Below are 144,179 nucleotides of genomic sequence, written 5' to 3'. Positions count from 1 at the left end.
GTGCGGCCAGTGCTATATGTTTGATATGACTTGAAGTTCTTCCAGTTTGGCCGGATAATGTCTGATGCCAGTGCTTTTCCAGGTAATTTTGAGGCACGTGGATTGGGTAAGCAGTAACAAATATAACAAAAGGTCTCAGATTCCTGCTACTCAGTGCAGAATGAAACTTTCATTCTGCAGTCTTTTTAAATTAGAACATTTTAGGCCTATTAATGTTATTTAAAGGAGAAAGGCAGATCTGAATTGTACCCAAACCTGTTCTAGCTACTGAGTTTCCTGGAACTGGAAAAATACTTTTCTGTATTTGCTGGATTCTGAGTCACGACACCTCCTCACTCACCCAAGGAAAGTATCTCAGGAGGAGGGATTTTTTGAGTATGAGGCACATAAATAACCATTAATCCAGAAAAATTCTCCTGCCAATCCCACAGTTTTGCTTTGGGATTAGGTGTTCTGCTTGAGATTTCCCCCTCATTTTCTGTCTCCCTGATTTCTGAAGTCCTTTTCCTTTTGCCTGCCTCTAACCTCTCAATCTTTCTCCTGGAAGAAAAAAGAACAACCTTTTTGTATCTCTTTTATGTCTCTACTTCACAGGAAGAGAAAGTGTAAAACAAGAGAAGCGTTGGTGCCCTTCACTGCAGTTCCTTGAGGAAAGAAATATTGTCAATTGTCATGGAGTCTTTACCATTGCTAACCCTGGGACAGAGATCTCAGTTGCCATATATGAGGCTCATGTTCAGTACCTGATCAATAAAAGGATTTGATCACTCAAAGAACTCGATTAAATCACGAGCATACTCATGCTTTAGAGGTCCAAAATATGAATAAAAATATAAACAAATCTTTGCTGACAGGACAGGTTGTAGTCATAAACTTGTTTTCTGGCCATGTTCAATTTTAGGCCAATAGACTTTTTGATCTGTGGAGCAAAACACATAAGCATTATCCTTAACGAAACCTCCTTTCTCTTCTGCTGGCTTTATACAATCAAGTTTTATATTTCTCACCTGACTGAGTTCTGCTGAACAATTAGTACTGGTGGAGTGTTTTGCTTTATGCAAGTCCAAGAGTGAAATCGGTCACTTGGGGGCCTTTTGGTTCTCTCTTCTTTTTCTTGTCCATAAAGTGAGAGAAGAGATCCTAACCACTGTGTGTTCCTATGCGGCACTGGAGATAAAATTAGCATAGTTTTAAAAATACACATTTTACCTGAAAATAACATTGAAACTGAAGGTGCTTTAAGGACTTGCTCTCTTGCTCTTCACTTCTTTATTTTCAGAATTAGTGGAAAATACCAAACCATGTCATTTAGGCTGACAGTTGTTCTGTTTCCTGAACTGGAGATAGTGAAACAGTGGCAGGTGTTTATAAAACCTTTTCTGCAAGCTCATTATGATATATGCAATAATTAGCTCTCCTGGGGATGTACTTCCCAGCAGACTGCATAAGTGACTCACACTGACTTCAGTGGGAGCTCCATAGCTCCATGCAGGGAGCTAGGTCCCTTTATATAATCATGGGAAAGAAAAGCTCTGTCATCTTTACTTAAGGAAGGCAACTTGAATCTGTAGAAAGGGTATTTTTATGTCATCCTCCTATTTTACTCACTGCCATTGAATTCTGCCTACTCTTAATATTCTATCAGAGATTCTTTTTTCCCACCTTTCCCATGGTGTTTGATTTCCTCAGGCATCATGGCCCATGTTTTTCCTTTTAGGTGCATCATCCCTGTTGATGGTAGTATCACCCCAGAGATACGAAAACAAAACTGGTTCCTCTGGCTCTGAGAGAGTCCTCGTTTTCTAAAGTCACCGCAGTAAAAGACATCAGTTCAGAGTTTTCTTCCCCTCTTGCCAACTCCTGCTACACATTACTGCAGCTGCAATAGTTTCAGATCAAATCCTGGCATATGTTGGTGCGAGAGAGCTGACTGCTGCTTTGTGTTTTGTTTAAGCCTTAGCTGTCATGCCTGCACAGCGCAGCTTGTGAGCCTGACATTTTGTGCATTGAATTAGCTACAGATGAGTCACAGAGTCAAAGTTTCATGGGAATCTTTCCAGTAACTTCAAGCCTCCAGCACCCTTGACTGAAACAGATGGCATATCTGCAGGAAAGCAGGCAGCCTGATGGACATCATTTATGGCTGTATGATGTCATCAACATCGATTTATACCAGTTGTTGCTGAAACAATACTTCACATGTGTGCAAAACCTTTCCTGAGAGTTGCCATACCAAGTCCAGTCCTGTCGCCCGCTTCTTCTATTGTTCCACCCCTGACAGTGGGGGCTGTAGGTCACGAAGCAGCAGTAGATAGTTGTGGCATAACCCATTTCTATTACAATCTTCTCTCTTAAGCATTGGGAACTGGGATTGGTATGGTCCCTAATGCATGGGGGGCTTTTTGACCTTTTCACATTTTAGCATTTATTTTTAAAAGATTCAGCTTAGAGGAGGTGAAGTGCTTTGCTAGAAATTGTCTATCTGTCCTTTGTACAGAGACAAATGGAAATGCTAACATTGACTTCAAAGGTAGTACAGTAAAAGTCTGTTCACCCGCAATACAACCACTCAAAAGTCACCCTGTGGTAGAGGGCAGCAGCCTAAAATGTATACTTTGGGCTACTGGAAAACCTTGAACAGTTGTGGAAGTATTCACCAGATATTTCCTGCCTGTGTAGAAGTAAAAAGGCTCCTGTTATTAAAGTCTCATCCTAAGAGCTGATGGAAGGTAAATCACACAGCAATCTCTTTTGTACCTCTGAAGCATGAAGGAAGGGTACGTCCTGTAAAGACCTCTATCTCTAGGTGGTCTACAAGATTCGGTTGCTGATTGTCTTCAGAAAGACTTGCCATGATCACTTCCTTTTTGCTGTCTTATTCTAATTCCTTCTTTCCAGTAAAATTCTGGAAAGGGCAATAAATTTCAGCACTTCTTAGTCTGGATGATTGAGGATTGCCCTTATTCTGGCTTTGTTGGCTTTGTCTGCTGGAGCTACTGACCCCTAGGCCAACATGACAGCAAATTCTAGGAAGAAAAGCCCAGAACATTTTTATTCCCACCACCTGGCAAGGATCAGAGAGCTCTTCTACTCTGCCTTCTAAACTCTGGTGCTGTAGATACTTTATTGGGCATGTAATTTTCAGTGAGAATGAAACTGGTGAACTTTCAGTCCAAAAAATACAAGGAGTTGTTGGTCAAGATGTGGAATGCAAGAGTGAAAATGTAAATCTCTATATTAAGTTTCTAAAAGTGAATGAAGGCATCAAGCTAAAACTAGCTATGGTACTAAGCACCAAAAAGTAAGGTCTAGTTTAATGAAATGCTCATTGTGATCAACCACTTTCATATGGTTTCTTTTCTTCTTAGAACCACCACTTGCACGAGGAACTCCATCAGGCTCATGTTTTAGTTTTCTTCCTGGGGCAAAGAATGGTGGAGAATCCTTCTTGTCAAGAGTACAAACTTAATCCTCAAATCAACAGAGATTCCATGACTCATCAGCTTTCTCCTCTGGTCAGGTCGGCTGCTGCCAACAGTTTCCTCTCCTTTGTTTACATCCTGCTCCACTGCAGCTAGGAGCGTGGGCTGTTCATGTTGCAGCCCACGCTCATGCTGATGACATGCTTCATGCTGATGATGAAAGAAGAGGCAAAACTATTTATGTGTCTCTAATAAACTGTGAGAGATGATGAAAAAATTCAGGATTTAAGTCACCACCAGATTTAGAAAGAGAAGTCTCCAGAGTTTCTGATGTACTTCTAATATTTAAAAGAAATCAGGTAACTTTTACCCTGTAGTTCCCCAAATATTAATAGATTGCTTATTATTTTTAGGAAGGAAAACAGTAAATGGTTTTTATTGGCTTTGGGTGATTTTAATTAACTAGAACTATTTAGAATTGGAGTTTGCAACAAGTATCACATTTTTTTAAATTTATTTTTCTTAGGGAAAGCAAGGAAATTAAACAGAAAACATTGATTTTGAACAATACATATACACAGACATACATGTTATGTGCTGTCAGATAAATTATATATGTGATAATGATGTACTGAATTGCACCAGGTTCTTCCCTTTGTCTGTGTATGTCATTACAAATTTGGCTTGGTACCTTATGGGAAAACTTCCTTCTTGAAAAGTATTGTGTTTTGCCAATTACTGAAGTTTTAGGATTTCTTATGTATTGCTTCAAATCTGGTTTGTTGCCAAATCTGTTTGTTCTAATCTAAAAAATTACATTTCCTATGATATTAATCTGAAACCTCAATTTAGAAAGCGCTCCACATGCAAATCTACTTGCAGATAGTCAGGAAATGTCAGCGGTGGTATAAACAGTTATGGGTCAAACAGAGAGCGGAAGAAAAGAGTTACACTTTGTGAGCTCACACCTCTTCATTTCAAGAATGGGCTTGGGGGATTTCTTCAGAAACTGACTCTTATCTCAAGGCACAGTTGACTTACAGCGAGTGGTAGAGGTTGGCTATATATATGTTCCCTGTTCCTGCTTTAGAGTCTAAGATCGTTTCTTCTGCTTCCTCTTGCAGCTGAAAACAAGCTGGCTCACGGATAGTCCAACTCCATATTCCCATTAGTAGAGATAAAGAGTGAAAAAGAGAATTGTTATCCACTTCTTGCTGTTCAATGACACAGAACGAGTTAGTAGTTAATGTGCAGATGTGCATATCACAGGAACATTATGGCCAGAAGAAAACTACAGAATAAACTCCACTGAGCTGTTGGAGGCTTGTTGCTTACCAGCAGAGGAGACCCTTGGCAGCCCTTGAGGGGAGCTCTGCTGCAGCGTTCCTCTCTGCAGGAGACGCTGCCCATCCTTTCTCTTGCTGTCTTTTGACTCTGCATTTATAGAAGAAGGACTTCAGAGTCCAACTTCAGCAAGGATAGTTGGGCCAAGCTCTGTATGAACAAACACAAAAGTGGCATTTTTCTCCTTGCTGAAAAGTATTTATTTCAGTCAACATCTGAGCAGTAATTAAGGCATGTGAAGCTCCATCTGCTGAATTGTTACATCCCATGGCTCTTGCAGGGGACTCACAAGTGCAGCTGAGACCTTTGCAACCCACCTGTTTCTGCACACACGTCTGTCTCACAGGTAACTGGAAGGGGTCTGACTCAGCTGGCAGAACTGCTGAGCAGCACAGCGAGACTTTTGGCATGCAGAAACCTGAAGTGCCCTGGAAGGTGCCCTTGCATGCCATGCTCACAGATTCACTGTCTCTGTTGTATGAGTTAAAAGGCCTACCGAGTCCAGGCAGGGATAGAGCACTGGCGTTTGGCTGTAATTCTCAACTTGGGTGCCCCTAACTAAGACCAAACAGATAATGGCCTCTTTAGCCCTTGAGAGCTGTTCAGACCCTTCAGACTTCCTCTCCAGCTTCACTACGTCCTCTCGCGCAAGACCAACTAAGTAGTACTCTGGGGTTACGTTTACAGGTGTAACACATCACACATACAGAAACAGTGCCTTTTGCGCATTTCAAGGCTTCATTCAAATTTTTTCAGCATTTTTGATTTTTTTTCTGTCTACATTGTACTGTATGGTAGAGAAGCTTGAAGAAGCTTTCTCTTGTTCTTCACTTGAGCCATGGCCCATGTGTGCTTTCACCAGAATAGAGAAACTTTGATTCAAATACCAGTGGCCTGGTACTTCTCTGATTGAAAAGAGACAGAAGGCAACTCAGGAGTACAAAACTGCAGCCACCTCATACATAAAGGAAATGGAGTGATTAGCAGAATTGGGTTGTTATTGTACTTCCTTAAATGTTGCAGTTATGTAACTCCATTTGCAGTGATCACTCTTGTCCAATAGTTTAATAGCGTCAGCTACCATGAGTATTTAACCAGTTGTTTTATTCTGAAATCTTTATGATTTGATTTAACAGTGGTCAGACTGTTAGGCACAACACATTTAGTAGCACATCTGTTGCGCAATGAGTAAAACCTGAAGAGTTAGTAGCCCACAATAAATAAAAATAGAGTCCAAAGCCTGCAGATAAAGCAAATACTTTCCATGGAATATAGGAAGGAGTCTTAAAATTTAATAAAATATGTGTACTCCTCAGTGCGTACTCTATGCTCAAGAATGAAAGCCTACTGATAGCACTGGAGTGCCTGCTTTCATTGCAGCACTAGTCCAAATAAACTGCTATATAAGCGAACTCATCTTGAGTTAGCTTGTCAAATGTGAGTGTCAACACAATAGGATTCTAGAGCTGCACAGAGTTACACTGCAGAGTAGCTAAGATTGTACCCTTATGTCACAAGCATGTGATGACAAATCTGCCTTAAAATATTCTTCTCTTTCTCCCTGCTGCAGCTGATGTTTGTGTGATTGGACTCTGGACTGTTTCTGAGAGAATCTGTACTGGTGTCACAGCTTCACCTTCTAGAGGAGAGGAAGGGGTGACGGTGTGGGTGTAGGAACCTCTTCAGCTGGATCTTCTGGTGATGGAGTAGTACCATGGCACCACTGCCTGATGGGTCAGTGAGGACAAAAATTTCGCACCAGTTAATGCATACTGGGTTTTTTTTTTTGTTTGACTGCAATTTGCTATCTTTCCTTGCTTCCTTTTTTCTTTTTTTTTCTTTTTTTTTCTTTTTTTTTCTTTTTTTTTTCTTTTTTTTTTCTTTTTTTTTTCTTTTTTTTTTCTTTTTTTTTTTTTCTTTTTTGAAGTTGCACTTGCAGAATATCCTATTTCACGGACCAGGCTAGCAATTGAAAGCAAATGTGTTTGTAAAACAAACCCTAAAATCTGCTGAGTTTGTAACAGAATCATAGTACCAACATAAGCAGTTCTATCAGAGTACGTGAAACAACTGTAATAACCTTGAGTTCTTCACAACAGAAAGTAGCAGCAGTTTATGAAGCATTTTAGATTAGTTTATTTCTCTTTTGAATAAAATGTAGGTCTCCTTCCTCTGTATTATTAACAAAAAATAATGGGACTGGAGATGAGGCAGTTGTTCTAGACAGCCTCAGGATCAGGACAGTCATCTACAGGGAGCTGGTCTGTGGCTTTTCCCCGTACAGAATAGGCGTATCACAGGGTGTTTAGTTTCAAGTAAACTGAAAATTCAGAATTGAAAACTCCAAACAAATATGAAAGGCAGCAAAATTCCAATTAGCTGCTTTCTGTTTTGCAAAAACAAACTTGCAGATTTCATACAGTATCAGTGAAGACACTCGACATTGTTACCTATAGAGCAACAGAAGGTAAAAGAGGTCAAAGCCAAATAATTATTTGCATTATTAGACAGGGATGCTAAATCTGTCAGGAACAGAATGTATAATAGTGCTCACAGGTATTTCTGTTCTCCGTTTGAAAAGAAACCAAATGGCATACTCAGGTCTTATAGTTTCGTTCCAAAAATAATTAGGAAAAATTTTATATTGTAAAACTTACTGCCATAGGAAGTAATTGGAACCTAGCAGGGTTCAAAGAAAGACTGGGCATCTTTGTGAACCATAAAACTCTGTACAGTTAATGTAAACAAAATGTCCAGAAGGAAGAGACTTCCTGCATTGGACTTTAAGCTGAGCTCTGACTTTTAGACACCGAGATGAATAATTCATGGGGACCGTCAGCTCTACAACGGGTCTGTTAGGGATTTTATATCTTCATAGGGGAGAACTTTGTAGAGTAGGGTGGATGGTTGGACTCGATGATCCCAAGGGTCTCTTCCAACCTAGACAATTCTATGATTCTATGATTCTATGAAATACTTTTCAGCCTGTAGAATGAGTAATTTACAACCAAGAGTTTAAAAAAAACGCATAGATTGACAAGCTCTCTGAGCCTCTAATGTTAATATATAACAAATTAGATAATATCAGTAAACGTCAAACTCTTTCACAAGCTTGCTTTTAAAAGCTGGAGTTCCTAACTTTGGGGACAAAACATCGCTCTTTTGAACACCAAAACACAGTTCTTTCTACCTTCTCTGTGATGAATGAGCAATGACTGGACACGTCTTCCTGGAGGAAGTTGTCACAGAAGTCAGGTCAGTGGTTAGGGTTGTGATTTTGTAACTTATTTTACTTTCTATTATGTTTACGGTATCCCAGCTCTGTTTGTTAATTGGAGATGCTGGGAGTGAATGTGACTCACCAGCTGTATGGTCTTGCCTGAAGAGAAGGGATTTCAGGATTTTTCAGTGGTTGATCTCTAGTTACAACTAAAGGATGACATGAAAAAGATTTCCTGGAAACTGTGATCATGTGAAGGGAGGGAAGGTAGACTTGGATCTTATTATAGTGACTCACGTTCCCTCTGGAACAGATATAAAGACAATCTATGAGGAACTGTCTCCTGCACCAGCTAAGACATGAACACTAGTATAGCATACTACTTTTAAAGCAGACCACTTTTAAAATGACATTAAAGGCAGCATATGATATCGGCATTGTGTGATTTCCACTAGCTGGCTGTTGTTTTTTGGCTGACGTTACCACTTTTCCTCAACCATGGTATATGAAGCAATCGAATCAGTCACCCTCTATTCAAGGGAAAATGAAGTTCATTGTCCTTCAGAGGACCTCAGGTTTGAAACCTTTTTGGTTAAAAAGTCCTCCCAATCTAGGCAGTAGCATGGGACCTATAACAGTGCCTCGTTCTCTGTAGGGGTAGTAGCGGCATGAGAGCTGATGTCTTAAGACAAAAAGGGAAACTGCAGTCACTGTTATTAGGGACTGTCTTCACTGGGAACAGGAAGAAAGGAGTAGTTAAAGATGTACTATTTTCCTGTACACTTAACTTTTAACTGAGTAATTAGAGCCCAAGGTGGCATGTTCTTGCATGTATGTATTTGCTATGGATGGAAAAGCTGCTGACACTTGCGTCTCCTTGAAATCAATAACATGGCTCCTGTTGTCTTCAGGGGGAGCAGGGGCCAAAGCTGCAAATCCTGTCGGATAATTATAAATGAAACAAAGAGTTGCAGTATGCAGTAAAACCCTGCATGGCTGTGATTCAGGAAAGCACTCAGTGTTCTTTGTCAGGGAAGTAAATCATGTAGCAGCAGGAGACATTTTCAATGTTTTATATGTTCCTCAGGAAAACTAAATGCAATTTTTTCTGTAGGTTTATGTACTCCATACCTTCATGAAATTTTTCCACCTTTGAGGTTTTTTGTTTCATTGGTTTTGGTTTGGGATTTTTTTGTTGTTTGCTTTTTTTTTTGTCACAGAAAAGCTTGTTCCTTCTTTTAATATATTCCACTGTGCATTTGTTTATGCAGCTGATCACTGAAACCCCAAGAAGGCAACAGCTGTTGTGAATGTATAATCAGACTGCCCAGTTAATTAGTGGTTTTAAATGGACTTCGGTTTTTTTTTCCCCCTCTCCTTCTTGTGATTTCAGTGTCGATGACACTGTTAATAAATTCTTAATGAGGAAAAATGTTATATAAATGTTGAGCAAACTAGGTCTTCTTTTATATTCAAAGCATAGCACATAATTAAAATATACCATGGTTAGAATCATAGCTTCATTTAACACATCTCAACCTACCCACTCTGCACTGAAATGAATATATCCTGCTTTTCATTTGATGTGTCCTGTTGTGCTAAATGTACCATGCTGATCTAAAAGTGGCAAATCCTGTGGGTGCCCAGAGTTGTTATCAGAGCCAGACGCTGCACGCTTGCAAGACATCCCTCCACACAGTTCCTCTAGTTAGAAGAAAAGGAAATGTGTAAAATGATCTCACTTGTCCTTTCAAAACAGATTTCTAATCCATTTTCTTGCAAAGAAACCGTTGAAAATGCCATTTTCCCATTAAAGGTGACAATCTATTACTCACCTTTTCTGTAACATTTCCTGGTTTATTCATGGTGTGATCATAGTTAATCAGGGAATAATGGTGCAATCTGTAAGGAATTTTTAAAATTAGTTGGAAATCATTAGTTTTAAAAAATTTTATTCAGGATCACTTATCAACATTAATTTTCAAAGCATACCGATTTTTTCAAAGGTTTGCCCCCCAAATTGTGCCATTTTAAAGAGGGAGTTATTTAAGAATCACTAACCAGTGGTTGAAATCTTTTGAAAGTATTTCTCTGATAACCTCTGCCAAGCAATGCTGGCATGTAGGGGAAAAAAAGTCAAAACAAAAAATGGAAACCCTCCAAATTTTTAAAGCACAACTAAATGTTTAACAGTTTGAAGTGTAAATGAACCTAATTTCTTCAGTAATGCGGAATTTTTAAGGAAATATATATTTACGGTAAATTCTCATTTTTTAGAAAATGGACATGTGTCATCAGCTACCTTTCTGGTGAAATGTCCTGCTGTATTATGTGTGATGTTAACCAGCCTCAGAATACAGAGAACTATTTAGAATATTATAAATATTAATTTATTTTTTAGCCTTCTGTTTTCTGAGACTTTAGCACTTTCATTTTCTGTGCTTTGATCTGCAACTCTGAGGATATGAGTAAATTTTAAAGGGGAAGTGGAATTTCTTCATTGACCACATAAATGTAAGAGCTGGGCTTTTAGGAAAGATAATCCGATATTATGAAACTAATGATGAACTCATCAAACTTGGCGGGGCTGAGAGGACAGCCTTAAAGCATGAGAAGTACCAGGTACTAATGAACTGAGTGAAGGGAAGATAAATAATTCTGAGCTCTGACATTGCATCCTGACAGTCAAGTACTTGAATCCAGAGCTTAATTGTTCCTTTTCCTTGCAGGCACTGAATAAGTGTTTTCCTACATGCACCCTTTTAAACATGATCAGCTTGTCTATATTGCTGGGCAGAGATTTAACTTATTTACCTAAGATGAGTCTATCTGATTATTTCTATCCACTTACCACCTGTATCCTGCTCAAAACTTTTCTTTTTATGGTCTTTTAGATAAATATTTGGTACTTATGTGTCTCTAAGGTTATATTTTCTTTACATATGCTGTTGGTGTGACAATGTGCTGAGTATGTGAGATAACAAAGGTATACACGCTTCTGACCTATATGTAGGGGCCAGAGTCATGGACCAGAAAGGGAAAAAACTTTTCCTTTCTTTTGGAAGTGATATCCCAGCTGTTGCCCTTGCAAGTGTTGGAGTGGTGCCTCTGTGACTCAGTAGGTAAGTCCTGTCAATCTATTAGCCAAGTTGTTTAGCATGGACTTCGATTAGCTTTTGCTCAAATTTAACTTTCTCTTGGAAAAGCTAGCCGTTTGTTTTCTGTTGTGGCTAGTATCTTGAGACCTACGTTATAAAAAGGAATAAATAAATGATTGTATTGATATGGATTTTTGTTTGGCATCCGCAAGCTATATTCATGACTACCAACAGCTGAAGTCGCCAGATGTGTGTGTACGTGCGTGGTTTTTCAACCACATAGGCTTTCGCACAATAAATCCATTAGTGCTGATTGCTTCCCTTTCTCTAAAAGGCCCTGCTTTTTCACTTCATTTTGCTATCTCTAGCTCTAATTCAGCAAATAGCTTTTAGTAAAATCCTAAAGAGTAGGACATTTGTGAATTATATAATTTAAGGCATTAGTCACAAAATAGCAGATGAACTTGTTAAGGGTGAGTCATGACTTTATTGCCTGCATCTTCTGGATGTAAAATGGATCTTTGTGCTTTTGTTTTTTGCATCCAGTCTTCTTTCTTCTGTTCTGAATGACAGGTGCCTTGTCTGTTTTATGGCTAGGAAGATACACTGTATGAAAAAGGCACCTGCTTTCTCTCTGGGTTTAGTCTGCATTTATAGTCATACTTTCTCATTACTACCTGTGAAACCTCCCTCCCTCCCCCCCCGCCCTTTTTTTTTTTTTTCTGAGCAAGTTGTAAATATGGTTTCAGTATACATTATGTTTAATGCAAGGGGAGTCTTTATTGGCATTTTTCACCAGATCTCAGAGTGGCTCATGCACACCTTGCAAAGTAGGGAGAGCAGCCCTGGAGTTGGTGGTGTCCAGCTGCCACAGGCTGTGTGCCAGAGCAGAGCCGGGGCTGGGAAGCATGTGTGGTACTGTCTCTTGGTGGCAGAACGTCTTCCTCTCTGGAAGGCATAATTTCAGTTTCTAAATTATAAGTCATTTCATGGAAGTTTATCACCTTGGGCTTGAAACAGAGCCCACAGCTTGAAAGTCAACCTTTTCTCACAACAATTCATATGCTACTTTGGAGTGTGGGAACTGAAGGCAGCTAGAGGGAGAAGTGATTTCCACGTGACCCCAACTTTTATTTCATACATTTACCAATGTGTTTGTACATTTCTCAGCACCAAAAGCTGCAAGTTGTGACTAAGCTGTTACAAAATCTCCCTGCCAGCAGAAAGAGAGGTCTTCCTTCCTCTCCACGTCCTTCTCACTGCCCAATACCCAGCTCTCCCTTCCACCCGTTGCTACTTATGGGACCGGTCAGGGAGTTGGAGCAGCCTGGTGGCTTGGCAGCACAAGGCCAGAAGAGGACGAATGGAGGGAAAGCTAGGGCAGGGGAGAAGATGCCATCCCCTCTTGATGGTCCTGAGATCACCTTGTGCCAAAGCCATAAGCTTTGGTAGCTTCCCCCAAAGTTTCACTTTTCCCATCCCATTGGTGGGTAATCGATGAGCCTTTCACATGGCCGCACAATACGGAAAAACATTTTTCGAAGACTTGGGAAATGCAACTGGATGATAATGAGATTTGAAGGCATGTGATAGGTTCCTCCTCAGGGAAGAAGTTGTCACAGTTTCCTCTCAAGATCTCAGCCTTTTTTACAGTCTCCCCAAATGTACCCTAAAGCAAGAGACAATGTAGTTTCTTCATGAGGTGGGTCCAACAGATCCCTCAAGACAAGGTCCGTGACTCAAGCTCTTACTCATTTCCACAGACATGGCAAGGAGTCTGTTTTTTAAGGCATATACCTTCCAGGCAAGTAGTGCTATCAGAAAAAACTGTAGTTGATGCAGCTCCCTCTCCAAAACAAGCCAGTATTTGTTAATTCACTGGACATAATTGGCAGTGTCCTTTGATTAGAGGGCTGAGTCAAAATTCAGATTATGCCTACAGATGCAGAAGGAGTCACGCAACAGACTTTGCTTTTCCCAGGAAACATCTCGCTGCTTTCTCTTCCTCTGTGTGCCTCTTCTTATGCAGCTTTGCCTACAATGCTACGTCCTTTCAAAATTTTAATTACTGAAATTACTCCTTAGTAATTGAACCTTCTGCTATCTCCACCACGGTGCTTTTCCTTCAGGAAAACAGCTCATTCAGCTCTTGACAGATCATTTCATACCAGCCTGCCCTGCGTACTGTTTGCCCACATTTCACTTTCAGCAGTCATGGCTAGTGATTAACTATTTTCCCACCCCTCCCCTGTCCAGCAGCACACAGGAAGCTGGAGAAGCACAAACATAGTTCACGACAGTAATACTTAAGCCCCTCGTTCCTCACTGGGAGTTTATGTAGCGGTACAAAAGAGTTGTTCCAGGGCTCTTGAAATTTTCCATAAAGCAATGAGTTAAATATTTCTAGTTCACATGTGCAAATGGAACAACATTTCAGGAGTCTGCAGCTGATCACCTGCATCCTTGAAGACCAGAGCCTGGTGTGCTGAGGGGAAGAAAGCTGCCCCTTGTGCTTACATACGCTTTATGGACTTTGTGAGGACTTTGTAAGAAGGCTGATTCTGTAAATGGTTAACCAAGTCAATAACAAGACTGTGAAAACTGTTAATGATATATTTCCCTGAGAGTGCAGCTAGAGCAATTTGTAAAATGATGCCTGATATCCACATCCATACACAGACATATCCCAAGAAGAAGTGGGCAGAGTATCACAAGCAGTGTGCAAGGCTTCCTGACTCACTGCACAAATAATACAGTCAGGGGAGGATTGCTTGGAATGATTCCTTCCCAAAAACAGTGTTATATAAAGATAAAATTCACTCCAGTTGTGGTAGGTGTGATTTCATCCTTGTCTGCCCACACTTGGGCTGAGAGCAATATCTTGTGCCAGAGAGTCCTTGGCTTGGGAACATCCAAGTCCCTGCATGTTGTTGTATTGACTGGACACTTTTGTTATGCAAACACTAAATGATGTGGAGTACAGGCAAAGAAAAGAACTGGTTTGCAGTGGGATGTGGCCCTATGGTGTTCAGTCATTACCTCCATTTCAGCCCCACCTCTGAAGAAGATGGCTGCTTTGCTTATGGCCACTGCCTAAGTGCTGTTGGCTGCATATTAATGCCCAGTTTGTTCCCTGCCTTTGCATCAGAGAGGCAGACCAGCTTCCTGGAGACAATCTCACCATCTGTGCCACTTTTGTGCTAGCCCTGCCACAGTCTGTACATTACAGCATTATCGCTGCTAATTAGCAGGGCAGGGTTTTGAGAAACCTCTGAACCACCATGGGCATCCTCTTCTGTAGGCTGGGGAAGGGCTGCCGCTCTCTCCCATCTTTCACTGCCTGTCTGTGGGCCTTGTTCAGCAACAGCAGCTGATGGTCTGTTCAAAGGGAGCTTTCACATCTGTCTGTAACCATAGTGACCAGCTTGGTCCCAGTGTTTCGCGTTTCCGGGAGCTAGAAACGCAAGTGCATGTGTAATGTTTCTTTCTGTGGCATCTTCTCCCTGTCCTGAGAATACCTGCACATTCTCCTCGTACTATAGCAATGGAGTACTTACGGAAAGAAGTTCCCCTTGTAATTTTTTAAATACTCTTAGAGCCTCTTTTTATTTACAAATAAGAATCACTTGGCTTATATTTTTAAAACAACATGACTTCTGTGACCATCTTTCATCCACTGGATTTATACAAATAGCTTCAGTAAAAAAATTACATGAAGGATTAGTAATACAATGCAAATCATCATCTTAAAAGATATCTGTCTCTTCCTCCCTCTTGTATGACAAACAGCAGATTTGCTGGGTAGTTTCCCTTTGCATTAAGAAGGCTCAATATTGCTACTTGGCTTTCTGCCACTTTTTATTGTTTAACTCCTTTTGATAATTAGCAGCTCTTCTGTTCATTAGGTTTGTATCAGTTTAATGAGACATCTCCATTGGGCACTGTTAAATCTGTCTCTCTTGAGCAGCACTCCTCACGCTTAGTGACTAGTTTCTCCTCTCTCTGCAATTCCGTTTAGTGAAATCCCAAGCATCTCAGCCTGAAGCATAGCACACAGTCAGTGTTACAACCCACTTAGACGATTCTATGAATCTGTGCAATAATGCAGGGAAGAGGAATGTCCAAGTCAGAGGCTGACCCCACAGCCCACTACTTCTACACGAGTCCAGATCCCCCAGTCTCCTATGCAGGTAAATGCCTGTCCCGGCCACTGGGGGCTTTACGCACCCCTGGGGATCTGCAGGCACGGCAGAACATGGGTGAGCCACAACCTGAGAGACACACTGACGTGAACCTTTTGAAGAGAAGCAACATAAAAGCTCTAAATTCTTTGTAAATTATTTACATAACAAAGTTAGAAAGTTACTGAGTATCAGAGTGACTAAAGGAGGTGATGTAGGTTCTGCCAGAGCCTGGAGAATTATTTTTGCTGCCTTTCATGCTCTGTTTCGACTGTTAGGCTGATTATATTTAGACTGTCATGTACACAGCTGCTGTGGGAGTACATATGTAAATATTCACTAAAATAAATACACCAGCTTTGATAAATGCACCTTTTCTTAATGAACCTGACCTGTTAGCATAAATCGGTATAGATATTAAAAGCAGAGATAATAAGTAGAAATTTCTCCTTTTGTGTGTGTGGTAGATGCCAGTAAACTTGTCACCTTTCCCACGATAGTGATGTCTATACCATAAGTGGTCTATAGGCAAACACACTGCGTGCACTGTGGAAATGGAGGCAATGAAGGTTTTCCTCAGGACAGTTAGACTTAAAAATGAGAATTTAATCCTTAAGAAGACAGACATGGCCTCGGATCTATTCAGTAATACTTCAGAGGGTAGAGTGCCTGGGATCTCCATTTATCTACCATAGAAAAACAACAGGCTGTGGGAGTCATGGCCAGAGCTGTGTGTACTAAGTGTGTCACACAGGCAAAGCTCCTGCAGCCCCAGGACTCTGCAGCTCCCCGCTCCTCTTGCTCTCTAAGGCTCAGTATTACAAAACGACAGAGCAACTCTGGCCATGCTGAAATCTCTCAGCTTCCATGGAAATTAACTGAAGTGGAAAGTGCTAAACACTTTCCAAGCGTTACCTGATACTCTGCAAGCTGAAGCTGTAGCAGTTTGTCATTTATTTATCTTTCATTTGCATGTTGGCCATCTTGTTGAATGGACCCTGGTGCGAACTTACATTAAGGCCTCTCTGAGTCACTCCAGCATTCAGATGTGGTGATGACAGCTTGGTGGTGCCCAAATGAAGGTGCACCTGAGTAATGCGCATAAATTTGCAAAGCCCAAACTATTCTTTATTGTTCTGAGAGGCTGGGGTCAAACCATCACATGCTGCTTCTTTGCAGGAAGCTGTTGAATAAAGGTGCGCATGAAGTGACAAGCTAGAATTTACAATAAAATCTGATAAGTAGAGGAAGGAGGCAAAAAAAGAGGAAGCAAACCTAATTACCTGCATACCTTAATTGGTCACTGGCATTCTTATGTTCCCTTCAGACAACTGAATCCTTTTAAAACAATAGACGTAAGGCTTATGATATCTGATGCTTGCCACAAACTGGAAAGTTTGGAAACTGAATCTCAGGACCTGTGCCTACTGAAGTCTGACTAATGCTTTGTGTCTTTGTTACATTTACTTGATCCATGGTTCAAATTACAGCTCAGAAACTGACCACATTATGCGATAAAAGAAAAGTTTATCTGTACCAGACAAAACCGTCGCATCTCTTGTGCCTAGTCTCTCTAGGTGAATTGGCACGGCTTGACAGGACATGAATGAAAAAGGGAAGAAACAATTTCCAAATCTTTTACCCATTCAAGAGACATCTTTGCTCAAATTTACCCTACCTCTGTTATTTTCTACCAACATTTTCAAAAGATGTTTCCTTTTACCCAGATTTCAGGGAGCTTTTTTTCATAGTCCAGTTTTAGATAAACTCACTAGCACGCAAGTGTGTAGCAGAAATAATGCATATGATCTAAACAACAAGTCACATGCAACGAATAATGAATTATGGATAGTAGAAGTCCAAAGAGAAATCACAAGGCCAATGCAGCATTTAAATCCTGTTTACAACTTCAAATGAGGGTGCCTAGATTCAGTTCTTTGCATATTTGCCTACAAATTGGCAACCTTTTGTGTTTCCATGAGCCAGAAAGGAATGACACTGATTCTTGCTCTCCGTACCTTGCTCTCCAGCTTATGTAAAAATAGAAAAATAGGAAAGCATAAGAGACAAAGAATTAATAAACGTCCTTCAGACAAAACTTTAAAAAGAGAATCCATTGGCCAATGCCCGCTGCAGAGGCGCCACCAGAGCTGCCAGCAACTGCCACATTCGCTGAAAGACTGGGTGCAGAGAAGGAGCAGCACATGCCTGTGAGAGGCAAACGGCTGCAACACCTCCGCCCTGGTGCTCCATGGCCCCCGTAGCTGCGTGAGGCACACTAAAGGCCCTGCTTACACTGCATGTGTTTTGTGGTTAAACGCCCGGCTTTACTTTCCAAAAGCCTCGGTTTGGTATTTCTCACAAGTCATCACACATATTAAATTCATATGTGGGCAAAAGTAGAAGCAGCACGTAGCACATTTTGATTAGTTGCAGAAGAGTCTGAGGCTTGAAACAAAGGTATCACCGCAGAATGAGTTATACCACCGCTTTGGGACCAAGGTTGTGTCTTTTATATATAGCAATCAGCCAAAATACATAGTTGTTTGCTTTGCACCTTCTGGCACAGAAATTGGTGTGATATTGATCTAACACAATCTTTCTTTTCAGGGTCATGCTGCTCAACATGTGCTCTGCACATACCAGCCTCTGTCTCTCTGGCACCAGAGGCAGAGCTGGCTGATGCGGGGAGTTCATTTAAGCAAAAGCAGAGAGGCAAAACAGACGGGCATTGTGCTTGGACTGTGCTCTGTCCCTGGTTACCTCCTCTGCAGATAGGCTATCAAGCCAAACTCTTTGCCATCCCTTCCTCCCAATCCCTTCTCTTCCAGCCAGCTTCACTGCCTGCTCTTCCACTTGTCCTTCGTCTGTGCTTTACCACCTTCAGCCTTTGTTTCCCGCTGTACTTCCTTTCCTCTCCCAGACAAAATTGTGATGATCTGTTGTCTCCCCTCTCCTTCTTCTTTTTACCAGCAGGCTTATCTGCAGCTCCAAGACTGCCTCACTGTGAGTTTGTGCAGTGCCCACCAGACGAAGGTCCCAATGCAATCTGAGACCTCTTGGTGCTGCTTAACCAGCCCAGCCCCTGTATAGGGCCAGCACTGCCCTCCCTCCCGCATGGATGGAACAAGGAAATTTTGGTCCCTGCTGCAGATGCTGACTCTGAAGGCCCAGCTGAAATCACAGCTCATACAAGAGCTGCCTGATGATGGGCATCCTCTTCAAGGAGCAATTAATTCTGTGACGACTCCCTTAAGTCTTTGCCTCTCTCTTTTACCCCACCTCTGCTCTCCTGCAGCTCCATGGCTTTTCCATACCATACCTCCAACAGCCAGTGGAGCAAGGCATTCTGTTTTCTTGCCCAAGCCTTTACAGGCTCAGTGGCAGCCCCAGGCATAACTTCCTCACGCTCCTAGGACTGGTGATGCAGAAGTGGCACAGAATGAAAAGAGAAGAGCCACCGCGTTTCTCACAAGTGAGCAGAGCTGTCCCAGGCTGGTGGCTTCTTTCTGCTCTAGTTTGTGAGGCTGTTGCCTGCTGCCTCCTCCCCTGCCTGGAGCAAGGGAGCTGTCTGCCTCCTTCAACAGCCCCGGCTGGCCCAGCCTGCCAGAGCAGGCTGCTGCTCATTGCCTGTCTGCAGGCTTCTGGGGCAAGACACGGGCTCAAGTGAGACTTCCCAGGTTTGCCTCTGGAGCCCAATGTCAGCTGGTGCCAAGGGGATTTGGAGGTGGCCCCAGGGCTGAAGAGACACTGAGACACACTGCAGGGAGAAGAGCAAGGTCTCATTCACCCAGGCTCAGGAAGACAAAGCCGAGCACTTGAAATTCCCAGGTGTTTGGTGTCCATTAAAATCAACCAAGATTCTGGTTTCCTGCTAATACTCTACTAATGCGCTGGGGCCTGGGGGGGTGGTACGGGGTGGTGTTGTCTTACAGACTGATGCTCACCTAGAAAAGGCAGAAGGATGCCTCCTTCCTTTAGGCCCTTTCCAAAGCACCTTCCAGTCCTTTGCAGGGACTTTGCATCTGCTGGTCATCCTGCCCCTGTAAGCAGGTGCCTGCTCTTGCTGTTGCCCTGTCACTTCCCCTCCCTCAGTGCGGGGAGATCACAGGTTTCTGAGGGGCTGCTGGAACCTGTGTTTGCAAAAGTGGCTCCTGCTGCCCTCTGCTCCAGACTAGCCAACAACCAGAGACAGCAAGGCTGTCCCCTTGTTGCCGTAGGAAGTAATGTGAGCCCTCTGCCTGTCTTGCACCTCTGCCACATGGTTGATTTTAGTGATTCCATACTTCCGTGAGGCAGAGAGTCTTGTCCTGCCATTGCAACCTACTTGAACCTCCCAGAGCAGCCAGCCACGCATCAAGGAGCCTGCTTGCAGAAACGCCATAAGAAAGAGAGGCTGGGAGCCACTCAGAAAGGCAGGTATTGCTGTAAGCAAACCACGCTTTATTTGCAGTGTTTGCTTTTACTCATGACATAATGTCACTCAGTCTGTGGCCTTATTGGGTAGTTTAGGAAAATGAATACTTTTAGTCAGTACCAGCCAGCTGATCCATTCCTATTTGGAGGCAGATTTCATGCTGGAGAATGCGTGTATAGTTACCTGACAGAAAGGGAACAAAGGCAAAGCTTTTCTCTATTACACAGAATGATTTTGTTGTTTAAAATTATGCAATTATAATAAGCCCGATTCATTAGGTCTCTCTAAAAAGTCATACACCTTCAGAGATAACCATTTTTAAATTTTAATTCCATTTCTAAGTGACTTGGTTTGACCTGTTTTGCTAGAAATAGTAATCCTGCTCATGAATACCATCTGCCCATTCAGACTGCTCGTGTACCAAATAAGGTACTCTTCAAGGCTGGAGCTTACGGCTTTAACTATCACATGATACACAGTCCCATGCCTCTTAATCAGAGCATCAAGTGATTTATTCAATGTGCTTTTTTATTTCCTGCCACAGCCTGCCCTCTCAGAAGTTTCCAACATCTCAAGGCAGTCAGAATTCACTCTCGGGGCTGTCTCCTTTCTGCTTTTATAGGCAGCAGCCCTTTCTGCTTTAGCTTTCTGTGTTTGTTTCTCTCCTTGCGAACTTCCCACAGTGATGGACGTTGTCAGATGGAGCATGTAATTCCGCAATGAATCCAGCAAGATCTCCCCTGCCTCCAAACATTGCAACCTGCTCCCAGGAAGGAGGTCGTTTATTTGTACCACACCAGGCACAACGGGACCCAGAATGGGCTAGCCTTTAGGCAGTGCCGCGGTGGAAGTGTTAATAGATTGACAAGATTGCATGAGCAAAACTACTTGGTGTTTCCTTGTCACGTTGCTACGGAAAAGCTCAGCCTGTAATGTATTTGGGAACTGGCACTTCTGTATTTACATGGCCATGACCTGAAAATGGCACCTCATAGGTGAGCGCTGTGTCAATTGGTATGCCACTGAATGCTTACCCAAAGCTCACTTGCAAGATGAGCAGCCGCAGTGATTTAGAAGCATGCAGAGCATTCATTTAGTCAAATTTTCTGCTGGAAATGTAACTAGACCTAGTTACCCCAAATTTAATCCAATCACCAGACTTTAAATCCAGCATTTTTTATATCAAAATTGCTCCTGACCTTTTACAGCTCTGTTCAAAGAATGATTCGAAGATCTATTCAAAGAACATTTTTGCCAGCAATGGAGGAGTAGTACAGAAAGCAGGAAAAAACCAGAATGTTGGGTCCCTAATTTTAAATGTTTGTTTTGTGTAGGACAGTGTGCAGTGACTTCTTACTTTGCATCAGCTGTAGTTAAGGTTGATGCACCAGACTTTTAAGTGAAGGTGCTGTTTGATGACAGTGCAGAGTCACCGTGCACACAGCAAGGGACCAGGCAGGGATGGACAAGAGAGGATCCTACATGATGGTGTATACATTTCTTTGTAAATTTGTGAGCCAAACCTTGGAGGGCAAGGGCATGTAGTGAAGGTAGAGCACTAATCCCAATTCAACCTTCTTCTAGGCATGAAAGACAGATAATGTCCAGGGAAGAAGACACTGTGCTGTGTTCCCAAGGGAAACGTGTGTCTCCAAACACACGGCAGGTCTTAGTTTAAATGATCAGATTGGTAACAGGCAATGACACTACACTATGCTGACTTCATAGGTCTTCTGGATAGGTCCTGTATACAAACTGCATTTCCCTTGCGCTGATCACAACGTGGTCTGTCTTCATCATCTCTGACACCAGTTCTGGTGGTAGAATTCACTGATGACATTTGCACCAACTAACTCTCCTGGAACATCTGTGCCACAGTCAAAGGAAGACAGGCTTTCTCTTTCCCTTGAATAACTAACGCACACATTTCTGCCCTTCATTTCTATGTTATAGTCCTGCCTTTTTAGACCAAGGTGGTTTGTGAAAACTTTACTTGTGAAATCAAGGGCTTTGCCGCATTAAAGGCTTGACATTGTGGACAGAGACCTTGAAAGCATTTTTTCACATCTGAAAAGTTCTTACAATCCTGTAAGCTAAGGAAGCAAGTCACCCACTCTTTCCTAGGGCAAACAGAGACCAAAGCTATGAGGAACACAGTTTGAAAAACTGAACGCTGATCTCCTGACTTGTAGCCTGCGACTATAATCACAAGACCATCTTTCCTCCCATTTTAGTCATAAAATGCAGCAACCAAAACCAGAATGAAATGAGACAAAAATGTCTCTCTTTCATTGGAAAGTGCAAGGATGTGGGTTGCTGATTGTTTTTAATTGAGGTCAGGGTGAAGTTAAGGAAGAGAACATTCTTAACATCTCCTTTAAAAATGGATATCTCTCTGAATGTGCACGCTTTGATTCTGGCCATTTTATTGAAATGACAGCCTCCACCTGTGACTGAGTTGCATTGTGTTTCTCTTACAGTCCTAGGAGCAGAATATAGGAGCTGTTACACTGTACACTGGGTCGGGAGGGAGGCTGTTGCGAGAGCAGTGGAGCATACAGCCGAGGATACCACCCCCAGCCTTAAATGTTGTTCTGCATTTATGTGTTTTAGGTGGAACATCACGTTGGTGCTGAAGAAGCAGAGCCCTCCGGGATGAGTCATTTGTGTATCCTGTGATTGTGGTTTTGTTTATCAGCCTGCCAAGATAAAGATTAGCATCCTTTGAAGGATGACTAAAAATGCTCGTATGTTGCAGCTAAATCAGCATCAGCTGTCTATGTTAGCAGTGTCTTATAATTTTTGTAGTCTTCCTCATCCATCTCTTAGAGATTTTGTGTTAACAGAAACAAACATCTAGCTTTCTTGAAGGGCCTATCATTGCTATCACTGGCCAGGACAGCATTTTTGATACTGACGTGACACTTCTTGTAACATACAAAATGATAGAGCATGTTTTCCTGAGTGTGTTCAGTACAAGTAGGATGTGTTAAAGCAGCTGGTATGCAGAGTGCGTGCCACAGTGGAGAGCCTCTGGTCTCCAGTGTTGCCTTGTGAAAATACATATTCAAGAACCAACCTGGCAAGTCAGCACCAGCGTAAGCAAAGCTGACCTCACTTATGCACTGCAAGCACATTTTTCTAGAGGCAAGGGTCTTCCTTCTGTCTCCACGGTGTTCATTTCAATTCTGTCTATAGTCACGGTGACTTGGACACTAGTCCCAGCTACTTGAAGCAGTAACTTCTTTTAAGTTTTCAAACAGGAACAGGAGCCCTGCTGTAGAGCCAGGGAGCACGGAGTTCTATTATAATCTGCTGGGCTACTCCACTCAGTCCCCCAGTGCCAGCATCAGTTTAAAGTCCTTTCCTCAGAAGACAGATGAAGGTGAATGATCAGCTTTTATTTCCTGCTGGTCATGAATAGTTGAGAGATAACTGAGTTGATTTCAGGACATGCCAGAACTGTCTAGGGAGAGCCAGAGGCTCAAAGATGGTTCCTGAAATTCATGATGTTGCCGTCAGAAACATTTGAGTGGCAGCCTGAGGGGATGGCTCCATGCTGCAGCTCTTGCAACCTCTTTTAGATTCAGACTGACCATAAACTCATGTTTCTGAGTCCCAAAATGAAGAACAGCAACTGCAGAACTACTGAATGGGGAAATGAGTGCATCTGTGTCTCCATCAGGAGCTACTGCACCACAGCATTGACGGTTTGAAAAGGAGCACAGTGGTGGCCACCTGGAAACTTCTATTTTCCCCTTGGCAGTATTGCTCAGACTGTGTCTTGTGGCCAGGAGACCTGCAGCGGGCACTGCTGCAGCATTTGGAGGTAAAGGCAAGTGGAACAGCAGCGCTCCTGGAGAATGCAGGTAGAGGAGCTCCCCAAGAAACCTCAACAGGAACTTAAACTGTCTGTTTGATCCTTTTCCCCTAGAAACTCTGGAGAACCATAACTTATACCAATCTGTGGTGATGCAGACATTAGAGGGCTATTGTGGAAAGGGCTAAGACATGAATATCACATGACTGGACACACTGCATACAATAATAGTCCATATACTCTCTTTCCACTGAACTACACTAGAGTTATTGTTACTGTCTTGCTGAGCATCTGACTGAATATATACCACAAACATTGGTGACAACTACTTTTGACCGCTTGTGTAACCATGTATAATTTTACTTGTGTTTTCAGCTAACTCTCTTACCAAGATGAAAATTAGTAGAAAGCGCTGAAGAAAATGGCTGAATAATTTTTTGTAACCAATTATTGACATCTGATACCAAGTTTTCCTGAGGAAAGGAGCTGGAATGCATGAGCTGAATAAAAATTATTTAGAGATATAATGACAAAAAGGGTAATGCCACAGTCAGAAAATCACTACAGAGAGCATCCAGCAGCTTGTCAGGTAATGCTAATTGTATAATGTGATATTTACAATGAATGCATTTAAAGGCAAATATTAATGGACTCCTCTGATAAAAGATCAACTTTATTTTTCATTCAAAGCACAGACTTAGAAGCAGTGTAAAGCAAAACTATTTGTAAATGTAATTAATACACTTGTGGGAAAACCAAGCATTTTCTGTTATAAAGATAGGCAACAAAATACCTAGTGGAATAAAAAGTGATGAGCTATGTGATATTTTATACCTCATTAATTTTTTGGTAGATAGTCATAGCTTCATTCAAAAATGAGTAATATGCACTTTGTTTTCGATTTGTTGCCAGTTTAAAATACTTCAAAGAAAATCCGGAATACCCTGAGCTGTGAAGAATGCACAGTGCTAAACTGAGCTAATGAGAACATCCTGCAACTAAAAAAAGAAAGAAAAGCCTTCTGCACATCAGGAATAACAAAAGGAGTGAGAGCTATGATATTAAGCCATGCAGCCACTTACTAAGTGCTAATCAATAGAGACAGATTTAGAAACAAATGTAAATCATTTCCAGTAACAGGAGTAAGCAGAGGGCTCGGAAATAGCTTAGCAACAAACCTGCTCTGCCTGGAGGAAGCCATTTCCATCACTCAGGCTCCATTGCCGTCAGCTGTGACACACACAGTCCGTGGGGATGGTACTGTTCCAGTGCTGAGTGCGTGCAGCATTTAGGCTTTTCTGTTCCCAAATTACACTTACTTGCAATCTGGTCTGAGCAGAAGTGTCTGTTTAAAATTGTACTCATGGTAAGATTTATGTTCTACCTGGACTGGAGCCAGTAAGGAACAAACTGAATTTGTACACCGTGCATACAGACTTGAAAGATTGATGCTCTCACTGTCTGCCGGAAAAGCATCTCCAGACTTTAAGGTGCTGCGGGCTCCTGGACCTTCATCAGGCGGTTGTGCTCATCTCCCAGTATGTTGGGCACACCCTCAGGGTGAGCAAGATCTTAACTGCTCTGGCTTGGGACCTCTGCCTTCCTGCTCAGCGTGTGGTTCCTGTGCCCGCAATAGTCACCTACCCGAGAGAGGACCCCCCCGCCTCCTTCCCACCCCAGTACAACTGCATGGACCCTGGAACTTCCCGGTGGCCTAAGAATACCCTATCCCAGATGTCCAACCCTATGGACACTCTGGTTTCCCATTCCATAGCCAAACAGTAGATCAAGGAGTTAGAGGAAAATAGGCTTGCACAAATTTCTGACAGGCCTGCACGTAGCTTAGACTGTGCACCTGACACGCACAGCTCTAGATTACCCTCACAGCCCACTTCATCCTCGTCCGTCCTTTAGTGAGCCCAGGGGAGTTCCTTTCTTTCTTCAGTTTAAGGCAGTTGCTTTGGCTTCTTCTATTGTCAGTGGACAGAGAGGGAGAGGGGCATTTTCAGGGGTGAGTTGACCCCAGTTATGCAGCACACCTGTATTAAGATGGACTGATTTGTCTTCTGGAGGTTCCTATCTCTCCCCAGTGACCATATAAGAATTTTGTTTTAGATGGCATGTCTAGTTCATTAGGAGCAGAAGTTAGATGAGACAAGACTCATGCCTCATCTGCTTATTTCAGATGTCCAACTTCCAAGCAAAACTCTAAAGAGTCATCACAATTTTTATAAACGCCCAGGCAGATGTACAAACAGATTTCCCGGTCATTTTATAACATGGAGATGCTACAGCTCTAATGCAGGGATGGCTTTAAGGTTTCTGTGTCAGACAGAAAATTCCGCTATAGTATTTCATAGTTTCCTGTGCCAGGTTTTGTCTGCTTGAAACTGAGAAGCAGCTTACTCTTGGTATAATGATAGGAAGGCCTTTTACGTCTGGAGAATTTCCAAGAGCTTGCCAAAATTGAGAAGTCAAATTAAATAGTGATTACATGTTTTCAGCAACATTGCAGTGGAGGTGGTCTGTCTGTATCTTCTTCCTTCACACAAGCTGCTCCTTGCACAGAGATTGCCTGAGTTACCCCTCAGACAACTACCAATTTGGAGCAAATCCTCTGAAGTTAAGGTGGTGTAGGTCTGGTGACCATAAATGCAGACTCAAGCACAATACAACTGTGCTTAACCAGCACCTGTGTTGTTCAGCAAGTGTATGGTAAACTTTACCTTAACAGAGAGGCTTAAGAGACTGATGTGCAGACTGAAATAAAAGTGGATGGTGCTGCCCTTCATCTTGCAGGTGCAAGTCCCCCTCCTCCCTTGTGTTGGCACAGTGCTCGTGACTATGCCATCAAACAGGTCAGCAAGCTGATCTGGTTGAAAACTTGCCCTAGAAAAATAGCAGATTGTTTTTCAGCTTGGTCAGTGGGCTGATCCAGCTGACTGCAGGATCAGACAAGCACGAGCACTCCCTTTCCAGCACCTGGGCTTAGTGAAACTGTGCCCTGGGATGTAGCTGTGGCTATACAGAAAGTAAAAAATTAACTTAACCAGCAAATATTTGAGGTAAATCCCAAGACCATATTGTACTGACAGGAGAGGCCATAAAGGTAATTCAGTATATTAAGACTAATGGGTAAATTGGCATAGCAATATGCGGCAGGGAAGCTCGAAGAAGCAGTCTAAAACTGCAATTCTTCATGAGAAACACAAATATTACATCAACAGCTCAGCTCGGTGCTCAGGATGTGCATTGAGAGTTAGTGACTTCTCAGTTCTAGCTGTGCTTTTGGCACCTGGCTGCTGCCAGTATGCTCACAGTGCAAAGGCGGTTCACTCTCTTAAAGAGTTTGTGGCTCTGGATCTCTTCCCATTTACCTGAAACCAGCACAGCAGTGTTAGCCATGAGAGAGGTGGTGCCTATGCAGTTGGGACCACTCACATTTAGATCAAGTAACTTGGTATTTCAGAACAAATATAATTTCTTTATTGTGACTAGAATAAGGAGATCCTGGCCTTGCTGTCCTTGCAGATGGAAATTCAAAAGGAGGCATCTAAAATTGCAGGCTCAGAGATGTATGTGCATATTTTAAATTGCATGGTTGGACCACCCTTTTCTTTTTTTTTATTGTGCTTAGAGAAATAACATCAATTGGAGACCAGAAACATTGTTTTGAAAATCAGCTCAGATTTGCTGATTGAAATCTTTTTTGTTTGGTTGGTTTTTTGTTTGGTTTTTTTTTTTTTTCAGAGCAGGACAGAGTTTTGAGTTCTTCACGCAGTATTCTCAGTTCATGAATGTGCCCCTAAGGCTGAACAGTTCCCTTTTTATATGCCTATATACACTACTCAAGCAAACACAATGGAATGGCATATTGGAAAGCTTTTAGCCTCTTGTACCACTTAACACAATCTTTTTAGCTGTCTGCATTGTTTACTCATCCTCCTTCACCACTGACAGTAAAAGCCTGCATTAGTTTCTTTTTGTCTTTCTTTCTTTTCTTTCTTTCCCTCCTTTTTTTTTTTTTTTTTCCCTCCAGCAGCACTGCAGACACAGTAGCACAACCGACTCACAGAAAAACAAACCAAAGCAACCTCCAAATTCCAAACCTCTGCAGGACAAGCTGCTGGTGTGAAGCTGAAAAGCAGCCAGAGCGTACCAGCAAGGAAGCTGTGATTTCATCCAGCAGCCTGACAGAAACTCCCAGGCTTTACTGCAGCAGTTTGTGCAGATGAAGCAGCAACCCTCTGACCGGGTCCATGTCAAGTGCTAGCAGAGGAGTCCCCAGAAGGAGATTCCCATGTAATTCTGTGTCACTGCCCCCTTGCTTTTTAGTTGCAACTCTCTGAGGAAACCAGGTATGCTCTGCAGGTTTTTAAACATTTTTTATTCCTTAGAATGATGCCTAATTTCCAAGGGAAGCATAAGCTGCATGGAAATGGGGAAGACTGATGAGAGAAAGAAGGTCCCCAAGGAGGGTCATTCCCCTCGCCATGGAGTGGTGGTAGTCAGGTTTCTCATGGGAGGAGATGCAGGAAGACTAGCCTGAGTGGAGGCATTTTCCTGGGGTGCATGTTGGCAAGGAGGTTTCTGGTGAGATCTGCAGCCCAGTGGTGGGGATCCTGAGAGGCTCCACATCTGGCATAAGGGCATGAGGGCTCAGGGGTGAGTAGCAGCTGTCACACATGTTTTGGTGCTTGTCTGGGGACTGATCGGAACTGGGGACTGATATTTGTGGTTTGGTATATGTGCATTAGACTTGTGTGCCAGGTCAGCATGCAGGAGAGCACTGCTGGCCAGATGGAGGAGGAAGTTTAGGACAGTGTCTGCTGGGTTGGGGAAACACTGACAATTATAGCAAACCCATTTGCACCAGTGTGACTCCGGGGTGGCTCTGCTGAAAGCGGTGGAGTAATGCTGACAAAACTGTGAACGGGATTTGGCCTTATAATGTGAAAATGAGATTTGGCAGAGGGCCCGGAGGGGTGCTGGGAGCTGGTCTCTGAATGTATAAATGCATGTGTTTCTAAAAAACTCTGTGCTGGTTGCTGGATAGATGTCTGAAGCCCTCCGAGCATGCATCACCTTTCATAGGAAACAAAGCGTCTGTTGCGTTTCAGCCAGCCTCCCCACTGAATTATTCAGGGCAACTAAATAACTACAGAGCTCCACTGAGTTATATAAAACTGCAAAACTGGCTCCCTCCTTTGCCTTGAATCAATGCTATTTTCTCTTTCCTAACGCTACATTATAGCATCAGATGATCCTGGAGGGGAGCTGACATAACACTGTCAGAAAGGTTCAGACCAAAGCAGAGACTGCTGCTGGTCGTGGGGAAATGATGGCATCTGAAATAGAGCGTACTTTGTGCCCCGTTGTGTCTTCAGAGCCAGTGCCTGTCCAAAAATGCTAATCTGGAGACTGCACCACCTAAAGAAAAGCAGAAAAGCACAAAGGCTGAGTGTTGTTACAGTGACTACTTCATGTGCTGGGTTTATTCCAAAGCAGACGATGCAAACCCTGCATACCATCCACGGTGGCTCTCTTGCACCCTTTTGCTTGCTCAGCCTCATCATTCTTCTTGTCAGATCCCCCCCATAGTGCCAGAGCTGAAGCTGGTAAACATACCAACAGGGAAGCAAATGCTTCTAAATATCCAGTCTCTGGAGCTGTGGGGCTGCAGGGAACAGTTTGTCCCCATTAGAGCAGCCCTAAGGAAACATCCCATTTGCAACACTGACATGAGCTCCTGTGAACACCATGAGAGGTGGGGAACAGGCACTGAACCAGCCCCTCACCTTGCCCTGACACCACACCAGTAACCTCCTGCATGGGGACACAGGCAGCCAGGAGTCCCCCAGCACTGGAGGATTGTTTGAGAGCAGCCCTGTGATTGTTCTGTGTCTGCTTTACCAGCAGCTATGGAGCACCCCGAATGCCCCTTAGCATTCCATACATGGAGGTGGGCTACTGCTTCTGAAGATGGAGACATCCAGTGCTCTAATCAGATACGAAGTGTTTGCAAACATTGAACATGTACCTTTGCTGAATTATCTTTCCTTTGCCAGAAAAGATAATTCACTAAGAAATCCATGGCTGGACTGGAAACAAAGCTATTAGATTGCTAATCAGAAATCACAGGGAGAAATGCAATGAGTGTCCCATGCAGCAGCAGAAATGTTTTAAACAGGTTGGTTTTTTGTTTTGAGGTGGAGTTAATATATTTGTAAAAATCATGGTCAGTTTGCCAGAAAATAATTATGCTTATCTCATAATTTATTCATAGTGTTGTGATTAATAACTTCGCATTGTTGGTCTGTCTTATCTATTTTACTTTTTTTTAAAAAAAACACAGCAAAACCTAATCTGTATAGAGTCTAATTTATTATTTGTTTTTGTTAAAGGCAACGTTTTTCTGCTGAATCTTTCTAATGCTACGTTGACTATAATGAAACTCATGAAATTCAAAAAAGGCAGGCTTTTAAAAAAAAAGAAATACAGATTATCTCAACAAATGCTTTATGTTTATATTTTGATATCTCACCCGGAGTGATCGTAAAGAATTGTAGAAATATTGAACAAATTGCTAGAAACTATAGTATGTAATGTAATTAACATGAACAAACGTGATATAATGTAGAAAAATCAGTATAGCTTTTGTAGAAAAAAATATCTGACAGCTCTGCTGAAGTTTCTTAGGAGAAGGGAGCAGAAGGGAGTCACCAGTGAAGTCTCAGAAATCTGCCCCTGAGCTTGTCTTGTTTGACATAGAAGTTATCTAGAAAAAGAAGTGTAGTATGAGGTGAGAGAGTTTCCTGATGGTAAGTTGCTGTAGGTAGCAAAAATGAAAGTCATCTGGGAAAAGAATTTCAAGCTACGAGTTATTGGGTTAAAATGGCAGAAAAGAATCACTGTTGACAACAGCAGAAGAATGCACCCCAGTCAAACAATCCTAACTTTGCATGCAGAGAGAGCAGTGCTGAATTTTCTCCTTGTGCTTCGGCAGAAGAGATCCCTGAGTTACAACACAGTTTTATGAAGTTGTCAGCCCAGTGGTCAGTGGTGGAGGAGGAAAGTGAGTGTAACACTAGGAATTACTAAGGAAAGAACAGAGAGGAAAACATAAGTATAGTAGCAGGAAATTTATGGAACTCGCATCTTGAATATTGTCTGCAGCTCTATTTCTCTCATGCTAAAAAGAATAAGAAAAGGATCAAAGAAGGGTAAGAAAGCTGAAGCAAATAGTACACAGTGAATGATTAAATAGTCTGTGACTCTTCAGAGTGGAACAAAAGGAGCAGAGGGGAGATTTGACAATGAATCTTGAAATGAACAGCACAGAGAGAGGAACTAGAGAGTAATTATTCCCTATTTCACAAAGCAGAAGAACTAGAGGAAACCAAGGGAAATGGGCAGGTAAAAGGTCCAAAACAAACAAAAAGAGGTACTTTTTAGCTAGTTGTGTAACTGAACTTTGGAACTTTGTGGATGCCAAAGGCTTATGTGGAGTCACACAGTTATTGGCCAAATCAATGGAAGAAAAATTAAGCAAAGTCCATAAACCAGGAGGATAGCACATCTGTCCCAGGAGGTTACTGAGCTGCAGGCCGCTGTGAGTCGGAACAGGTACTAAATGTCACTGTACACTTGTCCTGTTCACGTATCTTTCTGCCAACAACTGCAACTGATGCTGGGCTGAATGGCTCTTTGGTCTGACCCAGTCTGGCCATTTTTAAGACATGACTGGAATCGAGCAGGAAACTGAAATGGAGAAAAAGCCGTGGAGGTATACGCACTGAAACAAAACCAAAAGTGTCCCCCTGTCAAACTAAACAGCAATGAAGAAAGGTTAGCTGTTGTAAGAACAATGAGCAGCATCAGGCTGTTTCAACTGTGTCCAGGCAAAACGAGTGAAATGAGTCTGTTTTCTTGGAAAAGGTAAAAGGAGAGGTATGCCAGGAGTGGGAGGAACAGGGTGAAAGACTTCAACATGAAAGCTTGCCTAAGCTTTGTCCACACAAATACAAATTACTATCCACCTACCATGCAGTGGACACTGTTTGGACCTGCGGCTCCCAGACCTACCACGCTGATAATATGCTACTTTAAAAGATAGATTGTTATCCTGACAAATTCTTGGGGATAACCTTTATTATTATATGAATGGATCAGTAATTTATGACACAAATGTGCATATGGCAACAAGGTCATTTTCAGGGGCCTCCTCGTGCTTTTGTGAATTACCAGATTTTGGGTTTGCTTTCTCTTTATAAAATATCCACCTAAACTTTTCAGTCCAATCTTACTTTAATATTTTAAGAAGAGCAGGGCAAAAATTCAGAAATGGTGTATATGTGGTGAAAATGAAAGTCTACTAGGACTTTTCCTATGAAACAGTACTAATTCAAAATTAAAAAAATAAAAATACTTCTTTCTACGAGTTAGCTAACTTCATAGTGTTCATCAGAAAAATATAAAGTATTTATTATTGTGAACTGTAGATCTGCTTTTTGCGGTGGATTAGGAAGATAAGGAGGTCTAGTATTTTCACATGGGTAGTAGATTTAGCTAAAGAAAATGATAGACCTAATAAGGAGACATGAAAACTGCAGCCTGACATGACTTTACTGAGATTTCACCTCAATTTCACCTCTTGAACTGCCTCAGTTCAAGAACACATTCTTTGCCTGATTATTTACTGTAGAACAGGGAAGAGTTTTTAGACATTGTTACAGACACATGACAATGCGTAGGTGTGAGAGACTATGATCTGGTATAATTCCTACATTTGAAAGCCATAAGAAGGTGCAAATTAGAGCTCAAAGTCCTGCATATAGGTTTTTATGCCATTTGCATTTCTCATTAGGCTTTTCTCATTCTTTGTAGTGGGAATTATTCTAGCTTCAATCATTTCTATAGAAATGGATTTCAATCAAGTTTTGTTACATCATCCAAACTCACTGCATTAAACGTGATTTAATTCTAGGTCGGCGTACATTTCAACTAGCGATTTACCTCAACTGTTTTTGAGTAAACTTTAAACTGGATTAATTTCTTCAAAATGGGAAAGCCAAGACTGGTCAAAGTAGACTCACTGATTCAAAACTAGCAATGCAAGCCCTTTTGAATTCTTTCATCTAGATTAGACATTGGACAAATTTAAGGGCCACACAATGTGTGCCAGCCAGGCTATCTGGGTACCTGCTCTTCTATTCTGGAAACAGGAACTAGAACCATCTCTAAATACATCCTTATGTCAGTGTGTGCTGACCAGGAGTTACTGCAATGAAAAATCAAGTGTCAGTGGGAATTAAGCCTTGCTTGCAGTCGGTGAGCCTAAACAAGGATTACAAACAACTAGGGAAGGCTTCCCACAACTCTTGTGCTTTAAGCTTCTTTTGGAAGCATTTAACCTCATTTAATTCCCTTTGCTTTCTACCCACTGAATGATGTTTTCCTTTTCTCTCTGGTCTTTCTATACCACTGTAGTCAACTACTCAAACATGAGGAACTCGGACATGACATGTGACCAGCCTGGATTTATTTGTCCTTGAATTTTTTCAACAGTTGTCTCTTCCGACATCGATCTGGAAGTGCAGCTACTCACAGACTGCTCATGATATAGACAGAACCGCATCTAAACTAGCATATTATTTTAACAAATCCCTCAGACCATTCATTGATTCCCTAAGCACAAAACTATTTTGCTATTTTATTCAGTCTTTCAGATATTTTACAGTAGCATAGGGAAAAAACGGAGTAATGTGCTTCCCTGAGAATACAGACTGCTATTCATTCCCTGCTGAAAGACTGCTCATCTCAGCTGACAAAAGATGTCCTTTCCACAAATCTCTCTGGTTTTAGGTCGTGGATTCAAGACAGCTCACATACTATACTTATTACTCCACAGTTTTTATTATTGACTTTATTATACCCTTAGAACATAGGTAAATTTTCCTAGACAGGTAAATACTCATTTGAAAGGAGAGAGAATGAGACTGTAGAAGTGGCCCACAAAATCTGAGCCTTACGTTATCTTTGTAATGCTTTCATCTGAAACTTTGATATTGAGAGTAAGATGACGCCTTATGAAAAATGTGTAGTGGATACTTAAGAAGTTCTGGGAACGGACAGTGGCCCATTGGCCCCTAACACTTTGGAACCGCTGATCTAAATCTACTGTCTGTGAGCGTTAACACCATGTACTCAAGAATTTGAGTATTGATGTGACCTGTGCAGGTCTCAGTGCTTGTTCTATTGGCCTAGAGAACAGTAGGGAAATGCCACTCATATTCTTGTTTCTTGCTTGTTTTCCATCTTATTACCTTCTGCATGTATGCAGAAGAGAGTTATAGTAGAAATCCAGGAAGACTTCTGCTGAAAAACTTTATAGATTTTAAGTGAGATCCAGATAGTGTTTGTAGAATTAGAGGGAGTTACCAATGAAAAGAACCAGACTTGATTTAAAGTTATTCTGGCATGAACTGGTGTCATTCTGCTCACTTTAGCGGAGCTGCTGCAAATTTATATTGACATACATGAATTCAGAAAGCATAGTACTTTACTGAAAAACTCAGATTTAAAACTGAACAGGCATGCTGTCATATCTGTAGCAGGAGCTTTAATTACTATAATTAAAGAAAATCTGCATGAGCGGAAAGATAGGTTGCACTTTGAAGCATTCGAGGCAGAAGAACGTTACCATTCTGATAAAATCTTTAATTGCCCCTACTTAACTCTCTCAACCATTTTTTCAGTTCAAACAGTTTATAATCTTTTTTTAGCACACACATGACAACTGCTTCTGTGCATTTCCATTTAGGCCATGGCTAACTTCCCTTCCAAAGATTTTAATAGATGCCTTGCAAAAATTCACCCAGATGTTTGTATGGGGTAGCCAGTTCTCATCTGAAAACTCTAAGTTTCAGTCAAATTTATCTTCTCAATCTGAAATGCATCTATTCTTTGCACTTTAAAGTGAATATTCCAAGGGTGACTTGATGTACTATTGGCCACTGACTTCATTTTCATTGCTGCCGTTTCAGTTCTGCCATACAACCACACAAGGAAATGTACAGGGTGCTTAGTTTCACAGGTCTCCTTGAGAAAAACATAGACAACCTGTAAACATCAAGCACCGTGTTGGCTCTGACCTACATCTGCAGAAGACTGGGCAGCAGCAGAGGTAACAGCAAAGAGCCTTGGAGTCATTGGCAGGCAGGAGTTTCGTGTCCCATGAGGCCAGTAGAAACCTTTGTCTTCCTGCCGCTGCCAGCACCAAGGAGGGACACATACATGTAGTCTTCCTTTGGCAGCTGGAAGATCTGAAAGAAAGATAAAATAGCCCCATCTCTTACTTTTGGTAAACAGGAAGCCCTAGTTCAGAGGTAAAAGAGACTTCTCTTTCTTCTCAGCTGCAGGAAGTGGAGCGGCTTCACGCAAGCATCAGGGAGTTTGCTTCAGAGCAAGAACTCCCTGAGCCCAGGGGTGGGGTGGGAATCTTGGCTCACTTTCCTCTCCAGTAGCTGAAGTGCCAGTGACAGACCAAATCCTACCACATTCTCCACCAGTTTAAAATAAACTGGCTTAAAAGTAGGATTTAGTCTGCCTGAATTAGCAACTAACTGGCATCTAAACTCCAGGGTGTTGAGTCTTCCCAAAGTCCCTAAGTTCTCTCTGTGGTCACTGAAGAGATCTGGGTGCCCTTGAAGGCCACTTGTCTCTCTGAGCTGAGATCCGGCCTTCCCAAGGGTGGGCACCTAATCAGGGGCATGGGGTGCTGCCAGGGGTCCCATGCCTGCAGCTCCATGGCTGTGCTGCATAACCTTGCTCGGCAGCAGAGTGGCGTGTTGGGCTCCTTGCTCTTTCTGGTTTTAATGAAATATCAGTGTCAGTTCTCTAGGACTTTTTTTTCAGGGATTCAAGACATTTCCAAGTGCAGAAGTGTTATCTAGGTGCCTAACTTCCAGAGAAAGGCTCTTTCTTGGGGTTTGCGCAGCTGGCCCTTACAGGGAAGTTGGTCTCTTGGCTTGGACCAAAGGTCCGTTTAGCCCAGTACCCATCTGACAGGGACAGGTTACATGAGGACCAGCAAGAACAGCAGCCACAAGTGCATGCCGAGGGAAAAAAGAAGAAACATGGCCATAAACAGACTCCATGGGAAAGAGTACGAGAAACAGGGTGTGCACAGGGAATACGCAGGCAGATCGAAGCTTGTATTTGCAGATGAATTCACCGCTGTTGCCTCATGTGTATCCAAACTCACTTTGTCAGGTGTCTCCTGGGATCCTGCTGTCTGAAGCATTCCCAAGATCTGGCTCCGCCCAGCCGTGTAATCCTTGCAGGCAGCCTGGCTGAAGTTTTACAAAGCCAATATGCCACTGAGGTAGCCAGTGGGCCCTGGGATGGTAACTGAAAGGCAGTCACAGGGCTGAAGCAAGTCCTCACCAAGGAAGGCAGCGGACGTCAGGGAGAAGGAGGCCAACGTGCCAGGACGTGAGAAGGATGCACTAAGATAAGGACACTTGTGCACCCTGTGGGCCTTTTTCTGATTTCAAGGATCAGGAAGGTTATGGCAAACTGAAGCATGTACGACTATATGAAGAGTGTGCTTGTTGTTAACACGGCCTGTGATGTATTGCTGCCGCTTTCAAAAAATTAGTGAGTGCCCTGGGCACGTGAGGTGAATTCCTAGAGAGGGCGAGAGCAGCGACAGGGAGTCGGGGCACACTGTGGATTGATTTATTTGCGTGTGTGAACCCGCTCTGACAGGCAGCTGATGGAGCAGCGTTCAGGGCCATCCTTTCTTCCAGGCCTCTCAGCCAAGTGCCAAAGCCCAGCTCCGGCAGCCGTAAATCTGCCCCAAGGTTTTACTCGGAGCAAATGCCAAAGCAGAGGGCAACCTCTCCCGCTGCTTCCAAAGCCCTTCGTAGCCACGAAATCCCCTCAACCGTGAAACGGGTAACGCAATATAGCATCGCTCGGGAGGTGGGTGGCAGCGGCCTGGCAGCACCAGCGTGTGTACTGGGTGTAAATATGTGACACGTATGTTAAGAGCGTTTTTAAATATTGACATTATAGCTCGTGGGGGCTGGCGGCGGTGTGCCCGGGCTGAGCCGCCAGGTGGGGAGCGCTTGCCCGGCGGGCTCTGGGGAGGGAGCTGCTGCCGGGAGCTGCGGGCGGGCTGCCCAGGTGGCACCCGGCGGGCGCAGGCGCTGTCACGACCCGACCCCGGCAGCAAGCGGAGCCGCCGGCCCCAGGCATACCGCGGCCCTTCCAGGAGCGCCCTGCCGCCGCCCCGGCCAGCCCGCTGCGGCAGCCGAGGCCCGCCGTGATACCGCCCGCCGGTGCCGGCGGGAGCGGGGGAATCAGGCGGGGCGAGAGGCGGGACGGGGCGGGCGCTGCGTTGCCCGGGCGACGGGGGCGGGCGGCGCGGCGGGGCCGGGCCGGGCCGGGCCCTCCCGCCATGGGCTGCCGGGACGCTGTCAGCGGGATAAGAGCGGAGCGGCCGGCCGGGTGGGCCGGCTCTTGTGGGGCGAGGAGCGGGTAAGGACGGGATGACCACCGGGTTGCGGGGGGGTCCGCCTGGCAGTGCGGTGCGAGGCCGGGTGGGAGGCGGGCAGGCAGGTTGCTCGTTCGGCGAGCACAGGCCCTGCTGCGGGATTCGGCGAGGGGGATCCCCGCCGCGGACCGAGGCGGGAGCCGCGGTGCGTGGGCCGGGGCGGGCTGTCACCCGGCGGCGCGAAGATGCGGGCCGAGGTAGGCTGAGGGCAGCCTGGCGGCCGCCGCGGCGGGAGCTGAGGGAGGCGGAAGGAGCGGCCGCCGGTGGCGCAGGCGGGGCCCTCCCCCCCGGGGCTCCCCGGAGCAAGGGCCGGGCCGCGGTGGCGGGAGGGGCGGGTGCGCCCTCAGGGCCCGCGTGTTTCTCCGGGGCCGGAGCCGGGGCCGGCTCCGTGCGTTCGGTGGGTTTGTGTGAGGCCGTTTGTGGCCCGCAGCGCTTCTTCCGAGCCTGCGGCCGCCGCCTTTTACCGAGAGGCGGCACCGAATGCTCCGTGTGCGTGTGCGGGGTGGTCTTCCGCCCCTTCCCCCGCCGGCGGGGTGCTGCGGGCCCCGCGTTCCGGCGGGATGGGCTTTGCCGGGCGTTTGTGCGGGACGGGAGCACGACGCCCGGCTGGCGACAAGGCGTGTGTTGCAGATAAGAGATTACAACTGAAGAAAAGCAAATGTGGGCCGTTCACGGAAACGTGATAATGTCGATGGACGTGGAAATACAACAGTCGCAGCACTCTGGCACCTGAACTATGTTTTGTGTTTTGGTTTTTCTTATCCACTAAGAAGAGTGAAGAGTAATAAGAAGTCTTCTAGGTATTCTCTGAGCATGGAGAGAATGTGTAAAGATGCTCTTCTAAGGGGGGAAAAAAATAAATCTAAGAGTTGGACATTGCCTAGTATCCCCAAATGAACTAAAGAGGTGCCTTTTACTTACCTGACCAGTGGGAGAGGAGGCAGGGAAAGCAGGTGCATCACTGGAAGTGAGAATAAAACTTCTTGTGTAAGAGAACGAAGAGCAATTGAAGAAATTCAGGAAGAGGATCATGTGACTGAATGGTAGCCTAGGAGCTGGAAAAGCATCAAATATGGTTATGAATGGGAACTGGCTAGAGAAGAAAATCTGGATGGGAGACATTTTTTTTCCTTTTTAGTTGTAGTGCCACATGAATCAGTAAGACTTCAGTGTAAGGATCTAGAGAAAATTGGACTTAGTGACACAAGCTTGTGTCAGTAACAGCATCGTCCTGTTGCCTGTGAGGTGATGGGACAACCTTTGGCAGAAAAAAAAGCAAGGACATCCATTTCAGTCATGTGTATCGTAATCTTATGCTATATAGCAGAAAAGAGATGTCTGGAACACTTAATCCTTCCTGAAGGAAGGACCTGAATTTGCTTGCTTGGATAAGAGACTGTCTGCATGGAGCTTTTATATGGGGCTACGGTGTGGTAAGGAGTCAGGAAAATACTCTTGAGTCTACTTTTTGCCTTTAACTGTAGGCTTGCAGACCAATAGTGCGAAGAAAGTATCATCTTAGATACCTTAGAAAATCTGTGATTTAGTGGCTCGCAGTTTCTGGTGGACATTTAAGATAGAGTCAATGAAGAATGAGGTTGTCTTCATATATTGTCATAGAGCAGCTTTTTCTTGGGTATTTTAATTTTACTCTTCTTTCTTTCTCATTGTGCTTTGGATAGAGAAATCTTGCAAGCTAAGAGCAATTAGCTTTTAATGTCTGTCTTCTAAAAACAGAGTTAATAGTAGATGAGACCTCGGGAAGTCAGTCATCACTTGGTTGGTAAGACTGTATACTGATTTCTTAAGAGGAGTGGTTTTTTTTAATATCAGTCCCTTCCTGCTTTCCCTCTCTCCTTCCCCCATTAGTTTTTCTACTGTACTCAAAGAGAGCTTTTCATTAAAAATGTTTAATTGTAAGAAGTTTTTCTGTTAGGTTAGTAACCATTTAATTAAGATTCTTCTTAAATTCTTCTTTTGCTTACTTCTTTCTTAGTCCCTGGTAGGTTTTTTGTGTGACTCCACATCAGTTTTTGGTGCAGTTTAAGACAATAAGAAGAGAAACTGTAAGCACGTTGAACAATAGCATAGGGCGTGTTGGGAGGAAGACACTTAATATGTAAACATTAGAAAAGAGAAACTATATTCTTAGCACTTACTAAAAGTAAGTTGTTGCTTTTGTATCAGTTAAGCTCAAAGAATGTAAGCAAATCCTATGAAATACAGAACTTCCTGAGATGTTTGTTCATATTTTTATTGTTGGTGGTTTCTTTAATAGACCATAGTGCATCCGTATTATACAGTTATATGCCCTTGCAGCTTGTGTCTAATTTCCTTGTATTTGAAGAATGTTGCCATGATGGTCTCCTTTCAAATGAGATAACTTTGCATGTGGAGGAATTCTGAAGGAAAACTGGTTTTGATACTTTGATACTTTTGTGGGCAGAAGGGAGCAGAGGGAATGTAGGGTGAAATGATTATTTTTTAAGAGGATTTTGGCGCGCCAGGAAGTGCTTGCTGTCCAGAACACACTTGCTTGTCCTCTGTGGGTGAATTTAAGCTCTTTGGAGTGAACAGCCATCATCAACAAGACCTCACTAAAGCCTATTTTATTCCTTTTTGAGGAGATGTCAGGCTTCGTGGGCTTTCTTAGTGAAGAACTGTAGTATCTGTTGCCTGAGATATCACTGCTTCATATTGTTATTGTACTTTAAAGTCATATTCTATGTTTGTTGGACAACTGGATTATAATGTTGGAAAAGGATTGTAATATGCAGTGGAGGGAGGGTATATATGTATATATGCCTGGTATTACTTTGACTCTTGCTTTCTTTTCCAGTTCAGAGATGGTTGTGGGAATGTCAGTTACTCTGGCAAGTTATTGCTTGATGAAGATTCATAAGCCTTTAGATTGTATCAAGTAATTGAGCTGGTGTCATCAGAGCTATCAGCTCTTGCAATAGCACTGATCTGGAGATGATATACCTGTTTTTAGACTGGGACAAGATCAGGTAGGAGAGATCTGTGGTTGCTTCTGTTCTGTCACCTGGATTGATTTGTCTGAGCTGGCTAAGCTGATCAAGCAGCTTGTTGCTGCTGAACAGGGAGATCTCCCTCCTGCCTTCTTCCCTTTGCTGGCAGTCACAACTGCCTGATCCCTCAACATGGCCATTCAACAAAAAAACAATCCAGCTGAAAAACTAATTTTCTGCAAACCTGTGGAGATGAGTCACACAAAGAAGGAATTGGATGAGCGCAGTGCTGGAGAAAGAGGAATGGGAAGAATTGCTGGGGGGGGAACGGAAACACCTTCTTGCTAGTCATGAGTTGTCAGGTGGGCTGAGCTGCCTTGTTTGACTGTACCCTAGCTGCTCCTCAGGAGGTGGGGGCTTTTGCTTCGATTCAACAGGGTATCTGCTTTGTTTGTCATGGCCATTTGAGAAGAACTGATAAAGCAGCATGATAATAATAAAGCACTAGATCCAGATTTTCTTCTCCTCTGTTCAGATTCAGGTCTTTCATTTGAACATGTCTTCTAGTGACCTGTTGAGATTAGTGCATGGGAATGTCTTGCCTCTAGATAAAGCACTCTGTATGGAGGTGATACTGGAATGTGTGAAGGGGAAGGGAAAGGAGAAAAAGATGCTATGTGCAGTCTTAAGATTTTTCTTGCTATAAGCTATTAGCTCTTTATAGTTCATGTTTGCAGCCTGGGGTCTGATTAAAATCCCATTTTTCTGGGAAGTCAGGTTTTTTTGGTGCTAGCTATTAGAAGTGTGAGTCTTGCTAGTGTGGTTTTTGGGTAACTATGTTGTGCTCTGTGTGAAGATATAGCTTAAATCTGATGCTGAGTGTGAGAGCAAGACAGAACAAAATTAAACACAGGGAGGTTGGACTAGATGATCGGATCTCTAAAGGTCCCTTCCAACCCCTACTATTCTGTGATTCTGTGTAATTCATTAGCTTATGTATGTTGAAGAAGAGATAGGTATGTAACACTGTGATCAATGTAGTGAAGTCCTGGAGTAGTGCTAGATCTCGGTGCCTCTAAGCGCTGAAACTTCTATTGTATCTTTGTTCCGGATATCTCTCTTAAATTCCACTAGCTTTTTTTAATCACCACTGCACGTTTCGTCTGTCATATACTGTAGCTGAGGTATTTTGTGGTTTTGGTGTGTTACAGAAGAGCGGGGCTTCCACTCTTCTGCTTCTCAGACTTCATTTCTTAGCCATCTTCTCCATAAATAACTCACTACAGCCTGCTGTTACTGTGGGTGGGATTTTGCAATGGCCACGCAGTGGATGATCACTGAAAGGGTTGTCTTCTGCACTTCTAAGCTTGTGAAGGTCACTGCAGGCATCTGGGGCTTGCTCTGTGACACTGAGTTTGTATGGGTTTTTTAGCCATGTGAAGCTGAGGCGCTGTGAGAGTTGCTCTTACATTGTAAAAGAGCTTTTCTATGCTTTCTGGGTAATTTGAAAGGTGTGAAGGGGAAGGCAAAAGCAATGAATGGTCGTTTGGGAAAGATGATGGAAGATTAGCCCAAACCATGACACCAGTGGCTGTGTCTGTGTTAGAGGGGTTGAGTAAGCATCTGACAATCTCAGCTAATCCTCACTTTTATGCATTCTTTGCCTTCTTTTGACAGTAGAGAAAAACCTACCTACTTTCCCAAGAGAAAATTGGCAAGGTGAAATATCAGAAGGAATTACTGTCAGGTAGTGCCAAATGCAAGGCTTCTTTGGAAGCATTAGAACTGATGTTAACTTTATGCAGTTTTATTTCAGCAAATGCCTGACTTTGTGTATTCCTTTATAGTATTGTGGAGGCATTTATTGAAGATTTGTGTTCTCAGGGGGATAAATGGCAAAAAGCATCTAAGTAGATCTGTTAACCTCAGTAAGCAACATCTGGTTAGGCTTTAGTGTACTAACTAAAAGATGAGGAACGAGTAACAGAAGCAGTAATCCGAAGGGATGAATAGTTCTTGATGTCTTAATTCTGGAAAAGAGTGAATTAATAAGGAAAATATGTAAGATTTAAGGAAACATTCCTGATAGTTCATAATTGTATTGCAGGAACTGATAAAAGTCCAGCAATATACTTTCATTATAATATTTCAAGAGTTTAAATTTGTCCAGTTTTGATTCAGCAATTCAAACAGACACTGAAATAGTCTTAAAGTTAACCAAAAAATAACAAGTTATTTACCTCCCTATTCTCTTTCTATTGGAAGGCAAGAGTGTTTAACAATTCTAATTTCAAAGAATTGAGAGCAAACATTCTTATGACTTGTTGTAGAGAAAACAAAACAAAAGCCCCAAACTGTAAAACTTTGTGCACTACCTGAGGTACATATTTATCTTTGTATTACTTGCATCTTTCAATTATAAGGGGAGATTTGAGTCACTTGAAGAGTGTGTGGTTTCATTCTTGATCTGTAAGTTTCAATTAACAAAAGATCAAAGGAAAGCAGAATTTCCTTTATGTGTCTGGATATATAGCTGAAATGGTGTGTGGGATCTTTTCAACTCCAGAAGGTACTCCTAATTAATCTAAAACTATTTTTAGAAGCCTAAATTACTTCAGTTACAGAGCCAATTTGATTATTGGAGTCCTGCTAAATTCTTAGCATTTGCAGAAAGAGTTATCATATGATGATTGGTTACTGAAAATACTGCTTAGTTGTGTATGTAGCCTTCATCTGGCACGCTTTATTCATCTCCCCTTGCTTCTGTGTGCATGTGTGGTAGACATCTATGATTTGGGGACTTCTTAAACATAAAGTTGGGCTATTTCTTGCATTGTGGATGGATTTAGGTTTTTTTCTCCAGTGGTTCAGGATTTTTTTAAGCATTTAACCTATGTAGTAATAGGTATACTGGGAAACTTAATGCTCTTGATCATTATTATGTGAAAATAAGTATAATTATCGATTTTAGTTTCCCTGTTGGAGTCTATACTGCTTGACTAATTTTGAGTGCTGTTTAAGCTTCAAGAATAAAATAAAAATCCTAGCTGTTCCTTATTTGCATTCCCACTGAAGTGAGATGCTATGTGTGTCATTTTGACTGTAGTTCTCTTGATCGTTGACTGGGTCTTCTGGGGTCGGTTCAGTGCAAGAGGGGTCAACACAGCTAGAACAAATAACTCTCCGCTGTAAAGCCTGGGAGAAGTACAGGGCCTGCTTCCCTCAAGCAACTAAAGCTGTTTGCACGTTGTAAAGCAGCTGGCAGACTGAGCTTAACAGGAATAACAGTGTGTGAAGCTATCAGATATTTAATAAATGATTTTTTTTAATACCACCTTCAGAATTGCTACCTGCTGTCTGATTACTAATAGAAAATATGGGCTTCACTGACCAGTTTTAAAGTCCCAGAAGCAGAATTAGTCTTCTGCCCATTGATGACCTCTTTTTTAATGCTGATCATGGACCTTCCCCTCTCATTTCATTGCTCTTAGTAAGTACTTTAGACACAATGCCAAAATTTATTTTAAGCCCTTTACTTTCTGGTTTTAATTCTCTAACTACTAAGCTTGCCGTTTCAGAAAGAGCCTTGACTCATTCATGGCCCTTCACCAAGAGTGCCTCAAGATGCTGCTCAGCAGCTCTTGGTTCTATCTCTGAGTATTGGTGCAATCAAAATGTGTAATCTTACAAATTACAGAAAGATTTCTATGGACCTACAAATCACAATGAATGATAAGTTTGTTGTTTAAAAATAATCTCCAGGTAGATGCTCTGTGGTCTGCATACTTGTAGTGTGGTCATAACTACAGCGTTTTTCCCAGTTGTACTGGAGACTGTGCTATCTGCCACACTGCAGATTAATGTAAGAGGATGTTCACAAAGCCTCCCTGGTCTTGCAGGACTGGTCTGTGTAGGGTCACGACTGGAGAGTCCCTCAACTTCTGACTTACCTTGTGTAGTAGACTGCTGCTTCCCTTTCACTCTACAGAGCCTGTGGAGGTTGGTCTTCATCTTTAGATTTAGTCATTACTGTGCAGCTATGGCTGTCAAGGCTTGCTTTGTAGTCTGTTTTGTGGGTAAGTATCAAACCTAAAGCTTGGAAGGAAGGTATTTAGGAATGTTACCTGTATATATTTTAATTTGGGTGAGAACTTGTTAGCACTCTTTGAGTAGGGTTCAGAACAAGGCTCACTTGGCAGCTATGCCATTTCAGTTTTTTTACTGCTGAATGTTTTACAGAAGGTATTCATCCTTCAGTTTTCTTTTGGAAGAACTTACTGGTCTTTCATAGCTTATTTTCTACATAGATTCTGTTTTGTGGTGGAATATTTGTCAGTTCCTTTCTCTAGTACCATGTGTTTCTTACAGGTGGTGTTCTCTGGCACTTCAGATGAGTTCTGGAACAGATCCTTGTCTTCAACTGCTAACAAAGCTTGTCTCTAGCATTTTCATGGTATTGGTATCAGCTTCGTATTCTTCAGTGCATTTTAGCTGCTTTCCATAACTGTATTAGAAATAAATATATTTGCTAATGTTGCAATGATTATCTTTGAAGGCCTGCCTCCAGCTTTCCCCATGCCTATCCTAAGGAATGTTTATTCTCTGTGCCTGCACACACTGGTCTGAAATATGCAAATTTTAAATGAACTGGAATGGATTTAATGTGGCTAACTACTATACTGTAGTTACTGGCTTTGGATACTGTAAGACCACAAGCTAAGCATAGACTTGAGTATAGCATATGTACAGGGTTAATGCATTACTTGAGTGTAGGTGGTTGTTTGAGAACCTGTCTTTCATTAGTGCTGTACTTTTTATCTTGTAGATGAATCATCTCTCATCATTTAACTTGATTTCAGGTTCAACAAGAATGCATTCACAGGTGTTTCACATTGTTTGATGACTAAATAAAATTCCATGTAAAGTTGAGAAGCTGTCCCAAAGCACTTGCGTAATATGCAGCTAAGCTGTGGCATTCTTTGCCATTAACCCTGTCTCAATGATATTTCATTCACACTCAAAAGGAGGAAATTGATAATCTGCTAATTTGTAAAGGGGATGCAGATCTTCATAGCCTAAGGCAGAACCTGATAACCTGCTGAATTTTAGCAAGAAGAACTTTCCTAGCATTAATCACCTCATCTTTGGTGCCTTCTTTGTAGTGCACAGTTGGCATTGCATTGCTCTGTTCCATTACGATAACTTGCATTGGCATTATTACAGTGAATTCTTAAAACTTTGCACTAAGGACTCCTAAAGATCTTAATCTAATCTAACATTTTCCATATAAGGGTCAGATATGTCAAGTAGATATTTTTGTGTGGAAAATCTAGGATGACATAAGAATAAAATATTGAAAAGTGCTATTTTTCTGCCAACAGATTTTTCCCTTCCCCTTTCTTACATGATGGTACATGTAGTCTTAGCTTTTGATAGTGTGCTGTACAAGTAGACAGTTGGCATTTATTCTAGTCCCCGAGGTAACAGTATTTTCCAAGAAGTAAGTATTAAGCACAAATATGGCTTGGTGATGCTATATGTATAAATTTTAAGTATCCTGAAGTTACAGTAACATAATAAACTCCACTTGTAAAAGTCCTGTCATGACTTAGGTAATACAAATTAGTTTTTTGCAAGTAGACTTTAAAATGATGAAGAACAAATCATGATGTAAATGGTTCACAATAAAGTGGGACAAAAAGTTGTAGTTCAAGTTAAGTGCTGATTAAATGCTGTTTGTGTTTCGTTGCCGTGAATGATTCAGTAGGTTTTGATGCACCAAAAGCTCCACCAAAATTCATCAAATTGACCTTAATGAGACGTTCTTAAAAATTACTGTCCTGACAAAGTAGGCTAATTAACTAAATTAAGTAAAGAAGTTGCTGTACAGAATTATGCTAAGGAATTCATGTAAGACGTGAAAAGCTGTTGTCCATGTTCCAGAAGGTATTACATTACAGATGTGTGAGGGCAACTTAACACTCAAGAGGAGCTAGGAATGAGAGAAGGATGTTAGCCTTCTCAATCTCTAAAGCTTGATAAGCTTGAGTAATATGTAGTTTGGCCTCTACCATACTCTAGTACTGTACTCTAGTATTCTCTCCCTAAATTGTGAAGCCCTGGTAGGTTAGGGCTGTTGCTAAAATCCTAAGTTTTGCCTGTAGCTTCATGATGCGTGTCAGAAGTAGAATATTCATTATAATCATAATGATTATGGCTTTAATCTTTGGAATTGCAGACCTCTGGAACATCATACAAACTGCATACACGGAATAATGCAATGACAGTATGCAGTTGAAACACTGCAGATGTAAATTAGAGTTCATTTAATGTCCTAAAATCACACTTTGGAAACTATTGAACAGGAAAATTGAATTGTGGGTAAATGGGATTGTTTTTTAGCTGTATGTAAACAAGAATGTTGTATACATGTTAATCTGTTATACTTTTCTGAGTTGTGTTTCTATCACTTGTTCAGAGCTGTTGTTACCAATAATTATGCTAGAGAAAAGTGAGATTCTAGAAACAGTCATGTTGGGGAGAGCAGACTTAAACACTTATGGGTCAGAATATATCACAGGAATCAGATTAAAATCTAGCAAATATGTTTTAAGTTACCTTTGAAAAAATACACTGGCCAAGTTTGGGAGGTATAGTCTAGAACAAACTTTGTGCCCGAAGAAGTTACCCAGGAGTTTAATTTCTAACTGTCAAAAAACACTGCAGTCTGAAAATACATGGCAAATGATAATTTGGGAGTAAGGAAGGGTTTCGGATTTTTTTAAATTCACTTACCTCACTTTCAGTGTGATTCCCCACAGGTCTGAGTCTTGATCAGAAGAATGACATCTCTAAAACTCTTTCTGAGAAGTTGACCTGCCTATACATGTAATGCTACTTTATGCATCTCTCAGTGCTTGTAGCCGTGGGTGTGTTTGCTAATGATAGGTTTGCTGACTTGTTTACATCTATCTGATAGGTATTTTTGAAAATGACTGTTTCTTTAATTTAGCCAAATCTAGCATAGCATTGGTCTGATCTTGTTTGCTTTTTTCCTTGACATTCCTATTCTACAGCAGGAATGGGTAGTTTAGTCATCCATGTGACACTGTTTCCTGACTATATACAATATGAAAAGAGTACTTTTGTTTCTTTAAGGAATTTGTCAGAAAGCACAGATGATAATATAATTCCTTAAAATTCTGTTTTTTTTCAGTGTAAGATACAATGCTTTCACATCCTACTTAGAAATTTTCTAATTCTCGGGTTGTATAAACACTGAGCTTCATGGATTAAATTTTGTTTTAATACCTAGGCAGCAGGATATAAGTAGACTACATACTTATAGGAGGCTTAAGATATTTGTAGAAGCAGGACTCTCAGACTTTGTGTATTGCAAGACAAACATCCCACGTAGGTGAGGTAGGAGTTAAATATACTTTTGATTTTGCATAAAAGTGGCATTAGTAAGATTATACCTACTTAAACACACTTGTATATACAGGAACACCATTGCTCTAAAGGTCTCAACACACTTTTCAGTGTTCATTAAAATAACACTTGTTTACTATTTTGTGAACTTGATAAACTTCTCTCTGGTTAGCTAAAAGGACAGTGCATGTATTACTTATCCAAAAGTACTAAGTGTTTTTATTTTTCACTTTTTTCTTTATTCTGTGGAGAGAGACTCTGAATAACTTGTTTGGAAATAATATTTATCTAGTAGATTACACAGAAGACTAAAAGGGAGTTACTGAACTCCTTGATGAAATCAAGGACTTTGTCAGAAGTAGAATTGTGCCAAGAAAACTGATGTCCACCTGCAGTCTTATGATAAATTCTGTATGTTAAGAGGCTGCTTTTCATGTGCAACCTAATGGCTGGAACAACGCTGCCTTAGTAGGTTTTTAACAGGTGGTCTGCTTCTGTAACCCCAAATAGCTAATAAATAGTAGCAAAGGACAGCAGAAAGGGACTGGAAATAAAGGGTAGGAAGGAGGTGTTCTGTGGAGCTGGAGTGTTGTCTGGTATGTCTGTTTTGAGAGTGAACCAAACTTGAAGTGTCATGTTTTTGCTCGTTTGCTTGTGTTTTTGAATATTAGACTTGTTGGATGGTTAGCAAATGTTCACTGCCTCTTATAAGCTATGCTTTTGGCAGATGGCCTTGCATTGGTAAAATAAGGCATGAAAGCATATCAAGCTTTCTGTTGATGCTCTACTTGAATTGCAGGTTCCTGTTTTCTTAAAGGTTTGTGTGTTGCTTCTGCTGTGTAACCTGTTTTGGCAGTGTCAGCTGGATTTTTGGTTTTTAGCCTGTTTAAGGTTTTGAGTGTATCAAAATGACAGAAAAGGAAGAATGCTGATTTTTGGCAACGTGTTAGTTTGAAGCTTTACTTGCATTTCACCACCAAGTGCAGACCTCAGGGCAGCCCTGTAGAGGATATGTTCCAGTTTTGGTCCAGGCCATGCTAGATACATCTCTATTGCACTCTCTCATGCTCTACCTTCTTTTCCTTCTCCAGTTTATACAGAGGTATTAATTGTAGCATTCCCTTAGTTTTATTGTTAGCAAATTTCTTTAAAGAGAAGGCAGTCAAATTTGATGCCCGCTACTAACAAGATAAACTTTGTTTCTGTAATAAACCCAGCAATCTGTGCTACAATTGCGAAAGTGTATTATAGAGTATCTTAGCATTAATAACCTGCTGGTGTTCTTCATCATGCCTGTTGTCCTCAGCTAACAGAAGGTTGAGCTTAAATTGAAAGTTTAACCCCAAAGTAAATCTGATTAAAATCACTGTTGATATAATCATATTAACATTAAAATCATTGAAGAGGTCACAAGCATGTTCTCCAGTGCATAAATGCTAAGTACAAGCAATGAGGGAGCGACAAGTATTTGCTAAATGGAATGAATGCTGTATAAAGTAAATGTAGCATTTATTGGCCGGTGGTGACTCATATTCCCATATACTTTATTCTAGAGAATGGGCAAAAGGGCTACAAGCTTTGAACTAGAGGCTAGAAATAACTGGATTGTACAATGGCTTAATAGAAATTACTTGTTTTTAAAGTGTTAATTATAATATCTACTGATAATGCTACTTCATTTTACTCTCTCCTCAAAAGGACTTGCAGCCATGCCATGCCTGGTCAACATTTGTCTCTTATCTGAAACAGAAAACTAGGGAAGGTAAATAAATTAACAACTTCATGTAGCTATATACATTCTCTACTCCTCTTTGAATGATCTGTAAAATAGCTTCTCATAAGCTTATTTTTCTTATGAGGCTGGCTGTCATTCCTTTAGTGCGGTAAGATGCTCATATAACCTGGTAGACAAGACTGCTTTTATTGAAGATAACATAGTGAGCTCCAGGAAATTAAGGCTTGCAGGTGGCTCATGTGCCATGCGTACTTTCTTAGGTACATTATCACTTTGTTTTACTCAGGCAGTCAAGGCTGACTATGCAGCTGTATGAACAGCACTCAGTAGCATGTTCATTTTAGACTGATAACCACTATTTACTAAAGAGAAATTTGAAGAAATTTGACTTCTACTTCACAACAAATAAGAGGTGGTTTAAGTAGTTCCTTTTTTGCTAGTACTATAAATTAACGTTTTTTTTTAAAAAAAAAAGCTGTGGGAATGTAGGTTTATTAGAGCACTAATTTGGGTTGTTGTGTGAATTGGAGACCATGACCAAACTTTCTGCCTCTCCTCTGCTCTTGCTGTAGCTGTTGGACAAAGGTTACTGAAAGTAATAATTTACATTAGTGTTATGGGATTTTTACTTCATTTGGCTTGGTACTATATTTTATTACAATGCTGCTGTAGTAATTTAGCAATTACTACTTTTTATTGTATCACTAGACATTCCAGGCCTTTCTGGACAGTGCATTGCCAAAAACATAACCAAGTGAAAGGCCCAGTTCTCTCATATACAGAGTACTGGCTCTGAACCTAAGCTTTTGTTGCATTTTCTTCCCCAGATCGCACTGACATTAGAGATAATACCATCTAATTATTAGCACTATATGAAGTTGGTATATTCATGATTCAAGACTGCTAAACTGGTCTTGTTTTTAAGTTCCATCATTTAAATTACTTAAAGAATATTTTTTCTTTTAAAGTCTTGAAGTCCACTGAAGTGCAATGCATTCCCATACTTTAAGATGCTCAGCTGATGAGCAACCTCAAAAAACCAGAAAGAAGTCCAGAGAAAATACAAGTTTCAAGTGCAGGAAATAGACTTACACCACAACAGCAAATAAAAAAAATAAGTCCTTTGAGAGCCAGTGCAGGAAGGGGCCAGAGGGCAGATGTGGTACAGATTGAATTATGAGGATGATAGAAAGATGAGCATGGAGAGGGCAGATTATATGTCAATGTCAGATCATTCACGGTTAAGTGATTTGTTTTTTTTTAAAAACTTGTGGCCTTTTTACATTTAGAAATAAGTACTATCTAATAGAGGTGGTTTTTATAAAATATAGTAATCATATTCTTCTGGAGGGTGAAATGGATTTTAAGAATGTGGTATTTTATTGTTTTTTCAGGGTTAGCTATGTGAAGCCCTGATGCATTTTGTGTTCCAAAACTAAGTGTTCCATTGGGACTGTACACAGCAGTGGTGAACTGACATTCTGGTAGGTTTCTTCTTGCTCTCTTATAACTTAGTTCATGTGTGATGTTCTAGACTTTGGAGTTTTTCCTCTAGTTAAGGTGACCTCTCTGAAGTCTAAAGAGTGGTGAAGGCACCCTGCTTCAGTTCAGGTGTTCTGTGTAGCATCTGCTTCCATATTACCAGGCACCACAGCAGTTAAAAGATGTGTCACTTAAAAGAAAAACCCTGCAGTAGAGTAGTGCCTACTCAGAGCGAACTGGCTGGCGTACTTTCTTGGAGTCAGATGAAGTGCTGTGCTGAGTAGGGTGTAGTGTCAGCATACCACAGTCTGCAGCTGAAAGAGAAGGTGACAAGCAAGCTGAAACCTTAGAGTGAGGGTAGATTTTTTTTTTAAAAAAAACAAAACAAACATGAAAAACACACCTCTGCAGAGTGTTTTCTATGTTACAGCATCAGCAGTACAAGTTGTTCACTGAGTTCTTCTTTGAAAAGCAGTGTGCTTTAGGTGCTTAAATCGCTTGTCAGGAAACAAATATGAAAAAAAAAGGTTGTCTGTGCACATGTAGCTTTTTTTGGAAGCTGCTTAATTATTCTCAGTTCTCTTTGTATTGTTCTTTGTTTCTGGCTTCAAGATGGGATGAATAATGAGGTTATATCTAAAACTGTTTCCAAAGGCACGTTTGTGCTGTCAATCTGTTTCAGAACTTAATTGCAGAAAAATAAATAAGTACAACTGAGAAGTAGCTAGCACTTTTTGGAACTAGGCCTTTTGAAAGAAGTGCTTCATTATCCAGCATGGTACCTCTTTACAATGTTTTCTGCACTTCTTGCTTTAAGAAGTCACACTTGATGTCTTTTTGCATTAGCATCAACAAAATAGTACTTTATCTTACCACTGACATTAAGAGTTCACCCTTTTGCTAGAATATGGCAATATGTTAAATCCATGTAACAGTGCAAGCAATACAGGAAGCCTGGAGACTGAAGTTTCAGATGGAGGGACACTAAAACATGACAACATTTTTACATCTTTTACAACTGCATGACCACTAGCTGCTTAAGATACTCAGTTGCAATGAATTGAGTGTTAGCTGTATGGGTAAGTTAGTTTTCTGTGAGACTGGATGTGTTGTTCTCAAGCACTCAAAGGGGGGCCAATTATTAGGAGCTTACCTGGGGAACCTACAGTTGTTTCTCTCATTTGTTAAGGGGGTCTTTCATGTAATGTTCATGCTCATCACAGTTATCTATAAGTAAAACTGTTAAGGAGTCCTGTTACCATTGAATGGCTAAGTAATTACCATTTATTCAAGATTTGAGAACGGTAGCAAAAAAAAATGCTGAGAGGTTGCAGAAATAAACATTGCCTCTGCAATTATTGGTGTCTCTCTTCTAGGAAAGAGCAGAGGAAGTATTCAGCCAGTCAGACGAAACCATACCTTAAGACTTCAAGAATATTTAAGGAGCTCTTAGATGTTGTTTAAGTAAATAAGAGGAGGATTAAAATAACTTTTTCCTTTTCTTAGATTGAATACACTCTAAAGAACTGTGAGGGGAACTGTGATAACTAGAAACTTGACGTTTTATGAAAAATTAATCAACCCTTTGAAAATTTAGTTTACAGCAAGAAATATGGGATGTTGGGGCTTTATGAATGTATACTCTCTATAGCAAACATTTTCCTTTTTGCCCTTTGTGCAGAGCTCACGAGTACAGGGCTGGTGTATGTGTTGTTTTGTTTTGACTTTTTGCTAAAGCATGTACTAAGGGTAACTCATGCTATTTCTGGCCATTTCAAAGTGAATTTGGAGATTGCTTCTCCCTATTGTTATCTTAGTCTTTTCTGCATTACTAATTATAGCTAAACTGGGGGTGGGGGGAAGCATTGCTTGTTCTGATCTTCTGCTAGGACTGGAGGAGGTTAAAGGGGTAGGAGAGAAGTGACTCTTAAATTGCTTTAGCATTTATCTGTACAAAGCAGATACAATATTGTTCCTTTCTAGTTTCATTAACTACATCTTCCCCAGTGCTTAATGTAATAAAGATCGGTTATCTGTCAGGACAAAATAGAAGGTCAGGTTTAAAATGCATTTACATCTGCACCTGACTGCACAATTCAGTTTCTCATACTATCTGTGACTTCTAGCTAGAGCTACAAGCGCTTCAAGTATTATGTATGCAGGTAGTGACCACTAAAAATTCATAATATTTCTAGAGGGAAATGTTTAAACCTGTGTACCTAGCTCATTTTACATTGTTAAAACTAATGAACTTTATTATATTGACTTGCCTTATATGGACCAATTATTTTCTCTGTAATAGGATTTCGGTTGTGCACAACCATAAGCCAAAAAGAAAAGTAGAGCTTTAAAGCTCAAAAAATTTCAAATAGCTATCATGAGTTTTAAAAACAAAGAAATTGCATATTAACCATGATGTATGTTTTCTTTTTAAAAACAGGTGAACCAAGAGTGATATTTCCAGAATATATTTGCTTTTACTTCCAGATAGAAGATAAATGTGTTAAGCTGGCAAAGTAATTCTGGTAAGAATTTTCCTGTTACTTCAACAGTGAATGTCATTATATGTACAAGTACTCAGTCTTGCCATTAAAATAAGCTTTCTGTACCATTAGTGCTAACAAACTTGCTCTTTCTTACAAGATCTTATTTTTTACCTAATAATTGCATGTAGATATTTCTTCGTCAAGCAGTACTAATTCACCTGTTACATTTAAATGTTATATTGAAAGTTTTTCAGCTCTCTTTTTGCATGCTCTATGTTTGGATATAAAGACCTTCACAAGTCAAATATTTCCATCACTTCAGTTGTTTATACAGAAATAAAAGTTTATATTATGCCATAGTATTCATTAACTGGGTTTTATGTGGGTTAGGTGTTCTTATTTCTATAGCTGCCATCACTGATTCTTGGTTTTGTTCTGCCTTCATCAGTGATACTTTTGAGTTTTCAACAGCAGTCTTGCATTTTTTCTTGTTTGATTTAATGTTTGTTTTAAATGTTTCAATGTGTACTACTGCTGACCAACCAAGGAATGCAGTGGCATAAGAGAAAATAAAAAGTGTTTTTATAAGATAGAGTGAATAGACAAAGTGTATGAGTGCCTTGTGTGCATTATCTAAAGTAAAATTAATCAGATTGGGAATCAGTACCAATGCTTTTGGTGTTTTCTCCTGAACGTGTACAGTAGAACTGTATGTTGAATTAAGTACACTACAGTAGAAACTGCCACCCACTCAGTCTGGCTTGAAGGAAAACACTTTGATAGCTGGAAAATCCTAAAGCATTGTAATTTGGAAACTCATATTTATGTTAACTTTTTTCTTTTTTCCCCCTTGAAACAATCTGCATACTGTTGGAATATATAACATGGTAGAAGGTAATGTGTTCAAGTAAACCATTAAAGAACATGTTTTCTGTACAATGCTGCCTGCTTATGCTTCAGGTCAAAATACCTTTAAGAAGCAGAGGAAAGTTGAAGCTCACATCTATTTTAGAAAGAAAAGCTGAAGCGAAGTAATTAGCTTTCATTTATGCAGTGGGAGGGAATGCTGTGTATCATGGACTTTTACATGTTAGATTTATAAAATGAGTGTTCAGGTTGTGGGCTGTTAGCTAAAGTTTAAATAAAATAAATTGTATTTATAATTCAATTATAATTGAATTGAATAAAATAAATGAAAGTATCTAAGCTCATTCTTCCCGTTCCCTTCCACCCTATGTTAGCATATTGATTCCTCAGTTCTACAGACAACTTTTGGGGGGTGGGATACAGGGAAGTAGTCATCCTCTTTTTCCCTAGTCTTTTTTCCATAAGGAATGTATTTCCTGATGGATTTAATTTCTGTACTTTCCTCTACTTACAGCTCAGACATGAGCAGTGCCAGTAACTCACTGGCACGGGAATTCTTGACGGATGTCAACAGACTGTGCAATGCAGTGGTACAGAGGGCAGAGGCAAAGGAAGATGAAGAAGAAGAAACTCATATGGCAGCACTGGGACAATACTTGGTTCAAGGCCGTGGGTTTGTTTTGCTTACCACACTGAACTCAACTATTGATCAGGTAATAGTTTTTCTTACCTGGTTGTAATTTTTGTATTGACCTTTGCGTGGATTTGTCTGGCTTGTTCTTCTTGGTGCTGGTTTTCTTGCATATCTTTTATGATAGAATGTATGTGTTAATTGTGAAGACTTGAAGTTCAAAAGGATATGTTGCAGTTGCATTCTGTCCATCTGCAAGAACAGAAAAAGAAGAAAAAAAATCATATACCTGTTTTGATGGTATATGATATTGATGGTTGCTAAACTTTTGCCTAGTTAAGGTGTATGTAAAGCTCAAGTGCAGTAGCTGTGTAGAAAGAGGCAATAGGTTAGAATTTTTAAGAAAAATGAGTGTTTACTGAACCTGCAATACAAATTGTCAGTTCTTAATTTGAGAAGGTCGTCCTGGTTTAAGGCAATAAAATGAAATTAAAATATATAGCTTTTTATTTTGTTTATGGGCCATGAGTTATATTTTTGCTCTTTAAGTAACTTGTTCTTGAGCATAATAGAAAGTAAATATTTTGTAACTTTTAGCTCAAAAGACAAAGCATTTTAGGAGATGATCAGTTTATACTATTTTTTTAATATAAAAAGTCTAGCACACATCCCTTTAGCTGCAGATGTCCATTTTCTTCTCTTCTTTCTCTTCTCATTCCTCTTCAATGCTATTGGATATGTACTAAGCCATGAGTTGCATGAGATGTGCACTAAGTCTTTGTGCTTCGAAACTTCACATCCCAATGTTCAAAAATAGTGAAGCAAGTGAATCCTAGTTGAGTTTATTCAGCCCTTGTCTTAAGTGAGGCCAGCTGTTAATGCTGGTCAGATTTGTCTTGGAGGTTTGCCTTTCCTTCACGAGGTGATTTGTGCTAAGACTCTGGTCAGGTCTGCTGGTTTGGTTTGGATTCCAGTAGGTGCACTGGCTAAACCATAAATCCACAAGATTGCAATTATATATAATTGCTAAGAAGAATCCTTACCGATTCTAGAGCTGTGGGGTGTTTTTACATGTCGCTTGACTTCCGCATAGTTGCTGTTATTAAAGAGTTCAGGACTAGAGCTGCTGCAGAAACAGCTGGCTTTCATGTAAGAAGAAAATGGGAGCTTCCATGTGCCTCCCTTCCAACAAAAAACCACTTCTGAAGTAGAAGGGGAAAAAATCTTGTGGCATTCTTCATGCAAAATCAGCAATTCAGCAATTATTTCCCAAGGAAATATGTTTTTTTTTAAGAAGGTGGGGAGAAGAGGAATTTGATTAATCGAGGAAAGTCGAATTCTGGAAGTGTACCGCTGAAATCTTGAAAAGTTAATATTTTACTTTTTCCTGTCTTGTGCTTTGAATGCTGTATTGCTCATTCCCATTCCTAATTAATTTGTCTTGCTGAGCAAACCTTTAGTAGCAGAAGAGAGTTGGGAGCATGACTTTGAAAAAAAGCTTAGTTCTCAGGTCTAATTATATTGTATCAATAGTTTTAGATTTTTTAAAAAAAATTCATTAAAATTAATAGTCTTATCAGACCGATATTAACTATTTGTTATATATATAGTACTATAACTATATATGTAACTGTATATATTTGTTATATGTGTAACTACAATTAATGTAAGTTGCTTATCTCCATACATTGTAACTTCACTGCTACCTTGAACTTCTGGAGAAGGACGTTGCTTCAGCTGCATATCCCTGAATGGTACTAACTGCCAAAATGCTCATCAGCTTTTTGTTCGAAAATTATTTGATCTTTAGGACTGGAACCATTCTGATAGTGCTGCATAGCAATCAGTAAAGGAATTGTGTTTGAATTCTGTGCCTTCTACTGTTCCTCTCTGCACTGCAATTCTTAGTGCATAAGTCTTAGAATCCCAGAAGGAGCGAGGGGTTTTTGGTGATTATTTTGTTTTTGTTAATTAAGAGTAACCTTCCCTCTTTCCTCCAATAAAACTTTACCTTTCTGTTGTGAGTCAATAACATCACCTGATGAATAAGCTTTTTAATTTCCTTAAAGGTGTCATTTTGGAGAAAGTAAAATTTCCCATAAAGTTATTGAAAGTTATTTTTGGAACTACAGAAGTTTCAGACTTGTCTTGGGCTTCATGTTCACTGTGTTTAAATCAAAAAGTTATTTGCTTTTGACTTTTCTAGTTCTTTAGGTGAGGAATTCCTTCAACTAGAGGGATTAGGAGGCCTTTGTATAGAAACAGTTGCGGAGTGAATAAATCTCTCAGATGCTTTCTGATTGGCTCTAGTTAATGATTATAGCACTCTTTGCAGCTAGGTCATTTTTTCAGTGCGTAAAACAGCAGAAAAGCATAGGGAACTGAATGTTGTATAGCTTTTTAAAATTAAGTAGCTTAATCTATTTTTTAATATTACATAAACCTTTGTTTCTAACATAGGAGTTGACATGTCGAGAAGAACTTCTGACCCTCCTCCTGTCACTTCTGCCATTGGTGTGGAAAATCCCTGTCCAAGAAGAAAAAGCAATAGGTAGGTTTTATAACTTAACAGTATTAAAGACCTAGAAGAAGTGGTTTGTGTTACTACAGAGCCTGGGACTTGCAACTGAAGAGTAGCAGTTCTTTGTAATACATATCCTCTTAACGTAAAATGAGGATGTAGATTCTGCAGAGTTCTTAAGCTCCAAATACCGATGTTTTGTTAGCATACAAGGAAGATCAAAATTGCACAGAGGAGGTAAAGGCTCTCCGTCAGTGTGAACGGCAATGCTCACGCTACTACGGAGCTGAACTTGACAGTGGTGAGATTTTTCTTCTTTTCAGGTCATTTTGGGGGAAAAGGTGTTTGAAAGATTGTATGATATTTTTGTTGATGTGAAGTGTTTCATTATGAGTAGAGGGGAAAACATTCTTTTTAAAAAAAAGCATCGCTTTTATGCTGATTAGTACTAGAGACAGAATGAGTCAGACTTTTTTCTTCTGAAGTTGAAGAAATGGGAAGTAGAGAATGAGCTTAAAGTCAAACAATGGACAAAAGAGTATGAAAGAAGTGCAATGTTCTTAGAGACAGGTCCTGAAAAATAGAACAATACTGGATGATTATGAACAGAATCAGGCTGCATTCCTTAGAAAATATGATGTTCTGTGTCAGAAACTGATGTGCTAATTGAGGAATCAAATCACAAGGGTTCAACTGCCAAAGGGTCAGTTTAAAGTGAATTAAAAATGAAAGGGATGATACAAAATAAATTCTGTAGAAAAACTGAACTAGAAAATAGCAGTGGTTTGTTTGGTTTTGTTGTGGTTTTTTGGTTTGGGCGTGCTTTTTTTTGTTTTGGGCTCTTGCATTTGTCTGATGCATTCTTTTCCCTATTAGAGGACAAAACAAAGAGGATGAAACAAATGAAGTTTCCTGTCTGAGAGAGTACCTAAGGATTCTCACCTAAAGCTCTACCAATGATTTTTGCTATTTAAACTTGTGCAAATTGAAGGCTTTTGTTAATATTTGTAGACTTGGAGTTTTTAAAGTGACAGTTTTATAGCACTTCATATAATAAATTTTCCTGCTTGCTCAGTTACATCATTCTTTCATGCTCCTGTAAGCATTATTGAATTAAAGAAACATTTTGCTTGTCTTAGGAGAGTTTAGTGTTTAGAGTTTTCCAGGGTTAGTTTAAAATGATGTTGTGTAAAGAGGTTTTAAGATGTTTTGGTTCTGCACTCTGCATAATGTACAGTTTTTGCTTCCACAAATTTCCCTCTGATAGTACAGATGCAGTAAACATGATGTGTATCCAGTTGTTCACCAAATTGTTTTTTTTCTTGGGCTGAAATAAATCCACCTGTATTAGACAGCTTTTTTTCTTTCTGTGCAGGGAATATCCTTTGTGATAAAGTCCTCCTGGTTAATTTCCATCCTCTGAAGCAGATGATGTTTCTTCCTTAATCATTACAACTATGACTTTTTGAAACAGCAAGGCACAGCCATGGTTGCACATGTTTTCTTTCAGTTTGATTAATGATTGCATCTATTGTGTGGACTTTGGGGAGGGGAGGGCTGTTAACTATCACACTTTTCTAAGTACTAAACTTACTGAATGGTGGCTACTTGAAGTTGTTTTATGCTAGGTATTTTACTAACAGCAGAACTGTATCTGGTTGCTTTGGCTCCTTAAAAATGACGATGGATTTTACCAAAGAACATACAGACTTATTCTCTGCCTGCTTTTTCCACAATTTATGATCTGGGTTTACCAGTACAAATTAACTGGTGGTACTTGCATTTTATTTTTCAAAATTTTCTTGCTTTTTGAATCAAATTTAAATTTTATATTCACTATTTTATATTGCATACTTGAAAGTTGGGGGTTTTTTTGTGTTGGCTTGGCTGTTGTTGGGACTATTGAACATGTTAAACATTATTCTTTTTTCATCTCCTTGCCCCTGATTTTTAAAATCCACTACTTCTGCTTTTGTGTTTGGAACAATTAACGCTGAAGTAAAGACTGATGTCTGTATACTTGATCTGCACTGTTTCTTATGTAGAGAAATTTATTTTTCTATTATGACTTGTACACTAACAATTTCTTCTTCATGCATTAAGGGGACTATGAGTTAATGCACTCAGTTCCTACAGTAGCTGAGTTGCAAAAAGTGACGATGAGTCATCAAGTTGAAAAAGATCTTTTTTGCTCCCTTTAGAGTTTTTCTTCACTTGTGGGATAGGGCTGTTTGGCAATGCTTACACTGAGACTTTGGATGTATCAAATAGTATACACAGAGTGAATATAGCTTGAGTAACTGGCTAAAACTGCTTCAATAGCTAAGTAATAGAGATCTCAGAGTAGGTATCCTGCTGAATAATGTTTTACTTCTACTGTATTAATATGTTTAGCTTATCCAATTTTAAATTGAATATCTCTAGAGACTTGTGGATATATTGTTCCTTTATATCCTATCTATAACAGGCCAAAAGATTTTCAGACTAACCTTTTTTCCCTTTGCTTACCAAAAAGTTCTTTCATCTACATCTTTTCTTAAGAGAATGGAATATCTATGCCTATCAAAAAGTTTTAGGAAACCCTCTAGCACGGTTTTGTTTAACCCCAGTTAGAAAATGAACTAATTTGTCTAGCCTTTGAAAATAGCCAGTGTCGTTCCTAAACATGAATTGTTGCTAACTTTTTTTTTATGCTGAAAATGTTACACACGGGTATATGTAAAACAATGACCTATTAAGATACAAATTTATTTCCCATTTCTAAGCTGAAAGTATTAAACTATAAAATGAAGAAAAATGCTTTACATATTATAATGTTCCTTTGTTATCTTTGTGTTTCAACAGATTTTAATATACCCTTTACAGTAGATCTATGCCTGACCAAAGAGAACAATTCAAGTTCTGTGAAATCTACTCAGGAAAAACTAGGCTTAGATGGAAGCACTCGTTCATCTCTTCAGACCTCTGTAAAACTAAATCCTCGATCTCGAAAAGGTGGACGTCTGCGCAAAACCACCCATCGTTACTCTGTGCGAGACGCAAGAAGATCTCAGCTCTCCACTTCAGATTCAGAAGGCAATTCTGATGAGAAGACTACTGTAATAACGAAACACAGACGCTCCCAGTTACTGCAGCCTTTTTTAACATATCCAGTTAGGGACAGCAGCTTTGTAGGTAGAAGTGATTGCCTACCTGCCGAAGTGGTACCAGATTCTAATCCCGATGCCCCTAATCTAGAAAATTCCAGGCAAATTAGTCCAACATGTGATCTAAACCCAGAGACTTTGAATGAGCCAGCTGCAGGAATTGCTGAGAGCAACATGGATAACTCTCCTTTTGATTTATGCCATGTCTTATTGTCACTCCTAGAGAAAGTGTGCAAATTTGATATCACTTTGAATCACAGTTCTACTCTTTCAGCTAGTGTGGTGCCCACATTGACTGAGTTCTTGTCAGGATTTGGAGACTGTTACAATGTAAGTGGTAACACAGAAAATGAAGTTTCTGCAGGGTGGACAGAAGAACCTGTGGCTTTGATCCAAAGGATGCTCTTTCGATCAGTGCTGCATCTTATGTCTTTAGATATCAGCAGTACAGAAACAATGCCTGACAATTTACGAAGAAATTTAATAGACTTACTCAAAGCAGCATTAAAAATCAGAATTTGCTTGGAAAAGCAACCTGATCCTTTTGTTCCAGGATACAAGAAAACACTACATCAGCCAGTTCAGGATGACTTCGTATTTTCTAGGTATCATCACAGAGCCTTGCTTCTACCTGAGGTTATAGAAGGGGTCTTGCAGATTTTGATCTGCTGCCTACAAAGTGCAGCCTCCAATCCACTCTACTTCAGTCAAGCTATAGATCTGGTTCATGAGTTCATACAGCATGAGGGATTTAGGCTGTTTGAAGTAACAGTGCTTCAAATGGAATGGCTTTGTATGAAGAACGAGGGAGTAACTGGGGAAGCCTCTGAGCATCTGAAGGCCCTTATCAACAGCATCATGAAAATAATCAGTACTGTCAAAAAAGTGAAATCGGAGCAGCTACATCAATCGATGTGTACAAGAAAGCGGCACAGACGATGTGAGTACTCCCACTTCATGCATCACCACAGGGATCTCTCTGGGCTCTCTGTATCTGCTTTTAAAAGCCAGGCTTCCAAAAACCCCTTTGAAACTGCTGATGGAGAAGTTCATTATCCTGACAGATGCTGTTGCATTGCTGTTTGTGCACACCAGTGCTTGCACTTGTTGCAGCAAGTTTCTTTGAGCAGTACTTGCGTTCAGATTCTCTCGGGTGTACATAATGTAGGAATATGTTGTTGTATGGATCCGAAGGCTGTGATTGTCCCATTGCTTCATGCTTCCAAGTTACCAATATTAAAAAACTTTCAACAGCACATATTGAACATCCTTAACAAGTTTATACTGGATCAGCTGGGTGGAGCAGAAGTTTCTCCAAAAATTATGCAGGCATCATGCAATATATGTACTGTTGACTGTGATCAACTTTCTCAGCTGGAAGATGCCTTGCAGGGCAACTCTAGTGATGCTGGTCTGGCATCTAGTTCTTCTTGCAGAGTTCAGGGAATTCTGCCGAGTAGTGGATCTGAAGATATGTTGTTGCGATGGGATGCACTGGAGGCTTATCAGGACGTTGTTTTCGAAGAAGACAAACTGCGTGGCATGCAGATTGCAAGCCATATTTGCCAATTAATTCAAAAGGGAAATGCAGTGGTCCAATGGAAACTATATAACTGTGTTTATAATCCTGTCCTTCAGCGAGGGGTTGAGCTAGCTTGCCACGCTCAGCAACTGGGACTAACAACAGCTGATAAAAACACATGCAGTTACCATAACCAGTGTTTGCCTTCTGAAGTACTTCAGATTTATTTGCAGACGCTCCCTGTGTTGCTTAAATCCAGGTTGGTTGATTTTCTGTTTATTAATGGAAAGCATGCTAATTACGTACAGAGCTTTGTATATTTGCTACTGATCAGAACCTAAGTTTTATTTGGACTGTAGGTTGCACTTGGATATTGTAGGGATGGCAACAAGATAAATATTTGAATAACCTAAGTTTTAATCCTGGATTCATAACTCGTAGAAAGTGAGGGCTCTCTACTCATGAGTTATGGTCTTTAACAAGTCAAAGTGTGTAGAAACAAATAAAATCTTTGTCCAATGTGATATGCTCTTTGCCTCTTCATTCCTCATGCTAAAGTGAGTCAGGAATGTTGAACAGATTGACATGTCGCTTTGCTGTGAGAATTAGACTGCTTTTCTGATCTGTTTCCCTTTGCCTTCAAGAATGGTCTTCATAGAAACCACCTTTCAAAAATAAGGCTTGAGAGTTTTGCTTGTCCTGAAATAACTGTTTCCTATTTTACAAAATCTTGTTCATTTAAACATAGGTTTTTAAAAAAAACAACAAGAAACAAAACCAGCACAACCCACAAACATTCTTCCAAGACATGAAAGAGAAACTTTCCTGTTTATCAATGAACTGATGAAATAGTTGTTTAATACAATATATGGAAGCTTATTAAGAATATTAATGTATCCTTTCATCCAGGAAAGATTCTGATCTTTTCTGTTGGAGTCCTGGTGGACTGGAGTGAATTTAGTAGGTTTATCTGAGACGGTCACACAGACTGGACTAGTATTCCAGTTTATGTAAAGAATTGTTGAGTACATTTTTAACTTTTATCCCAACCTAAACTGTATCAGAAGCTATTCACTTTTGAAAGTGCACTTAGTGGCAAAGAGGCAAGAGAAGTAAAGTTTAGATTTATAAAATTTTAAGATATCCTATTTCCTATTTGCTTAAAGATGGGAATATACAAGTAAGTACATGATTCATGTGATTCTGGAGTGTGTAACTCAGTTACAGTAAAAGCTGATCCTGGGGGAAGGAGATGGGAGGGTAAGGAAGGTGGATGTCTACAAGCAAACAGAGTAGACTAAGAAGCTTACAGATCCTTACCCCAAATTCTCTATGAACTCAGTGTAATACTTGGAGTAGAAAGAATGGAAAAGTATACTTGGAAACAAATATACTGAAACCTTTTTTAGTATTGGACATCCTGGTGTAACAGTGGCTCAAAAAATTGTGCTTGAAAGGCATTCTTCAATTCTATCTGAAATACATAGTCCATGCAACTAGTAGACATAGCTAGTAAAATGTCTTAACACTTCAAGTTTATTTGAGAAGGAATATCTACTTTCTGGTGAAGTCACGGAACTGAGAGAAATAAAGATATTTACTATCTTCAATTGCTAATAAAAGGTTAGGGGGAGGAAGTACTATAAAGAGGAAATATCACAGATAAAATCAAACACATTTAATGTTTTGAGCATCATACATCTTTGTGGTCTACATTTTAGAGGCTAATCAATATTTCCTACATTATGTCTTACAAAAAATATTGAGTTTTCTACCACCAAATGGATGATGCTTACTTGAGTTTCTGGAGTACTGCAAGCAAGTTCCTCCTCTCTTTAATTTGCAGTTTACAGTAATTTATAGCAATTACTGTAAACATGATCAGTCCTTGGTGTTATTCAGGTGTGTAGAACAGAGGGTTATTTTTGGATAAGATGGGTCATCTGAACTACATGAATTTGTGGCTGATTTATAAGGTAACTCTTATGCTTTTTCTTGCAGGATAATTAGACACTTGTTTCTGAGTGGTAATGGAGTGAATCAAATGACAGAGTTAAATTACTTGGATACTTTAAGAAGCCATTCTTTGAAAGTGTTAGAGACTTTGATACTCTGTCTTGGTGATCAGCAGATAGACCAAGCAATGCCAGAACTGGAAGGCCTGAACGGCGAACAAAAGGAGTCTACGTCTGACTTGCCTGCTTCTCTTTGTAGCCAGCATCCTGTTTCAGAAGTTCCTCAAAGCCTCAGCAAGTTTTATGCTGGCTTGAAAGAGGCTTACCCAAAAAAGAAAAAGTTTATGAGCCAAGACATACATGTCAATACGATAAACCTGTTCCTCTGTGTTGCTTTTTTATGTGTAAGTAAAGAAGCAGATGGTGATCTGGATTCAGCTAATGACTCTGAAGATACGTCAGGATATGATAGTACAGCTAGTGAGCCATTAGGCCACAAATTACCGTATCTGTCACTGGAAAGCCTTACTTTGCCCTCTCTGGAACATATTCATAGGGCTGCGGATATTTGGTCCATGTGTCGTTGCATATATTTGCGTAGTTCAGTATTCCAGAGACAGTTCCATAGACTTGGAGGCTTTGAAGCGTGTCACAGATTACTAATCCTGATAATTCAGAAACTTGCAAAAAATAAGGAAAAAGAGCAAGAAAAGGAGAGAGTGGTGAGTGAAAGCAGTAGAAGCTCACATGAGAGTCCTCATGGTGAGCTTCTCAACAAGGATGACTCAGTTCAGTTGGCTAAAAGCAGGAAGGTGACACAACTGGAGCTCGATAGTTCCAATGGTCTTGCTGGTGCAGAACAGCTGGTACCTGAATTGGCCTCCTGTGACAGCTCTTTGAGTAGGGAACACACTTCAGTTACTTCAGCTGCCAGTCTTGAAGGGATAAAGACTTCTGTAAGAGAAGAGACTGAGTGGGCACTTCAAGGTATCAGGCTTCTGGAAGCTCTGCTGACAATCTGTCTACACAGTGCGAGCACCGTGCAGCAGAAGATGGAAGTGGAGATGTCTCACCAGGTACTGTGCAACTTCCCTTAGCTTACTTTACTCATGTTAGTTACATTCATTATTATTTTAATGGTAATGTAGTTGAAAGATCTCTTTGAGATGAAAGAAGCTTATACTGTTATTGTGGTACCGTATTTTTTGTGTAGTACTGAAACCATAGAGTTAAATGATGTGCTTAGTAGTCAGGGGTAGTGGTCAGCAGGCGTGAAAGAATGGGAGTGGGTGGATGGACAAACTGGCAGTTGCTGTTTCTGAGAAGTGTTAGCTTGTCACTCTTTCTATTCAGTCAGATGCTGGTAAGGACTCTGTACCCCTTTGCTTGCTCTCCAACATGGCCATTCTCCAACATGGTCACTCCGCTCTTCTGGGTTGGATCCCTATTCATGCCAGTTGCTTGCTTCTTGGGGTCTGGGAGAGAGCCTTCCCAAGTAATTGGTTGATACAGGCAGGATGAAATTTTTACCTTGCTCACTTTTTTTGAACTGTATTTCTGGTTTATTTTTCATGTATTTGTTATAGTTTGAGCCAGCATGGTCAATATGGCTAAGGGCTGAACTCAACATCAAATACTTTTTTCTGGGTTAATGTATCTCGAGTCCCAGGGAAGGCTGTGATCCTGGCAGATGAAGATTTTGTTTTCCTTTTTTTGCATAAAATGATCCTGACTAGAGGAAAGGGATGGTTTCCTCTGACTAAAAAGGTAGTAGTCGGTGTTGACAACTGTGAATTGCTGGCTGATTATGCCTGTATTTTTTATCTGGTCAGTTATGGCCTGCTTTTTCTGGTTTTCCTCTCTGTAGTCTTTTTGTCCAGTCCCACGTTCTCCAGAGGCTGTCTGAGCTGATGGGATTTGAATGGTGGGAGAGACTTGTGTTTTGTTTTATTTTATTTTTTGAAAGGTTATTCAGTGGAGAATGTGTGTTGGGTGGGATTGAAGGAGAGCTGCATAGACAAGACGTGAGCGTTGTACATAGTGAGTGATGACTGTTCTGAGCGGAGCATGGCGCTTCAGAAAGAGGAATATTAGAGGGCACATGTACTGAAAGGACACTGGGAAAAAAACCTGTTACTTAAGCCTTAGAGGTGAACTAATTCAGTGTTCTACAAAGTCGTTAATTCATAGAAGACACCTTGACTGTGCTTTAATGTTTTAATTGCTATCTTGAATTTTACTTGGCAGTTTGTTACAAAAGCAAGAGGCAGTAGGTACAGGGGAGAACTAGAAACTGGAATTCTGTCCAGGCCACGTGCTATTTTTGTGGACTTGGGTGTGTCACCCTCTGTCTTGTTAACATTAACCTCTCTAGTAATATTGTGCTGTGATCTGAATGCACTGTGTGCTTGAAACTGTTTGAGATGTTTATTTTTGTAACAGCGCTTTTATTTGTGATGTTTGGGAAACGGCGGGTTGCCAGATATTTTTCAGTGGGCGGATTGATTAACCAACTAAATCTCTGTCACGACAAACAGAATGAATCTTTCTTATTGCAGGAGACTGGATGAAGTCTGATGGCTTTAGCTGAGAAGTCAGATTAGTGTAGGTGGAAGGGGAAGTTCTTGAATGAAAGTACTAGACTGTTCTGTTAGCCAAAACAGAGTAACATGAATCAAAATGTTTGTCTCCTCCAAAACACAGAATACCTGTGTGGATGACATCTTACTTCAAATAAGAGAGCAGCTTGCTCAATCAAAAGTGATAGAAACTGACTTGGCAAAGCCTCTGTTTGATTCACTGCTTCGTGTTGCATTGGGCATTTTTTCTGCTGATCTGGATCATTCTGAAGAAAAAATTGAAAAGGTATGAAACACCAACTAAGTAGTCTAGTTCTAAATACTGCAAGGTCTGGTCAGTCAGATTTATGTTTGGGTCTATTTTTAAACTCAAAAGGATATATTTAAATGTGTTTGGTAGTTGTGGCTGTTGAAGATTTAATTCTCTGATTCTCATATGCAAGTGTGTAAGTTGAATGCTGGTTATTGATATGCTCCACACACTTACAGCTCAGAAGTGAGTCATGCCCCACAAAGGAGCAAGCTGTGTTATATTTTATAGACATACCTGAAACCTGCCATTCTCTTTGCTCTTTCATCCCACAACAGTGTGATAAAACTCTGAAAGGGAGAGCTTCAAACAGGCATGTTCACTGACCTCAGTGGCTGCAGACATCTCTTCACCTTAGAGGGAAGGTGCATGTTTATGATGATAGTGATTTCTTGGAAACAGTTATTCTTAATGCACTGGCCACCTGCTTCCCGAAGCTTTGGTCAGGTAGTTAGTACGAAAAATCCATCTTTGTAGAATCCTTTTTTTTATGTAAGAATGAAGTATTCATAAAAAGTATCTCCAGTTTCTTGAAAGAGTATGATTAGTTTGTATCTTTTGCCAGTGGGCTGGGAGAAAATAGGTATCTTGGAAGGTTCTGAATTATTTGTTTTTCTGACCAAAGATGGTAAATTTGTGTTATACAGACACATTACACTGAAAAGGAGCCTGTGTCACAACCTGAAGATATTTCTGAAGAAACTGAAGAACCACAGTGCTGTAGTCTTAAACTTTTTGCTGAAGAGGAAGGATATGAAGCAGATAGTGAAAGTAACCCTGATGATAGTGAAACCAAGAATGAAGGTAGATTAACTTTCTGACTGTACAAAGCATCTTTCTGACATAGCAAAACTTGCTTGTCTTTTGAGATGTGCAAAAATAGGGTGAGCATCACAGACCTTTAACAGGTAGAAATAGCTTAATTTTTTTTGCTTTTTTGATTGTCATGGAGATACTGTCATGCACTGTCATGTGATTTTTCTGAGTTAAATAACTAAAAAACTGCTTCTGCCAACCTTTTAACATGAAATAAAATCGTTTACATTTATTTCCTTTCTTGGCAGGCTCAGAGTTCTGTATAGATGCTTGAGGCTCTATTACAATGGTTTTACTGTCATACTTCATGATTGCATATTTCATCACTACTATGTGTGTCTGGTTCCTAGGAAATGAAGGCACATAGTTTAAAAGCGTTTGAGTGAAATAAATCCTTGCCCTTCTTTATTGGCAGGAGGATACAAAAATCTGAAGTAGAATAGTAGAAGATTATATTAACTTCTGAAAACTGCTTATAAGCTAGTGACTATTTTTGTTTTTTACCTCTGAGGAAGTATGTCCTTGAATGTTCTGTTAAAATCATGCAAACTGTATTTAGCTGAGTAAGTTTTCAGTAAGATGTGTTTTCTTTCAGGAGCAGACACAAAGGCAGAACCAGGATTTACTGGTCCTTCAGGTTACTTTAATGACCTAGCTGAAAGCATCAATCAAGGAGAATTAATGTATCCTGAAATCTGCATGTTAGAATTAAACTTGCTCTCAGCTGGTAATGCAAGTTTAGATGTGCTTGCTCATGTATTCCAAAGCTGCCTGAAAATCATCATCCAGAAGGAGAGGAATGCCACTGTACTTATAGAACAGGTAAAAATGTTATTAAACAAAGGCAACAGCTTGGCAGTTCTATATCTGATTTTCTTCAGTTTTATAGTACCAATATACCTAATAGTGATCTCAGAAATATTCTCACTTGTTATGGCATTTGATGAGACCTGAAACAATGTAAATGACTGATATTGCCAGCTGCATTGCATTTGAGTTACCGGAAACTATAGAAACTCTAGTTAACTAATGTATTAACTAATGTATTGAAAGATATTTGACCTACAAATGTTTTGAGTTTCACAGTTGCCTTATTTTATCAAGACTGTTCAGTCACTAGAGTTATGGAGAGATAGATACAGACTGTCAGGCCACTGGGAAAAAAAGCACAAAAAACCAAAACAAAAAAATAAGTATTTTCTTGTATAAGTATATATGTAGACATTCTAAATATATATGTATTCAATATGTATATTTAGAAACTTTCAGTGATGTACCTCAAAAACATGTAATGCTTTTATTCTTCATAAATTTATAATAGAAATCAGTTATGCACATGTTGATGTCCTCATCCTTTGGAATTTCTGATGGTTAGCTTATTTTTTGCTCTTTAATAGCTAAATTGAGTATGCCTCTTTAGCAAAAGAGGAAAATATGGTTAAGTAATCTAAGCTTAAAATGCTTTTTTCTATAATCACTTGACTAAGAAGCAAAGTTAGTCCTTAAGAGCTTAAACAAAAGCAGGAAAGGAAAACATTGTTTTATTTCAGTACTCCAGTTGTTTGTGTGAATTAGTAACTTTAAATCACTAGCACACATGTATTTCTCTTTTCTGAACGTCAACATATGAAATTAACTCAAAATAATTTTATTTTCATTAATCTTCAATATTGTTTAGAAAGAGCAACCTATTGAATTAATCAGTTTAGAGATTTTGAATACCTCTATTTAGAGATTTTTCAAATTACCTTTAAGATGCATTTGTGAAGGAAGCTCATAAGTAAATGGCTTTTTTTAATTACTTTTTAAAGTGGTCTTGCATAAAAAGCTTGGGGAAAGATTGAATTTGCTTTCCGTATTTCATCACTGTATACCAACATGCTGTATTTTGTCACAACCTCCCCTGTAACAGAACTACAGGATTTGACAGAACACAAGGGAGATCTCAGCTGCTGAATTGATAATGTCTCAGGTTTCTTTGTAGAATAATTTGGATTTCAAAGTCTCTTTTCTGCAACTGAACTGTACAGAACATAAAAGAATATCCATTAGCAAATATAAAAATTTCCATAATTTAAAGCAACTGGAATTGTCTTTAAAATCCATAGTAGACAAGAATGGATTGAAAGAAATTAGTTCTTGGAACTGGTGTATATTTGCCAGGTATCAATTTTCCCTGCATTTTTTTAATAGGGAGCTGTTAAACATCTTTTGGGAGGATTTCTGAACATCTTGACACAAACGGAGTCTAGTTTTCATGGTGAGTTCAAGGTCTAAGTAACTTAAATATTGCTTTTTATAACTTAATGTACACACACTCAAATTTCTAGGTAAATTGACAATACAAATTCATTGGCATGTGTGAATTTATGCAGCTGCTTTAACTTGTGACAAGTATGTAACTCATGTAAACACAGGGTTATTTCTGAGCTAGCGGAAATCTGTTATTTAAACACATGCTGGCAGATCTGAAAATGGTAATTGAAATCATAAACCTAGGGTGACAGTGTTAACAAACATTGATCAGAAAAATAGCAGTTATCTTCCTGATTAAATAGGACTCCATCACAACATAAGTTGTTATTTCAAATTTCTTTTTAACACGGGTCTTAGTGATGTCTTGTTTGAGTTTTCTAAGTGGAAAACAGCTAACTAATCCAAGAATGTGGAAGCAAATTAAATGCTTGCCCTAAGGTAGCTTCACATAACGAGGTTGCTCCACAGGAGGAGATGATGTAAATCCATCCCAGGACTTTGATCCCTGGCTTTGTGGGGAGAGCCTTTGCAATGTAGATGGTGAGTTCCCAGACTTCCAGACTCCACTTTGCGGACCTAGGACCAGACTCACTGTAGCCATCTAGATTCAGTCAGTGAAATTTTGAATGATAGTGTCAGGAAGTGCTGTTAGATCCCTCTAGAATTCATCTTATAATTCTTACTGCTTCCTGAATTTGAAATTTTGCAAAGCATTCTGAATCCCATGTTAATCTTTCCTCATAATAGTATGAAATATGAATTTTTTTGAGCTCTTAAAAAGTTCTTTTCAAGAATATTTTGTCTCCTTATTTTTTTAGCATGTCAGATGGTACTAGTAGACCTGTTAGTTTCCTTGATGAGTTCACAGACATGTTCAGAAGAGTTAACTCTTCTTCTGAGGATATTTTTGGAGAAGACACCTTGTACGGTATGTATGGAGTAGCATGTAGCAAAATTCAGAGACTTAATGAGAAAAATGAAGCAAAAAGCATCTTTTTCTGTCCAAGTATTTTGGGAAATAAGGAGACTGTAACAGCAACATTCCAACTGATGAGAGCAAATAAAATTTTGTTGATGAAATAATTCATTCTCATAACATGAAAAGGAAACAGGAGACAAGAAAGGAGAAGATTTTGAAGTCTGTGTTAGAGTCCTGGGAACTCTCTTTAGCACAAGAAAACAAGATTCCTCTTGAGGAGACTGACATTGTGGTTATGGATGACAGAACACTAATACTGTAAAATTTGAAGCCATCCCTTTAAAGTTATAAAGCATGTCACTATTTCAGAAATGCTTTAGCAGCAGGAATTACTTTCAAATTTGTCTTAAGTTGTCTTGTGTAATGCTGTAATCTACTGCCTGTGTGGGATATACTGCTGAAATACCTATTTGTTGGTTTGTGTGGGAGTCTGTAGAAAAAAAAACAAGTGGAAGGAAATTAAAAAAAAAAAAAATACTGTGGGGTCTGAAATGGTACCAAACCAAACAAGGAGACACAAGTCAATTTTTCAAAGGTAGCTTGCAATAATTGGCTAAGTAAGTGGAGAAACTTTTTGGCTTAAGGGCTCAGCTAGCTTTGTTACTGATCATGCAATAACAAAGCGATGGCTTGTGTGCATTCTTAACCAGCCTCAAAAATGGGGTAAAAGGGTGGTCTCTGTTAGCATGCTAACAAATGTGAGATAAGATTGTGTAATGACCACCTGCTGTGGTTCAGCTGTTTCTGAAGCATAGTAACTTGAAGATTGATCTGCTCTGACTAAGTCCCCAGAACTGTTGGGCCATAGTCTGTTGAAATTGCTGCTTGATGCTTTGTAAATGTGTGTCAGTTTGGATATGAAAGTCCACCTCTGTTGGGAAAACATGAATCCAAATTTAAATGAGGAGTGTTTTTTTTTTTAAAGTTAGATGACACTTAACTACATGGTGTAAATAGTTTGGGGTTTTTTTTTCTCTAATTTGTTTGGTTTATTTCTTCTAGGAGATACTACTCAAGGGTGTATTGAAGATTATAGAAACTAATATTTATATGAACCCATTGCAGTACCTTCCCTTCCCTTTGCTACACGGCACAAATTTGAATAGTAGTTCTTCACAAAAATCTGGTAGCACTTCCAACAGCAAAACTCCTGGACTGTTAAAAAGAGCAAAATTTTCACAGAGTAAGAAAGAGGCAGATGGTGAAAATTTGAGTCACCAACTGCTTTCTTCTTGGCATGTAGCCCCAATTCACTTGCCTTTAGTTGGACAAAACTGTTGGCCACACATGTCTGAAGGCTTCAGTGTCTCACTGTGGTTTCATCTGGAGTGTGCTCACGAAACAGAAAATTCAACAGAAAAGGGGAAAAAAATCAAGAGAAGGAGCAGACTGGTAGCTGTAAGAGAGAACAGCTTTGACAGCACAGGTGAGGATATAGTAATTCCTGTTTCTATTTAGGTAGCACTGAAGGATTCTGGTTACAAGTATTACTAATTGATGTGCCATATACAAAAGGTTGGATTTTCTCTTATGATGGATATTAAACAGGGGTGGTAATCTTTCTGATTTTTCTTTCAACTGTATCATATGCTTAAAGATTAGACATTTCCAGACTTGGTCATTAAGTTAGATTAATTGCTGCTTCCTTAAAAATCTAGTATTCTCACTGAATTTGTAACCTCAGTAAAATGTCTTCATATTACTTCATGTTATGCTGAAGAAAATATTAAATGCTGCATCTGAAAGGTCCTGGGAAAAGACTGCTCTCAAGTGTATTTGGTCTTGTGTATTGGTGAAGCAAGTGGCTTTTGTGCTCTTTCTGTTTAATAGAGAGCTAGTAAATCTTTGTGATTTAGGATTTAAATATTTGAACTCTTAACTAAAAGATGCTTTGAATCCATGAAGTCAGAGCCTGAGGCTGAGTCAGGAAAGTTAAAGGATTTATACTTGTGTGTGTGCCATTGTAAATGTCAATAGCTGTAAAACGTGTGTTTGTTTATACTTTTGTAGAGACCTACCTGCTCCCAAACTCTTTTGAGCAGATTGTAGGAGGAAAAATTCCTTAAGTTATTTAAAATGCCTGCCAGTAATAGCACCTGGAATATCTTTTACTTTACTTTTTCTTTTTTACTGTAGTTGAGTAAAAAGGGGGAAAACCCAACCCTGAATCTTGAGACTCACTAGTGCTGCTTTTAAAGTGTAGTATGATTTGTATAAAAAACAAATAAACAAAAAACCCAACAAAACAAAACCCTAAAGATATATTGGTGCACAGTAAGACTGCCAGTTTGACAGGAATGCAATACGACACAGCATGTGGAAAGCATCATTGAATTAGTGTATTCATCCTTAATGGGTTTACATGATTACAAACAAAAACATGTGAAGTGCTGAGTTAATGTCAAGCTCCTCTGTTTCAGTATGAGACCTAGGTCTCTGAAGAGAATTGCGCACATTACTCAGCTCGCTTTAAAAAAAAAAAAAAGAAAAGAAAAGCTAACCAAAAAAACCTCAACTAGACAAAACTCAGTTCTCTGCAGTACCTAAACTATTTCTTTTCACACTTGATAGCTGGCAAGATAGGCATTGTTGTTATGTTGTATTGTAATTGTGTATAAACATGTTTATATTTCTAGAAGAAACCAAGTCTATAGGAATGGAATACCCAAGCCTGGGAGATAAACTTGTTGAAGATGGCTGTATTCATATAATTTCACTGGGTTCCAAAGCACTGATGATACAAGTCTGGGCAGACTTGAACACCGGAGCATTCATATTTCGGTATGGTGTGTTAGTACAAAAGCAATCTTGTGAACATGTGTATTGTTACTTTCAGTAGCAGCTTGCAGGGAATACTGGTGTAGACTAGAGAACCAATTTCTATAGTAGAGTAATCTTGCACACTGATGGCAACATCAAGTTTATTGCCTACAGATCTACAGGATTATTTGCTTAAAATGTTAGTGTCTGGTCTTGCATGTTTCATGTAGTCGTATATAAATAATTGCCCAAAGCAAGATGCAAGATCAGTCATCAGCATAATACTTGAACTGCTACCTTGCATTACATTAATGGAATGACACAACAAATGTGTGAAGATAAGCAAAAGCTTTTGTAGCTGTAGGTTTTCACACCTTAAGTGTGAAAATTGTTGTTATTTAATACCACGGCAATCTTGGTTTTAATCATCTGAACGCATTTTAGGTCTAATTTAGTTCTCATAAGTAAAGTATCCTTAAAATGGGTCTAAAGCTACAGATTTAGAACCCTTTATTTCATGACGTTCAAAGCACCTGTGTTTTTTCAATAAACTGAATGTAATTTCTATGTAAACCAGAGATAATATTCTTACCTTAAATGTAAGCAGATTCATCCAAACAAGTTAAATAAGTTGAAACCATAAAGTGAAGGTTTTCCTAGCTTATGTTGAGCACTCTAAACATAGCATTGTGATGAAAAAATTATGTGTGAAGGTTTAAAGAATGCGGTCTCAAAGTAACTGAGGCCAAAAAAATTGCAGATTCGGGGCTTAAGATGCAAATTTGAAAACAAACACACACTTGTTTTTCCCCTTTTTTGTTTTCATAGTATGTGCATGGATCCAAATGATGAGATGAAAGCTGGTCTGCTGGCACAGGCTGAATCTCCAGAGAATGTTTTCCTTATGGGCAGGTGGCAGCATTTGGCCATAACGTATCTGCAGCAGCCAGAAGGCAAGAAAAATATCCATGGAAAGCTGTTGCTGTGGGTTTCTGGTCAGAGGTAAAGTATCCATTAGCTGCACTTAAATATTTATCTTCTTAAAGATGTTCTCTGTTAGGAAAACATCTGCACTATTCTGGTGCAAGCTGAAGTTACAGTTGAGTATTCTTCTGGTGGTAGGAGAGTGGTGTCTTACACTGCTAGGAATTCCCTAGAAATATCCAGAATGGTCTTGATTACTCTGAGAGTCTTCAGCTCATATTGTGGACCAATGTAGACATAAGTGTTTTTCTTCATCATGAATAAGTGAAAGATTTAAGTACTACACAATTTTGTGTAAGATCCAAAAAAAGCTATGGCATGAAGTTAGCAGTAGGCATAACGTCTCTAAGTTGAGAATCTAAACTAAGGAGGTATATTTCAGGTACTGGCAATATTGATGAAAGCAAGAATGAATAGGAGATGGAGAGAAGATAGTAATTTTGTTCCACTGAGTAATGAAGGGGGGAGGAGTTAAAAAAACCCAAACCTTCAGACAAGATCTGAACTGATGGTGGAAGTATTACTTTTTCCTCTAAAAACTTAAGATCTGTGCTCCTAAATGAGATAACTGATGCTAGGTTGCGTAGGCCTGCATCTGCATGAAATACTGGTTAGAGAAAAAGGAATTTATTAAATATCACAGTTTCTATCCTTTCTTCCTAAGCTTCCAACTACAAAGACTTCCTTTGTGTCCCAAATACGAAACGGGTGGTCAAAATGCTGTGTTGTAAAACAGTTAGATGTATCACAAAAAATCTTTATTATTCCTCTAGAATTTGGTCAGAAAACAAGCAATGTTATTAAAGACATTCCCAAAACTATAACTATGAAAAAAGCTCTTGCACAGGTTTTTCTTCCTGCAGTTAAACCTGGAATTGTAAAGTATAATACTTGTTTCACTTTGTTCTTGAAACTACACAGAGTTAATATTTAAATTTTAATTTCCTCCGCCCCATTGTTCAGTCTGTGCTTGCTGATAGGCAGTGATGTCCAAATATGGAGATATAGAGGAAACTAAAAATACTACAATGTCCTGCTCATGTGCAGTTAATGAGGCTGCTCTATATATAGAGTTAGTTGCCAATTTGCTAATGGTTAGGCTCTTCCAGGAAGCTTCAGATGACCTTTGCAGTCCAATTGGTCTGTTTATGTAAGTGCATATAAGGTTAATTGGATGCTTTCTGAAAGCATCAGGCTTATTGCCCATGGGTGTATAACACACTAACTCTGACAGTGTTCCCTGGCATAAGCAATTCCTCAACATGGTATCTTCCAGCATATGTGAACCACAGTTTTGATGATATGCATTAGCATATTCAAAGGCCTTTGACTTTTTAGGAATGGTAGAAATTCTTGATAAATCTTGATATTTTAGAAGTGTGTGTAGCATTATGTGCAGTTTCTTCTTTGAGATCAGAATGAAGGAGGAAGGAATTTCAGATCGATCTAGGAAATCTTGACTGTATGGCAACCCTAGCTGGGACTCCGCTTCTCTTTCTGTGCAGTATTTGAATACATACATCATCATGTAATTTAGAAGCTGAAGATGGCTTTAGTAATTTAATATTAATAACAGCATGGCTTCTCATCTACTAAATATTAAAATCTGTTTTAAGCCTAAACTGTATACCTTAGCCATATTGATCACTTCTTAATATTTAAACTTGTTCTTTTGTATGTGTTTTTAGGAAATGTGAGATTAATTTAGATTATGCACTACCAAGAAAATCAAGCTTATCATCTGACAGTAATAAAACATTTTGTATGATTGGCCACTGTACATCATCTCAAGAAGAATTGCTTCGATTGTCGGGTAGATGGGATCTTGGAAATCTGCTTCTTTTTAATGGTACTTTTTATGCTTTTTTGTTTGAATAAGCCTTTCCTGCTCCCCCTCCAAGATTTTTTTGTTTAACATGCCAAGCTTTTAGAGTAAAAGCAACAATCAATTCTTTACCAGCATAATATATCAGAGAGAAGTAGGCAAATGTTTGTGTTGGGTACTGCCTAATCTGTCCTTCTGCCACTATTATCTTGCTTTCTTTTTAGTGCCATAATTGGTAATTCCAGTTACTTTAGTGTTTCTTTAAATTTCTTTAAATAATACCTTGGGGTAGGGGATGGAGAGATGGTGGTACTTGCTCTGTTTTCTTAAAGCACACAGGCTCTCCCAGTTGGAAAATTGATTTCACTTACCTGCTTCTAAGCTACTAGTTTCAAATTATTTAAAACATAAAAGTAAACAAAATCTGAACCACTGAATACTCTGAGTTAAACATGCTTATTCCTGAAACTGCTGATGTTATTTTGGGGTTTTCTTAGATGTATAATTCTCCTTCCTCTTTGGAAAGTCTTGTCCAGGACTTCTGGGTATTTGCTTAGTGATGAAGGCTGGTACCCCGCTGGTTGCCATCTGGCATTTCTTCATGTGCAGTGGCCCGGCCAGCACTACTACACAAGTGAAATCAGTTTGCCAGGGTGTGTGGTCTGTGCAAATGTCATGCATGTGGATATAGTGTATTTGTCCAGGCCACAGGTGAGATGTTTGTGATAAATGTTAGCTCCACCTGGTGAATCTACATGGTCTGATTGCTGTGTGCCTACAGCCAGCAAAATTGATGTATCCAGAGAGCACTGGATTTACTGCTATACAGTTGTCATGCACCCATACGTCACAGACTTGGGTCCTTCTTGGATGCTTCTTCAGAATTTGTGTTCTCACAAACAGACCTGAGATGTGCTGTCCAGAAAGGGGAGGGAGGTTCACTTGGCCTTCTACTTCCTACATATTTTAGTTTTTTCCTCCCTGTTAATTGTAGTGAGCTTTTATTGTTGCTACATCCTTCTCGGTCATTCTACCTGACTCTCCATGATGTTGTAGCGTGTTGTTGCTGTCTGTTATCTTGCTATGCTTTCAAAACTTCAAGGAGGCTGGGATAGATGACTTTTCAATTTTAAGAAGTGTAATTGATCATTCAGAGCTGCTGGTCTTCAGTTCATGCAGATCGTTTTCCTGGCTTGGTTTCAGTTGCCTTTGCCACTGGATTGATCTGGCCTGTGATGTGTCAGAAGTTGCTGGTCTACAGTAGCTAATAGCAAGCATTGGACTGTACTGATTGTTCTTCTTCAGCAGGGTCTACAAAAGACAGCCAGAGATCTTCCTTGTAAAGTCTCTGATGCAGCCAATATATTAATTTTTTTTATTGAATATTAATGAGTTAACAGCTTCTTTTCTGGATTTCAGGTGCAAAGATTGGACCAGAGGAAGCATTTTACTTGTACACATGTGGGCCAGACTTCACATCTGTAATGCCTTGTAAATATGGCAAAACATTGACTGATTGCTCTAAGTATATAACTAGAGAGATTCTACAGTGTGAACAAATTAAGGAGCTCTTCATGGCAAAAAAGGAAGTGGATGTTGGGCCTTTAATTGTAAGTTTCTACTTAAAAGCTGTTCTTAATCTCTTAAACTGATTAAGAAACTGGGAACACATTTCCTACTGTCTCCCAAAGTGCTTCACTTTCTCAAAGCAAGCAGGAGTAAATCCAGTTCTCATTAAAATCACTGCAGGGTTCTTCCCACTTATTTCAATGGGAGTTGAACTCCACACAGGGTGGCCATTTCATCTTCAAGTTGAATTCTGACAACTTCTAGATGTTCTAGCTTCTATAATACTGCATATTTAATCTATCAGATAAGTAGGCACCTCTAGATGCCCTCGGATGAATACATAGCTCTTCTCTCCCTTAGTGTAAAGGTAGCCAAGGACAACTTAATTAAACTTCTAACATTAAAACTGAGAGGAGAGGAGAAAGAAGGCTTTATCTGGCTTTAACAGGAAGCAAAAGACTTTGGGACCACTTGGCCAAACTGGACATTAAGTCCATGGGCCCTGATGGGATGCACCCAGGAGTGCTGAGAGAGCTGGCAGATGTTATCGCTGTGCCACTCTATCATCTTTGAAAGGTCATGGAGAACAGGAGAGGTGCCTGAAGACTGGAGGAAGGCCAACATCACTCCAGTCTTCAAAAAGGGCAAGAAGGAGGACCCTGGGAACTACAGAGCAGTTAGTCTCACCTCCATCCCTGGGAAGGTAATAGAGAGACTCATTCTAGATGTCATCTCCAAACAAGTTGAAGAGCAGGGGGTTATTGGAAGTGGGCAACATGGGTTTACCAAGGGTAAATCATGTTTGACCAATCTGATAGCTTTCTACGATGCTATAACTGGTTGGTTGGATGAGGGGAGGGCAGCAGATGTCATCTACCTTGACTTCAGCAAGGCTTTTGACACAGTCTCCCATAGCATCCTCATTGGGAAACTAAGGAAGTGTGGGCTGGATGAGGGGACAGTGAGGTGGATTGAGAACTGGCTGTGTGACAGGACCCAAAGGGTAATGATTAATGGAGCAGGTTCAAGCTGGAGGCCTGTAACCAGTGGTGTCCCCCAGGGGTCAATACTTGGTCCAGTCCTGTTCAACATATTCATCAGCGACCTGGACGAGCAGATCGAGTGTATCCTCAGCAAGTTTGCTGATGATACCAAACTGGGAGGGGTGGCTGACACCCCGGAGAGCCGTGCTGCCATCCAGCGAGACCTGGACAGTCTGGAGAGCTGGGCAAGGAAGAACCTCATGAGGTTCAACAGGGAAAAGTGTAGGGTCCTGCACCTGGGGAAGAAGAATGTTAGGCACCAATACAGGTTAGGTGTGGACCTGCTGGAGTCAAGTTCTGAAGAGAAAGATCTGGGGGTTCTGGTAGACAGCAAAATGACAACGAGCAAGCAGTGTGCTCTTGTGGCCAGGAAGGCCAATGGAATCCTGGGCTGCATAGGGAAGAGTGTGGCCAGTAGGTCGAGGGAAGTCATTCTCCCCTTCTACTCTACACTGGTGAGGCCACAACTGGAATACTGCATCCAGTTCTGGGCTCCCCAATTCAAGAGGGATAGGGAACTACTGGAGAGAGTCCAGCGAAGGGCAACGAAGATGATTAGGGGATTGGAGCATCTCCCTTATGAAGAAAGGCTGAGAGAGCCGGGACTCTTTAGCCTGGAGAAGAGAAGGCTGAGGGGAGACCTTATTAATGCCTATAAGTATCTCAAGGGTGGGTTGAAGGAGGAGGGAGCCAGACTCTTTTCAGTGATTGCCAGTGACAGGACGAGGGGCAACGGGCACAAGTTGGAACATAGGAGGTTCCACTCAAATATGAGGAGAAGCTTCTTTACGGTGAGGGTGACAGAGCCCTGGAACAGGCTGCCCAGGGAGGTTGTGGAGTCCCCTTCTCTGGAGATTTTCAAGACCTGCCTGGATGCAGTCCTGAGTAACATGCTCTGACATGCTCTAGGCAATCCTGCTTCAGCAGGGGAGTTGGACTAGATGATCTCTATGGTCTCTTCTAACTCTAAAAAATTCAGTGAAATTCATCCCAATTCTTTTGAGGGTTTTGAGGCAGTAAGTTTGCACCAAGTTTGGCTGAAAAGTCATTTTCCAGCTGGCAGATCTAAGCTTTTCCTAATTTTTCCTGCCTAAAACAGCCACGCCAGATGCAGGTGTAAGTATAGGTACATTAGAAAAAGAATAAAATAAAACTTTCCTATCAGTGGAGCCTACTATATTTGGGGAATTGTCTTCATGCTCTGGTAATTCCTGCTGTATGAATTGTTTCCACTAGAGGGATTTTTCTGATCTTGTTCTACAGTAGCTCTGTAGCTGTAGGCAAAGGGTCATTCTGTCTGGATGTGATCCTTGTAAACAACGGTACTAAATTTTGAATACGTTAAGAAGGAATTAATGGAATAAATAAAAAGCTTAGACAATCAGTCATGCAACTTTTAAGCTTATTTTACCTTACAAAACACCAAGAAACCAGAGAGAAGAACTATGAGCTCAAGTGATACATTAGCTTCTGCGCTTTTGCATAGAATGCAAGTGCCTTAAATGTAATTATTTCTCTATTTGAAATAACCTCCCAAATATGACCATTTTACATTTTCTGTGAGCATGAGATGGTTACTTTCTGTAAGAGCTTTGGTTTTGGTCTAAGTCTTCATCAGTAATGAAACTTCTTCCATTGAGATCCTTTTATGGCAAAGCTGATTAAAGGATAGACTTAAACAAAAAAATGGAGAAATTTGGAAAAAAAAAAAAGCAGATAACTTTCTATTTTGGATGCACTACTTCAGAAAGGGAAGCAATTTGCCCAACACCTCTGTATGCTCAATTTCTTTTAAATTTGTCAGTAACTGTGTTTATGCAAAATAGTTGCAATTCTTCAGGTGATGAGGAGTATCCTTGGTGGATTTTTAGTGCTTTCTTAACTTTCTGTGCCTTAGCTATTGTGTACACTTGTGGAAATTCAGGAATCCTGTCGCTTTTTAGTGCGCATGCATCTACGCGAAACTTAAGAGTGTGCTAATGGTAGAGTAGAAATGGACTGCCAAAGTTGCTGCTACTTGCTGTTAGGTGGCTTTTGTGTGTGGCTTTGTGTTTTGGGGTGTTTGTAGGTGGTTGTTATGGTTTTTTTTAACTTGGAAAAGAACTTAAACTTCTCTTGTTTCAGGAGAGTCTTGCCGTTGTTTATACTACGTGCTGCCCTGGCCAGTACACCATATATGAACCTGTTATTAGACTGAAAGGTCAGGTGAAAACTGTACCTTCTCAGAGACCTTTCAGTTTGAAAGAAGTTCAGAGCAATGCATTGGATTCTCATCACCTGAAAGCACTTCAGCCTGTTGAATATAAAACTCTTCAGGGTATACTACATGAAATTGGAGGAACTGGTGCATTTGTTTTCCTCTTTGCTAGGGTAAGGGGGCTGGAGAAGGGGGGTGCATGTATGTATTCTCCCATATAAAATTTTCTTTGGATCTTGAGCAGGAAATCACATGTTCTAGCTGCCTTGCCTTAGTCTGCATGTGATTTCTTTTTTCTTAAAGAAAACTTGTTGAAAATACCTGTGGCATAACACAGGCTATGTCATGCAGGTTATCTTAGATTGGAAACTTAATTATAATTCTACTATGTAATGTTTTTTATAATATTGCTCGTATGTAAAATATGGTGTTACATTCTGATGTAGAGAAGGGGCTTCTGATTGTCAAAAGAGGTTATTTTTAGGAGTTTTGTAGAACTGATCAGAAACTTGGTCTCTGATTTTTAAAGGCACTTAAATTCATTGCATGTCTTTAACACTTTAAACATGGGATACTCACAGTGCAAGTATGAATACATATAAGACTAGAAAGTGTGCAGAGCTTTAATTTTATCTAAGAAATAGTGAGAGTTTTTTCAGATAATTGTTCAGCCACTTTCAAAGGCTTATCTTAAGCAAAATTGTAATTTCAAAAACATTAAGGCTATGAGCCTTACTACTTAACTGTGACCTTCACATGGAGGCTAATATTTGTGCTAGGAGTTTCTGAAGTACTACAGTTAATTAAAAATTCTAATGTAGGTTTAAGACTTGTTTGTTTTATATGCCTTTGGTAATGGTAGTGTTCTGAAAGATGTGTAGAGAGTAACCAATGCACATTAGACTAGAGACAGTCAGGTGTTCAGACTTCTGGATATGAAGACACTGCTGTAATCTTAACATTGATAGTGAAATCTAAGGAGAAAATCCTTATTCATGTTACTGTATTATGTAAATTTATGTGAAGCATGTGCTACAGATCCTGGTGTAGACTCTATCTGCATCAGTAAAGCAAGCAAACAATAGATCAGCTGTCAGACAGTATAGGTATACATGTGTATAAGTACAGCAGAATTAACAGGTACACAGCAAAGGAACCTATAGGAAAACTCAAATTTTATTCATGTGAGATTTCCTTCTTGTACATTTTTGGTAGACATGCTATTTGCTCTTGGGATTCAAGAATCGCAGGAAGCAGAGTGAAGAATTGTCCATGGTCTTCATCTAGCAAATTGCTTGTCTCTTTATGGAGAAAATAAAATTCAAATGTTTGATGCTTTGAGGTAGAGATAGTCTAGAGCTTCAGAAACTTTAACTTAAATCTTTCCTTAAATGTTTATGAAACATATTTTTCCAGGGCAAACAACAGAATTTATTCTTATTAGTGGCTTATGAATTTCATGGCCTTGTGACTTTGTAGCATAGCAAGAATAAATAGGTGCCTTCTACTTAAATTTTATTTTAAATGGATTTTTTTCTTTAGAATGGATTCTAGTAATAGGACTTTTATTTTCTTAGCAGATCATCATTTACCACAGTAGGAATTACTTCAGATATAGTGAATGTATACACATAGGCAAAAATGAAGGTTAGGTACCTAACCTCAAAATTTTTAAAACAAACTTAATCCAGAAGTTATGATTTAAGACTGCGACAAGGCATTTTTAAGACTTTCTTCTAAATGTTTCTCACTTAAACTATTTTATTAAATTTGCCTTCAGGTTGTAGAGATTAGCAGCTGTGAAGACACCCAAGCTTTAGCATTACGACTTATACTATCTTTAACAAAATACAATCAACAAAGGATACAGGAGATGGATAATTGTAATGGTTATTCTATGATTCATCGAGTGTTGATCAAGCCAAAATGCATTGTTGGATTTTGCATGCTGAAGGTAATGCTCTTTAAACCTGATACTTTGTTCAATGTTAGCACAAATTGAGAAACTTTGTGATTTTAATTCTGCATTTGAAGCTGTCTTCACAAAAGTGGAACGCTGATTTGGAGCAAGTTTTGTCTGGGAGTGGTTTGCCTTGAAAGAGAACAAAGTGGTGAAAGACCCTGATTTCAGAGGAGAAGACGGGGGTCGGGAAAAGCAACTTTGCTTCTCTGAAAGCAAAGATCTTTAAACCTAACTTCATAAACAATTAATAAAAATACTTGAGTGCATTTAAATCTTAAAAAAAAATTATATTGGTCTTATAAGAATGAAGCCTCTTAAATGCATCCAGTGGGGTTACTAAACTCAGTAACTATTTTCAAAGTTGACCAGGTAGACATATGCCTTCCCTGAAAGTTTGATCTCTCTTTAAAGACCTTTTTGATAAATTGGATAGGACAACTGTACTGCTTGTGCTTATGACATTCAAAAGAATTTTCCCCCTCTTTAAGACTCTCCTTGAAGGATGCTGCAGTGATGAGGTTCTGTATATAAATGAAAATGGGCAATTCGTGCTTGACACAGATTCTACTGCGGTTATCCAAGATGTTCAACTGTTAGAAAAACTGCTGCTTGACTGGAAGATATGGTCTAAAGCCAAGGTAACTACTTTCATTTTGGAAAGATTTTAAGTATAAAAGTCAATATTAAAAAAAAGTGATGAAGTGTTATGAGGTCTGAAATTAATTTCTCTAGTTAGATGTCAGTAAGTACTAAAAATTTCTAAAATTAATGGTTCTTGTTTTCCTCTAAATAGCTGGTAGTAGCATCAAGCTCCCATTATTAACAATGCAGGTAGCGTTAGTGTATTAAATTCTGTAAATGTAATTTATGTAAATGGATTAATTTTATAGGGTAACTTAAGACTGAGGAAGACCTGCTTCCCTCTGGAGTTAAACTGTTGAAAATAACCATCCAATGTTAATAGAGTATACAAAACCAATTTTAAACAATTTTTTTTTTTGGAGCTTATTCATTAAAATATGGTTAATTTTGTATGAGCATAGCTTTTCTGATAGTTTCTACATCTGACCTGACCACTTGCAGTCATTTAGTCTTTCTCGGGTGCAAAACTAACTTTACTTGGTTATGTTCCTAAACTGTTTGGGTTTTTTAGTCTCAGTGTGTAGACTCAGAAATATATTTTTGAAGCCATGTTCCTGTTTTGTTTTGTTTTTCAGCAAGGTGTTTGGGAAACTCTATTAGCAGCTCTAGAAATCCTTATCAGAGGAAACCATCACCACCAGATGTTTAACATTAAACAGCTATTGAAAGCTCAAGTGGTACATCACTTCCTGTTAACTTGTCAGGTTCTGCAGGTACTTTCGCCTTGAAATCCTACTTTGTGCTTGGCAAATACTCAGTTTTACTTGGGGGGGGTGGAGGACATGGGGAAGGAGTCTAAATGCTATAGAAAAAAAATACTTCAATAGACTCTGTCCTCTGGGCTTCTAGACCCCTTCCATCTTCTTCAATAGGCATTGTTGCTGTAAACTAGTATAGTTCCCCACTGGGTACTCTACTGCTCAACAGAAGGGGCAAGAGATCTTAACCATCTGGTACTATCTGAAAACCTCAGCACTAGGCTACTTGCAGAATCCATACATGAGTAGGAGCTGAAATGATTTGTGCCCCTTTTATAAAGAGGGTCTGGGATGTCTCTTACTAGTTCAGGTCTTCACTACTGAAAAACATAGCTACTGTGCAGGTAGCAGAAACTATGCTGTATCTCACCAGAGCAAATACAGGAACTGGCCTGTAGCGCTCAGTCTGAGCAGTCCTCTCAACATTTTGATCCAGTAGTAGCTTCCTCCATGGCATGGAGATAGCTGTTCTGAAAAGGACTTTGGAGAAGTGCTTTTAGCCCTTTGATAGATGTTTCTTAGGAACATGATTTTGAAATGGTTTCCTGCTTATAGTACATATGTTTGTGAAAATATATATTGTAATCCCCTATTTTCTCTCTTATATTCTCCTTTATTCAAAGTTTCTCACTCTAACACATGAAATGCATTTATTGCTTTTTCCTCTTTCATTGATTTTTTTAAAATGTCTCAATCATTTTCAGTGCTGTAAATTTTGAATTCTTCATTTTTATGTGATATTCCCTACTTTGGAACCTGTTAGTGGTATAGTTAACTTTTAAAATTATATATTAATGCAAATGCCTAGATACAGAATGTTGTGTAGTATTTTCCCTGTCTTTTATACATGAGTACAAACACTAATATTCATTCCTACTGGGAAAAAGTTAATTTCTTAGTTTAAAAAAACTACTCAACAATGATTTGGCAATTTTTTGAGGAAAGATGGAATGGAAGATAAAACTGTATAAACCAGTCTCTTAGAAAACCTCACTTAACTTCATTTAGTCTTTTCATACAGCAGTCTCAGTTAAGGTGCTTGGGTACCAAAAAAAAAAGGTGAAATTTAGAGAAGTTAGAAACAAGTTAGTCACCATGCTTACATTAGTGAGGTTTCCCACAAGTTTCTTGAAGTCCTGTTCTAAAATCATTGTTCAGGTAGTAGATTATTATTTTTTTGTCAAATAGCCACTGTCAAACTATATAGAATGCTCGATCAAGCAGAAATTATAAATATAATTATCAATGAAATATGAAATGTGTATGTTTATAGAAATGACTATTGAAGTGGAAATACAGAAGACCCAGTGTGGCACTGTTCAGAAAGTTCTTAATACATTTGAAATGTTAGTATCAGCAACTATTTTAATTTCTCTACAAATATGTAATACAGTAACAGTAAACTACGCTTTCAATGGTGATTCATGTCCTAAGGCTCCAGCATTTCAAGTCAGAGTAGTATAGTATGCAGATGATGTTCATTTTCTGAAAATAAACCTGCATAACATCCACAATATTTTGTTTGTGCCTAGATTGAGTCTGCTGGACTTGAGTAACATTGAGTAGGTACAGTAGCTCCTCAAAGTAAAGAATACAGGCTTTATTACTTGAGATTTTTTGTCTGTTCTACCACAGCATGACAATAATAAAAAAAAAGACAATTTCTATTGAATTAAAAATACAAATACCTTACAGTTGTACTGCTCTTCCCTTCTAGGAGCATAAAGAAGGGCACCTTGCATCCCTGCCTCGGGAGGTTTGCCGATCATTTGTGAAAATAATTGAAGAAGTACTTGGATCTCCCCCGGACCTGGAATTGCTGACACTGGTCTTTAATTTCCTCTTAGCAGTTCACCCTCCCACTAATACATATGTTTGTCACAATCCTACCAACTTCTACTTTTCCCTGCACATAGGTAGATATATCACATTTAACTAGAAATAAACTGTAAGATAAAAATCTAGTCATAAATTAATATCTAAAAAAACCTCTTTTGCTCTTATTACTTTTCTATGAATATTTTCTTTGATTGTTATATTGTAATAACTACATATAAAAAATTTAAATTTTGTGACTTAGTAAAGTAGAAGTAGTTTACAGTATTGAGAGACTTTATACTAGACTGTTTGCTAGGCTTACTTGGAGAGCTTTCTTCTGTCTGTAGCCATAGATAATCTCTTTGGTGGTTATATCTTTAAACTTCCACGCTGCTAAATAGAATGCATAATACTAGCTGCCTGTATGGACACATTTGCCTGTGGACAAACCTCAGAAAAATGTCTAACTTAAATGTAAATGAAGCTTCTTCAGAAATGTGTATATGGGCCTGTCTCCATTTCTACTTTATTGCTTCCTGTTACTGAATTCCTAGAAAAATAAAAGGCCTGAGGAGCACTTTTAGCAAATGATGAGTTGCGCTGCAAGATGGCATTGGCAGGCACCATCAGTGCATTGCATACAAGTTACTGAAAGTACTACATGCTTTGAGGGGTCTAGGACATGCAGATCTAGGACAAGAGCTGTCTTTAATATATCTGTACTAGGTGATAACTTTGGCTAAATAAGTGATACAAGCCTTAAATATTCTTTCTTGTTTTTTTGAAAAAATAGAAACTAGTAGATGTATAGTTCATGCTTTAATATTAGCATCGTACAACTTAGGCATAAATTAGGTAAATATGGAAAGAGTCATCCAAGTTTGAAATGTTTTCTTTTGCAGGTGTTTGTGTACCTCGGGTTTTAGTAATCAGTTTCAAAAGCAGTACAGTTGTGTTTATCTGCATCTCTCCTCTAATACTAACAGATGTAAAATTCTGAGTAAAAGTAGAATGTACTTTTTGATACTTTGAAGCCTTGTTAGACAAACCAGTTTGAGAACAGTCACCAGGTTTTGACATGGCAAAAAGTCAAAGTTATTACTGCTTGTATGCCTTGTATGCACGGACCATTTTTAAATATAGTTAGTTGAGAACATGATGTTTTCAGTGTTCTGAAGAAATTTTACAGATATATCACTAAAAAAAAATTGTTCTCAAATGCTTTTCTCAGATGCTTGTGAATTGAGCACTGCTCGTTAGCCTCCAGTGATCAGCTTGGAATGTAACCTGGCTACTATGAGTCTAAATATATCAAGAATGCAAACTTTAAAAGCTTTTTTGTAACTTTCCCCCTTATCTTCTTTCTAGATGGCAAAATTTTTCAGGAGAAAGTTGAATCACTTATGTACCTGAGAAATTCCAGCAGTGGTGGGAAGTCAATAGACAGCACTGCATTTGTTATTACAACTCCAACTGGATTCACAGCTTTACCACTGGAAGGTAAAACAGTGATGGAAAAACAGGAGATTAAGACACAGTCCCTTGGCAGATGACTAGATTGCCTTAAAGCGTTAGTGTCTCAAAGATATTTCTCATAAAGCTCCCTCTGCCCCTTGGAGCTTGATGCCTGAATAGCAGAATAAGGAGGATTGAATGGAACACACTGCCTAAACTGCTCTTCATTGCCAAGTTGAGGCAAATTGCCACATTGATGGCTCAAGTAGCGAAGTGGACCAGATACCTGAACAATTTCATTTGTCAAACAGACCTGCTAGAGATGTATGACAATGCCTTAACCAGGCAATAGTTGAAATAGTGAGCCCTAAGCAGCTATCCTATCTGTCCAAAAAAGCTGATACTTTTCTTTATTTGTGTATAATTCTTAACATCCATATAAATATAGTGTTAAAGTATTGGCATTTAGTTATACTGCAGGTATATATGCTGTTCCTACACGATAGAAGACAGGAAAGTATATCTTATAAAGAACAACTTATATACCTTGGTTATATGTATTAAATATGAATAGTTTTCTGGAAACAGTCTCATTATATAGCATGCTGAACAAGTTGAGGTCTGTAAAGATAACTGCTTTAATCAGTTTTGAATTCCTGTGCTTTAGATGCTGAAATAGTGTGAAGTTATTAGCTCAAGCTGGTAACTTTTTTACTTGGTGTGCTGTCAATGTGATGGTTTTTGCATCATTATTGAATTATACTTGTAATCATACTTTTTACACAAATTTGCATAGGCAATCAACAAATATCGCCTGTAAAACAAAAGCTAAAACATACAAGTTATGCACTGGTGCATAGTTTTCAAAATACTTCTGAATGAAGATAGTGTCCTTTTCCTAGACCAACAGCCAGCTACTTCTACCAGTCTGGTCTGCAGACTGCTTTCCCTCTTAAAATATATTTTATGGAAGATATCTGTAACATGCTCTGGAAGTTTGACTGTTTCAGGTCAAAATGTGTGCTTAAAAGGAAGCCCTGTTAAATAAAATATGCAATGATTTGTTATAAATATGAAATACATGCAAAGCCTTAGTGCAAAACAGTTAGTGAATAATATTTCAGTGTACACTGAAACATGTTGGTAGATCAGACCTCTTACACAAGAGCTCCAAAGAGAGCAACCCGCTCTAACTGACGCTGCTTTGAGCAAGGAGGTTGGGCTAGAAAATCTCCAGAGGGTGCCTTCCACCCTCAATGGTTCCATGATTCTATATAAATTCCTGCTGGGGGTTAGTTGAGAGGTTCATAATGTAAATCCAGAAACTCCAGTATATATGCAAAAATTATTTTTCATTTTATGTATCCTTTAGATGTGTGACTTGCTAAATATATGGCTGTGTAATAGTTTACTATCTCTACTTGATCAGCCAAATCTGAACTATGCCAGGTGTTGAATCAGTTATGCCACATAAAATGAGCCTGGGTCATCACTGTGTTAAATATATGTGAAGTGTAACATTTGAGGGAAAAGCTTGTTTCTGGTGTAAGAGGAATGCTAAAGATATCCTTATTTCTCTAGAGAACACTTCCAAGGCTAGTGTGCTGCAGAAGATAAGCTCTCAGGCACCTAAAAGACTTTGCAAAAGCTTACCAGCATCTCCGAACTCCTCACCTCAAGTTCATCGAAAAAGGCTAACTGAAAGAATGGGAAGGAGCGTTGATGACCTGCAGATTATTGGCAAGCATGACTACATTGATCTCCAGGGTAAAACTGGTTTTGTAGGAAGTTCTGAAACCATAAAGAGAGTACAAGAAGAACTCTTCCTTAGCAGTTGTGAGTCTGCAAAAACAGTTTGTGACTCAGAGTTAACATCTGCCGAAACATTTGAAGATATTGCAAAAGAAGAGTTATCTGAAAACACATTTGAGAATAAAGAAGCAGATACAGACCTGAAATGTAATGAAGGTGGTGGTGCTGCAGCTGAGCCCTCGCTACGTCGTCCAGACAATTTGAAAGGGCTGCCTTCATTTCAGAGGAGTCAGAGTAATTTTGCAGGTTTGGGCTTAGCATTTTCTGTTCATGGAGGATCATCAGCCATTGCTCGCTGGCCAAGCTTTGCTGACAAGAATATACTTCCTGAAGACTGGGAGGGTCTTGCTTTTTCTTCAGCTAATGAGAATACCCAAAAACCATCTGGAAGCCCTGATGACAGGTAAGCAGAGAAGCGAAATAATAAATTAGCAGTAGCTCAGTATATGAGCTTTAATTTCACAGTCCTTGGTCTTGACTACTATTCTACAAAAATTGGAAGCCTGAAAATTAAGGGAATGTTTTCAGTGGCTGTCATAAACCAATTCATTAAGCTTTTAGTCTACAGAATTGCATCGATTCAGTTTTTGCATTATTTACATAGCTAACTTTAAAAATACGGAATTTTGCTCTCTACGGTAGGTTTGGAAATTTGTAATGCTAGCTCAAAAAAAAATAATCTCAAGAAGTAGTTTTGGTCAGATTATCCTTTTTGGTATCTGCCATCCAAAATAAGTGTTAATGAAGGAGTACTGGAGAAATGTTTGGCAGATTTCTTCCTCCTCCTGCCCCCCAAGAGTAGCTAACAACTACGCATTTTTAGTGCTTCCTGTTGTAGACAAACTGTGGTAAAACATATTCCTCTGTTTTCAGATGTACAGAAGACTGTCTTGTTCTTATCTGTTGTGGATTATATGACCTCTTGCGTGGAGTTCTCCTAATCCTACCAGATATCATGCTAGAAGATGTGATGGACAAACTTATCCAACCTGATTATCTTATAGTTCTTGTGAACCACCCATCTCCTCTCATACAACAAGGAGTCATTAAAGTAGGCCTATGTAAAATGCTTTCAGCTAAAACATTGTGAGCTAGAGTAGTTAACATGTTGGAAACATGAAGTTTTGTTAACATTTTTTTATTTTGCATTCTTCAGTTTTCTAGACTTACTTCTGATTTTTAAGATATGTTTCCACCCCCACCAATTCTAAAAAAAGAAAAACAACACAAACATAGAATCTTTCAATAGATAAAGCCTCTGGCTTATATTATAGACTATATTTAAGACCATATGCCGGCATTACTGATGTAAATGGAAGCAACAATGCAGAAAGTTGGTGACCTTCTCTTCAACTTTAAACACACAATGCACTTACATTTAATTACATTAAATTAAGGTGCAGGCAAAGTTTTGACTTCTAACACTGTTGACTTTCAGTTATTCTGGAGAGTCATCCACACATCTGTGGCCTGAACATGGATTTGAAGCTTCAAAATGTTTTCAGAGATCTTTGTAGTATTGACAGGGACCATGTTCCTGGATGGTAACATTGTGTAGATGAAAAACGTTGAGTCGATTCGTATTTTAATTTGAAGAATAAGAATATACGGTTAACAAAATGATCCAAAAAAATCATGCATGCACTTGTAGACACACTGATGTGCAGGATTTAACAAGTATTAAAAGTTTTAATGTATTCACATATGCATTCTGTAACTGTTGTGTTTGTGATGTCATCTCCCCCAAACTTGACTAAAAGCCTAAGAATCTTCAGATTAAAAGGATTAAGTCAGCTGTTGATTGTAACAAGGGCAGTGTAGATTGCAGTTGCAATAGTGCAGTTGATGTTTTTAATCTGGAATTTTGAAAATTTTTATTTCAAACTGTTCAAATCACAGACAAGAACATAACTTTCAAGGGAGTTATATTAAATGTTTAAATCTTACATCATTATTATGCATTTATTTTTAGTTGTTGGATGCATATTTCAACAGAGCAAGGAGGGAGCAGAAGGAGAAATTCTTAAAGAATCGTGGCTTCTCCTTGCTAGCCAACCAGCTGTACCTTCACCAGGGCACTCAGGAAGTTGTAGAGAGCTTTTTGGAAATGCTCTTTGGCCGCTCAGTTGGCTTGGATGAAGAGTAAGTAATGCTTTGCTTTTGCATCCTGTCTCTTAATGTTTGAACTACAAGCAGCACACTTCAGAGGCAAGGATGTGATAGCTAATTCCTATTCTCTTCAACAATTGTGTTAGCATGATGGTTGAAGAGAATCAACGATCATGAAGAGTTCAAAACACTGTTTTGAAGTGTTTTGCTTGTAGTTTTAGCATTTAAATGTATTAACCTTCTTATGACTGCTGTGTGGCTCTTTAGTATTGCTTTTATAAGCAACTTCATCTTATGGGTGCTGTCAGCTGGGATCTTCTAAACCCTCACCCCTTCTGAGGGCCTCAGAGGGCTTTGTGCTTCAAATGTCCTGTAATGAGTTCAACTCTTCCTATTCTTTCTGATCCTACATGAAACTCTAATTTATATCCTCAGAAGTTTTTAGTAGTCACTAGACTTCTGCTACTGGGTCTTGGTAGGTGATTAAGGGAAAAGCTTGATGCCACTGCTGCTTACTGGACTTGGCCCTGAATTTAAATACCTATTTCCTTTAGGGAAAATCCCACAGGTACAGTTTCCTTGAACCAAAGAGCCACCTCATATTAACAGGAAAGGAGATTACTTTTAAGCAGACAATTATCTAAGTAAATGATATTTTTTTAGAATTAGTCTGACCACTTAATGATTGTAACAGGGAGAACGTGCATCAAAGTATAGTCAGCAGTGCAAAAAACCTCTGTTGCTGCCTCTGCAGGATTTATAGCCATATTACTTCTGGCTGTTGGCCTGATCTTCATACACACCCCCATCCCACCCCCCTCAAAAAATATTCCTGTTTAACTACAATGCTTAAACCTGGCTCCTTAACTAGACCCAAAGCAGAGAACTTACTTCCTCGGGATTGATTATGGGGCTGGAAAGGTAGTTCTAATGACTCCGGTTTCTAGGATTGTGTATAATAGTCATGTAATGGGCTGATAACCTTAGAATAGCGATCCAATTTCCTCATGCACAAGTAATACAAGATCTGAAGCACTGGTCTGAACTCTACAGTCGCAATAAGCCAGAAGTTGACAAACTGAATTGAACTTCAGCAGTAATGGATCTAGGATATCAAACCTGCTGTCAGTCAGTATATTATTATATTGATGCCAAGCTGTATCTGGTTTCTTGATAGTGTCTGTGCCAGCTGTAATACTTATTACTGGAAAGATGATGCATCGGGTTATTTTTCTACAATGATTAAAAAACCCCTCTGTTTTCATGAAATCTATATGGTAGACAGTTGTAGTTAGCTGAGGCTTCAGATACACTTTTTAGGCACTTCTCTCTGAAGTGTTTTATTTTGCTCTTATTTAGTAGACAGGCATTGTTACTGCAATGAAATGGAGGAAACTGCCATATACATCCTTACCAAAATACTGGCAAAGATTGGTATTCTGGTTGCATATACTAGTTACATATACCAGGTTGCTAGTTTAAGGATGTCACTCACTTATATTTATTTTAATAGATTTGATCTGGAAGATGTGAAGAATGTCGGACTCTTTCAAAAGTGGTGTGTCATTCCTGTTCTGGGTCTTATAGAGAACTCTCTGTATGATAATGTTCTGCTGCATAACTGCTTCTGTCTCCTGCTGCAAATCATAAATTCCTGCTCAAAAGTTGCAGACCTACTGCTTGATAATGGTTTGCTCTACGTGTTGTGTAACACGCTGGCTGCTCTCAATGGACTGGAAACAAAGTGAGTATCATATCAGTTGCTATAAAGTAGTCCAGCTACAGCCTTAAGTCTAGCAAAAATTACTGTATTATATTTGTTCTACTTTCTAAAATGATCAGAGAGTTTGTATAAAAGTAACACTGGTTTTGAAGTTTTCAGCTTTAATTATACTTGTACGTGAAAGTTAATGTTTAGACACTCAGTTCTAACAATGGAATATGAAATGTTCTTTCCATACCTTAAACTTTCAAGTGAAATGATGTTTTAAAATCCAAGTTTGTCACAGTGTGTGCACTTGGAAGCTTTTCCTAATAAAATTCGCCTTAACAGTAAGATAAAGGCCCAGGAGATGGTAGTATCTATCTACTGTATCTATAGCCAATGTTAAAACTTCAGGAAAAGTCTCTTCTGTGTTGCCTGTGATTTAATATTTGAGATTTTGAGTAACTTAAAGTACAGAATGTTTATAATTAATGAAGTCATTTAAGAAGTTTATACAGTGAAGGAAGGAGAGGTGGGGTTTTGTTAATTTATTTCACTAGTTTGTATCCTGAAGAAACAGACAGATTTCCTTTTTACCCAGTATAGTTTGTTCTGCGTGACTACAAATTGAGATTATCCTGAATTTTTTTTGAGAAATGTAGGATTTCAGACATGATTAACTTAGAAATCTGGTAATAATACATCGTTGCTTTGCCAATAAAACTTTGTTACAATCATAATGTTAGTGTCTCAAAGATTTGCGGGCTCCCAATATGCCAAAGTTAACACAAAAGAGGTGTCTTTGGTTACAATTTTCTAGCCTTCAGCAGTAACATTTCTATATGAAATGCTATATAGTATTAGGTACAGTTGACAAAAATAGCAAGGGGAGTAGTTATGGGTCTTGTTATGGGTTACAATCTACTAGAATTGTTATGTTTCTGGTAACTACAACTTTGTTTGCAGCATTCCCTTGAATGACTACAAGTTACTTGCATGCGATATACAACAGCTGCTGGTAGCAGTTGCAATTCATGCCTGCAGCTCCTCAGGTTCTCAATATTTTCGTGTTATTGAAGACCTCATTGTGCTGCTGGGTCATCTTCAAAATAGTAAAAATGCAAGGATGCAAAGTAAGTTACCTGCTTATTTTTGGGTCATGGGACTGGATAAGTAAATCCCTTCCCCGTTACCTTGTTTAAATTAATATTCCTGCTGAGGGAGAAGGGGGAGTTTCTGGTGATGGATCTTTCTCTTCTAAGTGGTTCTCAAAGTAGTAGTTTTCCTCAGGAGCCTGCCTTGTGGTAAAGAATTGTGTACTGCTAATCTGAACCAATGGTGACTGGAAAAGTTCATTAAGGGTATTTAAATGGAAATGTTCTATACAGTTTCATTTAGCTTATTTCAGAGTAATCAATTTCAATAGCTTTTGCATGAGAACTCACTTGGGTACTGCCTGTATCTGTAGAATAGTGAGTGTGACTTTCTATGTGACTCTGTGGAATCGAGAGTTTTACACACTTTGTGTTCTTTTACCTTTTACAACCATCTGGTAAAAATTCTTGAAGATGTGTAAAGAGTCTCATATGTTCTTTGTATGCCTCTGTAGATATGGCAGTTGTTCTGCAGTTAAGAGTTCTTCAAGCAGCTATTGAATTAATAAAAACTACAGCAAACCAAGATGCTCAGGAGCAGACTGGTTCAGTCCCATCACCATCTGCACCGCATCGGGCAATGTTTCAAAAGCGTAAAGGCATTGCTGGTGAGTAGCAGAAGCGTAGTATTCTTGTATTTCCTCCTGTATGTACTTTCAAACTCTAATTTCAGTAACACAACAGAAGAGTCCTATTGCTTTGCTTTTTCTGTGGATTTGCTTTAAGTCAGTATGTATATTTTTAGAATAGCATAGCCTATACCTATTTTGAACTTGTGGGGTTTTATATTAGGAGGGAGAGGGGAACAAAAATGAAACTGGTCACCTTACTCTCACTGAAGTATCTAAAAACATCTTTAGTAAGCAACTTGTGAATTGAAATGAATCCCAAAAGGTGAAATCTGGCTTTAGAGTAATTCATAGTGGTTTTAATAGCCAACTTCACAGTAAGAAAATACCAAAATAAAGTTAGTGCTTGTAACTTTAACGCAGCTGTGATGTGCGGATTGCATTGTTGCACAACTTTTAATTAGTGATCATCCTGAAGTAGATGCCTAAATTTCCCTCTCAAATTTCTAGATAAGATCACAAGATTCCCAGATTCCACTGTGGTTGTGCTTGTAAAACATTCGTGCAGTTCTAGGTTTAGCAGTGATATTTTCTGTATTTGATTGTGAATCACTCTGTAAAGGTTTTGGAATCTTCTGGCTGGAAACTGATTTTGTATATCTCATAAATGAAGCTGCGTTTAAGAGACTCTGTAGAAGATACAACTTAAAAACCTGATATTTGAGTCTTCTTAAAAACAACCAACCAAAACAAACCACTATTGTTCCCTGTTTATTATGGTCAGCTTTCGAGGTCCCTCTCCATCAACCTAGTAAACATAGTGAAAATGTTTTTATATTAGAGAATCTGGTAAGGCACTCAAGATAAAAGAAATAAAATAAAATAGTTCTTTCTGAAAGAAGTGGATACAGTCAAGGCCCACCAGTTAATTTCAACAAAATTTTAAGGAATATTCTTATAAGTTTGAAATAGTACTTCTATCAAAATTAGGTGTAGGCAATAGGTATGGTACAAAATGTTTGCTTATAGCTGTTAATATAGCTGGCTCCTCATTTGTGTTGATAAAGCTACTTTTTGATAGGCAATATTTTTTTCATTGTATCATTGATTTTTAATCCTTTATTGTAATTCTACAGTAAAAACAGGAATAACTAACTCTTTCAGAATCTGCTTTGCATAAAAATATGCAAGCTGTACAATAAGTCCGATCTTGAGACTAACTCATTTCATGATATCACTTCTTGAATGTTATATATTTATTTTCAAATAAAGCTTTTAAAAGAAAGGAAAAAAAACCACCCAAGTGACACCTATGTTCCCTTCAATATTAATGTTTCAAATGCTTTGTTTCCTTAAGTGATGTGAACTCTTTAGATGAAAGCAGTTGCTGAGTGATTAATTTTTTGTACATTTTAGTAGGATGCTATTAATGCTTTTCTACTTAAAGGCTCCAGAAAGTTTTCACTTGCTCAGTCTGATGCTCTGCTGATGAAAATGCGTTCACTAGCAAGTGAGGAATTCAACATGATGATGCAGCGGAGAATGAGCCAAGAAAATCCTATCCAAGCCACTGAGACTGAGTTTGTACAAAGGTTACAGAGGCTGACTGTTCTAGCTGTTAACAGACTCATTTATTTAGGTAGGGTTTCTTTTTGTTTGCTTCTGTTTTGACAGAGCCAATGTAGTGCTATATGAAAAATGGGTTCTTGCTTCTGGAGTATTGAAGTATTTGAGAGGAAAGTGGTACCATTGAAGCTAGTTTAATGGATTTAAACATAAAACATCATTCTCTGTTACTTGTCTCACGATATTATGTAACTGACAATCTGGATACAGTTTTTATCTGAATGAACTGAACAAGTTATTTTAGTTATGTCCATTTTAGTCCATTCATGTGTTAACTGCCTGAATTATTACCTGAAGATTTAACTCTGCCAAAGGGAGCATCTGCTCTCTTGAAACACATCAGTTTGCATGTTTCTATGAAATGGCTACATTTATTAGCAAGACTTGATGACTTCGGGGGCTAGTTCAAATTCCACAGGAGCAAGAGAAAGAGTTTAGCATGTGGGACAAGTAATTTAATGGCTCTGTGATCAATTGTAATTGCTGGGTAAAGTGTTTCATAAGGGAATTGAAATAAGGAATAGGTTTTGATATTTAAAATTAATAAAAGTATGGTAAGTATAGTGGTAAAAGCAATAGTTGATTTAATGCCAACTAAAGGATCATAGGATTTTCTTGCTTGAGTTGGTACTGATCAATATGCGCTTCTTAAATTTTAAGCATCTACTGAAGAGTGCCTTGATGTACTGGGGATAACAGAAACCACAAGTCAAAGCAGACTTTCAGCAGCCCAGCTGGAAGTTCCTGAAGAGGAAAGCCAGCAAGAACTGCCTAGCAGAACAAATCCTTTTCTTAAAGAAATGTTCAAAATGTTGGTGGAAGGAGTCAAAGTATCCATTGTAAGTAATTTACGTGTTGTCCACATTAAAGTATATTTCATAAGGTTCCTTTATGAGGAACTCTTTATTCATAAGTTCTTCTGTCCATAAATGCTTTCCTTGCTGCCTCTCTCAGTTAAGCTGTGGTATTAAAAACATGGTTCAGCTTCGCAGTTATTCTGCAGTTGTAAATTAATAAGTGCATCTGCTCTGGTTTTTACCTTAACATGTAGCAAAACTCTGCTTCTTGAACAACCACACAAAGGTTAAATAGATTTCTATAGAATCTACAGTTTTGCTTTTTCCCTTAAACCTTAACGTTTAAATTTACTGGAGCCTATAAAACAAGATCTGCTGTGCATCCACAGATGATGGAGAGTTTCTGAGTAATTTGTGTCTATAATATATTTAGAGTTGGTGATGTAATTGGAGGGAAGGAGAACTTTCTTTTTTCAGTTGTTGCCGAAGGGCTGAGAGTTTTCTTTTGTAGCATACAGGTGTTAGCTTGTCAACCTTTCCAAGGTGATCAGATTTCGCTTGGGTAATTTGAAATGGTGTTATTGGAAAACTTAACTTATTGCTTCTTGCCTCTTTATTTCTCTTAAGCCATCTTTATAAAAAGTAGCTCAACCTAATTTTCTTTGTTAGGTCTGTTATCTTTCCATCATGCCATACTTGTAGTACTTTTCAAAGACAACAGGTTTATTCTTGTGAGCACATGCACCTCAGTCCAATGCCTGGTTTCTAATCTTTTGAGGTAATCCATTCAGAAACTGGTGATTAACCCAGAAGGGCTATTCATTAAAATAAGTAAACAAAAAACCCTTTGATTTTTTTTTTAAACCCTTTACATCACAATTCTCACTTCTTGGATTGTTGTATAGTCCCTCTAACTGAATATCCAGTTTAGCTAGGAGTTGCATTCCGAATTTTGGCAAATTGAGAGAAAAATGCTTATTTTATTAGAATGAATAAGCTCTTTCATTTTTAGTAGAATGGCTTTTAACCCACAATAATAATCAGTAAACTAAAATTAAACACTGTTTTGGTAGAGAAATCTTTATTGCCTTACATTTTCATCATATTAACTGTGTTTTGTAATGTGAGAAACTTGACAAAAGGAAGCCCTAACACTGTAATATTAAAAAATTATCTCTTACTTAGGGCACGAGCAGAATGAACACACCAAAGCAACAGTGGAAGAGAATCCTCTTGTCATGTAAGGACACATTCCGCACACAACTTGGCAGGCTTCTTGTGCACAACTTGTCTCCAATGAGGCCACTGCAAGAGAGAAAGCAGGCTTTGGAGATGGTACATGAAGTAAACCATCAAGAGATTATGCGTGACTGTCTTAGCCCAACTTTGCAAGTAAGCTCAAGATTGTTTGAGAGAAGTTTGTAAAACCTGTATTCCATTTTTTTGTTTAAATTTTATCATTATTTAAAACAGTATGTGGCTAAAGCTGTTCACTGTTGTTTTAGCAATGTTTAGTATAATGACAAAGTCATGTCATACAAAACGCCTGTGTGTATCTCTTCAATTGCTATATTATCCTGAGGGTGGACAGTTTTGTAAGAGGCAAGATAGGATTATGTCTGGTATGTTGACTTTGTAGCACATCAAACATCACGTATCCTGTGTAGTGCAGAAACAAAAGGTGGCGCTAGTTTTAACATTTTACTGTGGGTGCTTGAAGTTAAGGTACCCTGAAAAATCAGATTAATGAGGGAATTACCCTTGCCTTGGAACTCTAACTACAGACTTCCTGAAACTTGCAGGAACTGATTGCCATTAGATTTTAAGAGACAGTCAGTCCTCAATCAAAGCAGTACTCCATCTTTTCTTGTTTAGCCTTTATTAACTCTTAAAGTGGAATTGTGTATTCTATGTTCTTAACTCAAATAGCTGAACAGTTTCTCCCTGCTTTTCTGGGTTTGTCAGGAAAGCTTTTTTGATGTACTCTGTTAGTGCAAGCTTGAGAGAAAGCGATTTCCTAGAGTCATGGTCTGGATTCAGGTAGGAATGTTGCTGTTGAGATCTTCAGGAGCTGCAAGAATGAAATAAATGATGTAAGATAAGCCACAGTTTGACTCACTGTATACTAAGGAGAGAAAGTATGTATTAGATGAACCTATGATACTTCTGCATTTCCATTCACGTATACATTATTCAATTAAGCTAATGCTTTCACTGGTAAGAGAGGAGCTGATATATTAGCAATGGTTTCTTTGGGGAAGTGTCGTCTTGAGTGCATTTATGGCCTGTGTCTGCTTAACTTCATTATCTGTCAGCTCTAATTTGGTTAATCAAACAAGGTGTAGCATTCTTGGCATGCAAAATTAGGAGGCTCTGGCATATATTTCCTGAATTATAAGCAAGGCTGCAGGATCTGAGTATTTGGAAAAGAAACTTAGCTTTCTTGTAAGCCATTTGAAAAGTCACAAGATGCTGGGGGAAGTTTTGTCATGTGGAGGGTTAAATTCAGCATGTTCTTTCTAGTTTTATAAGAGTTCGACTCCAAATGTTAAAGCAGCCATTTTCTTTAAATCACAGAAAAATTAGTAGAAGAAACCTGCTCAGGCTGATTAGAAACGGGAATAAAGTTGGAGGAAAAAAACTGCTCTGTTTATTGTGGAAATGAGAATGACCATACATCTTTTGTCCCCCTCTTACTTTCTTTTCATCTTTTAGCATGGACCTAAATTAGTGCTCTATTTATATGAATTAATGCACAATCACAGCGATGAAATGACCAAAGAACAACAAAGAACAGCAGGAGACTTTGTGAATACTTTAAAATGTTGTGGCTATAAATGCATTCCCCTGAGCCCACGACCAAAACCAGATCTAATAAAAGCTTTGAAAGAGGTTTGTGAATAAAAACTTTACTTCAAAAACTGGTTATATTTGACCATATATATATATAATTATCTGTTATATGGAGTCAGAATTTTACTGCAGAAAGCTATTTTGTTTGCTTGGTGTATGGCTTATGCTTTTGGGGTTTCTCTTTGTGTTCTAAATCTTTCTGTTACATATACTCAATGTTTCACAGCAAGCTCACATGTTAATGTTTCTTGGTTAAGCATATTACTTACCCCAGAAAAAGTGAGAGCTCATAATAAGTTACTAGTATCTTTCACTGCCAGGGAAAACATAATTTTTATGGTTCCTTGCAAAATAATAACAAATTTAAATATAATAAAACTGCAGTAACTGAAATGAAGTCACGATGGTTTTAAATACTGTGAAGATACCGGTTGAACAGTTTTTGTCAGTCTTCCCTCTTTAAATTGGCATACCCTTTAGCCTCTCCTTCATTATTTTGTCCATCTGAAAAAAAAAGTAATGTATAAAACTTCCATTCAGGATCAGAAGAAATATGAGATGGAAGAAGGTGTAAATAAAGCTGCCTGGGAGAAGACAATGGCTAATAATCGGCAAAAGTAAGTGCCTTCCAAAAGGGGCTACAAGAACTCTGTAAGAATGTTCTCTGTTCAACACACCCCATTGCAAAGTTGCCTTTATGATTATTTTAGATATTTTTTTCACACTAACAGCACTGCTACGTTTCAGGTTTTTATTTTACTGTTATAAAACCAGCTTGATTATAGGTATATGCATTTTGATAGGTTGTATAATAAATGGCATTGTGTCAACTTCAGACTACTAAGTAATTTTTTGCATATCTGGCACTCCACCCTTAGTTTTACAGCTGTTGTATCTGTCCAGTTGCCTCTCTTCTTGCTGTGATCTGTGCAATTAAATGTAAGGCAAATGTCCCTGCAACTAACCCTGATTTTTCAATGTATAAAATATCATATTCAGTATTTGACCACTTTCGTGAGCTACAGACACTGCTACTAATTGGAGTAATGTAAATTTAGGTAGCTTGTGGTAGGTTAAGAGGTTCTTTCCATTAATTTAAATTTCAGGCTCTGCCATAAAAATCAAATGTGAGATGCACACACAACATACTTCAATGCAGGCAACTCTAGTAGCTGTAAAGGTCAGCTTAGTCAAGTCTGTCTCGATAAGACTTTACTATGTTGAATAACTTAAAGATTTCAGCATTGGTAAATTGCTGTTCCTAAAATTTTTATTGTAATGAGTATACGTTAATTAGTGAAGCATGCTAATATCTGCTGATCTGCTGACTGTCTTGTCTTTGGACGCAAGTTACAGCTTTTTTGAAGGCTCGGAAGCAGAAGGTATTCATGAGTCTTGTGAAAATCTTGTAGTCTAAGTGACTTTGCATCTGCTGTAACAAGAACTATGAATATCTACTGCCAAACTGATTGTATTTTTTACATGGTTTTGGTGTCTTCCCCTTTCAGTGTGTTTATTTGACGTTTTAAAATACAACTCTTTCCTCAGTCTCTTTCAACGTCTGGATACAAAATCTAAAGACATTTCTAAAATAGCTGGAGACATCACACAAGCTGTGTCTCTGTCACAAGGAATGGAGAGGAAGAAAGTAATCCAGCACATCAGAGGGATGTATAAGGCAGAGCTAAGTGCCAGCAGACATTGGCAGGAGCTTGTTCAGCAGCTTACCCATGATCGGTAAGTTGTTCTCACATCTCAGTGGAAAAGTGAGAGAGAGACTCGATGCCTGACGTGCTTTTCATTTTACTTAGAGGCACGTGAAATGTTGATGATATAAAAATTAGAATTACTTACTTTGCTAGTCATCTGATGGTTAAAGACTTGTAAAATACTTGATTTATTCTCCTTTTTTTTTTTTAGGATTAATAGCCCAGTAGTATTTCTATGCCATTTAGACTGGGTTTTTTTGTCAGATACATTTTGCTGTGCCTAATACAATGAAGGATGTAAAATTTTTAATATCTTGCATTACACTGATGGAGTAACAAAACATTTTTTGCGTAGATGTTATTCACATTAGCATCCAGATACTGTTTGCTAATCTGCATAGAGCAAAAGATGTTAAGTCTTGACAAGAAACCAAACCAGAGTATTTTTTTCCACTGCAGAACTAGTATTATATCATGTTTGCAGCAGCTGAGTTTTCAAAATATAGTATTGGGTGCATTGTATTGCTGTCTTCATCAGAATTAGTAACATCAAGAGCAGTCTTACAGTAGCTCATGAGTAGTCAGTCAGTGGGGTAGCTCATGAAAATAAACTATAGAATTCGGTCTTGTGATACTTTTTCAGAAATAATTTCCCAGTGTACTACTGTGAAACTTCTGCCTTTCTACTAGTTAAATACTATTCATACTAGAATGAATAAGCATATATACTGCCTCTGCTGCCAAACTCTAACATACTTTGATTTTTTTTCCAGAGCACTCTGGTATGACCCAGTCTATTACCCAACTTCTTGGCAACTGGATCCAACAGAGGGCCCAAACAGAGAGAGGCGCCGCTTGCAGAGGTGCTACCTGACTATTCCAAACAAGTACCTTCTCCCAGACAGGCAGAAACAGGAAGGTAATTATAACATCTGAGAATGTATCTGAATTGTAATGACTGCAAGTGCCTTATTACTTGTGGGGTTTTTATAGGTGTGATAAAAACTCCATTATCTTATCTATTTGAAGACAAAACACATTCTTCTCACTCTTCTACTGTAAAGGACAAAGCTGCAAGTGAACATATAAGGTAAGGTTTGGGTAACATTTACCTTCCTTTCCCACCTTCTCCCATTCCAAAGAAACAGTCCTCCTCAGTTTTTTTTATCAAAATAAACATTAAAAAAAAACCCAATCAAGTGACATGAGACAAATGTCAAAAATGGTAAGTTTTTTGATATATTCATAAGCAAAAGATTAGAGCTCCCAACATATACATTTTATGAGTCTTAATACAGTCTATCTCCATGACTTCAAAAATCAGTAAAAGCAAATACCATCTGGTATGATGTGGGGATGTCACTTAGATAGCTAAGACAGGCAGTGCTACTAGATCTGGTAGGTCATTACATCAGTGTTCAAAAGCAAATTGTGTTTCCATCCTCTCTACTTTTACCATTGACTCAACTTTGCTGTTGTGTCAATTTACCACCTATTGCTAGCACTAATACTACCTAAAATAACTCCAAAGAACACACAGAAATAAACACAAATACACTAATGGGCAAGTCTTGGAAGTTGAGGTTCTGTTTTCTTTCCCTCCTTGGGATTTGAACCATTAGAGTCATAGTGTTGAAAAGTCTTTCATCAACTGTAGCCTGTGAGGCTGTTAGTTTTAGGTATATGCCAAAAGGTGCATAAATCCATAAGAAATAATACACTTTAAATATTACAGAGTAAATCGAAGATGTATAAGTGTAGCACCTTCTAGAGAGACTGCTGGTGAGCTGTTGCTAGGTAAGTAGAATTTTCAGTCCTCAAGTATCCTTTTTGTCTAAGATTCTGCTGTATATATAAACCGGGCTGATTTTTTTTAAGTAATTGAGCTGTTGCCTGACTTCTTATGGATTATATAGATCAGTTTTGCATTTCTTCCCTGCTGTTAGCATGAGTGCAGTTAAGTTTTAAAATTGCAGACCACTTGCTAAAAGACGTAGAAAGCTAAATTCTGTTTCTGTCAAGTACTGTCCTGCCCAGGTACTGTTCTTAGTATTCTTAATACATGGGCACTGTTCATATAACATTAAGATGCATTATACAAAGAATAATATCATGTACCTGTTTGCAACTATTCTTTCCTGCAGGAAAATGTGGCATGTATTTTGTTGAAGACAATGCTTCAGACACAATTGAAAATTCGGTAAGCATGAGAGCATATTGTCCATCTTAAATTTTTCCAAACTATGACCACGAGTAGCTTTTGTCTACTGTCACTGAGATTGCTGGAGTACTATAGTTAGATGTCTCTGGTCAAGGCCAGCCAAACTGATTAATTTTGTTTCAGTGATGCTTCTGTTGTCCCTGGCTGTGGAATCAGTGGTGATAGCAAAAAAACAAGAAAGATGTGGGCCTGGGGCTGGGAAGGAATGAGGAGGGGGCGATGTGGGGAAGCTTCTGTGCCTTCCTGTCCATTGCTCTGAATTCATCGGTGTACATGTGCAGAGCTTGCTTTGGTCTGCACCTGAGATGACTTGCCTTACTGGAAGTTGGAGCACTAGGAAGTACAGAAACTCACAAGTGTATGAATTGTGCTGCACTCTACAGCATCTAGTTCTTGAATTTTCCATTACATAGGATATTCCAGCTCCCCCCTCAGCCTGTATGAGAGAAGACTGTTTCATGGAGGAAACTGGAACTGACCTAATCCTTCTGATATACAAAGGCTCTGTTGTATTAAGTTTATACATACAACAGATGTTTTAAAAAAAAATAAAAATCAAGACATGGGTTATACTATTGAAAGTAAACTACTTTCAGGGAGCTCTTCCTTGCCCCCACTAAGTACACAGCTCCTATGGTTCAAGAGGTTACCAGACATTTTGCTGCTTTGTCCTTCATAGAACTGTCAGATTTATGGATTCGTGGCAAAGCTTTGCTCGATCTGGTTGGTTGTCCAATATTTTATTTTAAGAGCCACTGAAAGCATGGCATGGCGTGCTAGTGTTGGATAGGGAACTGGAGCAGCTGAGGATTGTGCATGATCTTCTGCCTTGAAGAGTGAAGGATGGGAAAAGAAGAAAATCACAACAATGTCTTAAAGCATCACTGCAAAATTATATGCTGCATGATTATAAACTGGCCCCATTGAAGGGTTTCTTGTTTGGAAAATCTACTATTTAAAATAACTTTTTCAATTGCGAATTCTGCAGAGTTTTCATGGAGAAACTGAACCAGCATCATTTTCTTGGACCTATGAGGAAATTAAGGAAGTTCATAAGCGCTGGTGGCAGTTAAGAGATAATGCTGTGGAAATATTTCTAACAAATGGCAGAACTTTACTCTTGGCTTTTGATAATACAAAGGTAATGTGGCACTGGTGGATAATAATACATCAAAGTATTTTGCTGTGTCTTCATAATATGTACATTCATGTATTAGTTCTTAAGAAGACATGTTGCATGGACTAATTAAATCCTGCTTAATACCTTTGAAAAAACTTAGCTCGGCTGGACTTCTAGACAAACACAGTCATGTTGTAAAACACATCTCTGATGTATCAAGACATTAAAGAATCTTAGTAATACTAAATAATATTCCAATTCAGCAGAAATTTGTAAAATGAGAGAAACTTGATAAGTCTTGGTAGTTTGAAGTTTTTTAACTTATATGATTAAATCTATGGTGTTTTCTTCTAGGTCCGTGATGATGTGTACCACAACATCTTAACTAACAATTTGCCTAACCTTTTGGAATATGGAAACATTACTGCTTTGACCCACCTGTGGTGCACAGGACAGATTACTAACTTTGAATATCTGACTCATTTAAACAAACATGCGGGCCGTTCCTTCAATGATCTCATGCAATATCCAGTATTTCCTTTTATACTTTCTGACTACACCAATGAAACGCTGGACCTAAATGATCCATCAGTATATAGGTAATATAAAATGCTTGGAACTGGTTATTTCCAAATACTTGAACTGATTGTCCAGTATAGCTCTTTAACTTCATTGCACTAAACTGCACACATACATGAATGGAACTATTCAGGGACAAGCTTCATCCATAATAACTTGGGCTTTTTACAATAAGCGGCTTCACTTTGGGCATTTAAATCAACCGTGTAGTATTGAGTGTTTATATTCAAAGGATGCTATGAATTGGACTTGTATACTGTCTTAATATGATATAGATAGTCCACTGATTTAAATAAAAGCTATATGTTAAAATTCATGTGATTTAAGACTTCCAGGCCAATTACCAACAACTAAACAGAAAAGGAAATAATATTGTAAATTATTTGGCCAGTTACAAAATCGTTATCTTAATTGTGAATAGATTCAAGTGAATTGTCCCACCCTAGTAAACTTGTGTTAAGCCAATTTAACATTTGTGTGCACAAAGTCTTTGCCTTTATATGATGCCTCTGATTTGACAGAGGCGCTTTGCATTTGCTTGGCTGCTACTGTGCTATAGGGTCACCTGTGGATCCAAGTTTGCCTTTAGCACTAACTAAAAGTGGCCTTTTTATTTTCTGGAGTCTCTTGCAAAGTGCTATTAAGTTTTGCTTTACCTTTTTATGATACTAAATGTGTTATTCTTAATAATGCGTTATTGAATGGTGTGAACCAACATCTTTATAAAAATGACAAGATATCAGTACTACTTCTGTTACAGAAATCTGGTCAAACCAATAGCTGTGCAATCTAAAGAAAAAGAGGATCGTTATGTGGATACTTATAAGGTAATTTGGATAACTTCTGCTTCTTGCCTTTTTCCTGTGTAAAAATGAAATGGATGCTTTAATATTTTTAACATATGTTGATGGGGGGAAAAGAAACCATAAATCCAGTATTTTATGCCTATGGATTTCTCACTTCCAGTATGCTACATTTCTTGGGAATTGTTTTATAACATGCTTGGAACCTGTGTTTGTTTGTTCCTGTACCTGAAGTCATTAATCAATTTAGTCTTTCCATGTGATACTGCTGAGGACACTAAATGGATATCGTCTTACATGTGAACATAGACGTATTTAAAGATTCCTAAAGATCAGGGAGATAGCTTAGTGCTGTTTATTTGAAATTATTTTAGTGAAACTTGTGGCTATTCTTGTTGTTTGATAACAGAAAAGCTCTTTTCCCTCAAGTACTCTATTTTAACATACCCTACTATTATTACAATGCTCTTTGATTTTTGTTCTTTAGAGTATTTTGAAGGGTGTAAAAAATAACATGCTGGGGACAGAAAGTATCTGTAGCTGGACCTTTAAGCTTATGTCTATATCATGGTCTAGTGTATTATTTGCAGGTTATTTTTTTCCACTTAGTATTGAAAAACCTGTGTAATGGCTCTCTGGTGTTAGAAAACAAGAGGCGGGGGAGGAAAATCAAAAGTAATAAATAATGGAGAACAGATCATTTAAACTGGCTTAAGACTTTGATACCTAACTGGATTGTGAAAGCAATCACATCTTTAGACACTTAAAATGTATTGGATTCCAAATCACTTTTACATGTATGTTCCTCTAGAAGTTTGTTTTATTCCTAAACAAATTAGGCAAGCTCTTATTTTTGTTATATGAATACAGTCTAAGTAGGAGGCTGTGATTGTTATATTTTTTTTCCCCTACTACTTTTCTAGTATTTGGAAGAAGAGTACCGTAAAGGAGCACGAGAAGATGATCCCATGCCCCCTGTACAACCATATCACTACGGATCTCATTATTCTAACAGTGGAACTGTGCTTCATTTCCTAGTTAGGCTGCCACCTTTTACTAAAATGTTTTTAGCCTATCAAGGTAAGGTTGCTTTTGCTTGCACTTCTCTTTCATATCTGGACCTTGTCCCAGTGATCCAGGAATGCTGTACGTTACTGTTTAGCATAGTTTATCAATTCTAAGTAGCTGAGCTCAGTAAAATTAAATCTGGTATGCTTTCACAGTAAACCCATTCTGAAATTATCAATCTAGGCCATAAAGCTGTACATGTTATATTTTTACCTTAGTGTATGTTTGTAGAATATAAAGGTGACCTATATTTGACTTGCAGTCCATGTGTAACACATAGTAATTGATACAGAAGAATTCTAAATATTCTCAGCTCACTGGAGAGCAGTTAGCTTGCAGTTGCAGATGTGCAACTGTTATCGTGTCCATCATTGATATAACAAATTCAGTTTGGATTTCTTTACAGATCAGAGTTTTGACATCCCGGACAGAACTTTTCACTCTACCAATACAACCTGGCGACTCTCTTCATATGAATCGATGACTGATGTAAAGGAACTTATCCCAGAATTTTTCTACCTTCCCGACTTTCTAGTTAACAGAGAAGGTATACTAAGAGGATACCAAAACTATGTACCCAAAACAGCTGTATGGTTGAGCCTGTGGGTTGAAACTGAGAACATTTATAGCTCTTGACTGAATATGCTAAGCGGTAAATGTATGGGAGAAACTTGCAGGATATGCTACAAAAGCTGTTATCTAGGATTTAAGAGAAGTTTTTCTCATAACTATCTCAGAGGTGCAAAGGAGTTTCCTGTTTGATTTTTTTTCCATTTGATTCAGTATGTACAGCTCAAATGTGTTGGGGGCATGGGGAAGGTTGTTAATGGTGCTGCTTTGTTGATCAGCAATCAGTGTGCTTAATAGTTAGCTTTCATAGAACCCTGTAAAGACCTTTTTGAAATTACTGTCAGCTAAAATGTTGGAACGCTTACTCCCCTGTTTCTAGGTTTTGATTTTGGAGTACGTCAAAATGGTGACAGAGTTAACCATGTCAATCTTCCACCCTGGGCTCGTAATGATCCTCGTCTATTCATCCTGATTCATCGTCAGGCTTTGGAGTCTGACCATGTTTCCCAGACAATCTGTCACTGGATTGACTTGGTGTTTGGTTATAAGCAAAAAGGCAAGGCCTCTGTTCAGGCTATTAATGTCTTCCATCCTGCAGTAAGTATTTGTTAAGCACTGTGTGTGTGTGTTGTACTTAGGAACTTAATGGGGGAAAGTTCCTCTTACAGGCTTGGAAAACATCCAGCATTGAAGCAAGATCCCTTGCTCCCTGAAACGTAGAAGAGTAAGAAAAGGCTTTAACCATATCAGTGCAGAACTGCGAAGATCCCAGGGACTGTTGTGAATTCACACTTGGTGAATTTGCTTTCGTCTTTCTTTCCTTGAGATAGCTATGGGGGGGATCAGGTACAGAGGTTAGACTTTCTGCGTAGTTTTTTGCAGTGGTATACAGGTATTCTGTTTGTACCTGCTCCTATCTCATTCAAACATGTAGCTTTTGATACAATTAAAATAGTTTTGTTTTTCCTGAGCTCACTATTTGTGTTCTTCCTTTGATGTACCTCTTGGTTTCTCCCTCTAATGAGCACTTTCTCCTCCAGTAAATTCAATTTCAAATAAGTCTTCATTTAATGTAAAGAATTCCAGAGTTTCATTACTTAATTTTAACATGAATATCTTAGACTGTATTCTTTAGCTTCAATCCTTACTATCAAGGTTTGCTCATCCAGGCAGTCCTGGTTTCAAATGCATTCAAATGTGTTCTTTGTGTCTAGTGTTCATTCTGTAGCTGGAAGAGGTAATAACAGTAGTGTTTGGCAGTGGTGCCTTTTTCTTTTCAAGTAGCCATCCAAATGCTTTACCTTTTTTGTGCTTAAATACTGATTTAGTTATTACCTTTAACTTCAAATATTAAGTTTGTGGGAGCATGTTTGTTTCTTAAAGTGAAAAGTCAAGGCCTTTGTTAGTGTGACTGAGGAAGAGTGTGTGGTACACAATTAGAGATGTGAAAAAGATAAGCAGAGGAAAGAAAAGAATTTCCGCTCTCCTGAAATATGAAGGTTCTTCCTCCCACCCCACCCCACACTACAGCTTTAATCCATTAATTAAAAAGAGGTACAGAAAACAAACTTTTTCAATTGTTTGTTAATCATCAGCAAATAATCTGGTTTTGTACAGATTAGTAAAGGTCTACTAAGAAAACCTCTTTGACAGAAGTTAGTCACGGAATGTGTGTAGGAGCAGTTCACGTGATAAATCTTAGTGGTAGTTATCTCCAATAAAGAAGTGGTGATAAGGTTACTGTTCTCAGTGGCTCTTCAGTCAGCAGAGCCATTGTGGGATGGCTTCTGATCCAAGTCTTAGCCAAACAACTGAAGAGCCTGCCTCTAAATTTGTGTGCATGTGTTGAGAAATCTTTCCCAAAGACAAACTGGACAAGCTTATTCTTGCCTCTCCTGTTTTTTTCCTCTCTAGACCTATTTTGGCATGGATGTTTCCGCTGTTGAGGATCCTGTTCAGAGAAGAGCCCTTGAAACAATGATAAAAACATATGGGCAAACACCTCGCCAGCTGTTCCATGCAGCTCATGTGAGCAGACCTGGATCCAGGCTTATCATGGAAGGAGAACTTCCTGCTGCCATGGGATTACTAGTGCAGTTTGCTTTCAGAGAAACCAGAGAACACACTAAAGAAATAATATATCCAGTATGTCATTTTGATTTGCAAGATGGTTTGATTAGCATTCATATGCTGCAATTACTGTATCCTTATGTTTACAGTTTCCTTCCTAAAACTGCAATTTACTACCCATGTTGTACTGTAAAGAAAATACACAAAACTAGTGAAGTGATAGTGAAAATTATTTTATGCGTTTGTGATATATTTTGTGTCAACCAAGATAAATTCAGATCTTAGTTTATAGCAAATAGGTGTTGGAAAACATTTCACTTAGAGTTTTATACTTTCAATAATGAATTCTGGGACCTGTGTGCAAACCCATAGTAGGTAAACACATACTGTGTTTTCTTCCATCCTCAACTTTTTCATTGTCTGTGGGACAGTTCAGCTTTCTCCACTTCAAACACTTGCTTTCCCTAAAGTCCAGTGAGAAACTAAATCCTTGCATTTAAAGAAATTGGTAGCTTTCACTGCACTACATGAGCTGCCAACTTGCTATCTCAGCTTTTAAAGAAGTGGGAGAACTCCCTTAAAGCTAATAGTGTAGCTGATGATAGTACAGTGATGCATATTTGTCTCTCTAGTATCTTTAGAATACTTCAGCAGTCCTTACTGTGTGATTGCTTATGGGGATGTGATATGAATGATTCTCCCTTACTAATGAAACAATATTTTTCGAAAAACTTTTTACCCCCTTTGAATATGAATTGTATTTGTTTGTTTTAGAGTCCACTACCATGGATCAAAGGCTTGAAGTGGGGAGAATATGTTGGTTCCCCAAGTGCTCCAGATCCTGTTGTCTGCTTTAGCCAACCACATGGAGAAAGGTTTGGCTCTCTCCAGGCTTTGCCAACTAAAGCTATCTGCGGTTTGTCCCGCAAGTTTTGCCTTTTGATGATATATAGCAAGGAGCAAGGTATAAATTTGTGCTTTTTCTCTACACACACAATACATGTGAAAATGAGCCATAAAAAATTTAAATCTGATGCTATTATTATTCTCCAGCAAACTTCCCAAATTTAATTACTTTTGCCGAAGACTGATTTATAAATCCAGTAACAGCTTCCGCATGGGTAGCTTTCCTGGAGGCTGGATTTTACTTGTAATTTTCAAAACTACGTAGAGGCGTCCTGTAATTAAGTTGCTATTTTTCATTGAAGTGACTGAAGCATGAGGATTTAACTTTAGAACTTGCCAGCAGATTCAGTCGAAGAAGAACTGAAGAACAGTTGAACAGAACATGTTGCAACAGAAAGGAGAATTAAAGGAATGGGTTTTAGAGGCAGAGAATGAGGAAAGTTATCAATAAAAAGCAGAGGTGAAGGATTTTCTGCTTTCAGATAAAATCCCTGGAGGGATTCTTACTGAAAATGTACAAACAGGTTCTTATACTCTTCTTTTGTTTTCTAGGTAAAAAAACCTAGTGAAGGTTTTTTTAAAAATTAAAGGCTTCACATTTAGTCAACAAAAATAAGTAACATTCTCCTTGAAACTATGAACAATCATTTCTCTAGCTGGGAAGTATTGTCAGCTTCTTCCCCTTTTCTCCACTCCAAATAGGTGCAATGTTTCTTCAAAAAAGCTTTGTCCAGGTTGCAAACTGTCTTTGGAGAACACGGAATGTTTACATAGTCTCTGAAAACTGTTTGTTTATAGCACATTACAGATAAAGCCATAGCCTAACAGAAAATATCCTATTTTGAAACTTTGGAGTTGTTTATATTCTAGCTTGTGGTAAAACATGGATCTGAGGATTTTATTGTTGATTATCAAAGTGATCAACTCTTTGGTTGCGTATGGGACACAGTATTATGTCTTCTTTCAGGTGTGAGAAGCATGCACAGTACTGATATTCAGTGGTCGGCTATCCTGAGCTGGGGATATGCCGATAACATTTTACGACTGAAAAGCAAACAGAGTGAACCTCCAGTAAACTTTATACAGAGTTCACAGTTCCATCAGGTAAAAATCAGTCTGTTGGTCTCCAATTTAATATTGCTGGTTTAAGTGATGCCCTGACTTGGCAGTAGATACTCTTGCTTTCGTTTTTCTTGGAGATGAGCATCCAAACCGAACTGGTGTTAATCTTTTGATTCTCCTTTGGAACGTGTCCCTCATTGCTCCAGTGTATCTTGCTCCTGCATGTGTTCCTGTACTAGGTAAAGATCCCTTCGGAACGCATTTGATTTTTGTAGCTTTTTCCTCCTATGCAATATTGGTGTGGATTTATAAAAAGTTTACCTCTGGGCCAAGAAAAATGAACACAAGAAAAAACTATGATGCCTCACATCAGAAGCAGAACTCCATTGTAGTTTAGGATTCCTCTGAAAAAGATTGTCCAAAAGATTGTTTGGGAACACTACATAATCTCAGTTATGCTCCAATGGTTGGTGAGATTCTACCAAAATGATTTTGGCTGATGATTTGGCTGTAGATCTAGAAGTGACAGCAGTGACTGTTCTTTAGCTGTGAATTCTAAGCTACACTGTTTCCCTCTTTACTGTAGTTTCTGACGTAATAGCTGCTTTAAGTCAGATTTGCTATATTTTAACTCTTGGATTTCTTTAGCTTAGGTATTTTACATAGCTTTTCCTAGGATAACCAATGAAGAATCAGTTTGACCGAATGCTATGACATAATGAAAATAGCAGTTAGAATAGTTTCTGTTCTAAATTTTTCTGGCTTTGGTTTGTCTTTCCAAGGTAACAAGTTGTGCTTGGGTGCCAGACAGTTGTCAGCTGTTCACAGGTAGTAAATCCGGTGTCATCACAGCATATATGAACAGATTCACTAGCAATACGGTAAGTTCCACTGGACAGGACTTATATTTAAGGATTTAGCTGTATTCACTATTACAGTCTTTTTTTTTAAACACGAAAAGTGAGGAAAGAGGAATACGTTATATTCAGGACAATTGCTAAAAAGATCAAGTGACTGTTTATTTTTGAAGTATCCTCTTTAACATTTTAAAATAGATTTATCAGCACATTTATTTGTGGGTTTTTCTTAAGCTGTTGTTCACATACTGCTAGCTTTTAGTCAGCCCTCATCATCTGGGTGCACAACTGATTACACATAGAGCACTGACTGTATTCAGGCTAGGGCTTGGAATTGAAGCTCTCTGGCACAATGAAGCTCCCTACATTAAGGAGTAACTTTTTCTGTGAAGGAGACAGAACCTTTCAAAGCCTTAACTGAAATTGTGGAATGCGTTTCCCCAAAGCAAATAACCTTTCAAATGCAGAAGGCACTTATACTGCAGAGAGCTGGGATGAAATCTCTGACAGCGTATATAATAACCACTAAGCCTCTTCACTTTATCATATTCCCCAAGGGGAAAAGCTGTGAGGACAAAAGTAACTCGCATTACTTAATGCATTAGTGAAAGATACTGAGATACTGGTAGAAATTGCCCTGACACTGTGTGGTTATAGGCATGGTATGAAAACACAAATAGAACTCCAAATTCATCTTGTGGTTTGGACTGAGTTTTTGAGCTTCTGTTTGACCTTCTCCAGCAGTAACTTACATTCTTCATAGTTTTAACAAAGGGTTTGTAACTTCCTTGATAGGTCATTTCAGGTGTGTCTACAGGATTACCCCTAGCACCAACTAAACTGATTTCTCAAATTTAGCTTGCTACAGATACAGGTATTGGCAAACACATTTGTAGTATTGTACTTGATGGTCTTGAATCCTGATACAAATGTGGGCTAGAAGGAACCTTGGTATGATCTGCTATGCCTATCCCGTTTCCAGTTTTCAACAGTGGCAAACAGCAGATGCTTAGACTGGGAAGAACACAAACATACAGTAGTTTCTTCCTTGGCTTTCTTACAGTTTCTGATGATCTGCCACTAGGACTTCCTGAGCTCAGTAGCACTTTGAGTTTAAAAAATGAAGTAGAACTTGAAGCCTGCAAGCTTCAATCAGTTGGATCTGAAGTCAGGCACCTTAACAGCTCACCAGAATAGTGAGGTTGTAAATAACCTGTTCTGAGACTTGAATTCCAGTTAAATTTTTTTGAGGTACTAAAACAGAAATTTAATATACCTGGCTTCTGCAATGCTAAAAAGAAACTCTAGTAGTGGGGTTGTGATTTTTAGTTTGCTGTATTTCCTAGAAACAAGAGGTTTGGTGTTTTGGTTTTTTTTCAGCGGCACAGATGTTGTCTTTGAGACCATCTTTGCTGAATTTCTCAGCACTGACAGTTTTACATGCCCCAGGCAGACTGACCTTGCGCCAATTTTGTAGCTCCTGTTGTTGAGTCAGTTACCCAAGTCAGAGCTGCAGGGAATGCAAATGTGCTTCCTAGCATCTGTTCTGTATGCATCTTGTCAGCTGTTCTGTGATAAAGTGAACAGTTTGTTATAATGCTGTACTTGAAATATGAATAGTTTGCCCTGTTTCACATTTATATAAATTCAGTGCATAGGCATAAAACAGATAGCGTGTTGTTAATTGGATATGGGAATTCAAAGGCATGCTGTCAGAATTCAAAAATACCTCAGTGTTGTACTTCAGATGCGCTGTTTTTCCTAGCCTTTGTATAAGATGATTAAAAAAAACTAATGAAGTACTGCTTTAAAACTGCGATCTATCTTGACAATAAGTCATACCTTCAAGAAAATCTCAACCGATGTTTTCTGGTTGTACAAATTACTCCAGCCTTCACTTGCTGACTATTAAACTTGTCTTGCAAACAGAAAGAGAGCACTTTAATAATCTGAGTAAAACTGGTCAGTGATCATTTAAATTCTTCACTCAAGTGCTGTAGGTGATCATTTCAGATAACCAACAGGAAGAACTGCTATTTAAAGGTAGATACATACCTGGATGTTTTTCCCATCTAGATACTGTTCTAGCAGTTGTCATCTAAAAGGAAGCGGGAAGTTAAAAAGGGATGGTATTTTAGGCATGAGGTAATTATTTTATAATTTATTAGACCTTAATACAGTTGGTGCTAAAATTCCAGCTTGTCTCATTACAATATCACTACAATAACCCAGTGAAGAATCAATAAACCATTGCTATTAGTGCTATAGAGTGAAGCTGCTAAAGGTGAATCCTGCTTTTCAATTCAGGTGTTGAAATGTAGATCAACAGCAAACACTTAAAGGAGGTGGGAAGAGCCACAGTAAAAGGTTTATTAAAATCAGTTGTTCTTCAGAAAATCAGAAGTCTTGATAGTTGCTGTTATGGAAAAAATTGGTACAACTAGTCTCTAAACTGAGCAATGATTAAAGAAGGATCTGCATATGCGAGATATCACTCTGTTCTGAGAAGGACAACTGGATACTTTAATACTTGACTGACTTGGATGAGATGCTCAGTAGCAAGAGCAAAATGGCAGGTCTTCCTGTTCTCAAAGGGTATTGACTTCTGGAATATTACATAGATTATAGTGTCCCTTTTAGCACAGAAAGACATGTCAATTTTCTGCAAACTAAGACTTAAGCATATGTATATTTTTATCTTGTCTGTTTCTACTTTGAAGCTTTTTGGAGACCTGCTGTATGCATCCTGTATCCTCATACAAAAATGGAGAAAATATGCTCTGACGTGTGTGAGGAAACAAGCAGAAAAATGTTCATTTTTTTTTACAAAGATTCTAATCTCTCCATAGCAGATTGTCTTAATTAAAACATTGATATTCTGATTAAGCAGCTCCTTCAACTTAGCCAGTTTTCAGGAAGCCCGAATCATTTCAAATGGTAGAACTTGAATAAGAAGTGTCATTTGGTGTTAAATTTGCTGCTTTAATTTTTATCTAGCAGTTTCTGTATTTAAACTTGACCTCCTGTGTATTTTTCCAACTTGGTATCATTGAAGGACTTGGCACCAAGTTGAGGAATTCCCAGTAATTTACTGTACATGGAGTGATAACTGCTGAGTTGAGTTTTCCTTCTGTGTTTCCAAGTGCCTTCTCTAGAGGCTAAAATATTGAGGACTGTCATGTAGAAATAGCAGTCTTGCAGAAAACAAATCAGCTGATTTCAAGGTGTGTAACTGAGAAGTAGTACAATAATTGTTCATTTTGGTTCATTGGACTACATCAAAATGCTTGCTTAGTCTAAAGTACTGGAAGCAAAAATTTGAACACCTATGGTATGTATTGCTTATCACACTATAAAGCATTAAACAATAAAGCACTAACAACATTGCTGAACAGATGACATTGAAAGCAATGGGAACCATTTTTTTGAAATCTAAGAATTAAACTTCTCCCTAGGCTTAGAGGGAAATAAAAAAAGGCTTTTTTTATTATTATTATTTTTGTGAGAGTCCATGTTTTATTTTGCTGTTTTTCAGCCTTCAGAGATAGAAATGGAATCTCAAGTCCACCTGTATGGTCACACAGCAGAAATAACAAGCTTGTTTGTGTGCAAACCATACAGTATAATGATAAGTGTCAGCAAAGATGGAACCTGCATCATATGGGATTTGAACAGGTATAAGTATATATGTAATTCTTTTCCAATAGCTTTCTTTTAAATACCCGTTTTCTAACTTTTTGGGTATCTTTACCCTTTTAAAGTTAACTGAATTTGTTCCATGTGTATCTTAGTGTGAAGTCACACCCTTACTGTTTTTTCCCATGAAGGGAGCTAGAATTCTAGAATGAATATGAAAAATACCATAATCGTGCAAAATGTTGATTGAAATTAATATAACTCTTAAATATTTTCCTCAAAGAACATTTTCTGTGTTTGAATTTGAACTTTAGGCTTGTTCTCTTTATTTTCTTCAGGCTGTGCTATGTCCAGAGTCTGGCTGGACACAAGAGTCCTGTGACTGCGGTTTCGGCTAGTGAAACAACTGGTGATATTGCAACAGTTTGTGATTCAGGTATATTTGGCAGTCAAGAAAGCTGTTTTGACTTGCAGACCAAATAAATCATGAGACTTGCTATTATATTAGTTACTGAGTGTGTGTTCATTATCTGAGTATGTATTGGGTCAAATAGGAGTGCTCTCTTTTTTTATGTAGTAACATATAAATTTCTCCAGTAATAATTAGGCAGCTGTTTGAGTAAAATGTAGAGATACAAAAGGTAACAGGTTGATCTCTTTATAAAAAGTCTTGAAATTTCAACAGATTCCTGGGAGACCTAAATTCTGTGAAGCTGGCTGCTTTTATTTTAACAGGGATTTGTTGTCAAGGGTACAGTTCTTCAGGGGAGTACAGCGTATTACAGAGCAACAGAATTTTTGTTATTCACTCTCACTTTCAATGCTTCCATATACCCAGAAGCAAACACAGATTTGCTTAGCTATTCACTAGTTTAAAGTGAGGAGGAATAACAGCTATACTAAAGCAGAAATAGTAGATATTTGTATTAGGGCTCCTATAGAAGGAAATAATTCTCTCCCATCTTATTTTAAAGCAGGTTTTTATACTGTCTTGTTTTCCACATAATGCTCTCATCCAGAAACAGTACGAAGACCTATTTGAGCAGTGAGTTTTTGAGTATTTTAGAAATGGGGATGCTCATTGACTTGAAGATTGACTGTGCGCTACAGTGCTGTGTATTGGGAAAGCAGGGCAAAGTCAGAGCCCTCATGCCATTTTGCTGTCTCTAAGGATACCTGTGTGTATTGTGTTAACTGGAGACTGAGGGTGAAATAGGCTCCATCTAAATGACAGAGTATTGTTCCATTGATCCAAGGAGGTACAGAATAAGAAGGAAGAGAGCTTAACTTTGTTTATTCATATTGTTAGAAGACAGTTATTGACCCAGTTCTCACTTTGGGCCAATTTTCGTTCTCTCTTGCCTTGAGTAAGATAGGTTTTACATACTGCAGTATCTTTTAGCCACCTTCTCTCACTGTAGTCCTCCATAGACTGAACTGAAACTAATACTGTTCCAAATCTGGAGGGGGGAAAAAAAAAAAAGAGGTAAAATCACACAGTCTATAGTATTAAAGGACATGGGGAAGTTATTTCAGAAACCTAATATTTAGGTTTTAAACTGATATGGAGACTTTTAACTCCATTTCTGTTGCTCATAAACCAATTTATCTTTTCTGGAAAAGACTGTATTCTTCTTTAATTGGTAAGAGACATGAGTTTCAAGCCCTTTTAAGACAAAGCAGTAGCTGGGTTATTAGTTCTTTGATAGAATCAAATAATCCCAGGTAACCAGGTAAGATAACTGTGCTTGCTACTTGTAAGTATTTTGCTTAAAATGCAAGCCAAGGTACAAGAACTAGTTGTTTAAAGTGGATAGTATGAATTCTCTTAGTGCTTCCCTGTTAGTACAAGAAAATTGGTCATTAAAAGTAAATTCATATAATGTTTTGTAAGTGCAACGTTCCATAAATATGAAGTGATGTCTTATAAATCACTGTAGTGGCTTGGTGGTTTGCACGCTCCCTGTCGCAAAAGGAGGGAAGAGTTAATTGTTTACTGCAGCACACATCACTCGGTCATTTAAACCTTCTGATCTTTCAAAAAATTGAATTCTTTAACACTTAAAGATTCTGCTGCATAGACCTAGCTGTAGTCTAGATTTATTTTTTTAATACTGCTATGCTATGTTCTGTTGCAGTTGGAGGGGGTAGTGATTTGAGACTTTGGACAGTTAACGGTGATCTCGTGGGACATGTGCACTGCAGGGAAAGTATTTGCTCTGTTGCTTTCTCTAACCAGCCTGAAGGAGTGTCTGTCAACGTGATTGCAGGGGGGCTTGAAAATGGAGTTGTAAGGTAAGCATTTGAAACTTTATAACTTAGGCTCCCTGTTTGAGAGTATGTAGCCAAACATCATGCTGATATTGGGCCTTAAAGAAGGTGGGCAAGCTGTTGTTCAGATTCTAGTCTTAGTAGTTGCTAAACAGGTTATTTTTATCACTGAAATATTTGTAAAATTAAATGTGAAGAAAAATTAATCTTACTTTCAGACTGTGGAGTACGTGGGACTTGAAGCCAGTACGAGAAATAACATTTTCGAAGTCAGCCAAACCTATTGTAAGGTAAAAAGATCTTAATTATAACATAAATGGATTTCTTTCGGGCGGAGGGGGGAGAAACAACAACAAAACCCCCAAAAACCCACAGCAAAGGAGCCTTGAGTATTGAATGTGGATTTGACATGAGAACAGGAGGTAAACACCCATGTCTAAAAAGAGCAATCCAATCCTACTAATTATTCATGAAAGCAAAATGAGCACAAGTGTACTGTATTTGTAATGACAGTAATAACTAGGTTCTGCTGCTGGCAGACAGAAATTAGCAGGATTCCCTTGAGAACTGAACAATAACTACTCTTCTTATTCTGAAGTTTAATATTTTTCCCCAGAATCTGTGTAAAAATCATGAGATAATATTAACTTTGTCAGACTCAAATAGACAGAGGGGTTTTTTTCTCCCTCAGAAATAAATGAAAACACTGCATTTTCCCTGATCTTTTTTTTTTTCTGATGCTGGAGGGAAACGGTGGAGAAAGGGAGTAAAGGAAACTCAGAGGAGCCTGGAAGCTGCCATTTTGGAGTGCTTGTGTAATTTGCTTTCAGTCTCCTTGATGATTTACATAAGCAGAATTATTTTCATGCCAAAGTGTTTTCAGAACATAGTCAAAGGATTGAGTCTTTGATATCCCCAGTGGTACAGTACCCTGCACAGAGGTCTTAGTTTTATGCCAAATTTTTATCATTTTAATGTTAGCATAGTAACAAATTACTCTGAAAATGTTTTGGACCATTGCTGGAATATCATTTAAAACCCAAACCACTAACTACCATTTTTAGAAACAAAAAATGGTGTCTGACAGCAGTCACTGTCCTTCTGTTACCTCCTTTAAGAAGCATATTTCACAAAGCTTGTTGATAATGATTTAGCAGCTATTGAATAATTTAAAGTTTCCTGCTTAAATGAGACAGAAAATGGATGCTGACCTTCACGCTCTCTAACATTATACGTGACATAGCTGAAGGGCTTTACTACTGTTATAGCTTAAGAAATGCCCGCCTGAACAAAAGTCCTGTGCTGTGCCATGAAATCTGATGGATTTAGTTTCTGCTTTTGTCAGCAGCAAGTTCAGAGGGCACCGAGTTCTGTTGCTGAACAGCCTTCCTTTCAGTAGAAGGGGCAGCGCAGGGAAAGAGTAGGATGCTGCTACTGAGCCTACCCTTTTCTTTGGTGCTGCAAAGAAATGAGCACTAAACTGCACGGTGCGTTGAAGTGCCAGACAAAGCTGTAGTTCAGCCTTTTTGGTTATGAAAATGAATAAGCAGGTAAATGCAAACATATTACAATGTTAATGTACTTACTGGGTCTTGCCTGAGAGCTAATCTTTGTTAGCTATACTCTTATGGATTTTTTTTAATGTCTTCTACCATTTTAAATAGCCAAACCTGATATAAAAATAGGTTGTCGTCTTGTTTTTCAGCCTTACATTTTCCTGTGATGGGCATCACTTGTTCACAGCTAATAGTGATGGAAACGTTATAGCTTGGTGTCGCAAGGACCAGCAGCGCTTGAAGTTACCCATGTTCTATTCATTCCTTAGCAGCTACGCGGCTGGGTGATGATATTTTTGCTGCTAACTCATGTCTCTGCACTTTAAATCCAAAATACATCATAGAATCTCATATTTAACTGCATTTTGAAGTCCTTTGAATGTTTCTAGAATGACTGACCAGGTTTTTATAAAGATGAGTCTAAGGTGGTTGTAGAATTGCATAAGTGCATGCACAAACCTGAAGCATATCCAGGTCACCAGGAAGCTCTGGTCATATACTCCAATACCAGCAAAGTGACTCATAAATGCTCTAACATACAAGTCAAAATGCTGCAATATAAAACATAATAGTATTTTTTTAAATCACTTCTTGGACAGAAGTATTTAAAAAAAATGATAATGCTTATTCCCCCTCTTATGTTGTAAAGTATCAGCAGTGTAAAGTTCTGTAAATACCTATTAAAATGTCAGCATATGTATATCTGATTAGTTGAGTGTGGGGTAGCTAGCTCTGGGATAAGCAACCCAAAACTTAAAAATCCAAGACCACTTAAAATTGCTTTTTTTGAGAAGCAAAGAACTTAGTAGGTGCTTTTTGCACCATTTTATGGTATTGTAATGCTAAAAAATTAACTTCCGTTACCTTTATATTTGTAACTTTTGCCATCTTCTCTGTTAGTGTAATAGTCTTTATAAAAGGCAAAAATAAAATACGTGTCTTAGTGATGGGTGGACACCTCATGGCATCATGAAGCAATAGTTAGATCATGTTTTGGTTTTGTTTTGGTTTTTTTTAACATAGTGTTAACTCCCTGACTTTGTAACACCCAGCTATTGCAGTTCTGTGGCAGAATATATATATATATAATGTACACACACAGCTTATCTTCCAGAGCTCTAAAAAAGGTGTTAAACACGGCACAGATGTGCGCCTGTTCTAGTGTCATTGAAGTTCAATACACTGTAAAATGTTTGAATCTAACTGCTTGAATAATCAATGTTCATAGGCATCAGATGATCTGGAAAAGAGTTTACACAGATACACTGTGCAAATACATTATTTATTCCTAGGTGCTATTTTTGAGGGGGGGGGTTGGAAATAAGCCTCGATTGTGAAAGGCTTGAATTTGAATTCTTAAGCCGGATCAAAAATTAACATTTCAGTTGATGGATTTGAAGACCTCTAAACCTGACTCAGTGAGTGAGTGCCTACTAGTCATGCGAATGGTAAAACAAGAATGCTACGCAAGTCTGATGCACTTACATTTTTCTTTTAAATTGCTTTGCTTTTTCATCTGTCATGTTCTGCTGTTGCCATACAGATGAACTGCTACATCTCCTCGTGTTTAAGGTTCATCTGCCTTCAAAACACTTATATGAAACTGTCAAGTTGTGATGAAGATGACGTACACACAAGAAGTCTTTATACTTCTTTTGAAAATTCCAGTCTTTGGAAATTCTTGCGACTTCGTGATTGAAGAATTTTTCAGACTAGAAAACTTAAGAAAAATATTCTCATAGTCCATGACACAGGCTGATCTTTGATTCAATTAAGCAAGTGACTACATACTGTATGAATTGAATTTTCAACTGCGTATATTGTAGCAGCATTGTATGGGATGGCTTTAGTCATGTTTTTCACTGTCTAGATGTTAATGTAAGGTCCAAATACAGACTGAAAAGCTTCCTGGCTCATGTTTAAGTGATGTGCTTTATTTAAAGGAAAGAAATACAAATATTGTGGTTTTGGGGTGCTTTTGTGCTCCCTGGTTTTGGGGTGTTGCTCACAAAGGCTTATTTTTATAAAGTAGAATTCCATTTGTTACAAATCAATATGCAAAATTGCTGGCCTTGTAAAGAGTGCAATATTATATATTTTTATGTAAAAGTAAAAATAATTTTTTGAAGTAAGGAATATTTATTCAGCTTAACATTCTGGAACTATTAAAATAACATTGCAATAGTATCTGTGCATGATGTACTGAAATTTCCTGTAAATGTCACATTTCACACTTTGTATATACACTGTCACACTGTTAGGTAATAAACAGATCTTTGTATCAAATTCTTTGATATTATTAGAAACATGTTTTTTGCTTAGTTTCATCTCTCTTTTTAGGGATCTTGCATACCTTATTCCACATCAATTTCTGCTGGCTTTCATGCCTCATATTTCAAAAATCATGAAGTGGGGAAGTTCTGTTCATAGACTACATCATGTGGCTGCCAAACTGAATGAGGGGTACAAGATTGGCAGTGGGGAAACCCTAAGGGGTATGCATATGTGTGCATGTGCCCTTCCTTCCCATGGGATGTGTGGCTACAATTCAGGTGCAGTGTTGTCTCAGAGACGTTGCCCTTCCCGGCAGCCTCCTCCCTGAAAGCCTAATTGAGCTAAGGCAAGGCAGAAAAGCAGCTCTGCTCTGGATTCTCTGAGGGAAGGAATTAAAAGGTGCTGGGTGGAAATCAGAGACTGGGATCTCTGGGAGGCTTCTGACAGGAAGATCCGTGGTGAGAAGGGGAGGCAATAGCCAGGTACTCACTCATGGTTGGGAGAGGAGAGGGAGTCTCCAAACCATTTACTGAAAAAGGGAACCCTGATCTCAGGTTTTAGAATCCACTATTTATAGACAAGCCCATGACAAGAGATAGCAGAAACAAAATCAGTAGATTTTATTACTCAGTGAACTGAATTAAACATGGTACAATTTTCTGCAGGATAAAGGGTTTCTATGACAAAATAAAAACACCTTTCACCTTCAACTCGGAAACATACCTTAAAGATCTTCTTTGCATTTAAACCACATCTGTCTTTAGAGAAGGAGTTGCTTCACACTGAGCAAGAGCCTCCTCCCTTTCCAGGATTTCTTGATTTTACTATGATTGCAGGATTTACTATGCATTTTGTGGATAGAACTGTGGAGAGCAGTGGGGGAATAGTATCACCTGGTTTAGCTACCATCAAACTTCTAGTTTACCTTTTTGTTTTCTTCATGCTTTGTTTTGTTTGAACCTGTATTGGCTTTTTCTTCTGGAATATGCAAGTAGAAGTCACTTCCATATGCTGCTGCTACTTGATATCACAAAAAATATAAAACAAATACTATTTGAAAAATATCCACTGGAACATTAGTTAAGCTTCTAGAGGTAGAGACAGTAGTGTTTTCCTTGCTACTGTAGTAACTTACAAACTACTGAGAAATGACCTCTACGTAGAGATTTAGTTGCCATTAGTGTTCTGGAGGGGGGTCATAAACCCACTGATTTTGCATCTGGATTTCCGTAATAGGCTGTGCTGTGTATTTCACAATTTGGGCAGGTCACTTCTTGAAAGAGGATTGAGAACTGTATGTGACTATTCTGATGTGACTGTCCTGGGCTACCCAGCAGAAAGCAGTTGAGTAAAAACATGACCTTACTCACTGTTTCCAGATTTGAGCCAGCATTCCTGAAAAAAGTTTTAAAAATCCAGATTCTCTAGCGCAATTGAAGAAGGCCCATATAAGCCTCATTAGGAGCTAGTTCATGTAGATTCAAGGAACAGAAATTCATGCAGCTGTTACAGGTGTTTCATTCAAAGCCTATAGGCCAACTCTGTTAAGAGACTCCTGGTTGTGGTGGAACATAAGACTTTCTGCAGACTAAAAACATGTCTGTTTAATATATGATGACAATACATTTTAAAACAACATTTTTTCCCCTTATATCTTAGCTTAAAGAATAAAATTGTTGGGATACAATAGTAAAAATATTATGTAAATCAGTGATGATTGTCTGATTATTCGAACCATCTAGCAAGTGCTTTTTGTCTTATAGCATCTGAATCCTTTGGTAAACAGAGCCTTTTGTAGAACGATGATACAATGAAGTGTGAATCAGACAGCAGCAGCACAGGCCAGTTAAGTTTCTGGATGAGTTTCTGGAACTCTAGTTAAGGTAAGCTTATTAACTTACATATTTATATTTAGTAACATTTATCTTCTTCCTTCTGCATTTCCTTCTCCCAAGCCACCACCAGTCTTTGATGAGGCTGTCTTTGCTCCAAAGCACCTTTAATAATGGGGCTCTTCCCTATTCTCTTTTGTATAGAAAATAAATGTGACTTGGAAATGCTTCTGCTTTATTAAGATGGAATTGAGAAAAAGTGCTGATAGCCAGGTAAGAGAAAAGGGTGACAAATGTACATCTCTCCAGAAGGAGCAGCAACCTTATTGGGGAACAAAATTAATGATATTGTTGTGATGATACTCCTGCCAACATGTTAATTAGTGGGGCTGACAAATTTTTCAGTTAAAAATGTTAATTGGCTGGTTAACTGCTACTGACCTTTATGACTCTCAAAGTTGTAAGAGAGAATCACGGAATTGTCAGAGTTGGAAGGGACCTCTAGAGATCATCTAGTCCAACTCCCCTGCTAAAGCAGGATTGCCCAGAGCACATTACTCAGGACTGCATCCAGGTGGGTCTTGAAAATCTCCAGAGAAGGGGACTCCACAACCTCCCTGGGCAGCCTGTTCCAGTGCTGTCACCCTCACCGTAAAGAAGCTTCTCCTCATATTTAAATGGAACTTCCTATGTTCCAGCTTGTGCCCGTTGCCCCTCGTCCTGTCACTGGGAACCACTGAAAAGAGTCTGACTCCATCCTCCTTCAACCCACCCTTTAGGTACTTGTAAACATAGATAGGGTCTCCCCTCAGCCTTCTCTTCTCCAGGCTAAAGAGTCCCAGCTCTTTGAGCCTTTCCTTGTAAGGGAGATGCTCCAATCCCTTAATCATCTTAGTTGCCCTACGTTGGACTCTCTCCAGTATATAAAAATCGATCTATAAAGCTGAATCGTTTTATTCTGACTACTAGCTTTGACAGGGTGAGTCTTATCAGTTCCTTTTCCACAGTGGGTTTTGCGGGTTTTTAACTTCATGCTTCCTCTGGTCGGCGTGAGGAAGGGACAGGCAGTATGGGCTCTCCCTCCAAAACCCTGGTGTCATACAGGCTTCGCCCGTTCCGTGTTCCAGAAATACCTGGGTGACTGTTTGATCCCTGGCGCCTGCTGGAACCAGGGCAGTAGGCGGCTGCAGCGGTCCAAAGGAGGCGCCGCTGCGTGGGATGGGGGACGGTAACGCTCGAAGGCGGGACAGGACGGCGCGGGGTGCGGAGCCGTGCCGGCACCTCAAGCGTCCCTCACGGCCAGGGCCGGCTTCCCGCCCTACGCTCCGCGGGCGGCTGACAGCCGTGGGCCGTTAACGGCCGCGCCGGCCGCGCGGGGAGGCCCGCGCCGCGGGAGGCGCGAGGGCGGTGGCAGCCGTTGGGCCGCGGCCGCCCCGCCTCTTCAGCGCCGGCCATGTGCCGTCGCCGGGCGCCGAGCCGGGCTGCCAGCAGCCTGCCTGCCTGCCTGCCGCCGCCCCCGCACGGTGAGTGCCCCGGCGGCGCCGGGCGAGACCTCGCCGCTGTGCGGGAGGCGGGGGAAGGTGCCGTGTGGGGTGAGGAGGGGTGAGAGCCGGGCGAGGCGGGTCGGGGGGGCCCTGGCCGGGGCGTGGGCTGGGCGGGAGGGCCCGTAGCGGCGTTTCCGTGCTGGGGTTTCTCTGTCGCTGCGACGGCTCTGGTGTCCTGGGAAACCCGCGGCTGCCTCCGCCCGGCAGCCCGGCTGGCCCCGTCGGCTGTGGGTAAACAACGCAGCAGTGGCCGCGCCTTGTGGAGTTACCCGATCATCCGCAAAAGTCAGCTTCGGGGTTTGGGTTCCGCCGTCGTTGTCTTCGGAGCTGGGGGGGGGGAAATCGTCCTTCTCCGAAAAACCCCAGGTACCTCTTCCCGTGGGCGGTGATGTGGGGTCTCTGCCCAGCGTGCCCGTGCCCCTGCCCCTGCCTGCAGCTGACGGGTGTGAAGGCGCAAGAAAGCGGCTGCTTGTCCTGCTTGGCTGGTTCGCGCTGATGGAGGGGTAAATCTTACAATCTTACTGCCCGGCTGCTGCTGGCGGTAATTATTAGTGTGCGGGGCTGTAAACTGCTGTACAGCAAAACGATTAAGGTAGCGCAGTGAGACAGAAAACTCGGAATAACAACTCGAAAAACGTTTCTGTCTGGCAGGTAATAAGGTGGCAAGCTTCTCGGAGGTGTTTTCTCTACTTTAATATGTTACAATTCAGTTACAATACATTTTAAACAGGATTTAAGTGGAAGAATCAAACTTCCCCGTGTATTTCTTTAAAAAGTCACAACTATCTTTTAAAGTTAACTGAAGAGGTAAAATAGTAGGTAGGTCTCATCTTTCTGTCACAAGCTTTCTGGAACTCTGATGGTTTGCTGGACTGTGCATATAACCTGTATGCTGATGATATGTATATTACCTGAAAAGATTTTCATTGTGAAATGTCACATTGGATCAGCCATTGTTTTCTTAGATTTTTAAATGTTGAGAAGTGAGATGACGTTTTTGGATAAAAGATTTGGGCATGGTGGCAAGAATTTTTGGAACTTGACAGTTGGACTGGGTGTAGAACCTCTGTTAGACAAAAATTGAGCTGTTGAAGTTTGGCTGTTTTGCTAAATCATGGCATGATTTACATGATCAGCAGTTATTTTTGAAGTCACTGTATTTGTGGAATGAAAATTATATTTTTTCCTTATCATGACCAATAGTCTTGCCTTTAATCTAATAATTTCTGCTTGAACTACTAAGCTTCTTCTTAATGGATAGAGTATAAAATTGTAGTAATTTTCTATTGTTTCTTCCTGCAGCCATGGGACAGAGAAAGCAAAAGGGTTCCTTAGCCTCCCTCTCTGTTTACAGAGCTACATCGGGTGTGGTAAATCTGGGAGTAAGAACTGAGGTAGCAGGGGCAGTTGTTCTACCCCCTTTGTGCCCTGCAGATGAAGGGAGATTACCTGTGTCGTGTAGACAGTGATGCTAGCTCACATAGCTAGTGCTTTTAGTGCAGGGGTATTTCTTAAGTTCCTCTTACTTAAATAGCAACTATAGAACTCTTTTTTTCTCCTTTTTTTCTTTCCTTTTTTTTTTTTCCTTCCCCTGAAATACCTTTGATAGACCAGTTTACCATCAAACAACTGTGAGGCTGTAAATTTTGCTGTTTATATTCCTGGTGTGTTTGCAAGTGGGTGATGAAATGTGAGGATCTTCCCGCAATTTAGAATGTGATTTGCAGGTCATTATTCAGGGATTATTCCCACTAGGGTCACTGGGACTTCGTGTCATGATTGGGTTAACTTTTCTATTGCACTGCATTGTCCAAGAAGTACAGAGCTTGTGTGGAAGGTGTTCTTCAGAGTTGTGAACCCCAGGTTCTCTAATATAGTAATTTCAGGTCCATCACTTTAGGTTGCTGAAAGGAAATAGAAGACAACAACTGGGTTAAGGGCTTTTGACATTGAATTCTACAGGTCACTCTTTTGGTAAGGAGTTTTCAGGTTGTACTTGGAACTGGAGGGGAGCAAAATTTTCAGTGCAGCTTTTCATCCTTGTTGCTTATAGAAATCCATACTGAAGAGCTTGAAAATTATATTTTGCTTTTGTTACTCAAAATTTCAGACTTCTGCATTTTGCTAACAAGTATTTATATATAAAGCTTGGTAAATGTAGGTTGCACTCTTTACCCCTATGCAAGGTCAAACTGTACCTGCAAATATTTATGCAACTTCCTGGGTTATCATAAGATAAGTTGGCCTTTGAAGTGCTGTTGGGTACAATCTAATCTATTCTAAAAACAAATACAGAAAAGTTGCTCTTCACAAGCATATTTATGAGCCCTGGAGATTAAGATCTTTGGAACAATGAATTAACTGCACCCAGAAAAAGGATGAAGTTCATGTGAGGTAAAAAACCCCAAAACCTCAGAAAATTCAGCTGGCTAGGAGGCTGTTGCTCCGCTGTTTTCAGGAGCAATGCTTTAGGAAACGGCTGGTTAGCATGGTGTGCCAGTCAGCAGAAACTACTTGGCTGAAAAAGGCCATGTAGCTTCTGTCAATATTCTTTGTTAATGCGATCCGTGTTCCCCTTAAAGAAAAGAGTCACAGAGACTACATTAATGAGCTCAGTGCACTGCGTAAAAATACAGTGGATAAATTAGCTCCTATATAAACTAGGTCCGTGACCATGCATCAGTAACATGTAGACTGCACGTTGTCTGATCACAAACACAGTTACTGTAACTACGGTGATTATCAGGACCTGTGTACCTGTGTATTGATCTAACTTAATAGGGGGCTGCTGGAAAAACAACCAGGAATGAACAGTAGTGGACCCAGCTAAGTAATTTCTGATTCAAGGCTTTTTAGGTAATTTAAGAGGTGGGAAGAAGTTACTCCTTTTGAGCATCAAAAGAAGCGTGGCCAGCAGATTGAGGGAGGTGATTCTGCCCCTCTACTGTGCTCTCATGAGACCCCACCTGGAGTACTGTGTCCAGCTCTGGGGCCTCCAACTTAAGAAGGACATGGACCTGTTGGAGCAGGTCCAGAGAAGGGCCACAAAAATGATCAAAGGGCTGGAGCACCTCTCCTGTGAGGACAGCCTGAGAGAGTCGGGTTTTTTCAGCCTGGAGAACAGAAGGCTCCAAGGAGACCTTATAGCAGCCTTTCAGTACTTAAAGGGGGTCTACAGGAAAGATGGGGGCAAACTTCTTAGTACGGCCTGTTGTGACAGGACAAGGGGTAATGGCTTTAAACTAAAAGAGGGTAGATTTAGACTAGGTATAAGGAAGAGATTTTTCACTCTGAGTGTGGTGAAACACTGGAAAAAGTTACCCAGAGAGGTGGTAGATGCCCCGTCCCTGGAAACATTCAAGGTCAGGTTGGACAGGGCTCTGAGCAACCTTATCTAGTTAAGTCACTGCTAATTACAGGGGGGTTAAACTAGATGATCTTTGAAGGGCCTTTCCAACCCAATCTATTCTATGATCCTGTAAACTGCCCCCCAGATACAATACAAAGCTAATTGTGCCTTCCCAGGATCTAAAGGCCTTGAAAACACTTGACTGTTTAAAAGGAGCTGTCTTAGGAGAGAGGGTTGGAGCCGTTTGTCAGGCTGCAGCCTCAAAGAAAACACTGAGAGAGATCCCATGAGCCGGTCTTTGAAGGAGGAGGCTTCCTCACGTTCGGGGGGGGATGGTCATTCAGGGAGAGGGTGTGTAATAGACTCTCTTGTTATTAAACTTTCTTTTCTCTCCAGAGCTTTATTTCTAAGTAACAATATTATTTCATTAAAAAGTATTAAGCTTAAGGTCGTTAAAGAATATCACAGGTCCTAAGGAGAGCTGAACCAGGTCTCAGCCGAAGCTTTGTCTGCAAAGAAGACTAGTTCATTGCAGCCTGGTTTGAAAATGAGTACAATTCTCATTGTCAACATCACTTCATATGTAATAGGGTCTTAACTGATGCACAAATATGTACTGTATTAACAGAGAGTGAGAGAAGGCAAACGTATATGTAGCTTGGTAAGTGAAATGTCAAATGGGAGAAATCCATCTTACGAAGTTGTGGAACCAGAACTGTCTATATGAAAAAAAGCAATTAGATACTTAAATGGGTGCTAAGCACTTCCAGAAATACTACAGTTAAATATTTTAAGTGCGTGTAAAGGCCAGAGCAGGAGCAGGATTTGGAATAGAACAAATGTTTGTGCTTCAGAGTATAAACAAACCTCTTACTCAGGATAAGTGGAAATTTTTTCGAGTGGCTGAAATGCCTAGTACCAAATTTTTTCTTTTTTAAAGTTCTTTTTATGAAGCCTCTTATTCTGATTGTTTTCTGATATTGTGAAATAGTTTACCAGAGAGGATACATGATTTTTTTAAAAAAAATTTTTCCCCATTTGCTGTTTCAGAATATAGGTAAGGGCATAGTATGTTTGTGGCATGGTTTGGATTTTTAAATTATTTTTGTGCCTGATAGCCTTTTCAAAATTCCATTATGGTCTTAACTCAATCTCTTTTTCAGTAGATACTTAAAAACTAGCTGCAAGTACTATAAACTGTTCTTGCTAACTTCAATGCAGCAAGTGACAATTCAAATTGTCTACCTCTAACGTTTATAACTTTTATAGTTTGAGTGAATGAATTGCCAGAAAAGCTTGGGAGATCTGGAATTCTCTGGACTGTTCATGGAGTTTCAGCTGCTTAATTCAGTTTAATTTAAATGTATTATTCAAAATTAAATTTCTAATTTGCCTCTGGACTTGGGCTGTAGCAAATGTAGAAATTTCTCTGTGACTTCATTTGGCTTTGACTTTTTTGGCTCTGTGGTCATTAGTAGTCTAGCTGTAGAGATTATAACAAAATTTAAATGATTCATACATATGGAGGTATAATTTTGTAAACAGAGATAAATGTGGTTGTTCTTGGGGGGTATAATTTTGTAAACAAAGATAAATGTGGTTGTTCTTATCCTTATGGATAGGTCAAGACTTAAAAGCTAGGGGGTTGGGTTGAACAAAAAAAGTTCAGAGATAAACTGTAATTCAGAACCTCCTGCTCTTGTGAATGTCTCGTGTCCTTTCTGCTTGTCCGCTGCAAGTCAAAACACATCTGAAAATTGTTTGGTTAGTTGTGGGGTTTTGTACCGTACATGGTATTTTATGCGAATCCAGTTCCTCCACATGTATTTAATCCTGTGCCTTGTGAGGAATACGAGTTAAAAGATTGTAAACAAAGGCAAAGACAACAACCAAAAAAAAAGCTATTGTGTTCTGACACGATTTTAGTTCGTCAGAGTGCATGCAAAGAGGAAACTTGTGTTCCATTCTAATGACACATGTAGGTACAGAAAACCTGTTCTTTGTCTTGGCATGTATTAAATCTCTTGGTTTATTTGGCATAACTAATATATTTTAAGGTAACATTTCCCCTGCCTAGACTTGTGCAAGTGCTGAAAAAGATGGTTTTGCTTCTTCAAATCAGTGTTGAGCATAGTTCACCATCATATTCGTAGAATTTGGAGAAGAAACAGCTATCTTTGCCTTGTCTTTGAACATCTGTGTTTTGTGAAATCAAAGAAATTGAAAAGTTACTCCTCCATTCTTTTTATGTTCTGGATTGCATACTTCTTTTGACTCTAAAATTCTTAAGACATTGTATATACTATTATTTTTGCAAAAGCATTTCCTGTGTCCTACTAAATTTCCTGTTTGCATCTTATATCGCAGTGACTGGATCAGGTGAGCTATTGAGGTTCAAGAAGGCAAATCTGTGTACTTCTAGGTGTTTACTTCTTGTCCAGAAATAAGCTTAGAGTACTCATTTTGAAAGACCTGAGCTAAAAACTCTTTTGGCAGCAATACAAAATACCTCTGTTTGTGTATTTTCTCCTGCGTCCGATCTGGTTCTCACACCGTGTGTCCTTTACGTTGCCTAACTTTGTATTGGTTTCTAACACCTGGTGCTAGACTAATTTTGCTTCAGGTGGCACTTGTGGCATACCATATATACAGGACTATAGCTGAGTGTTTTGGCTGATGGAAACCTCAGCACCTGGTCTTATTAACTAGTCCAGGGCTTGCCTAGGTTGTCTTTATCCTATTGTTTCCATGTGGGCTTAGGCCAAATTCCAGTGACTTCAAGATCGTAACTGTTACTTGTGCTGGACCAGCGCTGCATAATGGTGTCAGCGCGAGGTCTCCTAATATGCAGACCACCTAGGGCATATATGTTGTAAGTTTATTCAAGGTTCGAATATAGTCATCTGGTAACAGTGCTGAGAACTGCATGATAACGAGTTGACTGACTTACCCTCAAGTCCTCAGGGAGTAACAGTGCAAGAAAACCAAACACTGACATACCTTAATTAGATGTCCCTTCCCAAAGGCTGCAAATCTCTCAAAAAATAATGCATTCCTATACTTAATAGTATACTCTACTGGTTTGTAGTCATCTGTAGACTTCACTGGGGATGTGTAAGCAGAAAGTTGGAAACCACTGCATTATTTCTTCTTAATCTGTTACTTCATTCCTGAACTCCTTAAATCTATAGTCAGAATTGTGACTTATTCTCTGTCTTAAAATTTCTCTCTTTCTGATGCTTAATGGGAGCGGTGCGGCATTCATTTCCATTGTGGGCATTTCCGAATTTGTTTTCATGTTACTGGGTGTAACTGAGGTATGGAGCCAAACTGCGCAATGGCTGCAAGGTCTGCGAACAGCTGTTCTGCGTGGGCAATCAGAACCAGGGCAACCATTTCTACACTGAAATAATGGCCGTGTACTCTGCATTTCTATGTTGTTTGCAAAATTCTGACTGAACACTGACAGTTGAGGATGCAAATATGTAATGCAATAAGGTGCTATTGAACAAAAGAACAGAAATAAATGGTGTCTGGTTTGTGTTTGTGACCTGAAACCTGGCAGTGTCAATGTGGTGGGCAAGGGTTGGTTAGATTTCAGGTAGCTGTATTTGCTACCTGTGCTTTTAAATTGTCTCAATTTCTTCTCTTCTAGGAAAAACAAAATGAAGGAACTAGTGTCAAACAGTACAACCAATATATCTCAAGCCAGGAAAGCTGTGGAGCAATTAAAAATGGAAGCATACATGGATAGGATGAAGGTAAACTTAGACTTGTTGTTGATATTTTGAATTCACGTTTGCGGTACAGCCTCCCTTTAATATTTCAGAGAGACTTGATTAGCTGAAATCAAAATTCTATGTTGAGCTATAAAACAGTATTCAGTATTGTGAATTAGTTACGTGCTAACTGCTTGACTCTAGCGAAGCAATTTTCAAAGACTGGCTTCTAGTCTGGTTCTGTATGAGTGCCTTTTACCTCTGTCAAAAGCAGTATTTTGCAAAATATTTACAGTCAGCTGGCAGATCACAGGTGTTCTTTTTCACCTGTTGCTGAATATAAGTGCAGCTCAGGTTTCTCGGCGATAAGGTAAGCTGTCCTTTAAAAACTGGAATAAATCTTTAAGATACGGCAATACTTTTGAATAATGATGAGATGAGCTAAATTGCTTTGATTTGTTTTGTTTTAGCACAGACATCATTGCACAAAAAATATATGTGATGGCAATGTTCAGTTATGATTCTGCACACTTGATAGCCTGTTGTATGTGAAGATCTGGTTTTATCGTGCCTCTAAATGTATGTGGATTAAATGTTTTAACTAATGGCACTATTACACAGAGGTTCTCGACATTTTTAACCAGAAAAGCCTGTGGGATTATTCTTCCCTGTCATTCTGCCTCTCAGAAGGCTAAAAATTTGTGAATAAGTTGCGCACCTAAAAACTAATAATGTCATTAAAAGTTTTAAGAAAGCAATGCTCATGTATTTTGTGCGTGCATGCTCTCTCTCTCTGCCTCTGAAAATAGGGAATAATTATTTGGATAAAAAATCCAGCCTCTACAAGTGAGAAGAGTTTAGAGATGGAAAACTAGAAAAAGGAATGCATTTAAATAATCAGTTTTTCTGCAAACAACTGTAACTGAAGTTACAAACTCAGGAAGACAGTTTAGAAGTGTTGTACATTAAATTCTTCATTCTTCAGCATGTTCACATTCTTCAGTCTGTTTGTCTATCCATCCTGTCTGCCAAAATCCTGCGTGTAGTCAGCACGGGGGCAATAGTATGTAATTACAGTTTTAAAATAGTATCAGATCATAAACTCACTAATTGGAAAGATAGTATTTATAATTCAGAAATATCAGTGTATTTCACAAATAGTCAGTCTTGCTTATATGAAAATACAAATTTCAGTTGCTCCATTTTGTTGTAATTTATAGCAACGTCTTGTAAGACCATTGAATTTGCAAAATTATAGTTTCTATCTTGTATAATGTCTTGGCAAATTCATCACATAGTAGATGCCTGTTCACAGGGAGAGGTATTTCTGTTTCCTTCAGTAGGGGAAGGTCTGCCTTGTCAGTGTTGAATGATTCAGGTCATATTGCAGCTGCACAAACAACAAAACTGACTAGAAGGAGCGGGTGTGCACGAGCGGCAGAGGAAAGGGTTGGAAAAATATGGTCCAGTTTATTGGAATTTGAAATTGTTGATACTTAGTAGATTGTCTTAAACTTGCTTTTATAGAATCAGTGATAAATGTCGCATACCACATTGTTAGCTCAGTTATGCAGATAGCTTCATCAGCTAGATGTATGAAGTTCTTAAATACATATGTAACAACGACATAGGTTATTTTTATAGTTAGTTTAATTAAAAAGAACACAGTTATTAGCAACTGTGGCAGACCTAAAAACCAGCTAGCTTTAAAGTGCAGTTATTTATGGTTGGACTAGATGATCTGAAAGGTCCCTTTCCAACCTAGGCAATTCTACGGTTCTATTTCACCTTCCAAAACAGCTTGGGACCAAAAAGGCACCAAAGAAAATCTAATGTGTTTCAGTATTCTGAGGGTCCTTATACTGACATAAACCAAATATGATTTGCAAAAGGCTGAAAGGTTAATTTCTAGATCGTCTTTGAACAATTAAATGAAAGATTGTGAGAAGAGATTGATTGGCTTTTTATTCCCTCAAGATCTGCTTTACCTTTTATTCTTGGAAACAGTTAAGTGTGTGTTTCAGTGTAGCCAGATTTTACCAAGAGACTTTCGAGTGGTTTCAACAGGAGATTTTGAGTTCCCAGATCATAGCTGTAAAGACAGAGAAATGAACTTCCTTTTTTTTCATGGTGTTTTTCATCTGCTTAAAGTAGTTAGATAGACATTTAACAGAAGATCAGTGGTTTCCAAATAATTTAATTAAACGCTGTTTTGCAAGTAGCTATAACCAAGTGGTTATTCCCATAATAGACAAGACCACATTGTTATCACTAAAAAGGAAATTTTCAAGGTCCCTGCATTATTGACTAGGGAAATCAGAAGTTCCGGCTCATCTTTCTACTACAAAGGCATTTTGTTTTCCATGCATAGTAGATGCTGTAACCAGCGAGAGTTTGGTCTGCTCAGTTAAAGTCCAGTAGTTAGAAGTATGTTGATAGCTGCCCATTCCCTGCTGTGTTCTGGATTTTTCAACTGATTTAAAAATCAAGTCCTATAACCAGTCAGAGCAGTGAGCAATGCAGTGCTTTGAGGTTCCACAAAGATGACTTGCTGTTGAGGTGTGAAAGAAACGGGACAACTTAAAAGGGGAGGGTGAAGTTATAGGTGTATTGATCGGTAGCTGGAAGGAATATTACTGTGGTGGGTTTTTGTAAACCTAAGAAACCCAGAAGGATCGTAAATTGAACTTGTCTTACTTCCCTGCAGAAGGGACGGCTAGAATTACAATGGAGAAGTCAGTAGAAAGCAGGAAGCGCAGATTTCAAGCTAAGGAACATCAGATGAACAGTGGCCTCACAACTAGTAGAATAATGTGTCTTCCAAAGATGCTAGCAGTAAAGTGGAGAAAGCAAAGATAATATTGGTGCTTTATTACAGTTGTCCCCAGAATAAAGCTTTATTTAATCATCTCTTTTCAAGCAGAAAAGCAAGGAGGAGTGCTCTGACATTTAAGGATCATGGTGTATCAGTTATTATTCCATTTTCTTTTTTCTTAAGAAGGTAGAAAATATTCCTAACTGTTTCTGAATAGTGTTGGGAGATAAGCAGTGGGATTGCCAATAAATGTGTGTGAATCTCTTTGTTTTAGATGTAAAGGATAAGCAGAATGGGTGTCATAGCAAGGATGGTAATTAGTCACAATCCGTGACAAGACAGATGACATAGTAATTGCAGCATTTTGCCCTGTCATTGAAGCTTATAATTATTAGTGCAGCTAACAGGATTATGTTCTAACTTTGGCTGGTTTTATCACCTCTGTTATTTTGAAATATAATGGTAAAATTCCACAGTCCTCCTGAGACTAGTTCTTTAAAGCATCAAGGTTGAGTGTTTTGTTGGTTGGGTTTTGATTTTTATTTTAGTTTGGTAATTTGACAACTAGATGTATTTTTCACTACATGGAATAAAAATAATTGTATAAAATGTGGGATGTGCGTGATACACATATACGCCATCCCCCTCTATCTATGCACTTTAAAAGATTAAAAAAAATGAAATGTTAACTTTCTGTTAGAATTCATCAATCAAACTGGAGTCTGATCTTTTTCTTTAGCCACTTCTGCAATATGTATAAATTACTTTGAATCTGCAGACCAAGCTGTATTGTGTCGGAAAGCAGAAATGATAAATGTGCTAACTTCATTTGAATATTCAAATTACATGCATTTATTTTAATTCTTGATAAAAGCTATTCTGAAACTGTCCAGCAGCACTCAGCTACAAATAAACTTAAAGGTGAGATAGAGTGGCCTTCATTTAACTTCCTCCATGACACAAATAGGATGATCAGCACATTATTTTGTATAGTAACAAACCACAGTATTGGCCATTAGGCAACCTCTGTGTGCTGACACAGGCTAAAGCAGCCCTCTCTGCTGTAGCCTTAATGCGATGCTGAGCACAGAGGTCTGCCACCACTGTCCTTCTGAATAACAGCACTGAGCAGGAAAATTGCTGGAGGCAACTCTGTGTTTTGCTCTTTATTTGGCCACAGTTCTGACTTTGCCAACACTGCTCACAGCCACAGTAACCAATGTTTTCATTGCTCCTGGAATGTGAATCAGCTAGCAACTCCCTTTAGCAAATGGTCATCATTCCACTGCACGAGCCTGAGCTACTCCAGTTTAGGTGAAGAAATAGCCATAATTCAGTTTTTTAACCATGGTAATTTAATAACCATCCTTTTTAAAGGATGAAAATACATGTTTATTTAGTGACAATGTGCTGAAATGTGATCGTGTTCCTCAGTTATGGTTTGTCTACAAGCAGACTAATTTGTGAATTAAACACTGTGATGCTGAATAAAATGCTCTGCTTCATGATGTTTGGCATTCCTATCAGCACATTGGAGAACAAGTTAGATACAAAAATTTATATTGTGCTTTTGCTAGTGAAAATCCTTTTTATTGTTATATGATGTCAAAGCACAGTAATATGTAGAGAAACAGAAGATTATGTTACTGGGTTTATCGCTTCTAAGAATGGTGATTGAAATTGTACTTCTTTTCCACTGAACAAAAAGCAATATAGTCGGGCTTGATGCCGCTTACCCATACGTGGAACAAACAAGATTTTTATGGGAAGGTCAGTCTGTTGAAGTCCAGCACTGGTTCTCTGCTCCTATAGGATCAGTCTACTTAGAAAGATCGTTGGTTTCATGAATAAAATAACTTATTCAGTAGCTTAATAATGGAAGATGAAATGTGCTGGGCATCTTTAATAAACCCTGTCTCTGGGACTCAAAGAATTAGACTAGCTCTCTATTACTTTTTATGGCAGTAACGCTTACTATGCTATAGCACTGAAAATGTCATTGAGCTTTTTGTAGGCACCTGTGGCTCTGAGTTTGACTTGCTCTGTTTGAATGCAAGAGTTCAGGACCAGCTAATAAATTAATTAGAGCACAGAACTGCCTTAATTTGAGACACGCTGCTGAGCTTGAAGGACAATAGAAAAGTGAAAATGTGTATGTTAAATAATTATGAATGTACTGGTGATTGTTGTTACTTGAAAGTACTTCTCCAAAATGCTGTGGCGATACATTCCTCCTAACATTAGTGGAAACATGCTAACCCCCACTTCCATGGGTGCATTCTGTGCTAGTTTATACTTTGCTGAGGGACAGCATAGGTCATTAGCAAAGAAAAGTATGTTTGCTGTCTTTTGATCTTTTTTTGGGCTTGATAGGAATTTCATAGTCTGGCTACATTGTGCCTTTCCTTGGAGAATCTGCTTTTTACAAATTCACAAGTAAATTTAAATGAAAAGCTGGAATATGATAGATCCTAAGTTTTCTCTTTGGCCATTACGGTTCTACACCTCTACTGTAGGGAATGCCCAAGCCTCATTCTTTTGTCAGTGCTTAAGCAAGTAGCTAATTGAAGTACGTCTGATAATAGTTACAGCCCTTTCTTTGTACTTGAAGGCTGTCATTTTCGACAGGTTTTTGTCTGGCCTTCTCCTCTTTTGAGAAGCACTGGTCCTTCTGAATATCTCTGCTGATTTGCTCAGTTTAGTGCTCAGTCTTCTGCTTTATGTTTGCCCAACAATTGGTTGTTCACATGCAGTGTCTCTACCCACCCTTCTGTGGTACAGGCTAATTCAAAGGCAAACTAATTTTGAGTAACCTAAACACCCTTGCTTCCTTTGCTAGGAGTATAGTCTATACTAGGATGGCAACCATAGGTAGTTCGTGGGTTTAAGCATTCTACAAAGCCATGCTTTAGTGGATATTTAAAAAATAAAAAGGCAGTTATTTTCTTCCAGAAGTTAATTTAAAATTCATGTGAATCCTCCTCCAGCGCCCATTGACTTCATAGGTCTAATCTGAAACCTACTACAGGCTGGACTCATGCCAAAGCAAGCAGGGTGTGAGGAGGCTAAAGCTAACAGTGATGACACAGCTGCTAGAAAAATACCAGAAATATGTTTTATTTTTCCTCTTCACTATAGTTGTGTAAACGTGCTGACCTCAGTGTTTGACTCAGGAGAAGCTGTCATGGTGCTCAGGGAAAAGGCTTTTTTGTAAAGACTTCCTATCTTATTTTCTCAACTCTGTCATAATATTAAAACTACAATAATTAAACAAAGCTAAGAAATACAGATAGTTGTAAATATCTTGTTAACTGAGCAGGAAAAAAATATTTTATATATGTATTCTAAATTCTTTTAAAAAATAAATAGTCACAGTGGCCTAATGTCACCAATATTCTTTTGGCACAAGCTGGTTTCAGCTACAGCTGAAATGGTTTAATATTGCCTTTTTCATTTCATGCAAAATATCTTGTATTCCAGCACACTGTTATATTTCTGTAGGACTTTTCAGTAAGCATAAACCAACGTTTTGAATTTGGAGACTTTAGAATTGTTCATTTTAGACGTATAAAAATATTAAGATAAAAAATACTAAGGTAGTGCTCCAGTTTAAATTAATACTATGAATAAAGTACTACTTATAATAACTTGCTAAGCAGAAGATGTTAGTCTGACTTCATTGAAAAGAGCAATATTTAGCTTAAATGAGAGGTATGAGAGATGACGATCAAGTTTTGCTCCTGATTTATTATTTCTTTTTAACCCCATGGTCATGTGCCTAAAGAACTTTTTCCTTTTTTGTTTGTTTTGCATCCAGAGGAGCAAAGGGTAGAGAGAGTGTGAAAAACCTTACAACCTTGCTGTTCTAATGACTGGGAATAAGAGCTGAACCAGGCAGCATCTACAGAAACCCACACTTAGATGAGAATTCCTATTGCTTATGGGACGTTAGTATATACGTGTTTTAATGAGTCTATGCTCCTGACCTTCCTTCTGATGGAGAGGAACAGCTGAACATGAATCATATAAATTGATACCATCTCATGTCACTATATTAAATAAAATGTATATAAGGATTACTAGCCCTAGTAAGAGCAAATTCAGAGTTGTGGGCCGTAGTAATCTGAATGATCTATTTTATGATAGCCTCCCTTGTCATATATGAAGAATATTTATGCAATGCTGACTGGTTCAGAATTAAGTATTACAGTAGTTTTCTCTTCTCTTCTCTTTTATTAGGTATCCAAGGCTGCAGCAGATTTATTGGCATATTGTGATGCTCATATTGGAGAAGATCCCCTTATTATTCCTGTGCCTGCATCTGAAAATCCCTTTAGGGAGAAGAAACTCTTTTGTACTATCCTCTGAGTCAGTTTTCAATTAAAAATGTCTTCTGCTACAATTTGGTATCCATGTTGCATGGTTTTAGTTTTAACATTTTTCTCTTCAGATATCAGTACTTGGCCTATAACTGCAATATTTTTAGAAGGTAGTGCATTTTCTGGTAAAAAAAATCCTAAAAAATCTAAGTTAATCCTTATCTTTCAGGCCAATGTACAAGTTTAATTTCAGTTCTTCATAAAGATTCTTTTGGTCTTAATGAAAGTATTGAGTACAGTATCGAATTGTCGGTATCTTTGCCAGTCATAGATTTTTTTTTTGAGACCTAAATGAGTCATACAGATTCTGAAGCTATTCTTAACATTCTTATTTTCTTTGGAAGGTGAATTTAATTCATTTGCTTTTACAAATTTATACCTAAAGAGAGTAGTGAGACCTTTCCTCAAGTAGCACTATTTAGGAAAAATTGCCAATGATTTACGATGTTTGGAACAGTCTTATACAGTAAGTGGTGTTTATAAATATGTTTTGTGAAGACTGTAATAAACTTGACGACAAAAACAATCTTAGTAAAGCAAGTTGTAACTACAAGCAAAATGAAGATGTATGGTTACACACCAGGACTGCATCAATAAAACTGCAGAAAAATGTGGCTGCTTGAATCTTATTTTGAATGATAATGATCTAAATGATTTTAGACAGTAAACTGAACTGTAATATATCAGCTGTTCTGGAGGGTCTTAGTGGAGGGTATAAATCTGCCCTAATCAGTACAAGGAGGGGGATTACACTTTCTAAGCAGCTCTCTATGTGCTTTTGCCCATGAGAGCAAGACTTTATGGGGATGGAGTGTAGTGGTAAAAGAAGTGTTTGTTCTAGAATATGCGGCAAGGTTTTTATATTTTGAAGCCACAGATTATTCATGAGATACCAGCGAGTAATTTGTGGAGATTCTGGGAGGTTTTTTTGTTTTGACTTTGTTTAAAGTGCAGCGATAGGAAAAGAATGAGGTATGGAATATGACTGATCTGTCATCTTCATTAAGTAAAATTAAGCTAAATCAAAGCATCTCATGGAAGCAACTGTTACATTATTGACTTCTTTTTTTACAAAAAAAAAAAAAATCTTCTCCTTCAAAGAAAAAAGAAGGCTTCTCTCTGGTGCAATATATTAGGAGAGTTCCCTCACTGCAGTACTTTATGTGCACAGTGTGTCAATATACTGGAAATGTCACTCCTTGGAAACGCCTGTGAGGTCAGCCCCACACATCAGGTGGGAGACAGTTTTTGTTGGAGAACTGCACTAGTCTGACTGAGTCGAGAACAGCCACCCGTACTGCAGCATGCGTCCTCTGCACAAATTCGTATTCCATGAGCATCTTAAATACCTGCAAGGCAAAGACTAGCTGGGGAACTGAGGACCTTGGGATATAATTAAATGATGAATTTAGGTGCTAAATAAGGGCAGTTTGGTGAATGAAGCCATTGGCGTTTAGCCCAAAGAGCACGTACCTGCTCCAGCTTATTTTTAGCAGTTTCCATCAACGTTTGTTGTACTGTTTTCTGCAGTGGAAGTACAAGATGCCTGCGTTGTACAAGTTTTGTTGTTTTTTCCTTTGCCAATGAATTTGGATAATGCGTTGCACCCAGCTACATTCAGCTACCAGTCTGGTCACAGCAGACCGATGGCTTTGGACTGTGGTTCTGCTGGTGGCCAGCTCATTCACCACATCTGCCTAACACACAATCTCCATGTTAATTTACTTCCTGTAATATTATTGTAAAAAAATTATATTCCTTCTAACCAATAGGCTTTTGGGATGTCTTTCATTTAAAGGTTTGGGTTTTAATTTGGCAGCTGAAGACGTGTAGTCTAATAGGCACAGAGATGCTTCACAGTACCTATTCTTAAAAATATTCAAATGTCTTGACCAGGTCTTGTCTTGGCTAGGTTCTTCCTTGGTGCCTATTTTGAAGTTTTCAGCTTAAGATTCTCATTCCTAACAAAAATATTTCTTAATGCATTATGTGTTCACATTTATTTTGGGGGAGTTGAGAAATAGGCGTTAGCTAACTGAGTAGCTATTTTATTGACAGTGAAATAAAAATGGCTTTCTGAAAATATTTGTTAAAAAGGAGCAACAAAATGCTTAATAAGGTTCTTTAGGGAATCCTTCCTACACTGTACATGATTTGGTAACTGCTCTGATCACCATGGCAACATTTTCATTTGTCCTTCCGCATGTATGGTTTTAACTGGAACAGCAAGGGAGGGGAATATAGGGCATACAGCTTTATTCTCAAAGGCTTTGTAACAACTTGCATTTGTGGCTCATCATTAACATTCCCATCTAAAATAACAAAATTGCCACAGCTTATTAGAGTATTGCAAACAGCTTGCTTTCTGTTTCCAATTAACGTTAGCATCTGAGGTCCTGAGGTTGAAACATTTCACGGTAGTTTTGAGCGTTGCTATTTACAAGAGCTGCATTTAAAAAAATCCAGTATTATTTTTTTCAGAAGAGGCGAATGTCATTGTTTTAGACTTAAGATTTTTCTCCAGAATTTTTCCTGAAGTAGTGAAGGTGTTGGACCTCTTATGTTTTTAATAGCTGACTCTCATATTTGTGGTTTCTTTCATCAGTTCATAACCTAATCAGGTAAAAAAAAATATTGTATCTACTAAGATGGTTTCATACTTCTAGTTTTAAAAAAGGAAACCACATGGAGTACTGTAAATTGTGTATTTATCTTAGCAGATGTCTATAATGTATCTGAAGAGGTTAAACAATATAAGAATAACTCAGAGGAAAACAGGTGAGCTTTCTCCAATGTAATTGGGCCTTATTTACCAGTTCCTTGAATGAATATGTACTGCTGGCAAATTGCTAATTTGAAGGGCGATAAAAAAGGGGTGGGGGTGGGCACCTGGAAGATCAGGAGTTCAAAATAATTGTAACACCTTTGGATCACGTAAGAATATATGACTTTATACAAGAACACCATCAAAATAATGACTCTCTGAAGAAAATGACATCATTTGGGTTTTTTTATGCCAGCTTGATCCACAAATCAACATTGAAAAGAATGTCTTTTTCTCTAATCCCTCCAAATCATAAAATGTCTTTATTGTATTTTTTGTTGCTTGAACCTTTGAGGTGGTTTAGATAATCTGCTCTTGATAGCTGAGTTTCAGGCTCAAACATTTTGCCTCAAACTCTACACAAAAATACCTGAAAATACTTGGACTTTTCTAGAAGCAAATATATATTTTATCATGAACTATACCATGATTTAAAAAGAAAAAAAAAAAAAAAAAGCCTTCCGAAATGTGGCTTTGTCTGACAGTGAGGTATCCTGTAGGCTGAAGCAATGAGTTTTTATTTTCATCAGATTGCCTGATTTGATTCCCACTAACTTCAGTGAGAACAAGACCAGGCCTGTTAATGCTCCTAGCGTTGTACTCTCTCTCAGTTTTATTTCATATG

The 144,179-nt window shown here is 39.0% G+C and overlaps 2 protein-coding genes across 2 annotated transcripts; both read left to right on the top strand.

Annotated features, from left to right (window-relative positions):
• Positions 1-54,556: 54,556 nt before the first annotated feature.
• On the top strand, positions 54,557-123,101 carry LYST (lysosomal trafficking regulator). Its single transcript, XM_074161898.1, has 51 exons — positions 54,557-54,749; positions 57,128-57,218; positions 60,033-62,115; positions 63,858-64,887; positions 66,515-66,676; positions 67,348-67,504; positions 68,112-68,338; positions 69,710-69,776; positions 70,591-70,700; positions 71,754-72,177; positions 73,388-73,532; positions 74,340-74,513; positions 76,184-76,344; positions 77,740-77,930; positions 81,057-81,302; positions 82,910-83,083; positions 83,581-83,730; positions 84,310-84,447; positions 86,210-86,408; positions 87,679-87,810; positions 89,347-89,980; positions 90,451-90,628; positions 91,550-91,719; positions 93,200-93,430; positions 94,358-94,524; positions 95,001-95,153; positions 96,562-96,753; positions 97,401-97,579; positions 98,723-98,929; positions 100,253-100,429; positions 100,931-101,007; positions 101,939-102,127; positions 102,873-103,018; positions 103,093-103,189; positions 103,835-103,896; positions 104,244-104,299; positions 105,309-105,461; positions 105,795-106,039; positions 106,780-106,846; positions 107,746-107,902; positions 108,297-108,437; positions 108,840-109,057; positions 110,375-110,605; positions 111,305-111,494; positions 112,404-112,540; positions 113,281-113,379; positions 116,891-117,030; positions 117,330-117,427; positions 119,130-119,286; positions 119,481-119,552; positions 120,968-123,101. Exons 1-51 carry the CDS (start codon positions 54,558-54,560, stop codon positions 121,104-121,106), a joined length of 11,412 nt encoding a protein of 3,803 aa, XP_074017999.1. The 5' UTR covers position 54,557; the 3' UTR covers positions 121,107-123,101.
• Positions 123,102-126,323: 3,222 nt separating this feature from the next.
• Positions 126,324-141,344, top strand: GNG4 (G protein subunit gamma 4). Its single transcript, XM_074168374.1, has 3 exons — positions 126,324-126,447; positions 133,473-133,578; positions 140,591-141,344. Exons 2-3 carry the CDS (start codon positions 133,483-133,485, stop codon positions 140,717-140,719), a joined length of 225 nt encoding a protein of 74 aa, XP_074024475.1. The 5' UTR covers positions 126,324-126,447; positions 133,473-133,482; the 3' UTR covers positions 140,720-141,344.
• Positions 141,345-144,179: the final 2,835 nt, after the last annotated feature.

Source organism: Numenius arquata, chromosome 2, assembly GCF_964106895.1.
Source record: "Numenius arquata chromosome 2, bNumArq3.hap1.1, whole genome shotgun sequence".
Classification (NCBI taxonomy): domain Eukaryota; kingdom Metazoa; phylum Chordata; class Aves; order Charadriiformes; family Scolopacidae; genus Numenius; species Numenius arquata.
This window is presented reverse-complemented; position numbering and strand designations above follow the sequence as displayed.

What these genes read in the sequence shown, in the direction of transcription:
- LYST (XM_074161898.1), top strand. Translation starts at nt 54,558, where the DNA reads ATGAGCAGTGCCAGTAACTCACTGGCACGGGAATTCTTGACGGATGTC. An exon ending in CTACTTTTCCCTGCACATAG is followed by an intron (nt 86,409 to 87,678) that starts GTAGATATATCA and finishes TCTTCTTTCTAG; the next exon opens with ATGGCAAAATTTTTCAGGAG. An exon ending in AATGTTTTTAGCCTATCAAG is followed by an intron (nt 107,903 to 108,296) that starts GTAAGGTTGCTT and finishes ATTTCTTTACAG; the next exon opens with ATCAGAGTTTTGACATCCCG.
- GNG4 (XM_074168374.1), top strand. Translation starts at nt 133,483, where the DNA reads ATGAAGGAACTAGTGTCAAACAGTACAACCAATATATCTCAAGCCAGG. An exon ending in CATACATGGATAGGATGAAG is followed by an intron (nt 133,579 to 140,590) that starts GTAAACTTAGAC and finishes CTCTTTTATTAG; the next exon opens with GTATCCAAGGCTGCAGCAGA.